Below are 144,179 nucleotides of genomic sequence, written 5' to 3'. Positions count from 1 at the left end.
GACGAGAGCAATTGTAGTGCCGTTCTGAATTTTTGGGTTTTTCAAGAATCCTGAGCGGCATTGCATTATAATTGGGTATCAGTTAAGCCGAACATGAACCTCGTTACGCGTTAGTATTTTATGCATGGAAGATAGGTAACGACATATTTAATGCATTAAAGTTCAATGACTCGAAAACATACATTAATTATATAAATGTTTGCATCATATTGGCATCGAACCCGGGACTTAGAGCTTCAGTGTTCAGCATTACTAATCACTAAGCTATATGGTTGTCTGAAATGGTGAAGCTCTTGTTTTTGGTGACACACCTAGGTATTGTTGTACTGAGTTTCGTGGATTTTTTTTTTATTCTTGCTTAACATGTTTGAGAGTTTAGACTTGAGAGAGACAATCCCAGTGAATAATAATAGTTTAAAAAAAGGGCATTAAAAGACATTTATTTTCTCAAAATTGATTCCTTTATAATTCTTATTGATGTCATTTCTAACATTACATAAATAGTGCATGAAATTTTAATAATAATATTAATATTGACACACTTTTACACAAATTATCTTGCCCCAAACTAGGCATAGCCTGTACTAGGGGTGCAAGACAACAATATATTTAATATACTTACTTAAACATACATATAAACATCCATGAATCGGAAACAAAAACCATATTCAATGCTAAACCGATATGATGCAAACATTTATATGACGATAATTATAATATGTTTTCGAGTCATTGATGTTTATTGCATTATATAGTCCTTCCAAAAATAAACTAATTGCAGAACGTCTGTCTATTACTTATCATACGAGTGTCAATTTCGTGAATTAGGTACTATCATAGAACTTGATAACGTTGTAATGTTGCAGGATAATCTAAAACTCCTGATCAGAATACTAAAGTCGTCCGGATGTCGGAAGGTGCCCGTGATGGTGAAGACGAAAGATGACGTCATCGTCAGTGCCACTAACTTTGTTTCACAAAGGTGGGTACAAACAGCATATAACATCTAATATATAAAATTCTCGTGTCATGGTGTTAAACTTTGAACTCCTCCGAAGTGACTTGACCGATTCTCATGAAATTTTGAGTGCATATTGGGTAGGTCTGAGAATCGGACAACATGTATTTTTCACCCCCCTAAATGTTAAGGGTGGTCCACACGATTTTTTTTTGACATTATTTTTTAAGTTTGTTTGATTATGAGTCAGCATTAAAAAATACATATAACTTCAAATTTTCACCCATCTACGATTAACAGTTACTTTTGTATCGCGATTTTAATATCGGCAATACAACGTTTGCTGGGTCAGCTAGTTGACATATAAAATAGTTACATATGAAATAATAGAATAATATATAGATCGGTATCAATAATAGATGAAATTATAGAAAAACAAACAGGTTTCAACATGATGAAACAAATGGTTGAATTGAAAGAAAAATGTATCTAATAATAACTTCGTAGTGGTATTAAATTAAATGATGAATTATACCATTTTGTAAACTGTATCAACTGCGAATTTTTTTTAAATAGCTGGCCAATTACGTTTTCTTACTTTTTTTTTGCATGAAACACTCTCAAACTATGCCAAAATTATTTTGGTATCAAATTTCATGTCAAAAACTCAAGTTCTTATTTTGTTTTTGAAAAAACTATCATAGTTATATATTATTTAATGTACTTCTAGTAGAAAAGCCTATCAGGAATAAGGTGACACCAAAAACGCCACAAATTTCATTACTTTGTAAGCGTTGTGCACATTAATGTGAAGTAAAGTAAAAAAAAAGTATGTTTTTTCTAAAAAAAATCATATTTTGGGTATCACTTGGTTTTTTTTTTTGATATTTTTTTCTGAGCGCTGGAGAGCTGTCCCGTGCGGGGTTCAAGAATTATCCATGCTTTCTGGGACCCCTGTATATATATTTAACTAGTGGACCCAAGAGACGTTGTCCTGTACACATGTTTTAAATTTGAAAAATCGGTCCAGCCGTTAGGAACAGTTCACTAACATACACATGAGCAGGAGAATTATATTATATGGGCGGAATTGAAAATATAAACCAATCTAAAATTCACTGAAACAAACAAAAAAGTCATCAAAATCAGTCCACCCGTTTAGGAGGTAGTTTAATTGTGAATCTAAACCATTTTCGAATCCACCTGAAGACACACACCAATCTCAAATTCACTGGAACACACAAAAATATCATCAAAATCGGTCCAGCCGTTTAGGAGGTAGTTCAATTGTGAATCTAAACCATTCTCGAATCCACCTGAATACACACAGAAAGTTTCATTAGAATCGGTCCAGCCGTCTAAGAGGAGTTCAGTGACATACACACGCACACAAGAATTATATATATAAAGATTAGCATGGTAATCTAACCTGAAAAATCTTTGGGGCTGTTATATGTTTATATAGTCTTACTAAAGAGAGGCTTCTTTACACAGGAAGTTGGCTTGTTCAATCATTATTGTGTTTTGGTTTGAAGGGTTCCGTAGCTAGTAACATTAATGGGCAAATGAGACTTAACATCTTATATATCAAAGTGACGATTGCCGCTTCGTTCAATCAATAATCCTGCATTGTACTGGGCAGCGCGTATCACTGTCTCAGGTGAACGTCTTGCTCGAGTCGTCACTTAAAATTATAAACACATATAATTATTAAGTTTTGAAAACACTTTTCAAAGAGTTTCTCATTATAATTGAAGGTTCCCTTACACAGTGAGTCCTTTCTGCCGGGAAACAGTAATGTGCAAGCACTTTAAGTGTTTCGGATTCAAGAGACTTAACATCTTATGTCTCAACGAGACGAACACAATGACACTGCTGTTCAGAATTTTGGGTTGTCCTTAGCGGCATTGGCCAATAATTGAGGTAAGCAGGGAGTATCACTTAATATCGAGGAGACATCAGCTGTTGGTTACATTTTATCATAAAAAAAATTCATTGTGTTATTATGATCCCCTAAACAGTTCTTTGTTAAGCCATCCTTAGCAAAGTAGCTGCAATTATTTTGCATTTATTTATTAATCAATTACATATATTCAAACAAGATGCCATAGTGTCATATGATATAATATGGTTATCAGATTTTAATACCGTCCAACCAAGCTAACATCTAAATAATTAACTGTAACATTAGGAGGAAATATGTTGCAAAGCTAAAATAAATTTGTCAAGCTTCTAAAAACAAATTACGAACTATGACACTGACTAATTTTCAAACAGTAATCGGACAGAATAACGCCATGACTCGTTAACGGTTGAAGCAGAATTGTTTCGACGTCAGGGAGATATCGCCTTTTATGGACATCTCCACTGTCTCCTCCTTTCACTGTCTACAGTATAAGGAGCTCTGTAAAATAACACATCGCAATTTGCAGGTTATGTCCAATCTTCCAAGTGTCGAACGTGACAGGAGAGAACCTGGAGCTGCTAACGATGTTCCTCAACCTGCTGAAGACCAGAATGCCCTCACAGGATGACAAGCCTGCTGAGTTTCAAATAGACGACACATATTCTGTACCGGTATGTAACCTGTTACAAATCAAATCAAATCAAAATCACTTTATTCATGTAGGTCACGGCAACGACACTTATTAATGTCAAAAAAATATTTTTCTTATTGAATCTACCGCTATTTCGTATAGGGTTGAGCTAATGAGAAGAAGTAGCAAGAAACTCATTGCCACTCTTTTATATCATTTTTAGTTTTAATGCCTTATAACCCTGGATATATTTACAAATTATTGACAGCTATATATGCTACTTTCTATGTTTGTTGTCTCCGGTTCTATCCCCGGGCTGTGAATTGTTTTTTCACAGTCACACTGGGGATTGCTTTTTTCTGTAGCACAGAGTCTGGACTTTTGCCCTTTGTACGACATTGGGCCTGCACCCCATTGTTTAAATCAAATCAAAATCACTTTATTCATGTAGGTCACGGCAACGACACTTATTAATGTCAAAAAAATGTTTTTCCTATTGAATCTACCGCTATTTCGTATAGGGTTGAGCTAATAAGAAGAAGGAGCAAGAAACTCATTGCCACTCTTTTATATCATTTTTAGTTTTAATGCCTTATAACCCTGGATATATTTACAAATTATTGACAGCTATATATGCTACTTTCTATGTTTGTTGTCTCCGGTTCTATCCCCGGGCTGTGAATTGTTTTTTTACAGTCACACTGGGGATTGCTTTTTTTCTGTAGCACTGCTAAGTCTGTAGCTGAGTCTGGACTTTTGCCCTTTGTACGACATTGGGCCTGCACCCCATTGTTTAAATCAAATCAAATCAAAATCACTTTATTCATGTAGGTCACGGAAATGACACTTATGAATGTCAAAAAAATATTTTTCTTATTGAATCTACCGCTACGTTTAGCCTAGAAAATTTATACAGCGAAATGTAGGTGCAATGTGGTGCATTTTAACTACCCCTATCAGGATATACAGGCATCAGTCTATAAAAAAAGGTTTAGCTATCCATGTTTTTGTCTTAGGATTTAAATGACTTACTTGTTTTTCATCAACGATACTTTTCATATCTGTATCTTGGCGTTGCGTAGAGACGTCGCTTCATTGTGTGTCTTCTACCGCATTTATCACGGGGAGTGTTCCGAAGAGCTGTTTAACCTGATTCCTGCCGCCGAATTCCACCTTCGCACGACACGCCACAAGTTAGGATATCATCCCCACCATCTGGATGTGTGGCGGTCCTCCACAGTGTGGTTTTCAAGGAGCTTTCTTCCTCGTACTACAACGCTGTGTAATGAGCCTCCTTGTGCGGTGTTTCCGGGACGATACGACATGGGTACCTTCAAAAAAAGCGCGTACACCTTCCTTAAAAGCCGGCAAGGCTGCTGTGATTCCTCTGGTGTTGCAGGAGAATGTGGGCGGCGGTGATCACTTAACACCAGGTGACCCGTACGCTCGTTTGTCCTCTTATTCCATAAAAAAAAATCATAATGAATAGAACATTACAAATGCACATAAGCGGCAAAATATATGGTGGCAGTGCCCCGGGCGAACACTGAGTGAATTCTACTGCAATTAAAATCATATCGATGGTTGCTTTACCATGAGTCGTTTGATGGTAAGATATCCCTTTGTAACACCGAAGGAATCACAGAAGCTTTGTCGGTAGCGTGTGAATCTGACGTTAATTGGTCAACAAGACCATTTGTATCATACTTTAGACTTAATTATGTGGCTTGATAATATTTTCATTGGTTGTATTTGAAACCTTCTTTATTGCAATATTGTTGTTTCATGAACCGTAAAATGGCACGAGGAATATATTTAAAGGGTTCTTGTTACAGTATTTTCTTTGATCAACGCGAGTGTTACACATTTAAAAAAAAATAAGGATTAAAACACGTGTAACTGTAACTGTATTTTAACATTAGATTTTTGCGAAAAAGTTACATTTTTATTTTAGTCAACCTGACGTTTCAAGACCTTTCCAGCAGCAGTAAATGGCGTTAAACTTCATAATGACAACTATGAAAAAAAACCTACAATCTTTGACTTATTTCATCTTCAGACACCTGAAACGTCGGGTTAGCTAAAATAAAAATGGAATTTTTTCGCAAAAATCCAGTTACAAATACATGCGTTTTTATGCTTTAAAGACAGAACATTAATATATATTTCATTAAAAAAAAAGAGTGCTGGGAAGAGTTTCTTGCGCCGTTTCATCTCTCTCAGACCGCCATTTGTTTCCGAGGAGGTAATAATGTTTGAAGTGATATCGAAAAGATTATGAGAAAATAATTGCCTTTTAAGCCTTGTTGTTACGCCAAAGAAGTAAATCTTTTTGCGTTCGTACATAAGTATATTTTTTTTTTGTTGGGCAGGGCGTGGGGACAGTGGTGTCGGGTACCACGCTAGCCGGCGTGATCAGGCTGAACGACACGCTGCTACTGGGGCCAGACCCACTGGGCCGGTTCGCTCCCATCACCGTCAAGAGTATCCACCGCAAGCGTATGAGCGTGCACGAGGTGCGCGGCGGACAGACCGCGAGCTTCGCGCTCAAGAAGGTATTCCTTTACTTTGTAATTAGGAAGGAGAAGAATGAACTCCGAGGTCACTACCAGAGGTCTTCGGCAACATTGTAGATCTGCTGGGTAGAATTGGGTTGACAGGAGTAACACTGTCAACCCATCACGCAAAAGAGCACGGGTAATAGTTATATGTAATGTTATAGCATTCTTTATTTTAACTAAGTGAGTAAGTAAGTAAGATCTTTATTTGTTGACTAGGGTAATGCATTATAGATACATTATTTAAATACATTTTAGCTCTCCAAGTCGTGCCTGTTATTGAGCATACAAATATTTGACATATAGATATTATAATCAAATCATAATAATTATCATAAAACAAAATTGATTACATCATGAAATAAAGTTAAATTAAATTAATTGCATAATGAAATTAAAAATAAGAGCGACCATGTCATTATTAAGAAAAAATATTATAAATGTCATAGTTAAATTAAAAATTATGTTCAAAATACGCAGTTACTAAATACTTATTTGTCAATGTTACTTCAAGGCTTCAAAGTCATTTTCTATTAAAAATTCACTGATCTTATAATAACATTTATGCGCTAAATATATTTTAAGTTTATGTTAACTATTTCAGTAGGTATAGAAAATTTGGCTGTGGTAGTTCTGTGTCACAGTTTTAGCGTTTCATATTATTACTATTGAATTATGTCGTCAGGAAATTATTAAATAAACATTCTTGTTAATTTTTTTTTTTTTTTTTGTTTTTATTATGAAAAATATAATTACAATTTATTATTATATAACAGGCCAAAAACCACAGAGGTTTGTCCGGCATGTTAGAAGAAATACTATTATCGATTACAATTACAATAAATATTAATATTAACTTATAAATACACAATTTAATAATATAGGTACAATACAAACGAAAAAATTAATGTAGGTACATCAACAACAGTACTTATTGTAGCACGGGTGAGTCGCATGGCCTGCCACCGCAATGTATTGAATTTTTGAATGACTGTCTGTTTAGATATATTAATTAGTAAACAATACTCAACTTTATAACGAATAGTTAAGTACTCAATTGCGGATAGCACATCACGCTACGCACTAATCATGGCTTCGACAACGAAAGGCAACTCAAGACATAAAGTTATGACCAATATACAGGTTGTTTAAAAAGAATAACTTTAATTTAGTTTTAATATTTTTTGTATTTATCTTGTTTCTTATTTCAGGATTGATTGTATTAAGTAGGCGGGGTACTAAGTATGCTGTAGTTCTCTCACCGTATACATTTCTGGCTTTCACCGTTTTATAAAAGTTATTTGTTTGATTGCGTAAAGAAAAAAATTACACTTATGTTTGTACATGCATCTAAAAAATCTCCGATAGCTTCCACTAATGATCTTTATTGCTTATCTACAGATAAAGCGTTCTCAGATCCGCAAAGGCATGGTGATGGTGTCTCCGGCGCTCAACCCGCAGGCGTGCTGGCAGTTTGAGGGCGAGATCCTGGTGCTGCATCACCCTACAACCATCTCCTCAAGATATCAGGCAATGGGTTCGTCATCCGAATATGCTATCGACATATATTAAACATGCAGTAAAAATCTTCGTAGCTTTCAAATATATAATATAGAATTTTGCAATCGTTTAGGTAACTACTTTAACGTGTAAACATTACTGTGTTTCGGTCTGAAGCGCGCCATAGCAAGTGAAATTACTGGCCAAATGAAACTTAACATCTTATGTCTCAAGGTGGCGAGCGCAATTGTAGTGCCGCTCAGAATTTTTGGCTTTTTCAAGAATCTTGAGCGGCACTTCAAAGTAATGGGGAAAGAATATCCTGCGCGTCTCATCCCTTATTTTTATATAAAAAAAGAGCAAAGTCTATGTCGGCTCTATACATTTGAGCCTAAAAATGCTCTCCTGGAGAGACTCATGCCTCTATTGTACGTTTCTGCACCGCAGTATACGCAGATCTAGGCCACGTTCAGATGACAAACGCTCAATGAGCGTTGAACGCGCGTTGAGCGCCCTTGTCATGCCCTTTACAGAATATAAGGACGAGTTCTTTCCAAGCCCGTCTTCTTAAATTCTTATCTGAATAATCGCTTCTTGTCATGTCCCAAATCGCAGGACGTTTCTCTATTTCATCGATTAATAATTCTTATAAAAGCTTCGGTTTCCATTTCGGACGATTTCCGGACGAACTAGATGAACCCTAAAATATGTATATCCACGTCGAAAGCGCGCGCCAGAACACTTTTACTCTAACGAGGCGCGCGCTCAACTGAACGGAAACATAGAAAACCAATGATCTCAAAGCGCGCGTTGACGCGCGTTACAACAATGGAGCGCTAGCGCAGCGTCCATCGCGCGCTTTATTAAAACGCGCGTTAGCATGTGTACGGCCTGAATAAAATGTATGTAGTTGTAAGCGCGCGTTATGAAAACGCGCGTTGAGCGCTTGTCATCTGAACATGGCCCTATTCATGTTGACACGTTACTAAACGTACGTACTGTACTGCTGCATTCGCACAGTGAGTGATACCGAATTGTTGCAGTCCACTGCGGCAGCATCCGGCAGACGGCGACCATCTTGTCGATGTCTCGCGACTGTCTCCGCACGGGCGACAAGGCGCGCGTCCGGTTCCGCTTCATCAAGCACCCGGAGTATCTACGCCGCGGACAGCGAATGGTTCAACTTTATTTATTTATTTAACGACCACCATAATATTATGTTTATGTAACTTTTTATGTTAAGTTGTGTAATAAGGTGTATTAAAACACGAATGTGGATTTATCTCACGAGATCGAAGCCGAGTGTGATAATGGTATCACATGAGTGTTTTAATACCTAATTATCAACAGTTGCATACAAGAATTTATCTACACCCAGAATATGAATCCTCTAAAAGATTCTCGAACAGTTAGCTTACTGCTAACATTAAAACACCAGTCCTAGTAGTACCTAACCTAATATCATTCGTTACTGATTATATACAAATAAAATAAGTATTAATGAAACAATTATTTATTTTAGTAGTAATTTACATTTTGTATAGTGCAATAATTAAAATTCACTCGAATACTCACAGTTTAAAATGAATCGCTCATATCTTGTAAACAAAACAATAAAAATATCGAAGAAAAATTGCGGGGATTCGAATAACCTACTTTTTTTTTACGGCGCGCGACGTTTTGGTAGTGTGGAACGCACGTAAACGAAAATGTTCTTTTTTTGAAATTCATATAGATACCACGCATCGAGCAATAAGAATGTGGCTGTCTGTTGAAACTCTTTGCGCATGAAGGGATAAAAAAAAAACATAGGAGTGTTGTTATGAAATTCAGTACAACATTACAACACTCTTTTAGGTGATGTAATGGCTATTAGAACATTGGGTGTTTTAATGTTGGCAATAAGCTAACTGTTTCAGAATCTTTAATAGAGGATTTAAAGCATGGGTGTAGATAAAATCATAAACATGACTATAACGAAATTTTATAAAAAAAAAAGACAAAGCCCGCTGACTTTCTTTTGCCCGTTTATCAAAGGTCTGGTGTATTAATTTTCGAATGGGGATTAAAAATATTTGCATAGAAAAAAAAAACAATTTAAAATAATGTTTCTTTTACAAAAATATTGTTAGCTGGTTGCTGGAAGGAAGGGTTCCATAACCCTTCCTTTAAATAGTAAGATATTTATAACTTTAACTGTTAACCGTAACCGTCAAATCTTCGCCAGTTAATGTTGAATATCAACCTGTCAAACGTTTCAAATAAATATTCGATATTGTATTGATATTTCACTTTTTAACTTTAACTATGCCAAGGAATACGATAAATTTGACTTTAACTTTAACTATAACAGCAAATATGATGCAAGCCAGCCTTAAACTTGTAATAACTTTACTTTTTGCGTTCATTTATAACACAGTAAAGGTTTGTTTGTTTATTTGTATGTCAGGTGTTCCGTGAGGGCCGCACTAAGGCGGTAGGCAACGTGCTGCGACCGGAACCGCATGCTCACCTCGCGGCTCGGAACGCGCGCGACAGACACCACGTGCGGGACACGGTCCGTATACGTTCAGGCTTCAGCCACACCCACTACTAGAAGTGTTCAATATCTTAGATAATAATAATAATATAATATTGACACACTTTTTACACAAATTATCTTGTCCCAAATTAGGCATATATAGCCTGTGTTATGGGTTGCAAGACAACGATATATTTAATACAATATACTTACTTAAACATACATAAATACATATAAGCATCCATGACTCGGAAATAAACATCCATATTCATCATATAAATGCTTGCACCTACCGAGATTCAAACCCGGGACCTCTAGCTTAGTAGGTAGGATCAGTGAGCACTCCGCTATACAGGTCGTAGATAGCTGATAAAATATTCACACACTTTTACACAAATTATCTTGCCCCAAACTACGCACAGCCTGTACTATGAATGTACAAGAAAACCATATTTACCAGTAGGAGGCTCCTTTGCACAGGAAGCCGGCTAGGTTATGGGTACTACAACGGCGCCTATTTCTGCCGTGAAGCAGTAATGTGTAAGCATTACTGTGTTTCCGGGTGCCGTAGCTAATGAAATTACTGGGCAAATGGGACTTAACATCTTATGTCTCAAGGTGACGAGCGCAATTGTAGTGCCGCTTAGAATTTTTGGGTCTTTCAAGAATCCTGAAAGTCTTATTGTTTGAACACTATAGATATAATTTGCGTTTGGTTTTATTAACTTTTTTTTTAGTTTGTTAAGTTCAGAAATTTGTTTTTCTTTTGTCTTAATATACTTAGATTATAATGGGGCTGACATGTACATACGTATAAAAGCCCCTAACACAATAAAGAAAAAAAAAAGAATCCTGAGCCGGCCCTGCATTGTAATGTGTAGTGCAAATTAATTCATCATCAACTGAACGTCCTGCTCGTCTCGTCCCTTATTTTCATAAAAAACTGCGATAGTATATATATATACTTAATATATATATATATATATTTAATACAATATACTTACTTAAACATACATATAAGCATGCGCGCACACTAACACAAAGTGTCATACAAATCGCGAGTGTAAGACGTAGCTTGTCACGCACACTAAACTAATATTCCTGGCCTGTTTTTATCGGTTGTCTAGCACCAAGAGACTATCTAGACATATAAACTATCTAAGCATAATACCTATACAGGTGCTCGTCACACAAATTTACAACAAATATGACATCCAAAATACTTTAATGTCAAAATGAAACGATAAGCATGAAAGGAAAGTAAAAATATGTCTCTGATAGTCTTTAGTTAGGTAATAATTAAATTCATAAATAAAGTCTAACACATTAGCACTTCGGAAAAAAAACGGATTAATCCGAATGATTCTAAATGCGCACACTTTTCCCGCACGTGTGGGGTAAATTTGCGCAACTAAGTGGATATTTAATGCCGTAATCAGACTGATTTTAATAACACTTATGCTAAATAAAAAGCTCAGAATACGTTATCGACTAAAAAAAATAAATTCATTTTAGTTACTATCATTAGTACAGAGTGACCATTCTTGCCATGCCCGAAAATTTAACCTTTACGCCACCAGATTCTTAATATTTTTTTTTCCAGTAAACCAATGATACCACATGAGGCACGCAAATTGGACCCATACTAGTGGTTTGATTGCGGAAACAGGAGCCCCTATAGGGTATGGTGAACCATACCACGTGGGTTTTTCTTACATAAGCAAATTTTCCACCAACAAGCCTTTAATTTGCCTGCACATTTCACAAACTTACCCTTCTCCATTCATAAATAAAGGGCTTGCGCACACTTACCCGCTGAAACAGTAACCCCACGTGACTCTACATATGAATAGATTGAAATAACTGTTTATAATGTTAGAAGAAGATGAAAATGTTCAAAACAAAAGTATTACGATATCAAAAGAATTGTTAAAAACGTTTGTGTGGTATAGATTACTATAACATAAATGACTTTCTTAATTACACCAGAGATTGGGAATGGAGCGACCGTTAGGCTATTAAATAATAGGTTTAATAGTACAATATTAGTTTGTAAACATTTTTTTTTGCGCCGTGTTTGTTGCGCCCATTCTTCTCGGGTCAGGCATTCTTTTTGGAACGGGTAATAGTTTTTGACTTTCAATAAGCGATGTCACATTCTATTTTGAATATGAATTGAATGTATATGAATTAACATGACCAAGACTGACCAAGTATATACTCTAGATCCCGGAGGGTGACGAATCTGGGGCGACGTCTCCCCTGGAGAAGACCGGAGGACGGCGGCAGAGGAAGCGGCCCGACAATGCACAGTCGTCCCACTCGCAAGCTCTCGTCGCGAACTAGAGGCGGCAACACTAGCCGAATGTATTGCCAGCCACACACCACACACCAGAGCCGATATATACACTTTATATAGCACCTACTCTTAAAAATACCTTCTGTATTCTCGACATCACATATGACATGAAGATATTGTATTGGATGGTTTACGTCAAAACTAATTATTATAATATTTATTTATAGTACACCTCAGAAATTAGGAAGCGAGCCTTGAGCGCGAGTTTGATTCTCGCCCGTCATGTACCAATTTTTTCGGTTTTCGAATTCATCTGTACTTTTATATTGGACGCTGTATATGATCATATACCACGAGGTGGCACCTTTGTTCGCGCGTTAGTTCTTCTCATCCATAAAAAAAGTTTTTTTATGTTGATTTGACAATCGGCCGAAATTGCGTCAATTTCTTACAAATTACAAAGTTGTATAAAAATCTAGGTCTTAATGTGTTTTTTTTGTGCTCTTTTACTTAGAATGATACTTTGCAGACCCGATAGGCGTTGTCCTGTACACACATGTTAAATTTTAATAATCGGTCCAGACTTTAGGAGGAGATCACTAACATACGAAGGAGAATTATATGTCGACTGTATTGAGAATCTAAACCAATCTCAAATTCAATAGAACACTCCAAAAAAATCATCAAAATCGGTCCAGCCATTTAAGAGGTACTTCAATTGTGAATCTACACCATCCTCGAATCCACTTGAACACTCACACAATATTTCATTAAAATCGGTCCAGCTGTTTAGGAGGAGTTCACTGTCAACACACATACAGAAGAATTATATATATAAAGATAAATTATGTGCCTTCAAATAGAACAACCATACTCAACATGGCTGATATGGAAAGTATTACCGTCATTATGCAGAATCATTTTCGACAGCTATATGTGATATAAATCTTTACATAAAATGTTTGTTTGTTCTGAATGTCAAATCTCCTAAGAATTCATTACTAAGCATTTCGAAATTTTTACACAACATTGAATTCATATTGAATGATGTTTTTCTTATAATATCGGTTACATATCTTATTGCACTTGTGTGGTGTTAGCTTGGCATTACCAAAGATTGTACACATTTTTGCTTTAAATCTCTGAATAGAAACAATTTTTGATATTTTTACTTCCATTTAGCAAATATTCATTGTTTTTATAGGAACCATTTATATTATTAAGTACAGTGTGATTTTATGTACAATTATTGAATGCAAGAGGTTGGAGTCATGTAATTATAAATGTTCTTTAGCATTGAAGTGTACCCTCTTCGTAAATTACGTTATACAACAGATTTGATGGTGTGATCAAATCTTTCATATAATGTTAAAACAGCAACTGAACCGGTCTGTCTGTACACGGAAATTACATTATATATACAGTACAAGGAAAGAGTACCTGGGACTCACAGCCACGTGTAAGTAGAACATCTTCCCTACTGGAGTTGATTTAAGCAGATTTAGAGCAAGACATGTGTAGTGATATTGACATCACATCTCCAAATAAATCTTCGATCAATCTATTTTATTAATCACTTCTTTAATACCCTTTTAATAAAACACAAGCACTTACCACACACTACAGTAAACAAATGATATTTAAAAATAAAATGAAAATTATTTATTTATTATGATTTAATAATTCAGAAGTTATTTAACATTCTATGTTAACACACTGAGTCTTCGCACTTGTGTTGTCTGTTTCTCACAAAGATGTTCTACTTACAAATTTTTGACTTACTTTGGTACAAGTATATAAATGTTAATTCATTACAAAATCATACAGTGGACAAAGGGATGCATCACCCCTGTGAGATAAAACTATTTCTCCATTTTTAATGTTAAATCATTAAATCTTATATGTATAACAGTACTTTACCAAGATTGTACATTGAAAAATGCACAAGACTAGCAATAAATTTTTATATCAACACATTTTTAATACCTAATATCATACTATTTAGTAAATTTTTACCTTATCTTAATTATAGTGAAAATTTATGATTATTATTATGCCTATTCTGTAGCAATAACACCAAATTAAATCTAAATAACTTGGCAAATAAATAAAAACTTACATTTTGCAATATCTTGAAGAGTAAACTATGTTTAAACAAATTGTTATAATAATTACCTATATTAACAGTTTAGTTCCTTTGACACCATATTGCATGACTAGCAATTTTAATATTTGAAATAATTTCAATATTTTTTTTTTTTTTCAATGTAATAATCATTGATTTCGTTCATCAATGATTTTGTACTAAAATTCTTTCCTTAATTAATAACTTAATAAAAAACACTGGTTATTACGATGACATTAGTTTTCTTAAACAAAGAGTTTGTTTTATTTTGGAGTATAAGTAGTTATTTTGAAAAATTTTGGTAAAATATTTTCTGAAAAAATATACTATTGATAGATGGACTTCCAGTAATGTTGTAGTTAAATATGCCGCCTACATAGGATTTTATCATTCACTTACATATTTTGGCAGTGAACCGTCTATTTTATCATACTATAGAAGTATTTCCTTTTGTAAGACAAAGTTGAATAAAAATTGAAACTATTTACTGTGTGTGCAATTTTATTTGGTTAGTGAAATATATTTACATATTTGTTGTAGTGGGCTGAGGCCTGAAAGGTACATTATTTGGGTGCTAATTTTTGCTTTGAGTTTGAATTTTTTGATTATCACTAGAAATAAGTTTTTTTTTTAAATTTAACTTTGTTAGAAATACCAACCAAAGTTTTAGTTTTTGTTAGTATTCAAATGTGAAGCCAATCTTTTGAATATGTTAGTGCATTGAATGTCCTATATATTTTTAGCCTCAAACTTAAAATTTTTGTTTATAAACATACTGTAAGACCTTTCAATATGGTGGTATTGTTTCCTCTTAATATTAACAGCACAGGGAAACTCTCAACAAAAAAGGTATTCACTCAATTGTATGAAACATACAGTCATTGGATAGATGACAGCTATAATCTTGTAAAAAATTGAGATAGCCGCAATCCACTATGTTTTAAGCAACATCATATGCATCTTCTCACTTATTTTCATTAATAAAAACTTCGTTTTCAAACTTAGCCCGAATATACTTCTTCATCAATTGCTATACTGTAATTACTACTATTTCAAACTAATGTCAAATGACTGCATGATTCATACTAAACTAAATTTAAATTTTTACTAAGGCGGTCTGCACCTGAAATTTAATACTTCATAAGAAGGCAGAATGTTTATTTTAAGACAACCAATGCTTGTGTATTATATTTAAGTACAATTCTCGCTAGTGAATTTTTGCAGGTGATGTTCAGTATTTGTTTCTTGTAATGTTTTATGTGATTTCTTAGTCTATGTAAGAAATAAAAACTAGCTCAGTCATCATGAAGTTTCAGTTGTAAATATAATAAAAGATTTCATATTTAATTTATTCTACATAATTATTACTATCACTAAAATTTACTACTTTTTCAATTGCTTCTTGGCATCTTCTATACCCTCTTTCAAATTTTGGCTAAATTTTCTTAAGAAGGATCTAAATCTGTTGGCTCTTTCAGGATCCACATCTGATAACTTTTCTTTACTTTTGTAAAATAAAGACACTGCCATTTGTGCAGCTCTCCTAACAGGATATGATTCAGCTATTTTTTGCACAAGCCTTTCATTATTAGCTAAATATCTAAGAATGGATCTCAGAGGCATTTTCACTTGAATGATGTCTCAAATGAGCACATGTTACGATACTTCTGTAATAACTCCCTCTTCAGCCTCAGTTGAGTTTGAAGAATGTCAAATTGCTTCAGTTGATCTTGTTTATTGAACTCAATACCTGGAAGTCGTTTTATCTAAAAACAATTATCTAATTATTATCTGAAGACTTGTCATATAACCTCGCTAATCAAAATATTATACCTGTGAACGCGCGATGTCAAGTCTTTTCTGCAACTCAAGTACTTTTAAACTACAATCTTGCGACTCCCTGGCTTTTGCGGTCGTGTCATGAAAATCACGTTCTACGCTGCAATAGAAAATTATAATTGAAATGCCAACTGTGGTATGTATTTCAAAATAAATAGAACAACATCTACCTTCGAATTATTTCGTATACAATTGGCAAGAAATCAACATCAACTTCTTGGACAGATATTGGGCTTAAATGTTCTGTATGATCAGAGTTATTTTCCATTTTTCAATTCAAATAAGATTTAATGTAAATAGATACCAATTCATAAATTTTGATGATGTGGTGTGATAACTGATTATGCATTGAATACTATCCAATTATGTTCTAATATCAATAATAAAGTACAAGAGCTGATCAACACATACCCCAAGCATCATGGTAATTGCCAACAAAGAGGATATAAATACTAAGTATATCAGGCGGGACTGTCTGTCAGAACTCAGAATATTATGAATGAATACATAGGTACTATCAACCAGCCTGGCGCAACTCTCGAATATGTATAATGGCATTGCGCTAAAAATAATGGCGGAAAACGCTGTCTCGCTCTAACATATATTCGACCCTTTTGTTTGTTTTCGTTTTAGTGTCATATGACATGTCATTCATTCAAAATAAAAGTGACTGTTAAAAATTTTTGTTACGAAAGAAAACGAAAACGTTTTCTTTTACTTTATTCTTGTATTATTCAGCGTAATGTGCTTAATTATTTACAGAATAAATGCGTAAGACTATCTAATACCAGTAATAAAAAATATGTGGTAAATATGGCTGGTCAGATGGGAGTAAGAGAATTTTCATGGCTAAATTATTTTTAGATAAAGAAAGGTAAGCACTTATGAACAAATATTAAACTAATAACGAATGCTTAAAGTGATTAAAAGTGAAGAATATTGATTTAAGTCATCTAGAGTAAAAATTATAATATTATAATCTATCTGTAGTGTTTGACACTTTTTTATCGATTGTTGATATATATTTTAAATTATCATTAAATTTATTTTTATTCATTTAATTTTTATGCTATCTTTATTTTTGGTTAAAAAGTTTATTGATCTTTAAAATCCTTTTTATTATATTATATTGTGGTTATGATGTGCAAAAACTATTTTAAGCCTTAAAATTAGTTCTAATAAATAAGTTAATATGTATTCTGTTATAATTTCAGATTCAGGACCCACGCCTCCGACTTTATTGCAACATCTGAAAAACGAATACCGAAGACTGTCTGAACCGAAACTACAACGCAAAACAAAACTATTAATAAAATATTAATTATGTTTATTGTTTTTTTCTTTGAGATAACTAAAGCGTATCCAATTTGTTTAAATTAGGTAGACTTTGCTTAGGTCCATATTAAAATTAACAAGAGAGAACAGTAAACTACGGCTTTGGCAACTAGACACACAACACCCAACCATGGCCTTAACTTTTATAAGTTGAAAGGCATATATATATATAACAGTCCCTCATGTCTATGTTTCTTTCGGCATAGACGTCTCTAGCTCCTTCCTCATCCTTATAGATCTTGTCGTCTTTCTTTGGTAAGCGATGAGAGGTAAAACATATTTTATATAATTGTTAGTTATTACATTTTGCATGTCTAAGCAAACATGGATTTCTTAAGAAAAACTTACCATAGTAATCGCTGGCTACGTTCAAAGAAGAATCTGCGTGGGTATCGATTCTCTCACACCACTGTATGCGTATTGTTTTATAGCACTTTTAGTGTAAATACACGATGGGAATTATGGACACACGGCAAGTTACGCCCATCACTCTAAATCACGAATCATCAATTTGATTTTAACATGTTTAACTCCTAATTATTAAATACTATTTACTAATATTTCCTCAGAGGGTATCGTGGTACCTTTAGATGCCTTTAGATCTCACGGGATGACTGACTCATAAAATGAAACTTTCCAAAAAATGTGATAGCATTTGGCACAATTAATCACGTTCCACATTACGTATGATGGATTTGAAAAAAACCCGCTTTACATATTTTTCCATTTTAAATTTTTGCATTGAGGATATTTTAACACCTAGTCAAATTTATAAAAACAACCAATACAATGCCTGCTACTCGGCTAAATTGAGTGAGTAAGTCTTTTGTGGGGCGGTGCTTTTACAAAAAGATCCCAGAAATTGTTCACAATAAAAGGTAGAAATTCAAAAGAATTGTTAGAACACGTTTATGAAAAATATTTATTTCAGAAACAAAAATGGTACAATCATTAGTATAGTGGATGTAACCTTCTATTAAATGAGGAGCATCTATGCCAAAAGTCCACGAATTTATAAGGTTATATACATGTTTTGATTATTTCGTAAACTGTCGCTTTGAAAAACTGCTCTTAACAATAGTTGTCTTAATAATATGTTTTCTTCTTTTCAAAATTATGTGGTAAGTGTTACTATGTATAACATAAATTACTTTCTGAATGATACCACAGATTGGGAATGGAGCGATAAATTATAGCGGTAAATCATATATTTAATTGTACCGAAACTTTGTTCAAAAGAAAAAGAAGAAACCCGCTGAATATCATGTACAAGTTTTTCTCAGGTCTGAGGCATTCATTTCCGAATGGGTAGTAGATACTGACTTTCAATAAATGACCTCATATATTATTGTAAATAAAAACATTTACATTTGATCCTCTTAGCCCAGTGGTTACCCTGAAAACCAAACAAGTTCAATTTCTGGTTTGAATCCCAGTAGGTAGACAAAAGTTTATGTGGTGAATGTGAATATTTGTTTCAGGGTCATGAATGCTTATATAAATAACTTATTAATTTATTTAACATGTAGCGTATAGGGGGAGCTCGAAGGGAGAGCTTAACCCCCATCGGCAGGAAATAAAATACCTCCCACGTACCATAAGTCCTAGAGATAGACACTCGATGTGATTACCCACATTACTATAGTCTAAATTTCAGGATGCCGTTACTTCCAAAGCAAAAACTATACTTGGTATCTCTAATCTATGGAGGGTAGAGATAAGGAGAATCATCTCATATGGGAGAAAAGTTAAAAAAAATCCAGCTGTATGTTGTAAATAACAGTTCATAAACCTTCCACAATAGTGCTGCTTGAATATAGCAATTGTAGATGGAATTTATTCCATAAGAATGATAATAGAGAAGAACGGTCCAAGCAAAACGGTCAGAACCTGTGGTGTTTGTGTATTTACGTATTTCGAAGACGCGCATTTCAATAGGAATGAGAATTGAGACGACTGAACCTAACTAATTAAATCTATGGTTATTCATGTCAAAAAGGCATATCTTTTTTTTTTACTCTATAAAATTGGATGAAGAGTATTAATAGCGTTATCCAAAAAAATATTACCTAGTCATGTACTTTCTATGCTCGTTTAGGTTAGAGTAAATACATATAATATATATCACAGAACATGAGAATACTATTACTCTAAATAATAACGAAAATATATTCTTTGTCTGTGGTGAATACTAAAGAGTGAAAAAAACACTTTCATTGTTGTTAGTTATATCAAGTTATATTTACATTTTTTAATTATTTACTTGAACTTTAAAGATTTTGAGTTTATTTAATATCCAAGCTATGATACTTTGGATACCGCTTTCCGTGAATAATCAATATGGGTGACTTCAATGCATCTGATTGTTCTTGGAAAAAAATGGTCATTGCTAAGACAAACAACAAATTATGGACTTCCACAGTTAAAACTCAGCCAACAGATCAAGAAAAGCCGATGGTGCCGATTACCATTAAGGAAGAACTATTGGAAGAAAATCCAACGCAATTTAATGGAGTAGACGATGAGGATTCATCACAAGATCCACTTTCACTTTCTGCAAAACCAGTGCGAGTTAGTAGAAGATCATCGACACCAAAAAATGAAACTCCTCAAGATAGAGCAACTAGACTAGCTAAAATGTCAGCGTATGCTTCGCGGAGATTGGCAAATGAAAGTCCGGAACAGCGTGCTATGCGGCTCAAACGTATGTCGGAGTATGCGGCGAAGCGACTAGCCACAGAGACAAGTGAACAGAGAGCAAACCGTTTGGCGAGAATGTCAGCTTATGCTGCCCGGCGACTCGCCAGTGAAACACCAGCTCAAAGAGAAGCAAGGCTCACAAGAATGTCTGCATATGCCGCCCGTAGGCATGCCATGAAAAAAATCTACTCTCAAACTACTGACATCACAATGGATACTAAAAATATAAACAATAATCCCAATAGCTAAAAAAGTCATTCTAACAAATTTATTTTGATTTGTATAAAGTGTATTTACATTATTATATACATTATAATATTACAAATATAAATAAACAATGCCTTAATTCTAGTAAAATAAATACTTTATTCTTAAAATGTCTTATTTTCCTGATAGCAAACAAAGGTAATTGATTGTTTATAATTATTGTAATTTTATCATTTGTATCATTTTAAAATATCCAGTTTTTTGTTTTTTAAATATTCTGTTAATATTTTTGTCCTGCCTTAATCCAGTTATAATATGCACACAAGAAGAACAAGAAACTAATATATTTTATATACACATATACACTACTTTACTAATCACTTAATTCATGTAGGCCAACGAAATGACACTTATGAATGTCAATAAAATATTTTTCTTATTGAATCTACCGCTAGTTCGTAAAGGGTTGAGCTAATGAGAAGTAGCAAGAAACTCATTTCAAGCCAGACTAAGTATGTTATATAAGTCAAAAATTTAACACTTCTACACTAATGTGAAGTACAATATAAGAACTATTTTATTATAATTTGTGTAAAGAAGAGCATAAGCTCTTAGCATATTTAGTCAGTAGGCAACTGATTCATCAGTGACAGTATGGAATTCACTAAGTTCAATCAGCTGTTGATCATTGAGTAGATTAGGCTAGGCTGATAGGCAGGATATAGTAAAAGGCTTTGTCCAAATATAGTACAATGCATTTCTCATGAAATTTTCAACATAGGGGCTTCACACAACTTTTTGAATGTATACATGTCACAGGGATATGATAAAAACAGTGATTTGGTCATATCTCAGAGGATGTTAAAATAACAGCACAGTTTTATCATTTTTTGAAACAAATCTAGTGATTTGACCAAATGCCATAGTTGGTTCCGTGAAATGACAAAAAGTCTTTTCTCTGGTATTTAAAAGGTTTTTTTAGTAAGAGTTAGACATAATTTGGTAAGAATTTAGTATCGTGTCGCAGATAGAGGGGTGGGCGGGGAGATGTCCTCCACCCCCTGGCTCACTCCCATGAAAAGGTAACGCACCATTCTCTTGAAAATCAAATTAATGTAACCTTACCTCAAAACAGTTCCTCCAAAGGCCAAATAGAAGCCTAGAATAGATAATTATATAAAAAAAACACGAAGGTGAACCACGGCCGCCAACTCGTGTGGTTTCGTTTGTCGAATAGTGGCTACTTTGGATAAAATTAGGTTCTTGGTATTAACAATGCCTTAAAGTGCGTGATGTTCAATTCATGGTTTAATTCACTATATCCTTCTCAGATCTAGGCAAGCAATAAAACTAGGGAACTTCGAACAATAATGTCACTGATCGATTTTCACCACTATTGCTTCATTTAAAGTGGTCTAACTTTGGTATAGAATGTTATAAAAAAAAAAACAATAAGTCATATTATCGTGTGTTTATTTATTAACAGGATACAATATATATCTTAAATAAAACAATGTTAAGTTAAAAAATCAAAAATACAAAGGTAATTTTTGAACATACAGTGCTAGCACTATTTAGACATTTGGATAACAGAGTTTTTCTTATTAGTATGAATGTTATCGAGCATAAAGTAAATATTTTGTAGTAATGTAATTTTTTATTTACATTACTACAAACCTACAAAAAGCAAAACATTTCCCTTATCTAACTAGGTATGAATTTTTTTAATAATTTTCGACATAAATTAGTATCAGTATGGTATTTAAATTAATTTAAGTATAATAAAATTTCTATTGTAACAATTATTGTTTGTCATTATTTCATATTACTATTTGCATTTACTAGATAAATTGATTGGTAAACGACAAAAATGGCAGAACTATGTCTTATACTCAGATAATTTATATGTCTAGATAGTCTGATGCTGTTAGACGACCGAAAAAATAGGCAAATATTAGTTTAGTTTGCGTGCCAACCTACGTCAAATCGCGATTTGTATGACACTTTGTGTTAGTGTGCGTGAATTGGTAGTGAAAAGTAAAGGTTAGTAATTCAAACGTCAATTTTTTTAGACGTTTTCACAGCTGTCATAGTCTATCTAGACCTATATAATTATGATCTGTGGTCTTATAATTCATAGCTCTGCTAAGTTTATGTATAACAATTAACTATGATCATTCTGTGTACAGATTCTGTTTTGTGCCTAATAATTAGATAAAATTCAAGATTTGGCGTATTGATTTACCATGGGGTTGAGACAAAGAGAGTGTAGTTTGAAGGCCGAGATCCTCAATACATCCGACCAAATAATTCGTATCTCTCCTGAGAGGTACAATGAAAATAAAAATGTAATTATTGTTATCAAAAACAACTGTAATTTCACGAATAGAATGCAAAAAGCCTTGGATCTTTTATATGTCTAGTTTCACTATGACAGCTGCGAAAACGTCGAAAAAATAGACGCACGCACACTAACACAAAGTGTTATACAAATCGCGAGTGTAACACGTAGCTTGTCACGCACACTAAACTAATATTCCTAGCCTATTTTATCGGTTGTCTAACAGCAAGAGACTATCTAGATGTATAAATTATCTAAACAAATAACTTTGACTTCTTTTTAAAATTTCTAGATGGATATTTTACAGATGAAAATTATTGCAGAGGTGGATTTTTTATATTTCTGCCCGGATAATTACGTACGTAATTAATGACACAGTTACGTCCCAGTTTTCAATCAAAACGAAAGCACTTCCCAATATAAAGGTTAAAGACAATAATATTTTGTTAAAACCCTAGAAGTCTGATAAATAATAGAGCTATGTTTTACGGTAGATAAGTTAATTTAAATAAATCACATAAAGCAAAACGTATCCTTATAGTTTAAAGATATTAAATTTTAAAATTATTTTGACACTTAAATCAAAACCCAATAAGATCATTGCTTCCTCTCCGCCATTTTGAAATTTTCATATATATGTATTAATCTATCCTTATAAATAAAAATCATACGTATTTACTTACTAACAAATATATCACAAATGTCAAACGCCAATAATTCTTCCAATTTAAAAAGTCTCTAGCTGTCTAGCTATCATAAAGGTACAGATCTCGATTTACTAAATGGCGGCATCGAACATAGTCGCAGGTGAGAACTCGCGCACGATAGTCGGCTGGACAATAATTACTAACTTATAAATATTAAAAATATAATGATAAACATCTTAACAAATAATATTATTCGAATAAACTCGCCCAAACTTTAAGTGAAACAATATATTTCATCCCTACACTAGACGTAGCATCTACGTTCGAATACAACTCAAACTCCAAAGTATATCTATTGTAGTGTGTGTGTGTGTGTGTGTGTTAGCAGGGCGTGAGCGGCGCGGGGGCGGGGGCGGGGCCGCCCGCCAGCAGCTGCCGGGAGGACGACGAGGAGCTGTACGAGTCACCGGACGAGCGTACGCTCGACTGAGAGAGTGGAGTGCCTGCAAAGTGATATTCTTGAATGGAATCCCTGGGGCTGACGTCACTCAGATAACGGCCTGTTTTATATCACGGGGATTATACCATTATTTCCCAAATCGAACAGGCATACGTTCAATCAGCACAATTTACCAGTGCGAGGCTCCTTTGCAAAAACAAACAAGACTAATAGAAAATAAGTTATGGATGAGAAGTGCCTAAGAAAAGTATGGTAATATTTTTTGACTACTGTTAGACAATGACATTGGACGAGCTGACACTCAATATAATATGTTATCTCGCCAAATTCTGGCACGAGGCTTAATTGAATGAGCCGGAAACATCTCTGTTGAATTAGCGCGCTGTGATTGTTCGGTGACGTATTACCCCGGGAAGAGATACGTAACAATGGTGAAGAGACCACATTTGTTTTTTCATTCAACCGTGTAAACAAGTTATATTTTGTATTAATAGTCCATACTATATTAGTGTATCTAATCAATATCTCTACATGACCACATCTCAATAGCCGTTACTTCATATTCTTGACTCGTACTCGTTGTTGTTACCTGGCAGGGATGTCACGTGGTGCGGCAACGCCCAGCGCTGCGGTGCACACTCGCCCACCTTCTTGGTACTTATATCCTGCAACACATTTCACTGTATCATTCAATGCTTACATATCTTTACTAACATCAAAACTCTGATAAAATCGTTCAAATATTTGATTATTTAATTATATCATCATTATCAAGCGCTTTGTAAATTCAAGTATATTTCACTCAAAGAAAGAAGTGGTATTAACCTAAACAATTATGTAAGCACTCCCCATGGGGAGTATATCATGATGTAAGTGGTAGAACATGCAAAGAGACCCCGTGTAAAACCTATCGGCAATGATTTGATCCGATCTTCATTATATGGGGTGGAATGGAAAGATCTAGAACTGAGCTGTCCCCAGTCCTATAGTAGGACTACCTGTGGGCCCGACTAACAATCACCGAAATTTTGAATACATTTTACACATAAATTTCAGCTTTCCGTACTTCTTGTCTATGCTACATATATACACATACAGGTCTCAATATGCTTAAGTAATTTTCTTTAATCCTATTTAGTTTATGTTACCTCTAACCAACATGAAATCTAATAAAACTAAAAAAGCTACAGAATCAATAAAAAATTTAAGCGCAACATAAATTACATAAGTATCGGCGAATAAATAAAATCATAATGAAAATGAAAAGAGATGCGAACAAGCCGATGACGTCACATAAACCTGGTGATGCCAACTTCAATATTAAGAGAGACATTGATAACTAACAGCTCAATAATTTTGTACCAAATTTTTTCTTTTAAATTACAATGATTTTATAAGTCAATTCATTTAAAAAGATTGTGAATTTGTTTTGTAGCGTAAACTAGGTTTGCAACTAACGCGTAGGTATTCCGAGTTCAAACAAAACACTCACGTTGGTTTTTAGATTGTTGTGGAATCGTTTTCTTACAATATAAAGTCGGATAACAACACATGATTTATTATCAACTTGATTTTGAATTAATGATACTGAAAGTCTCCGAAACTAAATGGTTTCATGGAAATGGTAAATTAAAGTTAATGTTATAAACATATGTCAATGTCATGGTGGGTCGGATGTGAGTTGGCAACACCGGCGCGTGCGCACTTACTGTTCGCTCGGGCACCGTGAGTATGGTGGTGTGCGTGTCCTCCGGCGTGAAATAGTCCGAGTCATCGAGCGCGGGCGACGTCGCCTCGCTGTGTGTCGCTGCCCGATACAATACGATAAACCTTTACAACTCGGCTTGCATTATATAACCAAGAGAAGAGCTCGTGGCTTATTTATAGGTTTCCTTACCCAAAGGGTAACCTCAGGGATCCCTATCATAATGATTTCGCTGTCACTCCATTTATCTGTCTCGTAAGCCGTAATAGTAAGGCAGTTGAAATTTTACAGAGTGCCTATTACTATTGCCGCTATAACAACCTAGGATGAAGTATACGCCTGGATGTGCCAATCAAATAATAATACCGTGAATAAACGAGATCTCACCATAGGAAAACTATTAGGAATAAAGAGGACGAAAACAATATTTTGTGTCTTTGTCAGAGTTCTTGTTCTGTTTCTTGGTCTCATTCAACCAAACTTCACTTGCGAGCACTGCTTCGGTTGTGATCGTAAATCATTTCTATATTTTGTATTAGAATATGTGATAGATAATGCCAAAATATTAGAAATTAAATATTCAAATGTTAACCACATTTTTATCACACGGCACATCCAGTTGATACTTCCTCCGAGATAACAGCAAATTATATAAATAACTAGCTGACCCAGCAAACGTTGTATTGCCGATATTAAAATCGCGATACAAAAGTAACTGTTGATCGTAGATGGGTGAAAATTGAAGTTGTATGTATTTTTTAATGCTGACTCATAATCAAACAAATTTAAAAAAAAATGTCAAAAAAATTAAAAAAAAAATTCGTGTGGACCACCCTTAACATTTTGGGGGATGAAAAAAGATGTCCGATTCTCAGACCTACCCAATATGCACTCAAAATTTCATGAGAATCGGTCAAGCCGTTTCGGAGGAGTTCAAATTTTAACACCATGACACGAGAATTTTATATATTAGAAAGATGGCCAATTCTGTGCTATGAAAAAAAAATGTATTGTACAGATCTCATCTCCTGCGAGTCCGCTTGTGCGCATGTGACCTTTTTTAACGTGTAGAAGGCTTCTTCGGAATACCAACTACATGGATACCAGTGCTCTCTGTTCTACTACGCAGTATTGAACTAGCACTGTATGTCGGTTTGCCGGGCGCTGCAGGTGATTTAATTAATGCGTTATTGCGACTAATAATATGTATTAAGCAGAAATGCAGCTGAATATATTGCTCGTACCATCACCGTATATCATTAATTTGTATATTACGATGATATCAATCGAAAACCACTGCATGAATGTTGCACAAGATGAGATGCTTTTTGAAAAATTTCGCACTTTACCTTTAAAGTCTAGGCACAATTTTTTTTATATTTATACTTTTTATACAAAAATACATTATGTTTATTAGCGACAGGTTTCGTTTTTATCTTTAAGGGTGTCAAAGACAATGAGTACTGTTAGAGGAGCCTTAGCAGTAAATTCCTAAAAATTAAGTATTATTCCAATCGCAGTTTTCGCAGTATAACCGAACAAAAAAACCAGCTCTACATTTGTTAGTATAGAAAATGTTCTAGTGTTACTTTCAGTTTTGAATGAAAAATAAATATCTTAAAACGCAAACATGTACCGAATTATCGGGAGGTCATCAAAAGCCCATATCGCTGTCAAGTGTTCCATAAGTGAGTAAGTGAGCGTGTACGAGTCAGTAAGGTGTATACGTACATTGCCTGTGGTCGAGGTCGCCGGTTTGCGGGTCATCGATGTGTGGCAGCGGCCCGCCCGATTGCAGCGACTCCACACTGTCGATTGTACACAGCGACCCGTTGCTCATACCGTACAGGATCTACTTGCAGAAATATATTTTATGAACAGTGGATACAACTTGAGTTATTGCTTTTTCATCATCTAACATTTAGTTTATCATTTATCATGCACAAAAAACTCGATCCATGAATAAAAATAGTAAAAATGCTGCCCGAGCTTCATGGACATTTATTAAAGAAGAGAATAGCAACGGACCTCCCACCCATAATATAGAGAAATTACAAATAGGTAATAGAACAGTAACTGATCCCTTGGAAATGGCTAATAAGTTCTTTTCTAATTTAGAATCCGACATACCTTACCATAAGATAAATACATTGAAAGCTTGTAAACATATAAAACATATGCTCAATTCATTTTATTCAAATTATTTTGATACAGAAGAATTTAAAAAATTATCTAATCATGAAAAACTTCAAATACCGCAAGGATATGATGAAATTCCGACAAAGATTTTTAAGGCCTGTAAAGATGAATTAGCTTCAATTTTATCGCATCTCACTAACATTTATTTAAAAAAAAGCATTTATCCAAGTATTTGAAAACTATTAATAATAAGACCACTATATAAAAAAGGTGAAAAAACTGAAATGTCGAAATATAGACCCATAACTCTGATTACAATACTAGCAAAAATATTTGAAAAATGTATTTATCTATGGCTCGTTTGTTATTGTGACAAATATAAAATAATCTCCACAGATCAATATGGTTTTCAGAAGGGAAAATCTACTACACGGGCTATATTTAATTGAATTGAATCCATTATTTATAACTTGGACAGTGGAAGACGTGCCCCTGCGCTTTTTATTGACATGTCAAAAGCATTTGACTATGTTGATCATATTGCTAAGTAAGATGGAAAAATATGGAATCAGGAGAACATCATTACTATGGTTCAAGTCGTATCTTCAGGGTAGGGAGCAGTGTACCCAACTAAATTTTCTTGATAATACAAATACAGTCACTACTTATCAATAAAACTGCCTCTATAATAATCGTGGAGTTCCCCAGGGAAGTGTATTGTGGCCACTTTTGTTTTACTTTATGTAAATGACTTTCCTTAAGTGACTAATTATCGATGCCTAATGTTTGCTGATGACATTGCAATTGTTATATCGTCTCACATTAAACATGACAAATATATTGAGAATAATAACGAGTATGAATTAGAAATAAATATGACGTTGGATAAAATAATCAAATGGCTTGACATGAATAATTTAAATGTCAATTTATCAAAGACAAATAATACAGTTTAATGTAAAAGGACGTCAACAAATGCAATTAAATATATAATGTAATAATACAGTTATAACTGAAATTAATAATGTAATTTTTTTGGGAATACAGAGTGATAATTATCTCAACTACACTAGTCATATTGACAAAGTTTGTAAAAAAAAAATATAGTTTTGTCTACGTACTTAATAGGTTAAGAAGAATACGGTCACATAAGCTATCCCTTATGGCCTATCATCGATACGTTGCATCAGTTTTACGCTATGGACTACTAATATGGGGTAATAAATGAACGGCCGTAAATCATACATAAAGCGAAAATGCGTGGACAATTTTGATGTTTCAACGTGTGCGTTAATCATTGAATTCTATAGCACTAAAATGGTGTAGATGGATTTGTTAGTGGCTTGAGGATGAGTTGGTGAAAATTAAATGTTTAACGGATTTTATAGTTTCAGAAATCTCGTAATAAGTCAGTAAGTCAGTGGTATTTCGCTTACTGTATAGATTAAAAGAATTTTAGCTAGTTTTAGAACAAATATTATACCATGTTATATAGAAATTCCACTTAAAATGGTCGATTCCTGAAAGATCCAGATTATTACCATAGTAAGTTGTATATCTTTTCGCTTCACGTTGTACTGCTCTAAGTAGATACAGCATTTGCATATTACTGGTTTACAAGAGCAGATAAAATGCATAGCTATAAGTTAGATATATAAGTATTTAATATAAGCCATTTTAAATTATGAGTAGTCATAATAATAATTGTATATCTAGTTGGTAAGCTTATTTTAACAAAAAAATAATAGCTGATATCGTTGCTTCTAGACAAAACTGGCTTGCTGAAAGCTAAATGAATGTAAATTTTTGATTTGGTGTTCCTCCGCAGTGTGGTTTTCAAAGAACTTACTTCCACATACAACCAATATATTATGAATGGCTTAGGCTCCTTGCGTGGTATTTCCAGATCTAGTAGTACTAGGTAGACAGCAACTATCGAGTGATTCCAATAGTTTTGCAACAACAGTAGGTACCAAATGAGCCGTATGCTCGATTGTACCTTTCTCTCTTAGAAAACAAGTATCAAGATTCCTTCAATCTTTGCTAAATTTACCCCATTGTAGTGCGCGTGCGTGAGCAATGGCGACTTTCTCTCCGCGTCGCTGTCCGGCGCGGCCTCACCCTCGGCGGGGCATTCCGCTTCGCCCTCGCCTTCACCCTCGCCGCAGCACGAGCAATCTTCTTCAGAGCGGTGTAGCGAAGTCAACGAGCTCTGAGGAAAGAAACCATAATCAAGCCCAAATGTCCTAACGATATTAGCGGTTCATTTAGTATTTTAGAGTGTCGGCTAGAAGAGTATTTTTTTTAATAATACAAAGCACAAATCTTTATCTAAGAAACTTAAAAAGCAATGCTCTTAATTCGATACTGCTTTGCTAACGTTAAATTAACAGTGGCAGAAATCGTTGCCGTGCGAAAACTCTACAAATAAAACATAACCAGATTATGGAAATTTTTGTATTCACTCGCGAGTAAAACTTTTATCGAAACATTCACTCGTCGCTCATGGGTTGGGTTTAGGTTTTAATAATGAAGTCACACTAAGTAGAAACAAGTATCACGCAAGTTTTCATTCATCTTGAGTCTTGATATGCTGTCGGTACTTACCATTAATCCTGATAGGTCTATGATAGGTATACTCGTATGTAAAAATCACCAAATCCAATTTGTGGCTTATTCTTCAAGTGTTTCGGTCGCGGAAAACTAGTAATAAGTAATGATGTTAAAGTGATGCTATTGAAAAGTATTTAATTACATTAACTTAGATGAATGTTGTCGGTTTTTAAGGCGGAGAACGGTTATAATTATTATAAGCCAAGATCAATAAAGAAAATATGCCTAAAATGACGGCGCTTATCACTTATTCTCTCTCTAAACCTATTGCTATCTGTACTCAAACAACGCCGCAGTACCGCGTGCAACAAAATCAAATACTTGATTCGCCTTCTTTAAATGTATCTTTAGACATTAGGTTGGCAGTTAGCGTTTTGAATCCATCCCTATCACCGGCAAGACGGAACAGTTGTTAGACCGACGTTTTTTTATATGAAAATAAGTAACCAGACGAGCAGGACGTTCAGCTGAAGGTAATAGAAATTCTGAGCGGCATCACTGGTAAACTCTGGTAAATTCTAAATAAATAAATCAAATCCCGACCCACTCCCGATGTTCCGTAGGATTTTTTCTTCGGCCAGCGCATCTCTTTCCCTCCACCTTGTTCATCACGATGAGCTACGATAGCTTAGTGGTACTTAGTGTGAGTACATGACCGACATAGTCTATCTCTTACTTCTTGATACTAAGTAAGTACGTATAATTTTTCTGGGTATATGACCCGTTGAAGCCTGGTTTCACTTCTGAACTTTTATCTCCAGCTGATGCTATTCTGCGGCAGAACATTTCTAATTTGCAGGCGTCTTCTTAAAAGTCCACTATTCGCACCCAAACATTACTTACTTAATTGAGTGAGACAAAATCTTTAGGTCAATCGAAAACAAGTAACTACCTATTACTTTTTTGCTAACTCTACTTCTGTAATTGACAGTTTTATATATATATACTAGCTGATCCGACAGACGTTTTTTATGAAATTGTCAACAATATTTTATATCATCAAGAATGATTTCTTAACATATGCTCCTTGTTGTTATAATGAAATTGCTTCACAGCAGAACTGTCAAACCGTGCGTCAATAAATTCTCACAGAAAATTTGTCCATACAAAACAAATATTGGAAATAAAAATAATTATGGGTCCCAAATCGAAATAAAAACTATCCTATCTCTCAAGTTGGACTAAACTGCACTCGATGAAGTAATCCCCATTAAAATCCGTTCATTAGTTTAGGAGTCCATCGCGGACAAACAACGTGTCACGTAATTTATATATATAAAGATATAAGAGGGGGCAAAGGGGCAAGTGGCTCACGGGATGGGTAGTGATGAGGCAACCGCCCATGGACATCCGCGACAACAGGTGTCAAGAGATGCGTTGCCGACTTGTTAGGTGTCAGTATGCTCTTTTCCCGAAGGTCCCGAAGTCGTATCGGTTCGGGAATACAGTACCGTTACAATTATGTTATATACAAATAGACAAATCACGTCGTATAAAAACAAAGCCAAAATATGGTACATGCCACAAGTTACACCATAATAAGATTCGAAAATATAGCATATTTACATCGCCGTATTTACTGCAGTTGTTTAAAACATTCTTGGCCAATAAGCAGCAATGTAAAACAATTATTCAGTTCAGGTTACGTATGTTGAATTAAGAACCCGACTACGTAGTAAAGTGTGCTTACATTGTCAGTAAGCACACTTTTGCCGTTCAGCTATCAGACTGCGAATGATATGTAGTGTGTATAGAACGTCCTAAGATTATACGTCTACATAGACTTTGACTAACTACGAACTAACCTCTAATTTGAGCAATTTACGCACACTCACACAAAGTGTCATACAATTCGCGAGGGTAAGACGTAGCTTGTCACACACACTAGACTATAACACTAAATTATCTATGTCATTGAGAATCGCCATTATTTATTCTCTCTATTGACTAGAGTTATATTAGAAAGATACTAATAAATTACCTTGGAAAGTATCTCGGGTACACTACTGCTGGAGTAGAGCAGGGGACTGGCCGCCTTCTCCTGCGACATCTTCGCGTCCTCACGGGCCAGCAACACAGACATACGGAACTGCAGGTTTGAATTCATCTTTACCTTATAAAACTGCCATAGTTAAAGAGTTATTTATGCAACTGTTGTGTAATAAGGGGTATTAAAACACGAATGTGGGTTTACCACACGAGCGAAGCCGAGTGTGATAATAGTATCACATGAGTATTTTAATACATAATTATCAACAGTTGCACGCAAGACTTTATCTACACCCATAATATGAATCCTCTATAAAAGATTCTGAAATAGTTAGCTTACTGCTAACATTAAAAAATTCCAGTCCTAGTAACCATTACATCATCGAAACGAGTGTTGTAATGAAAACGGATGATACAATGTTGTACTGAATTTCATTACAACACTCGTTTGGATAATGTAATAGTTATTAGGACATTAGGTGTTTTAATGTTGGCAATAAGCTAACAGTTTTAGAACCTTTAATAGAGGATTTAAAGTATGGGTGTAGATAAAAATATTACTATCACTGTAATGAATTTTACAATACCATCAAAATGTAACATTACAAAAACAAATATTTTTTAATGAAATGAGTAAGTAAATACTGAAGTAGTATTGAAGTACTAAAATGTTGGATGGGGTGGATTTGGGTGGCAAAGAGAATGTAAATACTACGTAATAAGAGTCCCGCTGCCTAAGTAAAAATTAAAATTTGGTTTAGTATGAAACGTGCAATGATGTTTGACGTAAGTTTGACATAGTAATTACAATTTGGCGACGAAGTATAATCCAGCTAAGTTTGAAAGCGAACAGTTGCTTAAAACGTAGTGGATTTCAGCTATCTCTGATCTATCTAATCTAATGTAAAAGTAGATCCTGTAGATGAAGCCACAACCTGAGAGTTGAACAAAGCATACAAGATTTTATAACGATATGACACTCGAACGGTTAGCTCAGCTGGTTAGAGCACCGGCACGGAACGCCGGAGGTCGTGGGTTCGAATCCCGCATCCTTCATAAAATTTTGTTGTATTTCAATGACTGCACGTTTTATACAAAAATTTTTTTAGTTTCGCTAGGCTGATTATTAGTTTTGTCGGTGCTCGATTTATTCAAACAGACTCAAAGGCTTGGTAAACCGTAAAACAGTGTAAACGGTTAACATTTAAGTACATCGATAACTTTTTATTCTATTTTTGTTCTACCTTGCTAACATTCTGGGGCATAACGCATACAATTATATATGTATGTATTCCTTAATTCGTGATACATGTTACTAACCATGGTATAATAATATACTCCGCCTGGTATTCTCTTCCCGTGACAGCTGGATCACGTGAATGGCCCTAAGCATACGGTTAACTGACATAGATACGGCGAGATTAGTATACTTTAGTTATTTTCATAGTACTATGTCCTATGGTATATTGTTATGGGGCAGTGCGGCCGATATTAATACCATATTTGTGCTGCAGAAGAGGGCTATTCGCGCGATTTATAACCTAGGTCCTAAAGAATCATTAAGAGAAAAATTTAAAGAAATAAACATTTTGACTGCTGCTTCTCAATACATTTTTGATAATGTTCTGTATGTTCATAAGCATGTTGAGGAATTTTCTAGAAACTGTGACATTCATAATGTTAACACGAGGACCAAATATAAACTTGTTATGCCTACTACTCGGTTGGGTCGAGTTAGTAAGTCTTATGTTGGGCGATGTATATGCTCCTACAATATGATTCCAGAAAATGTACAAATCAAATGTGTTACGAAATTTAAAATAATTGTTAAAAAACGTTTGTGTGGGAAAGGTTATTATAGCATAAACGAATCAGGCTCTTTAATTATAAATGTTTATTATACGATAATAATAATAATAATAATAATAAAGCCTTTATTAATGATTTTCCATTTGATTTCTACATTTTAGTGTTAGTATGTTAGTGCGGTTAGTCGACAAACATGATTATTTTATTATTAACTCTTTTGTTAGTAAGTTATAATGCATGCACTATGTTAGTTTTCTTGATTATTTTTAAATGGATCCCAGTTGGGTAAAGGCCTCCTCCATTCCTTTCTATTTTTTCCTTTTTCGAGCCAGTTAGTTCCGCGAATCTCTCTAATCTCATCGGTCCACCTTTTATGTGGTCTGCCCACATTTCTCTTTCCTACAGGTCCCTTCCATGTTGTGGTCTGAATGGTCCATCTAGCGTCTGTTAGTCTGGAAATGTGTCCGGCCCATTGCCACTTTAATTTTAATGCTTGATTTAAGGCATCAGTTAGTTTTGTTTTCTTCCTTACTTCTGGCTATGTATCTTATTCATTTTTCTTAATTTAAGCATGCTTCTTTTCATTCCGCGCTGACATGTCCTAATTAAGTGTTGTATTTTCTTCGTAAACACCCATGTTTGGCAGCCATATAACAAAGTTGGATGAAAACAGGTTTCCATTACCGTTTTTTTTAATTCTAAGCTGTAGTTTCCTTTTAAAATTTCCTTCTGGCTCCAATATTTTTTCCAGGCTAGATTTATTCGTCGGTTTATTTCCTCTTCATGACTTATTTCATTGAAGGATATTAGCTTTCCTAGGCATATATATTCATTCACAAAGTCAAGTGTTTGTGATCCGGCGCTTATTGGTTATTATACGATATTACATTGTAATCCATATTTTATATTTAAAAAAAAGCCCGCTGAGTTTCTTGCGCCCATTCTTCTCAGGTCTGAGGCAGTCTCTTTTGAATGGGTGGTAGTTTATGACGTTCAATAAGTGATTTTAAATCCTATTTTGACTAAAAATATTTGAATTTGAATTGAATACGTCATCAATTGCAATGACTGTTCTCAAAACTATTTTCGAGTGAAACATCGCTATAGGTGTGAGCGACACGACAATAGTGATGAAATGTCGAGCTGTCAATATGACATATATACATAGTCATAGGCCATCGTGTTATTATACCATGTTACTATGGTATTCGTCTTTCTGCACTTTTTCTTCGTGTAACCTTACACTATACCAATCTCGCACTCTTAGAAAATGAACGTAAATTAACTCAAAGTTACGGCATCAAATTCAAACATGTATTTTTATTCAAAATAGGATGTGACATCACTTATTGAAAGAAAAAAAAACTACCACCCATTCCAAAAAGAATGCCTCAGAACTCAGTGGGCTTTTTTTCATCAAAAAATATGTTTACAAAGTAATATTGTACAATTAAACTTATTATTTAATAGCCTGAGGGCGGTCGCTCCATTCCCAATCTGTGGCATCATTAAGAAAGTCCTTTTTGTTATACTAACATTTACCGCACAGACTAATACAACGCAACAATAACATGTTTACATTGTTGAATGGACAAACAAATTTAGTCCCATCACCTTTGTTACGTATCTCTTCCGGTGGTAATACGTCACAACAGCCGACCAATCACAGCGCGTCATTTCATGGGACGAGAGTATAAAAGAGCGGCTTCCGGCTCATTTGATTCAGTCTCGTGCCAGATTTTGGCGAGACAGCACGTCCTGAGGATGCCTCGTGTAGAGGCGAAACACGTGTCGAATTGTTTAACGTCAGATATTGGCGGAATTAACACTAAATAAAACTCAAATCATTTGGAAATTATGGATTTCCGCAAAGTAACGCCTACTTCAATAAATTAAGTTACCATCAAATAATTCGAAGGTTACGGTGCGGTACGGTAATTACCTCTGGTGCGAGCTGTGTCTGAGCGAGAGGGTGGGAGGACAGTCGTTCGCGGCGCGTGTCTCTGGTGTCCCGCTCGTCTCTTGCCACGCTACGGCGGCTCACCAGACTGGTGGAGGAACTACGCTCCACGCCAGACCGGTTCAACACTTCTGCAGCTTGCTACAATCACAGCACAACTATTAAGCCCGTATTCTGGATTTTACTCCTGGAGCTGGAGACACGTTTTGTTTATAAACATATGTAGGGGAATATGATAGAATATAAATATATTTATTTGCCATAGGGAGTGACAATAACATAACATATTGTACTAACACTCGGTAAACGTAATGAAGAAATAGCTTCATTAGTAGCGACTTTAGTCAACATCTTTAAAAACAGGGTGCTTTATCATATACAAACCTATGAATAAAAACATCTTATTAATATAATAACAATAAACCGTATCTTGTAAATTGGACCACCGCGTTCATGGAAAGCAGCAATTAGCAAATTCCCCTCACATTCACTGATTTTATGTTCTCATTTAAATGACGACCGACGTATGAGAAATAAAGTTCTTTACACCGAAGCTACATTAGTTAACTGATAAGAAACTCTCAGTCCATCTTTTAAATCATAGTAATAATACTAATATATACTATTCAAATTTAGTTGGCCTGCGCAAAACCAGACCCTAAACATACATACTATTTTCTGTATAATAATAATACTGACACACTTTTTACACAAATTATCTTGCCCCAAGTTAAGCATATATAGCCTGTATTATGGGTTACAAGACAATGATATATATAACATACATAAAGTCATATAAACATACATGAATACATTTAAACATCCATGACTCGGAAACAAACTTCCATATTCATCATAAAAATGCTTGCACCTACCGGGATTCGAACCCGGGACCTCTAGCTTAGTAGGTAGGATCGCTAATCACTCGGCTATACAGGTCGTCTAATCTACTATACCTTCTATATAGTAGGCCTTCTTTATCAAAGAAGCTTTACTATATTTCTCATTCTGTGCTAAGTGAGTCCTAGTATACTGTCTGGTAATTTATTGTAAACGTGAATACCAAAACCTGTAAAGCTCTTATCCTTAGCAATTACACGGCACGTACACTTTATTCTTTCCTCTTTAATTGAATTTATGAGAGCCAAATATTTATAAATAAACTTTATTATTTTTGTATTATGCCTAAATTTGTTTTTTTTTTTAATGTTAAATCATCTGTAATAAAACGTTATAAAATCTGAGAGATTCAAGTATATGCATGAAAAGGAAGTGATTTGAATTAAGATAGATCGAATTTGACGTAAAAGTATGAAACAGAAAAACAAAATTCAAACGTCACTACTTCACATGTTTGTTAGTTAGTATGAACTATGACGTCACAGTACATGATAACAATTATAATAGCATACTTTGTGTCAGCGCAGGAAGCGTTTTAAGCTATCGAATAGAAATATGCATATTCGCTATTGAACAATATTATGCTTAATTGTAAAACGTGTTGATAGTTTCAAACTGAACGATACCTCCACCACAAGCTGAAGAATGAAACTATTGCGCTAAAAATACATAAAGTTACAATTTGTATACAACAGTTATTTAGCACAATTAAGCGACCTTATCGATGAGCGATCTCTTCCAGGTAACATACAGTTGTAGATTTTTAATTCAGGTTTGAGAATCGTGCACCACATTTCTTGATAATGCTAGAAATATTAGGAATAACATAGAAACAGCATCAAACTATTAAAATCAAACAATGAATTCAATAAATACATTAAATTAATAATATCAATTAATTGAACACCTTAAAATAAATACATACAATATAGATGGCAGGAGATTCAAAGGCCCAGAAGCAAAGGAATACCGTCCTAAAGCCGGACTCCCAAAGAGCAGAGTAACCCATCCGCTCTTTGGTAGTCCCTCTATCGGACAGGATTAATATGCGGAGCTTGACGGAAGTGACGACGCAGATCGTGTCTAGTCCTGTTAGTGGAGGAGATGAAATAGCAAGCATGATAATGTACAAAGTATAGCATTTACAATAAAAGGCAAACAAGTTTAAACTTTACCAGTTTTTACACATGCGTTCTTGCAGTACAAGTATCGCAGGAACATTATTTTTAAGTGCTTCTCCCAACACCAGCCAGAAATCGACTATTACATACACCAGTACTTTATAAAAGTATTTTACCTAATATATTTTTACTTATTACAATTTACAATAATAGTCACCAAATATTGTTTTCTCCGTTATCTTTTCAATTCAAAACATAAACTCTCAATTCTAATTAGATCTTTAAATATATAATTTAGGCAGTTGTCAGTTATTTATACTTGGCTGTTAGCAGTTTTATGAACAGCTATAATGTTGATTGTTATACATTTGCATTTTTTAGTTTTTTTTTTTGGGATAAAGAGTAATTGACAGTTGACGTAACAAGCAACGAACAGAAATTATCTATTTATTTACATGCGGCCACTGAGTATACAAGTAGAACGTTCTAACTCATTCATTGCCCATCGTTAATTATAATCAGATCGAAACACTTAAAAAATTAATTTTAAATTAGTTAACCTTATGTAAGTTTATAAGATTTAGTTTTTATACCACGTTACTTTTAGTTTCCTACCAGTAAAAAGTTTTGCTTTTAATTTATATATAAAAATTTTTCGTGAAGTCACAAAATGGCCCAACGGAAGACCAGCGTTGGTTTTCAAACCAGCAACATGCTGAGTTGGGACCATTTTTTGAATCGTATATAAATAATAGAAATGTCTTTTTGTTTTTTACTTGTTTATCAATCTTAGGTTTATATTTATTTTTTATGTTATGTCTTTGTATAAAACTACTTACTTATACGTTTCAAATAAAAAAAATGTCTTTCTTCTTTCTTATTACTTTTTTAAAGTGAAACTTTTATTACATCGCCTCAAACTTTTTCGTCTGTGTGTTGCATATCGCTTGACGGTCGGGCGGTGCCTATAGTTCGCAGCAGCTGACCATGTAGTGTATAGAGTATTACTCATTTGTGCCAGTGCACCACGCTATTTTGTTTGTTTTTAAATATAAAATTAAGATTGATGAAACGATTTTTATACCCTTAATGGAATATTATCTCAAAAATTTTTAGTTGAAAATGTCTATAATGTGAAAAAATGTTTCACTTTTACCGTGGTTTCATAAAACCACACAATCTTTTTTTCTTTCTCAAGAAACGTAGAACAGATAATATTCTTATATTATATTCTTATATCTTGTATTCATACGAGATCTTCTCGTATGAATACAAGAGACATATTCATAGTTCATCGCTGACTGTTCACACTAGAAAGAATTGTTAAAAAACGTTTGTGTGGTAAAGGTTACTATAACATAAATTACTTTCTTAATGATACCACATATTGGGAATGGAATGACCGCCCCCAGGCTATTAAATAATAAGTTTAATTGTACAATATTACTTTGTAAACATATTTATTCAATGAAAAAAAAAGCCCGCTGAGTTTGTTGCGCCCATTCTTCTTAGGTCTAAGGCATTCATTTTGGAATGGATGATAATTTTTTGACTTTCAATAAGTGATGTCGCATCCTATTTTGAATAAAAATATTTGAATTTGAACTATAGACTTACAATACACTAGCGAAAAACGAAACGTGTCAGAGAAAATAAAATCTCTAAGGCAATTACAGCGAGATAGAAATGGAAAGCGAATCTATTGTTAGTGTAACCGGTTTTGATTCATAAGTCGTAAACAGTCAGTCACACTTCGAATAAGCTACATAGTATTTTGAATATTAAATTACATTGAAAAATCAATATTGGTTACGCGCTATCGGTCTGTAAGGTAGTCTATACGCTAATTTACCTATTCTGAGTCTAATGTCATAGAAACACTATACTTAAAACAATTTAATCACATAGTTTTATTAGTACACATTGATAAGTATAAATTTTATATAGAGATACATATAGAGCAACATTTTAATTTTATAAACTTATACTACACATTAATAATTATTCTAAGGCAATATGAGTTGTGCTGAAAAAAGTACTTTGAGTAAATTTCAGTTCAGTTTAAATAAAAAATCGAAATCAATTTATTCATTTAGAAAATATATTAAATTAAGTTTCAAATTCAAATATTTTTATTCAAAATAGGATGTGACACCACTTATTGAAAGTCAAAAAACTACCACCCATTCCAAAATGAATGCCTCAGACCTGAGAAGAATTGGCGCAACAAACTCAGCGGGCTTTTTTTTTCATCGAATAAATATGTTTACAAAGTAATATTGTACAATTAAACTTATTATTTAATAGCCTGAGGGCGGTCACTCCATTCCCAATCTGTGGTATCATTAAGAAAGTCATTTATGTTATAGTAACTTTTACCACCAGTTCATCAGTTCCATCGTTTAACAAATTATTTCAATCACGCAACTTAGGACAAATACTCAATTCCTTACACAAGTCAAAAAATTATATAAATAAATAAAAAAACACAAGATTATTGAGTACAGATTGATACATCAATCCAGACACACTGTAAATAAATAAAGGTATAATGAAAGCATTATATTAATAACGATTAAAAAATATTTAACAAGTTACTTATATTAATTTTATATATACATTATTAAAGATTTATAGTTAGCTATTTGTTAGGTTAGTGTTAATATTCCGGGTCATTGACCTGTATAAATACTACTGGACAGGCTGTTCCCTATGTTTGACAGCAAAATTTTTGCGCCTATTTGAAGCGCCACACGCGAGCGTCCAGAGTACTAATTTTCATGTATAATACAAATGGCTGCGAAGGAACGTACTCTGAAGTATTTTTGCATTTTGAATTAATTGCATTAGTTTTCCGTGTTATTTATACTTCAAGAATCAACGTAATAAAGTACACATTTTTTTTCTAATTAGTTTCCCACCATCTATCGATGTTTGCTGAGGTTGTTTTCACTAGTTTTAGTACTGCAGACTCTCGCTACATGACCAACAGCGCCACATTGGCGAATATCGAACAGGCACAAAAGCCGCTAGTCCAGTGGTATATAGTAGAGGTCAGTGTTCCGGGTCCACAGACAACGAACGATTGCGAAATAATGGTAACGAACGAACAAAGTGTGGATTCGCCGTTGCTATTTGTGTGTGGACAAGCCTTAGTAAGCGTAATGGAGAAATGAGTAAGGTGAGTCAAGACAGTTGGTATGATTACCTGTGAGAGAGTGTCTGTGTTGGGACTGGAGAGAACGGGCGCGAGGGGGGCGAGGGTCGCGGGGGACGAGCGGCGCGGACCGTTCAGAGCCTCGATCAGCGACACCGGCTCGTAGCCCGCCGGGATGTTCTCCATGCTGCCCTGGTGACGCGACACACTCTATTACAGTTCATTTGTTGAAAATGTCGCTCGTTAAATGTCGATAAAGACGTAATGTGTCGGAGGCTCCTTTGCACAGGATTCCGGCTAGATTTAGGGGTATCACAACGGCGCCTATTTCTTCCGTGAAGCAGTAGTGTGTAAGCATTACTGTGTGTCGGTCTGAAGGGCGCCGTAGTTAGTGGAATTACTGGGAAAATGAGACTTAACATCTTATGACTCAAGGTGACGAACGCAGTTGTAGCACCGCTCAGAATATTTGGGTTTTTCAAGAATCCTGAGTGGAGCTGCATTGTAATAGGAAAGACGTATCAGTTACCATCAACTGAACGTCCTGCTCGTCTCGTGGCTTATTTTCATGAAAATAAAAAAAATAATAATAAAAATCTAGATGTTCGCTCATCAAAAAAAAATCCGTGTCATCAAATAAGTAGGTCAAAGCATTCGGAGCTATTGACAACCGACCGCATACTACCACCAGGTTTCCGCGCGCCTCTAGGTGTGTTTTCGTATTTAAAGCGCAGAGTGACACATGTCTGGTGACAGGAGTACTTACATCAGGTGGATTAGTGGAATGTGCGAGAGGTGCGACATTGGGCGACGTGATTTTCTGCAGCGCTCTGATCTGCAACAGCGCTCTGAACGGAGCCCGGCAGATGGGACAGTTGTTGGCCTGGTATCGCAGAGAGTCGGCGCAAGAGTTGCACAGACAGAGGTGCCGGCACGGCAAGATAAGCGTATCTCGCACGTCGCACATGCATATCACACATTCCAGTCCACCGTCTTCTGTTTCCTCATCAGAAGTTGGCTGTAAATAAATTTAATCTATAAGTACTAATATTCTAAAGAGTTATATGTTTGTGAGGTTGTAAGGGGTAATCCATTGAACAAGTGCACCAGACTGTCGGCCAGCAGGGATAAGTGGCGAATCCTCGTGGGGCAAATCACATCTGCCCCAAAAGATTTCAGTTCGTGATGATCACGACCGCTGTCAAGAGTGAAACGACGAAGAAGAAGAAGAAGGGGGTAATCTCTGGATCTCTTCAACCGATTTTGAAAATTCTGTTACCAACAGAAAACCTCATTATTAGTGAGTCTGATAGGTTACATATTCACCCGAAAAATTAATACTTTTGTGAAGTCGGAGTCGCATAGTAAATCAGAGAGAAACCGGTCGAATGAAAATGTACAAACGCTGCCTTGACGATATTAGATTGTTTTGTATATAATATTCATCTGGAATTGAATTGGAACACCAATATGGTTACATCAATAAATGCGGAAGAAGTCGCGGGTAACAGCTTGTTTTATATAATTAATTAATAATATTAGGCAACCCATATAATTATTTCATTATTAAGATATAATTCTCACCATCTGGATATGTGGGGTTTATGCACAGTACGAATTCCGAATGTTTTATATAAAAATGCACACTGCGAAATTAGCTCCGCTGGAAGTGTAACTGATATATGATATAAAATATATGACATAAAATATTGATGAAATTTTTATTTTTTAAAACAGTATCACAATTAGAAGAACACAAGAAACTAAGTGAAGTTTTTTTTTTCAAATTCAAATATTTTTATTCAAAACTAGTTGACCCGACAGAAGTTGTTCTGTATATAATAAATAAAATAATGTTTTTTTTAATTTGTCAATAATATTTCTGTTGTTGTTATGAAATTGTTTCACAGCAGAAATGTCAAACCGTGCGTCAATAAATTCTCTCATAGAAAATATGTCCATACAAAACAAATATCGGACGACGGGGGACACATCAAAGGAAAAACAAAATTGTTGTTTTTATTTAATTCCGAATACTTTCATATTTATTCACCTTTTAAACCTTCCCTGGACTTCCACAAATAATTCAAGACCTAAATTTGCCAAATTGGTCCAGCCGTTCTCGAGTTTTAGCGAGACTAACGAACAGCAATTCATTTTTATATATATAGAAGATAGATAGATAGGATGTGACATCACTTATTGAATGCCTTATGCCTCAGACCTGAGAAGAATGGGCACACGAAACTAAATTACAATGGGCCCCCATGAAGAACTGGCGAACAGTCTTAGTTCTGCAGCAAACAACAACAGCGGTTAAAAGATAAGACAAAGTATTTTCTTTCATTAACGCGAGTGTTACACATTTAAATAACACACTTTTAAAGGATTAAAACGCGTGTAATTGTAACGGTTTTACATTAGATGTTTGCGTAAAAAGTTACATTTTTTTATTTTAGTTAACCCGACGTTTCAAGACCTTTCCAGATCTCGTTTTCAGGGGGACTAACACCTAATCCTAACAGGGGATCATCTAATGTAAAACCGTTACAATTACACGCGTTTTAATCCTTTAAAAGTGTTTTATTTAAAAGATAAGACAAAATTAACTGATATATAGACATGGCACGACTAGTTTACTTTAGTTATTTCCATAATGTTATATCCTATGGTATATTGCTATGGGCAGGGGAGTGCCTTCTATATAAGCATAGAGGCAATGCCTACCTTAATAAGAACCTAAGCTAATATATACCACTAGTTTTAGTTCCATTTTTCTATAACAAAATTTCTAATGAACATCCACCCAGTAAGTTTTAGCTTACTTTCTTTTAAACCACAAAATTGACATGTCGAGAGTACCTAAATCACAATTTCAACCTCTTCGCGTTATGTGTGCGATACCTAAATATTATAATATTGGGGTAGGTACTTGTATCTACAGTGCCTACCTTGCTAGAAAAGGAATACGCGCTCCTGTCTATGGGGCAACGCTGCCGATAATATATAAATTATAATACCTATAATTATTCATTATATTCAAATGTTTAGTAAAAATATTTGAACTTGTGCTCGTCTACCTAAAATAAAATTTGTGAGCCGTCACGGGACGCCTGGCAGATGTGAAACATCGAATTTATTTTGTACAAGTAATAGGCACAAAAGTACAGATTATGGCACGAACTAAATATGGCATGATAAAAAAATACAATATAACGAATTTTCTCCAGAAAATTATGACAGTTTATTTAATATACCTACATTTATTTTCTTTATATATTTTTTTTTTTAATTCAATACTATATACAACAGAAATTGTGTAAATTATGATCTACCAAGAGAGTAGATTATACAATTACTATAAATTTACAAAATATACACGTTCTTAGTGCAGGCAAATGCACACTTGAATTATAAAAATACAATTTACTTACTGATGACTTGGTATTGTATCAAAGTGCGATTTTGCTTTCTTTGCAGGAGGCTGCACACTTTCACTTTCTGTATTATTATCGCTATCAGACATATTTGACCGTTAAAAATATTACTTACTTTTTTACGTAAAACTCAGGTTAGTATTACATTGTTAAAATAATTATGTAAGTTCTGTTTTACCACAATAAACAAAACTTTTGAAATTCGAAGTTACCACAAGAGAAAGTACTACGTAATACGTATAGATGGCGGTAACAAGTACCACCAAACAAATATTCCATCATAATATAGCGTGGCGAAGCGTCGCCACGGCCTGTATCGCCACGCCAACAATCAGGTATACCCTCCGCCTATAGATGTTTCACACAAAAATAAACTTACGTGATCTTTTTGAAAAATACGTACAAAGTTAAACAATAATTGAAATAAATATATTTTGAATGATTTTTTTTTTTCAAATATATATAAAATGTATTTTACCTTAGTATCAAGATTTTTATTTTCGATACCGTATATTTCTTGTAGCAGATAGCATAGGCCATCCACAAACAACTTTTGCTTGAGTGCTTTCAAGACATACATCCCGTCTGAGTGTTTTTCCACAATAGCTATTGTTGTATGAGATTGTCGTATTTCTAAAAAAAAAAACAATTTAGTTTCATTGCCAATTATATAAATCATACAAAATTTATTATTATTTTTGTAAATGCTGGTGCTCTTATGGTGATGTTAGAGTATAGAATAATCCTGAAAAAACAAAATTAAAAATGTCGGTGGCGTAAGATTGAAAACTGTTTGACTATCACCCACAGACCTATACCACTCGACTGGCGGCTGTCAAAGTGCTTTTGTGCCTGTTTGATATTCGCCATTTTGGGCGCTGTTGGCCATGTAGCGAGAGTCTGCGGTACTAAAACTAGTGATAAATACCTCAGCAAACATCGATAGATGGTGGGAAACTTTAGAAAAAAAAATGTGTACTTTATTACGTTGATTCTTGAAGTATAAATAGCACGGAAAACGAATGAAATTAATTCAAAATGTAAAAATACTTCAAGTGTTTTACGTTCCTTCGCAGCCATTTGTATTATACGTCAAAATTAATTCTCTGAACGCTCACGAGTGGCGCTTCAAATAGGCACAAAAAATTTACTGTCAAACATATGGAACAGCCTGTCCAGTTGTATTTATACAGGTAAGTGCGCTCACCTGTTTGCTTTAGGTTATCAAATTCAATACAGTTAGTCAAGCCCTTGTGGTCGCAATACTTTTGTGATTTGTTTGGTGTTAAAACAGGGTATAGGCTATGGTGATCACATACCATCAGGTGACACAAGTATATATGATCGTTTGTCCGCCTCTTACATAAATAAATCTGGCAAAATTGTTTCAATTTAATTTGAAATAATTCATAAATGGTCATCACTCTCATTCACAAGCAATATCAGAAATGAGATCTGTAGGACAACCAAAGTAACAGACATAGCCCAAATGGTTTCGAAACTGAAGTGGCAGTGCTATGTGCCCTTGACAGACAGATGGCCTTCCGGGCAGTAAAGTCATCGAATAGCGACCACACACCGGAAAACATAGTGTTGGTAGGTCCCCACAAGAGAGACTGATGATCTGGTTAAGATCACAGGAATAGCTTGGATGAGGGCAGCACAGGACCGATTGTCATGGCGATCATGTGGGGAAGGCCTTTGTTCAGCATTGGACATCTTCCGGCTGAAATTATGATGATGATGATACAAACAATATGGTACCTATGTACACTTACCATCTTGTCCTTCATCAACCACACAGTAAATGGCAACTGGAATGATCTCTCTATCAGCACTGTATACAAGATCCTCTTCAGGGTATTTGGAAGGATCAAACACATGGGAGATTTGGCAGAATTGTTGATTGGCACCTTTCTTATAGTGATAAGTTTGTGATGTCATTGAAGGATCCCGTGGATAATACCTGAACAAAAAACATTTATAATACAGGGTTTAATGACAGACTCATCAGACATCTTCAAGTCTGTGTGACGGACTCAGTTGTATGTGATCAGGGTTGTATGGCATTATGCTACACTTTACTCGGAACATAATCATTGTTATCAGGTTCCAAATAAGCTGTCATCTGCTAGTTACACCACTTTTATCCGTAAAAAATATAACTACCTTCAGAATCCTAAATTACATTACAACTTATCATGTGAAAGTAAAAAATATATAAATACTAGCTGACTCAACAGACGTTGCTCTGTACATAATAAATAAAATACTGTTTTTTATGAATTGTCAATAATATTTCATAACATCAAGAATTGTTGTTATAATGAAATTGTGTCACGGCAGAACTGTCAAAACTGTCAATAAATTTTCTCATAGAAAATATGTCCATACAAAATAAATATTGAAAGTAAAAATAATTATGGGTCCCAAATCGAAATAAAAACTATCCTATCTCTCAAGTTGAACTAAATTACACTCCATGAAGTAATCCACATTAAAATTCGTTCATTAGTTTAGGACTCCATCACGGACAAACAATGTGTCACATAATTTATATATAGTAAGATAAAAAATACATTAAATCTATCTATATATTTACATATAAGAGATTAACACCTATGTTTTGACTCATCACTATTACTCTGGAACCACAAGGCATAGACCATAGAGACTTGAAATTTGGTAGGCATATTCCTTTCGCCTAGTAGAGGTCATCTAAGAATGTTTTTTTTTATTATGAACAGACTAATGTCGTGGCAGCTAAAAAAATCGAAAAAAAAAATAGATCATCCAAAATTCTAAAACTTACACAATACCAGTGGGAGTGACCTCTTCAGTGCAAAAATAGTATATAGTAATAGCACATCTTACGTCACAGTCAAATGTGAACTCCATATTGTAATATGTGCCCTTTCCATTCTCAGTTGCCTTAATTTGTCCATCACCAATCTTATTTTCACTTAACTTGCCAACTGGCTCAGGACATCTGACAAATCTTAGTGATTCTTTGCGTATGTTGATGAGACTCCGCAATGTTTTTGTAGGCTCATTGTTTTGTGGTGGTGGGTATGGAAACTGAAACATATTTTACAAATTTTTAGATAAGAGATTATTTATTTACAGTGTATGCTGATGGTCATCAACTGTACTATCACTTTTTAAATCATTTAATTTATTATATTTACTTTTCTACAAAAGAAAGAAAGATAAAAAGTTTTTAACAAACAAAGTTTTTAAACAATTTATGTTTCAGAGTGATAACCTTCACTTCTGGGATTAAATTTATTTCACAAATAAAATTTGAAAACAAAATTTTGTGAACTATATGCGACTCAAACCCGCAACCTCTTGTGTTGCGTGCGAGCGCTCTTACCAACTGAGCCAACTATTCAAGTGACATATTGTTGATAAAATCTTGTATGCTATGTACAACTCTTAGGTTGAGGCTTAAAAATGTATTTTGTTGCATCACTTTGCTTGCTTTTTGTCAAGCTGTAAATATTGACTTATAATAGTGGCAATTAATATCATGACAATAATTCTCATTAACTCTTAGTATAACAGGTAAATAATGTACCAATTCGAGGTACATAACATGACACCACTGATACATATGGCCCAACAGCAAAATGTATACGACTCCTTCAATTTCTCGCCTTATTTTGTTATTAGGAATTGCTATTTTCTACAATAGAATTTTTTTTTATTTATTTATTTAATTCAGAGACATCTCTATAAATGTATTAGTAACAATATTTATTATGAACTACGTTAATATTATTAGTGAAATATATTTATAAACCTAGAGCTAACTGTATTCAGTGTTTCTGGAAGGAACAGTCAGCTCTGGCAGCAATCATCTTTAGGATGCTGTTACTGCTTACATGTAGACGCTGCAACATGGAGACCGCTTTTTTGTGCATTATGGCATGGAAGCCGTCCACACATGCCTCAGCAAACATTCCAGAAGAGCTACAACACCACGGCAGCCCTAACAGCCTCCTGAACACATTATTATATGCGACATGTAGAACGCTAATAACAGTTTGTTAAATTCTGTACATATAAGAAAGGACAAAATGGGATGTTGTCATACAAAAGTTAACAGAAAAAGGGTGCAGAGAATTCAGTCTTACTTGAAAAACTATCACAAGATATATTTCAGTAGTTATCTTGTCCAAATATAGCATAGTTACATTTTAAAACATATAAAAAGCAATCTCACATTTCATTCTTGGGATTCTTCTTAGCCTTTTGGATTGAATATCTCAAATTATTACTATGAAAGCTTGTATATTTTGTTTTAGAAAGAACTATATATAAATTTATAAAACTTTAATAGTTTATTCACTAATAAATAAAACCATTGAAAAAACTCATTTATCCTACAATATAATGGCATTTCAACTTTCTATCATGTGTAAAAAAATCATAATATGAATAATTTATGCATGGTCACTTGTTTCAATAGCTTTCAGATATATTTATTGAAATCATCCTAACTATTAGCATTATTTTGCTACATGTAAAATAATACACATAGATACACTTTAGCACACATAAAATTCTCACACTAAAATAGCTTGGTAATCAATGGATTTAAAGCTTGGAGGTATCAGATCACAAAGCTACTTGTATAGTTAGTGTGTTTAGGAGGCTGTTGGGGCTACCATGGCGTTGTAGCACTTCTGGAATGTTTGCTGAGGCATCTGTGGATGGTTTCCATGCCATAATGTGAAAAAAAGTGGTTTCCATGTTGCAGCGTCTTCGTGTCAGCAGTAACAGCATCCTAAAGATGATTTCTGCCAGAGCTGACTGTTCCATTCAGAAACACTGGATACAGTTAGCTCTAGGTTTATAAATATATTCCACTAATAATATGAATGTAGTACATAAGAAATATTGTTACTAATATATATGGAGATCTCTCTGAATTAAATAAATAAATAAAAAGTGTAAACACATGATCCCAGGACACTTGTACAAGGCGTCCAATCCAACAATTTGAGTCAAATGGGTTCTATTCATATGAGTTCATTGAGATAAATTTATAAAAATAAATTGGAATAAACTATTACAAGTTTGAGTCTAGTGGGCATTGATTGTGCCAAAAGGTAAACTGCTTTCTTTAAGTTATTTGTCAATTTGCACTCTCAATTTAGCATATAAATTTAATTTTACCAGAGATTATTAATTTATCTTTAACATACAGTTGATTCCAACTTAAAATCTATTTGTGGGGCAAAATTTTTCTTATAATAGCAGAATCAAAGGATCTTTCACTTTCAAGGTTAAATACTTCAGCTAGCACTCCTGTACCTTGTAGCAACAGATCACTTGTTGTCATATTCAAACCAATTTAACTTTATACATTTACCTCAATGAAACATACCACACAAAAAACACTTCTGTTTGTCAAATATAATCATGTTGAAGGTGTAAGGTTACAAATACTACTTGGATGCTGGACCCAGTCCCAGGACCCTCAAACTCTATGAAATAAAACTCTACAACAACCCGTTTATTAGAAATTTCAGATAACTATCATAAAGCTGTGTTAATTAATCAACTTACTGGTGTTGGTCTACTGCCAAGGAAATTCAAATCAGCATTTTCACCAAACAAATATGCTTCTGGCTGAGGTGTGTCAAATCTTTCTCCACCCATAATAAAATGGCTTCCAAAGTAGTTACCTGATTGATTTAATGAATTAGTCCATATACAAACATGCACTAAATTAAAATCACCAAACAAGCATCTTCACAACATTGTTACAAGTGACAAGAGCATAATTTTATTTACCTGATCTTGGAGGATATTTATATGCATGATTGGAAACTACGTCAGCTTCCTCAACACCAGCATTTTGTCTGCTTGTAAAAGCACCCATGTTGCAAGAAAAAAGTAGCACACAATTTGAATAAGACTAAAACATTTACAAATAAAACAATACGAACATTGCAATTTACAATAACATTACTGTCAATAAACAATTACAAAGTTTCAGGCCCTGCTTCATAAAAATTGTCAAATCGAAATTCGAATAGTGTCTTTTGACAATTGATAAATATTGATTATGAATCAAGATTGACTTTAACAATTTGACACGTCCGACTGATAAATGACACGTAAAAAAAATAAAAACATTTTTTTTATTCGCCCATTCAGGGTAGGCTGTAGTCTAAGGACCATACCGCCTAATCTTTCGTTTAAAACATTAATTACATAATATTTGCAATGAAATATCAAATAATTTAAATGAAATGAAATTTATTTATTAATTTACTTTGGTACAATTTGTACACTTATGTTATTAAATTTTGATGATTATTTGTATTTGTTATAATTACTATCATAACTTAAAACTATTAGGTATTATTATTAATCAGAATAGTTCCACAAAGTGAAGGGGATCACACATTCAGTTTATATATTCAATACATTCAGTTTGTATATTTATTATGTAATGTGTGGTACAGAAACATATAAATTACATATATAATATGTGGTTAATTGTAATAGACGTCACTAAACAAAACCTTAAAATGAGTTTTGGCACATTTGATAAAGCTAAGTACGCAATAAATCTCGATAATTGGGTGCCACACGAGCTCACTAGATTCAAGTGACAATATTTAGATAAATAGGTATCCTAGTTTTGAACCTCTATTTCAAGATTTGAAACACGGTGTTTGATATCCATAATTAGTTTGGTATTATAAAATTAAATCAAATAAAGGTTTGTCCTCCCATTTCTAAAAAAAAACATGTCTCTTAATTAACTGCTAACCAGCTCACTTGTGTTCATCACATGTAATATTCATGCGACTGGACAATGATGAAAGGATGGTATTATCCGACGCCCTTAACCTGTTCCAAAATCCCGCAACAAGAGATCTGATGATCCCGAAGAAGTCGGTCATTCTGCCTACGGCAAACACCTGATTCGCGCTACAGTAACTTGGCAGTTTCGTCAGGACAGGATACGTATCACTGTATTGTACTCTGATAACGCTCATTGACCTTTAAGAGTTTCGCTCAGATATGTGAAGTGTTTCTGTTTATATTAAAATCAATTATTTAAATATATTTACCGAGATACTATTATAATATCGTATGTGAACAAGCGTTGGTGCGTGTCCGCCAAAGAATTTATTTTTTAAACGAGTACTAGACATTGATCTAATAAACCCAAAACAATGTCAAGCGTCATAGTCATGCAACATGCCGAAACATAATACAAATCAACCTAAGGATGAAGGTATATTAGATTTTGATATGACCTCAATAACATCACAGAGACTAAGCACTCAAATAACATAAAATGTGTTTCACACTTATAGCAACATAAAAGTAGATTAAGATTAGAATAAATTAACGTCATTATTAGGTAGATATGTACTGTAACATGTTCAAAACCGAAACTGCACAAAATGAAAAACGAGAGAGAGCATGGGGTCGTTTCGGAAAAATAAATCGTTTTCATACAAAAACTAGTTTTCGACCGTGCTGCTGTATATCGTTCTCCATCTATTGTTTATATGTTATCCATGGCATTTGCCAGTGGCAGCTGTCAATTTCTATTGTGTCAATGTCAGGTTTAATTTTATAATTCTAGATCTCTTTTGCATACACGGTGTCCATTTGTGAAGGTGCGAATATTTTTGTTAAATAAAATCTATTTGAATCCTTGTTTTTTAATGAGATTTTTGTGGTGAGATATGTTTAACAAATAATATTTTCCTTACTAAGTCTAGTGTATTGCTTCTTTCAGGTCACAATGGGGCGCCGACCAGCTAGATGGTAAATATTGGTTAAATTGTTACTTGATAACTAATCAGACGTTTAGTTATTTATATTATAAACCTTTTTTATTTCAGCTATCGGTATTGTAAAAACAAACCGTATCCAAAATCCAGATTTTGTCGGGGTGTGCCTGACCCAAAGATTCGTATTTTCGATCTTGGTAAGAAGAGGGCAGCAGTAGATGACTTTCCTCTGTGCGTGCACTTGGTATCCGACGAATATGAGCAGCTGAGTTCAGAGGCTTTGGAAGCCGGCCGTATTTGCTGCAACAAGTACCTCGTGAAAAACTGCGGCAAGGATCAGTTCCACATCCGCATGAGGTTACATCCGTTCCACGTAATTCGTATCAATAAGATGTTATCGTGCGCTGGAGCTGATAGGTGAGGCCATAATTTTAATATTATATAAATAAATAAATGGAAAATTTGTCTTTGTTTATAATTTTAATTATTGCAATATTTAATTTTATTGTGAAATATTAAGTGGTCTCAGTCTCAAGGGATAAGTTGGGTTTAAATTTTCTCGGAGCTTTCTTAATTTTGTTCTATGATTTTCTCTTATTTAAAACAACCTTTTGCTACGAAAGACATTAAAAGTACTTATTTAATTGTTGTTTCTCTTAGAGTAATATGTTATTATAGTAAAGGTTATAATCTTCTTAGGTAATAATAATATACAACGAAAACACTATGATAACATACGTAATAGAGCCTTGCACTTGCTTTTCTTAAAATTAAATTTATATAACAAATTTCAGGCTCCAGACAGGAATGCGTGGTGCTTTTGGCAAGCCTCAAGGCACAGTAGCCCGTGTCCGTATTGGCCAGCCTATTATGTCAGTGCGTTCTAGTGACCGCTGGAAGCCTCAGGTCATTGAAGCTCTCCGTCGTGCAAAGTTCAAGTTCCCTGGACGTCAAAAGGTAATAAGAATCTGACTTTAAAATTAAAAATAAATTTTTTCTTCACAGAGTCTATGAAATATGTAGAACATATAATTATATGTTCTATTTGTATTTATTGTTTGTTATAATAATATTTTAAATTGAGAGTCACATTGGGGTGCCAACTTTAATGTGGGATAGAGGCTTTAAAGTATATAAAAAGATTTTTAATTAGTTTAGATTACATTAAAAATACTTTTTTAATACAGTTGCTCAAAAAGTGGCGTATTGCAGGGACATATAGCTTTCGGGATGTGGGCTATTACATACTTGTGCTTTTTCTTTACCTTTTCCGAACTCGTGAGTTCTCTTTCCCAACTGTCAAAATAATGTCTATTAAAAAGAAAAAACATAGTATGGGCATAGTTTGCATAGCCCGGAATAGGTGAAAAAAACAACAAAAAAATCTCTGCTTATATTCTTTTACGGTTGGCGCCATTTTAGTTTAGTTGAGTTTATTGTGTTTTTATTATTCTATTAATTTGCTTAATTTTTTCGCAGCTGTATTAAAAATAGTTGTTCAGCATATGTGCTGAACCGTCATTGCAACTTGTTCCGACTATCAACCCTCACCTTCGGCTGCGTCTTGGCTTGGTTTCATTTGTCAGAACTCTTTGCAATAACAGGCTTTCCACACTCGTAATGAAATATACTATAACGAGACTGGTTTCAAAGTATGTTATTTTGCCAAAACGGTTCATACAAAAACATGATTTGTTTCAATAAATGTCAATAGTACCTACCTAAATTATAATCATTTGTTAAACTGCAATACTAAAAGAAATTGATGGCTTTATTTCTGTCACCAACATTTACTGGAAAATCTATATTATATTTTATACTTTGAATTTAATCCCCTGGTGAAATCATTAATTCCAATGGCCCCAATATCAAAATGAAGCAATATACTATGTCAATTTTATTTTGACGCATGGAAAAAACCTCGGTGGCAAATGGGCATTCTCCTTATTGCAGTTTTGAGAGATAAAATCCGCATGGCAATAACATCCATCTAGGTATTTGGTTTTTCTGTCCTTTTTTTGGATATTTTGAACACCTCTGCATCATATTGGGCCCTTTTGCAGTAAGTAGGCTCTGATAAATTTTCAAAAAAAGGATGATTTCTTTGTTGTAATGAAGACACCAGACCCATCATTTTTTTGGCACAGTTCCGAAAGCGGTATATCATCATCACTGTCCAACTCATAACAAGGCAACTCAGCTTGAAATTCTCTTTTTCAGATTCCTCCTCAAAACTGTCATTTTCTGACTCAAAACTCATTTGATTCATGTAATAGTATTCTAAATATATCTGAGTCTGTCGATTTAGATGTCTATTCCTCTATAAATTGGTATCGGTAAAAATTAATTATAATATAGGACACTTAAATAATAAAAGACAATAAATCTTCAATATGCAACAAATAATTTATGATAAAACTTAAGATTTATCAATCTACATAAAAAAAAATTTGATAGATATTTAACAACTGTAATTAATGTACCTGCTATAGTTACCTAAAATTAAGTTTATTTTTTAACTTCTGAGAAAGTTAGAAAGATAAAAATTCCAATAAGTTATTCATTTGAAACTATTATTTTATTTTGATATCTAAACGACGGGGTCACATCAAAGGAAAATCAAAATCATTGTTTTTTTTTATTCCGAGCATTTTCCTATATTTTATTCACCTTTTAAACCTCTAGACTTCCACAATTAATTAAAGACCAAAATTAGCCAAATCGGTGTAGCCGTTCTCGAGTTTTAGTGAGACTGACATTATATATATAGATGACATGCTGTGTATGACTGTTGTAGATAATTTAATCCTATTTATATGAAATATAAAAATATGAAGTGTAGTGATATTATTTTAATTTTTTTTTAAATAGTATGTTATATTGGTAATATACCTGAAATAAATAATTTTTATTATGTGTATAAAAAAGGAACATACACCTTACATTCTTTGTGTAACGGATTAATAATTTTGATATGTAAATGCCCAGTTAATTGTAACCCCAGACTGTTTTCCTCTGACATGGCGCATCTAAACATGTTTCACTTCAATAATTTGTTTTTATTCTTGATCATACATTCATCAGATCATGATACAAAACGTTCTCTTTTACAGATCTATGTGTCAAAGAAGTGGGGTTTCACTAAATACGAGCGTGAAGAGTACGAGACGTTGCGAGAGGAAGGCCGATTTGCCAACGACGGCTGCAACGTAAAATACCGATCTGAGCACGGCCCGCTCGATGCCTGGAAAAAGGTGCAAGTTGAGATCCATAACGTGTAACTTTGTACTAAGCACTAATAAAAATTTTAAAAAATATGAAGTTGTTTTTTATATGAATCATTAGATTTTTATGCAAACATAGATTTTGGGCTCCTTTCTTCAAAAACATGTCAAAAAAAACTTATTCAATTAGGCTTAAAATAAGCGCTTTTCAATCGTCGTAATATTACTTTTAATTTACTGAATCTACCATAATATGTTCGGAAAAAGAAGAGCTCGTAAGAAAAACAAACAACGGTTGATTTTCAACCGCCACTCTTTTCAATTAAGTGTATTTTACAATGGTTGTTATAAACAAAACAAATTAGTAAGGTGCTGCATCATTCAATATATTATGAATCGTGATCAAAGTTAAAAACGTTTTAAATATTTCATAAAAATAATAAATAACAAATTGTATAAATATAAATTATTCTTTGTCTCTAATGAAAGTTTAGAAAGGGGATCGCAGCTAACACGGCTGCCCATTGCCTAGATTATATTCCTTATGTCGCCTTGTACACTACGGTTGGGTACCTCACAATTAGAGAATAATCGGTACGCTACACTAGTGGTAGGTACCAACTGATTTCCATAACAATATATATAGTTATGTAGATACGCCCATCGAAATGATCATCATAGTATGCATTGTATTGTAGCTTGGGGAGAGAGTGGAGTTTTATCATCTCTTTATTAAAACAAAACAACATTTTTTACCAACCTTTGTGTGTTTTAGCACGTTAATCAAATCTGTCATTTTATTGAAGTACTAACACATTTCAGCACAATATATATATCTCGCCGTCTCTTCACAAGCTTTTACTGGGTGTTAAATACAGGTCGTTGTCGACGGTTATCGCTCGAACCCGAAGCCCGTAAATGCTGGGAGTACCCAAAGGCTTTGTGATTTCTCCAACACAGTTGCTTCTGTCTATATAAATGATATGTTGGACACCTTCAACATACATTGTTATGCAGAAGACAGTACCTAATATCTACAGACAGTACCTACTAATCTCTTTCGGAAATCGTCGACCAGCGCCGGAAGAAACCCTTCTATCGAGTCTTCTCTTGAGAAAGTTGCGGAATGGGGGTAAAATGAACCTTATCCAATTTAACCCCATGAGAAACAAGTTTGCGCGTTTATCAAAAACCCCATTTGTCGTACATGGGGCGGGGCACACTTAAAGTTTTGCACCTCAAGCTAATCGGAACTATTTGAATTTCGAATGTTATATTTTGTGAAACCTTCTTAGTAATAAAAAAACAATTGGCGGGAAATCATTTGTCAATTGTTTTTTATCACATATCAAAGTTATTAGTTCGCAACGAAAATGGAATAAAATCGAAAAGATTTTAGAGTGGTGATTTTTTGTGATCTTAAAAGTTTTCTCTCTCCGCAAGGTTGCCGCTCGTTTTCAAAATGCTTTTGGGAGAGAAGCAAATTGCTTGAGCACCGTGAGGCGATGATTTGCTGAATTTGAGAGGTCGGGTTTCTATACATGACGAATTTCGTCAACTGCCGTCAACGAAAATAATCTGGCTACTGTTAAGCGGCTAATTGAAGAAAACCCGCGGATAACCTATGAGACAAATCGAGGACTATTGGGGATTGGTATGAACCAAATTCAGAAAATTTTACGAAGAATTGAAAGTTCGCAAACTTTGTTGTCGTTGGATCCCTCATGAACTGACAACGGAGCAGAAACGGGCTCGCGTGGAATGGTGCTCACAGATGCTAATGAAGTACGGCCACGGACATTCTAATGCTGTTTTTGACATTGTTACATGAGACGAAACGTGGATTTATTGTTTTGAACCCGAAAAAATATAGCAATCTTGTAAATGAGTGTTTGAAAACGAGAACAGGCCAACAAAAGTGAGGCAGGCGAGAAACGTTGTTAAAAAGCTACAGGCCATCTGCACAATTGAAGATCAAAAGAGTGTTAATGCCGAATGGTATTTTACCATTTGTTTACCCAGGCTGTTAAAAAAAAGTTCGCGAAAGACGACCAAAAAGCCGCGTTCTCCTACATCATGACAACGCTTCTTCACACACGGCCATCACTACTAAGTGATTTTTAGCTTCCGAAAAAGTACAACTCGTCATCCATTCTGCACATAGCCCCGACCCGACCCTGTCATTTCTGTATTTTCCTCAAAATCAAAGATTTGATGAGAGGTTTCCGAAGAATTAGAAAACATGCCTTCAGATCTGTGGCCTTCCTGTTTAAAAAATGGATCGCATGAAAAAATGTTTAAAATGTAGAGTAGGTATTTTGAAAAGCAATAAACACAATATTTTGGTTATAACATGTTTTTTTAAGTTACGCAAAACTTTTAGTCACGGCTTTTCGACAACACTTCCCTAGCCTCTCCTAGTATCGGAATACTGGGTGTCGAGATCTCGAGCGATTGCCAATTCCGGGGTCATCTGGAAGATTGGCTTCCAAAAAGCTGGGCGTCATAAAGATAGTACGGCAATACTTAAAGCCGGCCCACATTCCAGCGCTCTACGAAGCGCAGGTCCGGATATACAAATGGAGTTTTGCTGTCATCTCTGTTCTGGCGAATAAATTATGGACAGACTGACTAGTTTAAGTTATTATGTATTTTTTCAATAAGACTAAACCATAAAGTTATCCATAATTTTTATTTTAAATTGCACTGCATCTTCTCTTTCTCTCTGTTCTATAAGTATAAATTATAACTATACATAAACATTATATTAACTCTCGATGGTGGACAAATATTATTTTAAATTCTCTTGCATTTTTTATAACAAATTTAATATCAAAAACCATTTTGAATATTTTGGTGTGATTTGTGTGTGAACAATTTGTTGTGATTGATAGCTTTTTTGTGGCAGTAACAAGCAAAGTTCAATCTGCTGTACCAACAGCATCCCTGGCTCATGGGGGCTCCATTTAGAATAAATTTGTGCATAAAACAAAGTTCACATAGTCAACAAGATCATTGCGGCACATACTTGGCATCACATACTTAGCTACCTAAAAAATGAATCAATTGATTTACAAGGCACTTTTACTTTTTTAACAGGTGATGTAGACTTTCTTTTCCTTTTAACACTGTTTGTAACACTATTGTTCGCTTGTAGTACACTTCGATTGAGTTCCCTATTCAACTTCTGTGCTTCATGAAAATCTAAATGTTCTGAAAGATCGTACAATGGCACTCTCTTCCCACATTGCTTACAAGATTCACTTGGAACACTATCATCAAGTTTTACAAAAAAACTGGCTATAGACTTATTGCTTTCACCTTTTTCTTGTCTACTAACTTTCGCCTCTACATGTTCAGAAAATTTTTCTTTCCTTTGTTCTTCTCTCTCTTGCCTCATATGTTGTCTCTCCTCATCTCTTAATTTGAGAGCGAGATGATAATCTGCATGTGTATTTAACATGTGCATTGATATTGTTTTGCCACATTCAGTGCATTGTATTGTTTCGATTTCATTAGCTACTTGCTGATTATGAGAATAATTTGATTCTGTAGCTTCTGCATCGACTATTGATGAACTATTTAATAGTTTCCTCATATCAGTAACCCTGTTAATTTCATCTGGATCTTCATCAAATAACGCGATACTTTTATTGATTTCAGCATTGATTGTAGATGTTGAATAGTTTGAATTTGTTTCGTTACTGTCATTATCAGGAATCCCGCGTGGTACCGTTAATCCGCTCTCCAAATTGTTATCTGTTTTAATATAAACTTCCTGATTTCCACCCTTAGTATTGTAACTTTTGTCCAATTTAATTTCTGTTGATTTTGTAGAATCATTTTTTAAAAACTTGGCAAAGAATGATTCTTGTTTATCTAAAGACGTCTCAACAACCCTTCTCTGCTTACTGCTATTATTTTCTTTATCTGTAGCTTGAAAAAATTTTCGCATAACATAATCTTTTCCTGCATCTTTGCAAACATCTACAGGAGCATTCTTAACTACGAAACTTTTAATTACATTATCACATTTAGCATCTTCACTTATGTTTTCAGATTTAGCATCTTTAATAATATTATCACATTTGGATCCGTGATTAGATTTTTCTCTGATGTCAGTTTTAGCTGTAGACGGCCCAGCAGAAAAGAAATCTTTGATCTTTTTAGTTTTCTTATTCTCGTTATCTTCAAATTTACCCACACTAATACCCAAAAAAGTAATTGGCGCTTTTAAGCGTCGATTAGTTTCTTCATCTGAAACAATATAAAAATCACTAGTTAAAGTTTAAACAATGTTCGAAAACGCATCAGTGATGTACTCAATTATAGTAATTTCATATGACGTCAAATCCTTTATTATATATATTATTTAACGGGATATTAACCACAATTTTTATTATTGGGACAATGTCACTTTCATGTTTTTTAATTGGAGCTCAAACAATAATAATAATATTGACACACTTTTTACACCAATTATTGTAGCAACCCTTCGAAGTATATGACGAGAGTTGTCAGACTTCAAGACATTGTTAATTTTAACAGCTCCGTCAGCAATACTCGTAGCTCAGCGGAAAAGTGTTTACTTTAGACGCTGAAGACCCGGGTTCGATACACCTACCAATGTATGGAAATTTCTAGTAAGTTCAGGATCAAATCGAACGGAAAAAAGGGATGGAAAATGTGTAAGCAGGATGAAAATAGTTAAAATAATTTTCTAGTACAATTTAAATTTAAAGATGGAATGGGAGAATCATTTTGAAAATAGAACGAATCCCGGGGTATATAAGCCGTACTAAGCGTGGCCTACGGCAGTTCTAGTTCTGACTCGAAAGTGTAAAGAAGAAGAAAAGAAGAAGTAGTGAAAAGTGGAAGTGTTCCAAGAGGAAGAAGATAGAAGAGACTTAGTGTTCGGTGCGGTGTGACGCGTTGAAGGTACCGCCGCCCACAAGAGGGACAGCGGCAGACCGGCGAAGTGCAAGTTCAGAAAAAGTGAACGCAAATAAAGACTCGTTCCTATAAGCGGAGTATTATTTCCAATCCCTGACCCACTCCCGTGACAATTGGTGTCAGAAGTGGGATTGGAAAGATGCCATTAGTGCCCAGGAACGAGAAGGCAGTGACCACGCGAGCGGGAGCAGCTGCAGCGGCAGAGGACGAGTCACAACAAGCATCCGGCTCTGGACTCAGTGCGACCGTGTCAGCACCGCAGGCTCCTGCCGTAGACATCAGCGCGCTCATGCATCAGATGGCCGCCATGATGCAAGAGCAAGCGCGATGACAGGAGGAGCAGCTGCGGGGCTTGCAAGAGGAACAAGCGCGCCGACAGGAGGAGCAGCTGCGGGGCTTGCAAGAGGAACAAGCGCGCCGACAGGAGGAGCAAGCGCGCCGACAGGAGGAGCAGCTGCGAGCCTTGCAGGAAGAGCAAGCACGTCGACAGAAGGAGCAGCTGCGAGGTCTGCATGAAGGCCTCTCCAAGGAAATTTTATCAGTGGTGCAGAAAAACTCCGCCCGGATTGACGCTGTAGAAAAGGAGATCGCCCGGATTGACACTGTAGAAAAGGAGATCGCCCGGATTGACACTGTGGAAAGGAAGATGGGGGAGATGGAAGCAACTTTTCATCAGCTCAATTGGAAGGTCGTGTGTGGGGGTCCTTCAGCCAACTCAGGAGTCACCTGCGGAATCACATCGACCAGAAGTTTGAAAGTACCCCCCTACGACGGCAAGTCTTCCTGGGCCGCCTTCAAGCTACAATTAGAGACGGTCAGAAGAGCAAGTGGTTGGAGTGACCAAGAAGCACACTCTGCCCTCACACTAGCGCTCCGTGATGAAGCACTTTCCGTATTGAAAGCACTCGGCGCTGGGAAGGAGGAAGTAACCTATACGGACCTTCTTGACGCGTTGGGGGCACGTTATGGCGATAAACACCTTGAGCATATGTATCGGGCGCAGCTTAAGGACCGCAGTCAAAGGGCCAACGAAACTCTGCAGCAGCGGTCCGTCGAAGCTGAGAAGCTAGTGCGTAAAGCATATCAGTCGTCACCAGTTGCAATAGAAGAAATGTTGCTCCAAGTGTTCATCGATGGAATACGGGACGCCGAAGTAAGAGCAGCCGTACGACTGAGCCATCATAGTAGCTTGAAGGAAGCGGTGGCACATGCGTTGGAAGTTGAAGCGGTTCGCCACGATTCTTGGGCGTGGAGACTCCGCAAAATTGTACCAGCAGATTCCAGCCGAAGGCAAGCATATAGCCCAGTATGCTATGGGTGTGGGGAGCGAGGACACATTAGGAGCACTTGCCCCAGGCGTGAGAGCATAACGCAAGGCAGGAAGGATGCGGCGGTCTCAACATCACCGCTGGAGCAGCAGGAAAACTAGAAAAGGCCAGGGCAGTGGGGTGAGCGCTGGCTGGTAGAAGCAAAGCCCCAAGAATCTTTGTTAAGCAGACATGTGACGGAAACACTTTATTTATAGAGGGAATGATAAATGGAAAATCTTGCCGTTTCACTTTGGATACGGGAGCCTCACGTACAGTCGTTAGCCATGACTGCATCATTGGGTTGGATTTTCTTCGAAATCATCAGTGTACGATTAACATGAAACATGGTGTATTGAAGCATGAAGGTGAAGAAATTCCAATAAAAGGCGGAACTATTGGGAAAGTGTTGTGCTTACAACACTACTTTACTACTACACACTACACTACTTTAAATCCGAGACCGCAGACCCGTAGTCCCGGTAGTCCTGCCAAGAGATGACAGAGGATGACCTTGTAAATGCGCTTTAATAGAAAGAGAGACATCGGACACGAAATGGATCCCAGCCAGGACTGTTGTGGGAAACTCCCTAATTGCGATGGTTCCCGTGTTTAATCCTCATGAGGACAAGCAAATCATTAGGAAAGGAACAGTGATAGGAGGTTGTGAGGAGATAGCTTGGTTAAGAAAGTGTGAAGAAGGGAGGAAGACCGTAGCTGCAAGCCAGGATGTGAACATACAGAAACTTCTGGATGGCTGTAAAGACAATCTTACCAAGCTACAGTTAATAAAAGCGAGAAATTTCCTGCTACGCTACGCCGGGATGTTCTCGAAGAACGACGGGGACATCGGAAGAACTGGTTTGGTGAAACACATGATCGACACAGGAGACACTGTTCCGATACGGCAAAGACCAAGACGTATTCCGTTTGCACGTGAACAAGAAGTGGAAGACATGATTCGGGATATGAAAGAAAATGGTGTGATAGAACCGTCATCGAGTCCATGGTGTTCTCCAGTGGATCTGGTGAAGAAGAAGGATGGATCAACTAGATTTTGTGTGGACTATCGGCGTTTGAACGATGTAACTAAGAAAGACAGTTATCCATTGCCAAGAATCGATGACACATTAGATTCACTTTGTGGCATGACGTGGTTCTCTACTCTTGATTTGAAAAGTGGCTACTGGCAAGTCGATCTGGACCCTAAAGACAAGGAGAAGACGGCTTTTTCAACCGGAAAAGGGTTATGGCAGTTCATAACTGCAGGGTGCCAACTTGAAGTTGAGTCCAAAGAAATTTTCCTTCTTTCAACGTCAGGTGAATTACTTGGGGCACGTTATCTCGGAGCAAGGCGTTGCGACGGATCCTGCCAAGATAAGTGCTGTCAAACACTGGCCGACGCCGACAGAAAAGACACATGTGAGAGCATTTCTAGGACTATGCTTTATTATCGACGCTTTGTGAAAGGGTTTTCCGATGTTGCTAAGTCCTTACATCGAGTGACGGAGGAGAAAAGAGCCTTTTCCTGGGATGAAGAATGCGAACATGCTTTCTTAGAGTTGAAGAAAAGACTATGTGAATCAGCTATCCTCGGATATCCTGACACAGAGGGAAGATTCATAGTGGATGCTGATGCTAGCAACACCGGAATTGGTGGAGTACTATCTCAGAAGAGAGGAGATCAAGAAGTTGTAATTGCATACTTTAGCAAATCTTTATCAAAGCCGGAAAGAAACTACTGTGTAACTCGTAGGGAGTTACTGGCCGTGGTGAAGACATTACAACTTTTCAAAAAGTACTTGTTGGGTCGCAAATTCCTCGTAAGGACTGATCATGCCGCCTTGAAGTGGTTACTAGAATTCAAGAATCCGGAAGGACAAGTGGCCAGATGGATTGAGCAACTTCAAGAGTATGACTTTGAAATCGAGATCGAGGAGGAAAAAGTCATGGAAATGCAGATGCGTTATCTAGAAGACCTTGTCCGATGGAATGCAAACATTGCATTCGTCAGGAGGACAAAGAGAATTTTATGATCCGGCTGATCAGAACAGTTTCGATCGACGAGAACTGGAGCAACGATGCAATGAGGAGAGCTCAGGAAAATGATAAGGATCTTCAACCACTTTTACATTGGCTAACAAGTGAATCACTTAAACCAAAATGGTCTGAAGTGGCTAGACACAGTACGGCTACCAAGAGTCTCTGGGCACAATGGAACAGTTTGGTGATGCAGGACGATGCTCTGCCGTAAATGGGAAACCCCGCAAGGAAAGGATTGCCATCTGCAATTGGTTGTTCCCAGGGAGAAGGTGAACGAGATCCTGAGAGCTTATCACGATGGTTCTTCAGGTGGACATTTGGGAATAAGAAGAACTCTCACAAAAATTAAAGAACGATTTTACTGGTTGCATTGCCGTGATGATGTGGAAGACTGGTGTCGAAAATGCAAGAGTTGTGCTGCTGTCAAGGGACCTCAGACCCGGAGCAGAGGAGCTATGAAGTTGTACAATGTTGGGGCTCCGTGGGAAAGAGTAGCTCTGGATATGGCCGGACCGTTCCCAGTCACCAAATCTGGAAACCATTACTTAATGGTGGTGATGGATTATTTTACGAAGTGGCCGGAAGCATTTGGTCTACCGAATCAAGAAGCAGTTACCGTTGCGACGAAGCTGGTGAATGAAGTTTTCTGCAGATTCGGTGTGCCTTTGGAGTTGCACAGTGACCAAGGGCGGAACTTCGAGTCACAAGTATTTCAAGAAGTTTGCAAGATCTTGGGAATCCATAAGACCAGAACTACGCCATATCATCCACAGTCGGACGGGATGGTGGAGAGGTTTAACCAAACATTGGAGCGACATCTGGCAAAGGTAGTGGACAGTCATCAGGATAACTGGGATGAGTACATTCCACTGTTTCTTATGTCGTATAGAAGCGCAATACACGAGACGACAACGGTGACTCCTGCGTACGCAAATTTTGGAAGGGAATTGAAACTGCCAGCTGATTTACTCTCAGGCTGTCCACCGGATACTCCGAAAAGTATAACAGAATATGTGGATGCGTTGTTGCGTAGCAACCCTTCGAAGTATATGACGAGAGTTGTCAGACTTCAAGACATTGTTAATTTTAACAGCTCCGTCAGCAATACTCGTAGCTCAGCGGAAAAGTGTTTACTTTAGACGCTGTAGACCCGGGTTCGATACACCTACCAGTGTATGGATTTTTTTGGGTTTAGTAAAGTTAAAGGAAATTTCTAGTAAGTTCAGGATCAAATCGAACAGAAAAAAAGGGATGGAAAATGTGTAAGCAGGATAAAAATAGTTAAAAGAATTTTCTAGTACAATTTAAATTTAAAGATGGAATGGGAGAATCATTTTGAAAATACAACGGATCCCGGGGTATATAAGCCGTACTAAGCGTGGCCTATGGCAGTTCTAGTTCTGACTCGAAAGTGTAAAGAAGAAGAAGAAGAAGTAGTGAAAAGTGGAAGTGTTCCAAGAGGAAGAAGATAAAAGAGACTTAGTGTTCGGTGTGACGCGTTGAAGGTACCGCCGCCCACAAGAGGGACAGCGGCAGACCGGCGAAGTGCAAGTTCAGAAAAAGTGAACGCAAATAAAGACTCGTTCCTATAAGCGGAGTATTATTTCCAATTCCTGACCCACTCCCGTGACATTATCTTGCCCCAAGTTAAGCATATATAGCCTGTGTTATGGGTTACAAGACAACGATATATTTAATACAATATACTTACTTAAACATACATATATTCATATAAACATACATAAATACATTTAAACATCAATGACTCGGAAACAAACATCCAAATTCATCATATAAATGCTTGCACCTACCGGGATTCGAACCCGGGACCCTCTAGCTTAGTAGGTAGGATCGCTAACCACTCAGCTATACAGGTCGTAAAATATACTTTTACATCCAAACATTACAGCTGTTATATTTTTTTTTTTAACTTATAAAATTGGTTTGTTATATTTTTTAAATGAGGAATGCACTGATTTACTTTAATCTACTGTTAATACTCTGCTACATCTTTATAATAATAGATTATCCCAGCACGCTTCCACTGCGTAAGAATTAATAATTAATATAAAAAAAGATGGGCAGCATTGGATGAGCTAATAAATACATTAATTTAGAACAGAACATCTTCATTCTGTACAACAACACACTTAGACGCAATGTTACCGGCAAGACCGAATCCGTAACACGTTAGACAGTAATAGCACAAACTTTAAAAAAGTTAGACAATAGACAATGTTGATCGATAAGGACGGTTTTTACTAAAACAACGGGCTCGTTAATAGTATGTACTCAAATCAAGTCATTTATTTGCATAGATTGAAACGCTTACAATCTGCCGGGTAGGTATGCAAAAACAATGTTTTAATAATTCTTATTCTAATTTTATAGTGAAAACATACTACAACAAAAAAAAAACATTATCCATAAAAGTGCAAATCTATAAAATATTATTAGAATGTCAAAATAAAAAATTGTTAAAATGTCTGTATGTTAATATACCATAAATGTATGTTTCATACATTATGATAAATGAATACCTTTAGGCCTGCATCCCTCAGCACTGTCCAGCAACAACTCCAGTGCTTTAGCGGCGAATATTTCTCCGCAGAGCTCGTCGTCTGGTGCAAAGTTGTACGACCTCGAGCTGCTACTGTCGCGACCTTCGCTCAGTTGCAATGAAAAACTAACGACCATCTGTTTTGGGTTCCTGTTAGTTCAGGGAAAAATTAAAGCAATGAATTGGTTTGTTTTTAAAAAGAACATGGCTATAAAAAGTACATTCCATGTATACATACATTCTTGCCGGAGTAATATTTTTGTTCAAACTCTTATACGGTCAAATACAATGTAGGAACCTCTTACAGAATATTAACCTTGCTGTCCCATATTCACTCCCAAGGTTCAAAATCAAGAGAATCTTCCAAGTTCCTTTTGTAAAAACCCCCAGGTTGGTTTTTTTCAGGCACCTCTCGCTGGAATTCTTTGCGAGTACAATATGTTAAACGATACCAATTCAGAACTTGATATATTCCGTAGTGGGCTGGTCATGTTCAAAGAAAGTGTTGTTAATACTTAGCTGGTACTCAATCTGAATTTGTTAAATAAGTAGTTTTTCTTTTTATTTCGTCTCCATTATTTTAATTAATAAGTTAAAATTATATTTTGTACTTTCATTTTTTATTTTGTTTTTATTGTAGCGATAGTATTAGTTCTATTTTTCAGAAGTAATTAGGTAGTAGTTTTTGTAATTATGTTCACCATAATTGTATACTATATCATATACTTTAGAACTACTAATTCTAACATAAGACTAAGAAAATTGTATTGTATATGATGTGGTGTGCTTAAAAAAATAAATAAATATACATATATAGTACGTCTTTCGCCATGGTCGGTCGGTGGGCGATCTTCTCTTAACTACCACAGAGAAGGGCTATCGAAAGCAAGGAAGAAGGTCTGGCAGGAAATGCTGTACTGGCCAAATAAATGCAAGCAGCGGCTGGTAAAAGTTGTGTATGAAAATAGAGATTAACTGTCAACTTCAATTAAAAATATATAATGTAAAAAATAAACAAATTATCTAAGTACTTCACCTGTTATTCTCCAGGGCATCCTTCTCCAAGCGGTCCTCTATTTCATCGCCAAGGTCCCTCAGCCACTTCTTCAAGCTCATCAGGTCAGTGAGCGCTGACTTCCCCCGCAGTTGCTTGCAGCACCCGATGCTCTTGGGGTTGAACCTGGCCTGCACCGGCTCCAGGTCGACACCACGAGCTATGTTGTATAGCCACGTGCTACAGGAAGGAGCGTCTGTTAGCAGTAGTAAAAATATTGCCGCATTATGAGACATTCCAATTTCCATCGAGGTCTAAAATGAAATGTGTCACTTTAATAGGCAGATGATGCAGCTGGACATCAGGTGGACTATAAAAAATATTTAAAAAAAAATTCGTTTTGTCGGGAGAGAATCGGCCACTCTTGCCCTCGTACCAGGGACTAAAAGACAGACCTTCACCGAGGTGGAAAAAAAATCGTATACGCACCACGTGAAATAAGTAGGACTTGCCACCCGAGTCAATATTCCGCAGGTGAGAATGACCTACTTTTCTCCTTAGGTGCGTAATGTACTATTCATGGCTCCATGTCTACTTTTCATATTACAATAAGTCCTGCTTGCCACCACTACATTAATAATGTATAATTTGTGTTTTTTAATTATTGCCTTGTCAAGTTATTTTCAAAAAAAATCTCGTACACCGTTACGTTACCTGGCAGAGATTGCTCAACAGCGATAAGGTCGAATAATTATGCTACCATAACTATAAAAGTTGTAACTTTATTTTTTTAGTGCAATCATTAATTTTCATTCATACATAATATAAAGTTCAGATTTACAGTCGCGGTTTACTTTAACTGTTGGGTTATGGGGAAAAATCAGCATACCAGTCACTGATGCTACTCTATTTTGTTTATGGAAGAGAGGACAAACGATTGTACGGGTCTCCTGATCTGAAGTGATTACCACAGCCCACATTCTCTTGCATTGTTGCCGGCCTTTTAAAATTGTTTATCTACACCCATGCATTAAATCCTCTATAAAAGATTCTGAAACAGTTAACTTACTGCTAACATTAAAAAAGCCAGTCCTAGTAACCATTACATCATCAAAACGAGTGTTGTAATGTTGTACTGAATTTCATTACAACACTCGTTTGGATGATGTAATAGTTATTAATTAGGACATTGGGTGTTTTAAGGGATTCATATTATGGGTGTAGATAAAGCCTTGTATGCAACTGCTGATAATTAGGTATTAAAACACTCCTGTGATACTATTATCATAAGCCCACATTCGTGTTATAATATCTTTTATTACACTACAGTTGCATATATAACTAGTACACGCAGGTTTTTTTTAGAAGTCACCCATTTCGTATCGTCCTGAAAACACCGCTCAAGGAAGCTCATTCCACAGCTGGCCGAAGCGTTGCCGGCCTTAATCCGGCACCTATCGAATGTTAGTGCCAACCAGTTGATTGGTTCACAACTCACCCGTTCTTCTCATCGAGTCTGCTCTGCAGTTCTCTCTCGGTGAACGTCTGCAGCTCCCCCATGAGCTTCACGCTCAACACTTGACACACGTGATCACCAAACTTGCCGCCCAAATGCTTCACCTTCTTGATCGGCAGGCTCCTGTAGCGTTCACATCAATATACTTTCAGAAATAATTGTGAAATTCGAAATAGTTTTCACATGTCATAATATTTATCACGTTCAAAATATTATGCCTATTTTGAGTAACTACCTAATATCCCCAACTGCGAAATTTATTTTTCGAAGGTCACTTGCTGTAAACTGTGCGGCGATGACAAAATTTATACCATCAGACTTCACTAAAAGTCTCCAAGCAGTAGGGTGCTGTACCATTAAAGGGATTAAATAGATCCAATAAAAGCCAGAGTTGGCACGAAGACAACCTTTTAGCCCAAAAGCTAATGAAAAAATGGCTTTAGTTGGCTCATATTATAGTCGTAAATACTAAGTACTAGTTTAAGCGTTATCAATCCAGGAATAATTATGCCAATGATGCACTCTGGGCGCGCTGTTACGAATAAAACGAACGCCTTTTTAACCGACTTCAAAAAAGGAGGAGGTTCTCAATTCGTCGGTATTTTTTTTTTGTTTGTTACCTCATACCTTTCGACTGGGTGAACCAATTTTGACAACTCTTTTTTTAATCTAAAGCTGGTGCTTCCCGTGTGGTCCCATTGTAATATGATCCAGCTATGTATGTAGTTACAAACCTATCTTGGATGACACCGATTCCAAAAATGACAATAATCGTAACTAGAATTAGATTAATTAATTAGATTGTATCAAAATATGCAATTATTTTAAACTCTTTAGTGCATATTATATCTATTGCTGTGAAATAGTGTTTTTGAAGTCAGTTGTTTTTTTGTCAAATTAATTTTTTTGATAAATTGGAGCAAGATCGTTATAAGCAGTTATGATATAGCCGAAAAATAGAACACGTAAGTTTTGACCCATTTGAAAAAACCTATAGCAAGGAATATTTATTAATCTCAGTGGTAACAATAATATACAGTCTGTCAAAGTTTCAGCTAACTAATATTTATATAACTTTTTTTTGAAGTAACAACATGTATTGACTAAATAGCTCTTTTATACTAGTAATAAATAGTTTTAAGTAGTCAGGCAAAAGTTATGGCTCTCAGAAATGGTAGGGCATAATTGGTTGATTGTTTTGCCTTTGATGGTTGGTATATTTAGGGGGGCATAAAAAATAATAATGATAGTGGCAATCCTCAGATTTTTTTTTTGTCTGAGGGGTGATCTTTAATGAGCTTTTTTATATTGTAATATTTTTAGAATGGTCTGTATATTAATTAGGCACTAATTCAGCTCAGATCCAACTACGGTATTTGCTTCTAATCTCAAGAACTCTTTTTATATTTCATACGACGTTAACATACAAAAAATATACACACTGGAATATAGCTGTCCGCGCACTGCCAGGAGACTGAGATTATATCAGGAAAATTGAGGGACTCACGCACACGATGTAGCCCAATTGTCCAGGGTGGTCCATGCCAGCGCACTGATCTTCTCAAGGTTCACAAAAACACTTTACACAGCAGGCCTGCTAAATTTCACGGTATCTCACATAATTAATAATGGTTTAAGTAAGCATCGCACTATATTTTAAGCATTTACACAAGGATCAGCGGGATTTATTAGGATAGATTATATGTATCGCGTCACAAAAGGGCGGTCATTAAGGTTTTTTGACAGACACCAAACACAGGTGTGTCTTAATTAACGGCTAGCAACGTACTCGCGTACTGATTGTCCAAACGAGGGGGAAAAGAACAAGGAAATGCAAAAAAGGCGATACATAGACGGCTTAATTCACATTGTGATTGCGCGAAGCCTCAAATTGGCGCGAATTACGAACGAAACTCAACAATAATATTCTATAAAAAATACTAACAAAATCAGCGCTTTGAGTATAAGTAAAGTAGATAAGTAATATTTTGCCTACCTATCTTATCAATTGGGTTATTATACTGAAATTAAAATATTTATTTTTCATTTAAATTTAACAACAAATAAAATGGCGAAAATCGAATTCAATCAAACAAATAGCAAAAAAATTTATAAGAATTTTAATATTTCTGATTATCACTGTCAATGTCATAATATAATGTGATGTCACACCTTAGTTTAGCCATAGTAGCTCTACACGAAAGTTGTTTTGCGAGACAGGGACAGAAGGCCCTTACCGCTTCTTCTTCATTTTGACAGTTAAAGATAGCATGTGATATAATGAAATATTAACTTTAAAGATACTTTCTGGTACAAGTGGTTAGTCCAAAAGTTTAAATGCCAGTGACTTTGTATTTCTTTGTTTGATTTCACTTTTATTTTCCGTGTACATCAGAATTTTTATAGTTGTACAATAAATTTAAAAAAAAATAGTCAAATACCCAGGTACCCGTAAACGGCACCAATCGTGGCAAGCCACCACACACTCATCAATAATAAATATGGAGTATCTATTCTATAATGTTGTTACTTCAAAAATAAGTCATGGCTGTGGGGTCTGGGATCTTAGACCCTATTGCACTTTATTAGATACAGCCAGCTGACGAACAGAGTGACAGACGGACAGAGAATATCTATGTAATATCTAGGGCTCCCGTTAACCGTTAAAAATTAACCCATCTATATAATAGAACTCATGACGCTTTATTCAAAAATATTTTACTTATAATAATTTGTATAGTATTGCATATTGAAATATACTTACTTGTACAACAAATTAATGGAATGTTTGGGCAGCACAGTCTGTTTGTTGGGTTTGTTCATTCCACAGACCAGTTTAGCTAAAATTTTATTGTGTGCTATACCTGCAGAACACTGATAGCCTGAAAAAAAATAGTTGATTCAAAAATTATGTTTGTACCTATGCACGCAAGAATCATTAATGAAACAAAAACCATTAAAAAAGAAAAACAGAGAAGGTGGAACTGCAACGGATGAGTGTTGCCTAATCACACGAAAAGCTGACAGAACAAGACGTGATGCGCAGGTCCAGGTGGTTTTTTTTGGACATCATAATATTATATGTAACCATTATTATTTGGATGCCATAGACCAGGGGCGTGCATTCCATATATGCCAATAGGTAGGCATAGCCTACCTACCATATTTAGAGTCTAAATAATACTAATAATACCTACACTAGATTCCAAGGTAATTCAGATAAATTTAGTTCTTTTATTCTATCATCGAACTTCTATTGAACACCCAACCCAAATTAGGTATGTATCCTTTTGCACAATTTTCTTTCGCAGATAAAATTAAAATTGTTTCTCTTTAAAGACCAATGCAAAAATATTAGTTTAACTAGTTTAAAAAGGAAAAATTATGTGATATTTCAATACCAAGTATTACGAAAAATACACTTGGCGAGCTGGATGCCGCCATTCCAATTTATTGTTCTGCTTCCCCTGCTGTTGTGGAATGCCGGACGTCAACGTGATGCGGGTGGTACATTGCACGAAATGTGGTGCAATTCGGCCGCTGGAATCAACCCGAACAGCTCCTCTGAGCGCTTCCCGTGATATATGCAGTAGAAGATGTAGAGTGAACCCACATCTCTACGCAATGCCAAAGAATCAATCGGAGATGACTTGATCGTCGATGATTCCTAGCACACAGCCTTGCGGCTCCACACCAACTTTTATGGGTTTTAAGTCGGAGCATGCACCGTTGATAACAACCTTGATGCTCAGATCGGCCAAAAAGATAGTGACCCATTTGCAGAACTTCTCGGGAAGCCCATAGGATGGCAGTTTCGCTATAAGCGCTTTATGCCAAACCTGATGGAAGGCCTTCGCTATGTCCAAACTCACCGCCAACGCCCTTCGACTCAACCGCTTGCGCCCATTTATGGGTTAAGTATGCAAGAAGATCACCAGCTGAGCGACCCTGGCAGAAACCGTACTGCAGTCGCTGATCAGCTGGTGCTCCTCTAGGTATCCCAAGAGCTAGCGGTTGACGATCGACTCCATTACTTTGGAGAAAATGGAGGTAATGGCAAGGGGGCGGTAGTTGGACGGATCCAAGCGTTCACCTTTCTTAGGGATCGGGTGCACTAAGACCGCCTTCTGTAATTTCGGGACTACGCCTGATGAGTAGGAAAGCCGGAAAAGACGGGTATGGACCGGCACCAGTTCTGAAGCAGATGTCCGCAGCACTATCGGGGGAATGCCATCGCGCCCACACGATTTGTGAATGTCCAAGGTGAGAAGCACTTTAAGCACGTCGCCATGCTGGATTTTTACCTCCGGCATGCATGACTCGCACCGCAGAATATGCGATGGTGGTGCACCTTGTGGTCATCCAGAGTCGAGTTGGACGCGAAGAGGGTGCCCAGAAGATCAGCTTTCTCTTTCGCGTGGTAGAGATAGTAATCAAATATAAAATAATGAAGTAATCCTTGAGGTGCGTTGGAAAAAATATGAGAGTGATTTAATTCCACAGCACGCGCACAGAGTAACAATTTCAAAGACCATGAAGTCAGACAAAAATCTCCCTATAGTATAGTGTCAAGTGTTGTTCAAGTTGTTTGTTCAGCAAGTAAGGATCAATACATAAGAACTCTGTGAACGGCTAGATCACTTGGCAACTCTTGCCTTCCCTTGGAACAATAATGAGAGTGATTTAATTATGATGAGAGTGGTTTCAAACGCTATGAATTTAGACAGTAAATCTCCTTATAGTATAGTGTGAAGTGATGTTCAAGATGTTTGTTTAGCAAGTAAACCTGTCAATAAATAAGAACAGGTTACTATCCAGTGCCCTGTGAACGGTTAGATCACTTGGCGTTTATTAGAGATGTAACCTTGTTGTGTTGTCCTCTACAGTCTACAGCATTTATCATGGCGAGTGTTTGAAAAGCTGTTTGACCTGATTCCTGCCACCAAATTCCACCTTCGCACTACACGTCACAAACTACAATATCATCGCCACAGTTTTAAGGACATTTCTTCCACGTAAAACCAAGCTGTGGAATGAGCTTCCTTGTGTGGTGTTTCCAAGACGAAACGACAAAACGAGGTACTTTTAAAAATAAGACCCCCCACCTTTTTAAAAGGCCGGCAACGCTTCTGTGGTTCCTTTGGGGTTGCAAGAGAATGTGAGTCTAGCCTTCTATATCATTAGTTCCCAAAGTGGTCCAAGTGGACCCACAGGTGTCCACGGGAAACTCGACATGTTGGCGTGACATAAAATGGGAGTTCATAATTCGTAAGGGGGGGTTCTACGAAAGTATTTATATAATGCTTAAAATCACGTATAAAAGGGAAGTGAGATATGCTGATTTAAATCATAATATAGAGACTGTCATAAAAATAGCATAAAAATTTCTTTCAAAGTTTCAGTTATGTAATTATTTTACATGGCTTAAAGTCTATATACATTAATACCAAGACCTACTGTGTAACTAATCTTATTATTGATGTAATACACAGGTTCAATCACCTACCTTCATGGGACTCATCTTCAAGCAAATACACTGAGAAGGGACCTACCTGTTTCTCTATACACTGCCTCCCTTATCTCGCTCACAATCCAAGCTCCAACCAGCAATGACATTGCATGTTCACAATCAAACTCCATGCAGTCTCCCCCAAACCTTGAAACATCAGATATGAACTCGGCAAGTGTCTCATATCCCAGGGCGAATGTATTTGGCATTACTTCTACACTTATTGCACTTGTGTTTATAGATTTCAATCTATGCTGCACCTAGAATGGTAAAATTGGTAAAAACTTATTCTATTCTATTCTTCCTACTGTGGCTTCTGTGGAAGACACACCACAGATTTGCCAGTATCAGGTTAAAGTAGACTACCAAGCTATGAGTATGTGTCTCCAAGTTTATCGGTAATAATCGGTGTTAAGATTACATAAAGTTTTATTTTCTTATGATAATTTTGGAATTCTCAGTTATAAGCATTGGTCATAAAAATTGCATGAATATAAAATGCTTATGTACTGAAAGCTATTAAGTAAAAGATACAAGAACTTTAATAATAATTAATAAAAACAAATTAATAATATCAAGTATCAAAAGAAATTTATTTTTTACCAGGACTTTATTCTTTACTTAATTATTTTCCGAGTAAAAAAATTATCCTTTACATTGCATGGGTGTTTACGAAGAAAATACAACACTTAATTAGGACATGTCAGCGCTGAATGGAAAGAAGCATGCTTAAATTAAGAAAGATGAATAAGATACATAGCCAGAAGTAAGGAAGAAAACAAAACTAACTGATGCCTTAAATCAAGCATTAAAATTAAAGTGGCAATGGGCCGGACACATTTCCAGACTAACAGACGCTAGATGGACCATTCAGACCACAACATGGAAGGGACCTGTAGGAAAGAGAAATGTGGGCAGACCACATAAAAGGTGGACCGATGAGATTAGAGAGATTGGCGGAACTAACTGGCTTGAAAAAGGAAAAAATAGAAAGGAATGGAGGAGGCCTTTACCCAACTGGGATCCATTTGAAAATAATCAAGAAAACTAACATAGTGCATGCATTATAACTTACTAACATAAAAGTTAATAATAATATAATCATGTATGTCAACTAACCATACTAACATACTATATATATACACACTAAAATGTAGAAATCAAATGAAAAATCATTAATAAAGGCTTTATTATTATATATTGTATTGTGTTATAGTGTAACTTACAGCTGCTGTAATATCAAGGTAAGCCTCATCAATAGATGCTCGTTCCAGTAATGGGGTGAACCTTTGAAGCACCCTGGCTACTTCTTTACCAGCATCTCTATATCTGTAAATTTTACAATACATTGAAACAATTGTTTTGATGTATGTTTGTTCAAATGTTTGTTTGTTCTGATGATGGTAATTGATACGCCCTGACCATTACAATGCAGTGCCACTCAGGATTCTTGAAAAACCCAAAAATTCTGTGTGGCATTACAATTGCGCTTGTCTCCTTGAGACATAAGATGTTAAGTCTCATTTGCCCAGTAATTTCACTAGCTATGGCGCCCTGCAGACCTTCACAAAGTAATATTTACATATTACTGTTTCATGGCAGAAATAGGCGCCATTCTGGTACCCATAATCTAGCATCCTGTGGAAGGAGCCTCCCACTGGTATAAAAATATAGACTTACTGATTTAAACTTTCTTTCAAATATATATTTTTTGGTCTGCTGTTGGTTTGTGATCACTGTGATCCATTCTTCCCTGTAACACCAGAGGAATTACAAGAGTTTTGCCGACATTATGAAGTGTCAAATAAATGTACATAATATGAATTTAAAAGGTTAAAATACACACTGGTATGTTGTGTGTGAGGACTGAGCTGGGGGCACCATGGTCAAAGATTGTACATCTTGCAACACCAATCCTTTCCTTTTTTTTTATGGAAAAGTCATATCTTTATAACTTCTATAACAGCATCTTAATTCACACTACATCCCCGATGTGATTGTTTAATTTTGCATACATGAAGTTCAAACTTTTTTAACAACTTACAGCCTTTAAATTACTGCAGTCATTCAACTTTCATAAATTTGAGCAAACCACCATTGAATTATATTATAAAGTTAATAATGCAAAAAAACAAACATTTAAAACAATGTTTGTGATTTACGTCAGAATATGAGCAGGCATATGGGGCTCAATTCTTCGCATAGGATAAAAACAGACATAATTTTTAATTAACAGTCACATCCTTTTACTGCTGGATCTAAATGCTTTTCTTATATTATTTATTTACCAACCAAACCTAAGAAATTCAACAAGCATATGCATTTCAAGAGCCTGACTGTAAAATACTAACTATACACAAAATTTAAAGTCACACACTCTTTCATTCTATAGATTTCTCGAGTTAAAGGTAGTGATTTCTCTTCCATTGGTACAGATCATAATCATAGGAGATCCATGCATCTGAGTAGAAATTACATCTACAAGTATTAAATCATAAATGCCTATTTACAAAATATCTAACAACCTAAATGATATAAGTTTGAAATGACCCTTATTCCATTATTTACTTGAATCGCCATGTCAGGTGAAACAATATTTGTAAATCTTTCCTGTGCAATATTCTTTGAGACTGCTGACAGAATATTAACTCTTCAGTACATAGACTTACTTAGTAATATCAGCTTTCCCTCTGTGACATGGAACAGATGGCAGCTGGATCTCAGGACATTTGTCTTTGGCCTCATCACCTCGCATGTGTCTTGTTACGCCCATTGCTCTAGCCACATAGTTGACAGCTATGATCCTGCAGGTTTTATTAAAATAAATTTGAACAGCATCAAAAATTCAATAAGATTGTATAAATAAAGCCTGCTTGACTAGTAGATTATGATAATCATGTAAATACGACAAAATATATATAAATTATAATTCTATTCAAAATTTACTGTAGTGTCTATTATTGACAATACAACTTTAGTTTCACTTATGAATTATTATTGTAAATATTTAGCGTAAAACTCACCCTCCACCTTTCCAAGGATTGTACTGAACTACTGCGATAGGTTTACCTTTTAATTCTGGATTAAGTTTTTCTTCTACCTGACAGTAAAAGCAATCCATGTCTATCAAAACCACTACTCTATTTTCTCTGGTGGTTTCCATATCTTCATAAAATTAAGTTAAGCGTAGTACTTTTTTAATTTTCCATATATTTGTATATAAATCTTTAATAACTTTAATGGGGCCTCTGCGCTTCCCGCCAATTACTTTAAATTTATAAAATAATTAAAAAGTAGGTATAAATAAATATTTTTAATTTAATAATAACTATAACTAGATAATATAAAATTATTTAAATATATAATATTAATGAATTATGATTATTTTTCATGTGAAATTATTTGTTTACATTAAATTTGGTACCGAGTACTGACTGCTGACATGACATTTAGAAAGATATGTTTTTAAATTTTATGACCTGGTAACTGGAATAAAATACCGCAAACAGTAAAAGTGCACCCTCAGTTAACTCTAACAACACAAGTGCAGTGATATACACGCATCAGCAAGTGCTGCTAGTGTATTCAGAATAATAATAATAAACTAAGAGCCAGAAGTCAAGAAAGGGTACTAATGGTAATACACTGTATGGATTTTGCATTTATGAATTAAATGTAGCCACATACTTGTTATAGTATTTGTTGACGATAAACAAAACATGAACGAAATCAGTGCACCAATTAGGTCAAAATGTAGACTAGGCGGTTGATAAATTAACGCGATAGTAAAACATGGACAGTTACTAAACATAAATTGGTCGGTATCTCATCCTATAATTTCAGTACTTAAAATACGAAAACAGTCCCATAATGAAAATGACCAGTAAAAATGATGGAATGGGCAGTGGCGAGTGCCAGCTTAAAAATAAATTTAGACTATTGATCACAATGCACGAGCCGAGCGTAACAAAATTGAGTCTTTTTTTAATGAAAATAAGAGACAAGCCGAGCAGGACGTTTAGCTGATGGTAGCTGATACGCTTTGCCCATTACAACGCAGTTTCTTGAAAAACCCCAAAAATTCTGAGCGGCACTACAACTGCGCTCGTCACCTTGAGACATAAGATGTTCTCATTTGCCCAGTAATTTCAATAGCTACGGCGCCCTTCAGACCGAAAGCTTCACGGCAGAAATAGGCACCGTTGTGGTACCCATAATCTAGCCGGCATCCTGTGCAAAGGAGCCTCCTACTGGTGTGTGTCAGTCTGTTACATAAACATTTAAAACTACCGTATTTTTCTTGTAAGTCCTTTGCACACATAGAATTTGGATTGTTTTAAATAATTTTAGGTCACATACTCGATGCCTATTTTTTCTTGTTATAATCAGCAGCGATGCACGTGGAAGAAATAGAATTATATACTTCAATTCACCGTGGCAGTTTTTAAGCGGCGTTTGAATTGTCCATAAAATATTGCGTCATATTTTATAATGACAAGACAATTTTGCCGAAGGCATATTTCGTAACAGCGAGCGTTTGTAAACGGACGACACCGTCATACATACCAATCATGGTAACATTTGATCGCTAAGGAAGGTTGCAACCAAAACACAAATCTCGATTAATTTCTAATAATAATAAAAAAGAATATTCACTTTCTTTTTTGTCCTGGAGTCAAACCTTTGAGTAAGCATAGCCTCAAAGTGATATTGCAGCACTAATAATTTATTTTTGCCCATTTTATGTTGTGCTGCATAATCATAGTTTCTTTGGCATGTCGTCATTTCAGGAGTTAGGTAAACAGTGTTAGGCATACAAAGCATAACACAGATAAATACCAGTTTCAGTATTTCATACATTTATTAAACAATTGTACATTTAAAATCCTTGGCCATAGGTTTTGTCCCACTTAACATACTGTCCTAAATCATCTTGAGATACGCTTGGCCGGACACGCTGTAAAGCTGATCGAAAGTCATCCACATTGACGGCTCGAACCTAATAGAGACAAAAAATTAACATAAACATCGTTACATTTAATTTTATTGAACCCATTAACTTGGAATGATTATGGCGATTGATCATTTTTAATTTTTGCCATAATATAACTCTTTAACAAAATTAACGTACAAGTTATACCTTCTCAATATTAAAAAGAATAAATTTTTGCGCCAGTTTGCCGTAATTTTATTTCGATATTTAGGTTAAAGTTTTTTTATCTTTTACTAACTTTACGAGTACATTTACATAACATAACCGGTGTGTAGAATTCTTTATTTCCCGAAGACAATTAAATAAAAAAGATTAATCGGGTCTAATTACGATACTTAAGTGTTAATTACTAGACATTGGTGCTTTATAGTTCATACACAATTTAATGTGCGGACGTACGTCACAATAACAAAATGACAGTTAACAAATACAGTAAACTATCTAATCAGCGAAATAAAAAGTAGAACTTGTTATAAGTCGTTTCATGAAAGTAATAATACCTATTAAAATAATAAAAATGCTGTCTTATAAAGTTTGAACTCAATAAACTGCAGAGTAATAATGTTTTATTTAATAAACAATTTTGTCATAAATAATGTGTAAAATAACTATGCTAAACAGTTTATTTTAAAATAATTGTAAGGGTAGTTTGAGATTCAGACAACGCTCACCTTATTTCTATCAATATTGATTATTTGTGACATGGGCACGGATCTTATAGGCCCCATGGCTGCCTCGGAACACAAAGACTTCATGTCAGCGCCTGAGAACCCCTCCGTGAGTCTCGCCACTTCCTCCACATCATCACAACTCATTACATTGTCTTCTGTCTTCAGGAGATTCAATATTATTTGTTTACGGGCCTGTCAAATTATCAATTTGATTTTTATTAATTACTATGTAACATTTTCATAAAAATATACATTTGAGAATGAATTACACCACTTTGAAATCTTAAACGAGCATTTTTAAAGGAGATGATCCACTCAAAATGAAATTGTTATTTTTCTGAAAAACTATAAGTAATAAGTAATAAGTACCTACTGCATTGTCTATAATTGTTACAGTATAAGAAGTTAAAGATATTATACCACCGAAAAAAGGTAAAGCGCGAGTCGGATTATTATACCGCTCCAATTTTACCCTTTACTTGTGCTATGCTTTATGTCAAAATCACGATTCTAGTTAATTAAAATCCTTGAAGTTATCACACTGCAGGTTTTAATAAGCGGAATTTAGACTTGTTACTTTCACGCGACCGTGAGAAAAAATGCTCGACAGACAGACTGATAGCCAAGTGAACATGTAATGGTTTTTTTTCAGGGACCCTAAAAAAACGAAATAATCTCATTCTGTTACAACTTATCTACGAGTAGACAAAATGGTATTTTTTATTTAATATAGAATTTAGTAGTAGTAGCTATACTGTGTTTCGTCTTATTCATTCATTCTCGGATATCTGTTTCAGTATAAAGCTTCACGGTCACGTCTCTAGAAATAAGAACTCGATGGAGAGACTGGTAGTTCAGGGCCAGGTGGAAGGCAACAGAGCACGTGGTCGAACCATAACCCGCTGGATAGACGCCATAACCATGGTCCAGTGAACTCGCAACGCCTCTAACCGTGAGAAATGGAAGCACATCGTCCGGAGAGCTACCCTCAGAAAGGATGTCGACTAACCGCATACCCCAACGTGTATCTCGTCAACGCAACCTCGACCACTTTGACAAGAGTGTCCGACTAAGAAGAAGAAGATAAAGCTTCTGTAAGCTTAAGTGATGTAGGTACCAGTGTGTCTGGCAGCGGTATGTAGAGCCGTTTGACGAGCCTCCTGCGCGCTGCCTCGTCCAGTTCCTGGGGACGGTTGGTCGCTCCCACAATCAGCAGTCGGTCCTCTTCACCTGGAAACTGAGTTTAATCTAAAATATCCTCATTTTGATGCAGTATTTTATTACATAATATATTTAGTAAATATAGTAATTTTAAAGCTTATTAATTAATCGTGACAATATTTATTGATATAATGTATATAAGATTTGTTTTGTTTGAATACATGTATTTATTTGTCATTATAAAAGCATGTCTACGCTTAGCATAAGAGCAATTTTTTAATATATGCGTATCACTCCGGCTAGGTATAAAACTGAATGAACCACGTCAATGTAGATGTGGCGTTCCGGATGTACATGCTAAATTCAATGTAGATGCTCTTGGGCGTTACGGGTTATCCTGCCTAAAATCGGCAGGCCGTATCAGTCGTCACGCCAGTATTAAAGAAGTCATCCGCAGGTTATTTGTCTAGCTGTTTTAGAGCCAAATGGTATTACCCGCCGCGATGGCAAGCGTCCTAATGGAATGACGCTGGTGGCTTGGGCACGGGCGCTAGGGTGGGACGCGACTTGCGTCGACACTCTGGCTCCTTCTCATGTCCAAGTTACGTCAGTTGGTGCTGGGGCTGCTGCTTCGACTGCCGAAGACAAAAAGCGTCGCAAATATGTCGGTCTCAGTGATTCATACATATTTGTGCCGTTTGGTGTGGAGACACTTGGCCCGTGAGGCCCAGAGGGGCGGAGAATGTTCAAAATACTACCTTCGCGCCTCCATAAGGCAACTGGAAACCCAAGCTCTGGCAGCTATTTCGGTCAACGGATCAGCCTAGCTATCCACCGCGCCAGTTTCTTGGTACGTTTCCACGTCATGGTAGTTTTAATTTTATTTAGTCATAGTACTGTAAATATAGTTATAAGATTTGTTTTGTTTGAATAATACATTCATATACTTACTTAAACATACATAAATACATATAAACACTCATGACTCGGAAACAAACATCCATATTCATCATATAAATGATTGCACCTACCGTGATTCGAACCCGGGACCTCTAGCTACTAAGCTACCGGTCAGGGTCACTAACCATTCGGCTATATGGGTTGTCAACGACCTATAATGGTTCGAGGTATGCATGTATTTATTATGCAAATTGAATTAAAAACTGTCAAAATTTCATAATAATTTTGAATTCGATCTGAGCTACCCCAAGAACCTTGAAAAATATCCATTGTTGGAAATTCGTGCGGCGAGTCGTGCTGTGTAACAAACACACAATCGCATTTATAATTAATATTAGTAAGGACATTTAAGTTATCTTATTATGTTTAAGTGCCGTCTTACGATGACAGTGCGCGAAAAGTCTTCTCCCCTCCCTCCTCGACCACAAAAAATCTGGGAAAGGGACAGTAAAAGGTCGGTAAAGCTCATTTATCCTCTTTTCCATTAAAAAAAAACACTGACCTGTGGCAGCCCCGTCGAACTGCACCAGGAACTCGGTTTTGATCCTACGAGTGGCTTCGTGTTCACTATCACTGCGCGCCGTCAGCAGCGAGTCTATTTCATCTATAAATATTACCTGAAATATTGTACACTAACTCTTAGAACCTATTTTTTATTCGAATAACGCTGATATAATCCCCGCGCGTTAATATGGGGATAGGCCGCCATGATAGTTGACAGGTCCAGACATTTCAAAAGTCACCAATCAAAACTACCGCTTGTAAACTGAAGACCGCTTGCTGACGTCAGTGTGACTTTCAGTCTTTGTTTTATTATATGGTTTAATTTTCACATACCTATCAATTTCGAAGTCTTCTAATAATAATAAAGATCTGGTGATGAGGAAGGAAGGTAGACTTCGGAACTAATAGGTGATCCTCCTTAGCGGTGTTTGGCGCGTGCGACTTTAATTACAATAGGTACCTATTTTCTTTCCATTGCATAAAAGAAGTTTTACATTAACAAATCAAACATAATCTAACACCTAGACAGTAGTGTGCGTGATGATGGATAAATTAGATGTAATTTGTCCATGTATTGTACCTAGCTGCGAACAGAGTACACCTAAAAATTAATCTAATTTGTTGGTAGTTAAAGTAGCTATTTCTTTACAAAGTGTAACTAAGTGAAACTTCTGTACCTACTATATATTAATCATTTTTCTGTCGTAATGAGACGCGCACTACCAGTATAAGTGAACATATTTTTTTACTATATATCTATACAAGCTTTTAATTAAGGCCCTGACATTAATTATGGAAGGTCCAATGTGAGTTTGATTTCAGCACCCATTTAACCCACGGTATTTATAAAATAGTACCTAGATTCCTAATACCCACAAATTCACAAAATAAATCAGTCTATCAATTGAGGTGAGCGGGCCCAGGGTACTGAATGCTCATTGGTCAAGTAATAATCACAACATGATAAACAATTACTACTCATCGCTGCGTACTAAACCAAGATGGCCGAACGTAACAGTGGTGGCGTGTTGAATGAAAAACTAATAATTTGTCCGAGGTTTCACTTTGCCAGGCCTTCCCCTAGGTGTTTGTCTAGTATTATCGACATTCGATATTCGACTTTATATCATAAGTATAAGGGATGGTTTCTGCAAACTTCATACCGCAGGCTGGTGGCAGCGCGCGACGGCGAACAGTGCTCGCACCATCTTCTCTCCATCTCCGATCCATTTGGAGGTGAGTGACGACGCGGATATGCTGAAGAAAGTCGCGCGACATTGTGCCGCCACGCACTTGCCTGACAAATAGAAAATTAAATCTGAAACTATTAAAACTACATGAAAACCTCTTTGGGTGGACCTTTTCTAAGTCGTTAAATAACTCGATAAAATGTATTGTCCACTCCCTTCAAGCCCTAAACCAAGTGTAAAAATCAGTCATATACCGTATAGAAGACTTGACAGCCCTATAAAGCATCATCAATTTTGATTTGTGTGAAGTTAAAAGTGTGAGTTTCTCCATTAGAGATGTTCTTCTCTCTCGCACTCTTTGTACGTCTATAGTCTACACGCTAGGATATTGTAAATCTGTAGATGTATTTAACAATACCATGGAAATCACGTATTCATACCATTACTAGTGGGAGGCTCCTTTGCACCGGATGCTGGCTAGATTATGGGTACCACAACGGCGTCTATTTCAGCCGTGAAGCAGTAAAGGCATTACTGTGTTTCGGTCTGAAGGGCGCCGTAGCTACTGAAATTACTAGGCAAATGAGACTTAACATCTTATGTCTCAAGGTGACGAGCGCAACTGTATTCAGCTCAGAATTTTTAGGTTTTTCAATAATCCTGAGCGGCACTGCATTGTAATGGCCGGGACGTATCATTTACCATCAGCTGAACGTCCTGCTCGTCTCGTCCCTTAATTTCGTAAAAAAAAACATCCTTGTAAAAACGACTTGTACCTATTTGTGTCCACAACAACCTAAAAGCTAGGAGAATTTAAATAAAAAAGTAAATTGTACCAATCAATGTTTTCCCAGTACCCGGTGGACCAAATAGCAGTATGCCTTTTGGGGGTCTCCGTAGGCCAGTGAATATGTCAGGACGTAGCAATGGCCATACAACTGCCTCTTGGATCACTGACTTGGCCAATTGCAGACCTGCTATGTCATCCCAACCTGCAACAATGTCAAATTATCACTTATACATAATATAATAAAACAACAATATCAGTTTTCAAGAAAGTTGAAGTTACACAAAATTAATGATAGCTGAGGGGAAACAGCTGGTTAAATCATCAACAGTCAAGTAATCATCAACAACAAGTGTCAAAACTGGATTGCTGCTAATTGCCCAAGCGATATCTATACACATCATTAAAATTGTCAAACAGCTTTAAAGTCACCCATCCGGAACACGCGAGATCTAGGCGTTAGCGAAAGATGCCCTTGGTAACTTCAACCAGTTTCCTGCATATGTTAGTGCCTAGCACATACGGCAAAACAGATAGCTAATCCACTGTGCCTCTAACTCGACTCTTAACGAAAATGGTTTGACAATAAATCGAGCTCGTAAGGTGACCATTACGACCAACGACTGGCACTACGGCTTTCACCATGTTAAATTGGTTGGTACAAACCATAGCTCGGGCAAGATGTGCGGAGGCTTCCTAAAGCAAGTGATAGAAGGCTTGGCATTTAGACTTGATATAGCGAAATCATTCTGTCGTAAAGGGCACAAAGAGATTGTTTCAAAACTGCCATCTTTTAGGCTTCCCAAGTTTTTACAAGTTCCTCTGTTTTTATGCATATAAGATGTTGCAAAAGGGCAACATGCTCATGTGATGGGAAGCGGAGAGGCAAGCTCATGGACATCCGAGGTCAAGAGATGCATCGCTGGCCTTTAAGTTGGGTGTATGCACTAAGCTGGAAAGCTCCTACTGCCTAAGTTGTGTCGATTCAGGAAGACTGCAGCCGGTAATTGATTCCACAAGGTGACTGTGCGATACAAATATTTCTTGCAAAACGCGTGGTTATAGAATACGATGCTTGAACATGATGCGGGTTGAATTACCCATTTTGACGTAAGGTCCGGTGGTGCAATTCGCCTGTTGGTATCAATCCAAATAACGCCAAAAATTCAATCCGATCGGAAATAACTTGATTGTCGATAATTTTGAGCCTCTCTTCGTTATATGCGGGGTCGAATGGAAGAATCTTGTACTGGGGAACGCAGGCCCCGAGATGAAAAAGTTGCTCCATGTGAGGTCGAATTTTTGCCTTATACAGTTGTATGTGGTGGCTTGAACTGAAGTACTGTCTCTCTTTACTCCTCAGTAATCGGTGTCACTCACTCAACTCACACCAAGCTATTCAGAGGCCAACTTGGCCTTCTTTTCGGAGTTACCATGGAACTGAACGTTGTTCGATATTTGAATGCTGAGTGTGCCACAAGCTGTGGCAGTTAGAGGCGTGATCTTGAATATATACGAAGATGTAAAGAATACGACAATTGGAGTCGTTTTAGGTGTGAACACTCAAGCTTGTGTGTTCTAAGGGTTAAATTGGACTAAATTCAGCCGGCCCCTTTCCAAAACATTCCATAGCATAGTCTCGATTTTAGGCACAAGTTATTCTGATTTCCGTCAACGCTATCCCGAGAGAAGTTCGCATGGCTAGAAGCATACATACCCTGTGTTGTCTCCTGCATAGCAATCAATGTCACTGATTTGCAGCATATTATTGATATGAAGAAAAACAGTGTCGGGGATAGCCTTGCGGGACAATAGCTATTTATGGATAACTCAATACCAACCTTGACAATCGACCACAATAAGCACTTTGTGCCACAGTTGATCAAAGAAATTTGCCATGTACAGATTCACTGTTAAAGCCTTTGTTTCAAATCAACCGTTTAAGCCCATTTATGTGTGAGATATACAAAATCTAGCACAGCTAGCAACCTTGTCGGAAGTCCTACTTGCAAGCAAGTAAGAACTGGCACTAATTTCGGCCACAGGTCCACAGCACTATTGGGACCTCTCGATTTATGAATTTCCAAGGTCACAAACGCCAGGACCAGTTTCTACCTCCGCATTTAAGAGTAATATAGCAGAATAAGCGTTGTTGGTATAGATTATCATGGAGTTGAGTCAAATGTGAATGGAAAACACAGATCAGATTTCTCTTTACCGTCATTGACTAGGAAGTTATTTGATTTAAGAATTATTTGTATCACAGTGGTGAAACAGATTTTTTATAAATCTTATATATAAAATTCTCGTTCCATGGTGTTAAACATTGAAGTCCTCCGAAACGGCTTGACCGATTCTCATGAAATTTTGAGTGCATATTGGGTAGGTCTGAGAATCGGACAACATCTACTTTTCATCCCCCTTAATGTGAAGGGTGGTTGACACGAAATTTAATTTTTTATTTTTTTTGACATTTTTTTTAAATTTATTTGATTATGAGTCAGCATTAAAATATACATACAACTTCAAATTATCACCCATCTACGATCAACAGTTACATTTGTATCGCGATTTTAATATCGGCAATACAACCTTTGCTGGGTCAGCTAGTATCTATATATAATCAGTTTTGTTATTTATAATTATATTATTTTGTTTTTTGCATAATTATTAATTATAATAATAAAAAACATAACAAACCAATAGGTGATCCTTTATCTATAATTTCACTTTCAATCAACTCAATCATTTTCGGGTCTATGTGTTTAAGTCTATCATCAATGACTTCACTAGCCTCAGACACTTGCTTTTCTCTGAAAAATCAATGTTCATTAATTATTTCATAAACAGTGTATTTCCTATGAGTTGCCGAAAACCCTTATTGACAGTGATTAAAGCTATCTATGTTATTCTGAGTTTTTATAAGCAACAGTGCCAAACCATCTGAAAGGTTATTTCTTAAATATACTGTCACATGTATTAAAAAACTATCATACATATAAGCATATAACCAGATAAGAAACCTACTGTGCTGCTCCTAACATTGGAGATATAAATTTAGCTTGTGCCTTTCTTGATGCTCCTAAGGTCCTCCGAGCAGCAGGATTTGATCCTAGCAGCTGTTCCCGTGCAGTTTTAAATGTTATCTTTGCTACAAGACTTTTATGTGCTTTTTTGTCATATTCATCATTATCATCTTGTTTTCCTTTTTGTGTGCAATCCTCTATATTAGATGTACTGGAACTTGGAGTGTGAATTCTCTTCGGCTGTAACTTTTTCAATCTTGCTTTTGTTTTCAGTTGTTCATCCTCAGATTTTGCTTCTTGACTTGAATCTGACTGTAACAACATAACTGGTATATCCTTGTTGAAATTATCACTGAAGTTCCTATTACATTTGCAATCATTTTTTAAGGAACTGTTTATGCAAATGAAATCTTTTTCGGAACATTTGCAACAGGTTGGAATGGATGCTTCAAATAACTTGATTGGGTCAGAAAAATTGCTGGAATTTATAAAAATTAGTGTTAAATTTCATATGAAACTTAAATAATTAATCGTTTTCTTATATTATAGTAACATCTCAATACAAAATAATATGCTACCTCAATGAACTCCTCCATTTGGATATATTACTTGTGTTTTTGTTTTGTAAAATATCCTTAGCTGTGTTGAATATGTTATCTAGGACTTGTTCTTCGTTCGAGTTTCTTAGAGATGCTTTTAATAATGTTGTCGAGCAGGCATTCGATGAGCTGAATGTAATAATAGTTATACAATATTTATTTATTTATGAGATGTATTTATTGTTTAGATATTATTACAAAATATTTTAGCAGACATACCTTTCTAACGATTTTTTGTATTCTTGAATAGAACAACTATCAAATATTGCTAAACTAGGAGAATCTTCATTATCTTGAGAGATTTGCATCTTTTTTGCCAATGCGTTGTTTAAATCAAAAATTTTATTTTAGTCAACTTTAAAACTTAAGGGGTTCGATTGAATTACTGTAACAAGCGATAAATATGCATAATATGATTCATAAAATCATAATACTTTAGTACTTCTAACTTTAATGTTGATAAGTTCTAACTTCTAATTTCATTTTGTAATAAATGGCGCCAATATTTTTATTTATTTATTTAGAGTACTGGCAACGAGGCTATCAGCTCAAATTACAATCTTTTGTCTAATACACCTTACTACCTGCTAATTTAAACCTGTAGCGGTTATTAAAAATAGAGAGTGGGAACTGGGAAAAGATATTCTAAATAATTTTATTTCATATTACAAAAAGTTAAATGTAAGTGGAAGTTTTTATATAATGTTTATTCCGTGTTTTTTTTGTATTATTGGTTTAATGTATGAGCACCTGCAAACAGCATCGAAATGAAATTAAAATAATTATACACAAATTCATAGCACAATAATTAATTGCTTCGTGAATACTTATTAGTTACACGATTGACGATGAAGTTGATCGATTGATGACGACGACGAAGTTGATTTGACCGATTGTTGGATTTGGAAATAATGAAATTCGAAAAATTATTGCCAATACGTAAAAATCTGAGATAGAATGTTGAGTACTATAATATAGATAATATATTTTTTGGGTACTTCATACTGACAAGTGACGTACCAACCACCAAGAATCCACCCCATACAGCCATACTAAATAAATACTAGTAAATAATAGTCATTAGTACTTACTTCAGTATTTACGAATCTATTTACTAATTTCGTTAAAAATTATTTGTTTTAATGTTAAACTTTGATGGTATTATAAAATTCTTTACCGTGATATTAATATGTTTTAACTATGGCAGTTTTATAAAGTAAAGATGAGTTCAATGCCGACAATTTACCATGAAAAGCAAGTTAAAGAACTTTGTGCTTTACACGCCTTAAATAATTTATTTCAGGTATGAAACACTTCTAAATGTCTCCTATTTAGAAAATATATATATATATAAATACATATTGATGGAGACCTGAAACTATAACGTTATATTTATAATGTGTCTTATTATCTGGTTTGGTTTTTCTTAGATGCAGATTTCTTTAGAATGCAAAATTAACATTAAGTCCTTTCTTTTAAGAATGTAATTAAATTCATATTATAATAATTAGAATTTGATAATATAAGTATTGTATGACAACTAGCACAGATAGGTTTGTGAACAAGCCATGTAGTTAACATAAAAAAATTAAATTACTTTTTAAAAGATAAACAAGTAACACCAATTTTTTCTTCTAGAAAAGCAATACTTACTCCAAGTCAGATTTAGATTCAATATGCAGCAGATTATCACCAAATGTGTGGATCAATCCTCATCGATCAATCTTGGGTTTTGGAAATTATGACATTAATGTTATTATGGCAGCACTGCAGAAAAATGGATGTGAGGCCATTTGGTTTGATAAGAGAAAGTAAGTTTTTGTTACTTTTGAATACAATTTATGATCCACATGGTGATGTGTTACAGTTTTTTTTTTCTAATTTAACTTTCATCATTAAGAATGTTTATATTCTTGATTGTTATTTATACAAATTATTTAAAAAAATGTTCTGGTTGTAATTGTAAAGTGATGTATGTAAGCAAGTGTATTAGATCAAAATTTTGTGACAATTTTTTGATGAATAGAATATTTGTAAAAATTTCACAAGTCTATTATATTAAAAATATAACATTAAATACTTTCAGAGACCCAGGCTGTTTGAATTTGGCAAATATTTGTGGTTTTATCCTGAATGTGCCATCAGACTACAAACTTGGTTTTGTAATGCTGCCAATCCGGAGGCGCCACTGGATTGCAATCAGACAAATACAAGGAAACTTTTATAATTTAGACTCTAAGTTGGATGCTCCACAATTGATAGGCAGAGTAAGTTAATTGTGGTGTTTACTAGGAATAATTTTCAATCATCAATGTGTTATTGATTGACTTTGAAGATTATATGTTGTTAGTGATGAAACATACTTCATAAGATACATAATAGCTTTGTATACACTTTTATACTAAAGTCCCAGCCACTGTTCAGGCATTATCTATAAATAAATTGAAATGTTTTACAAAAAAATGGCTCTGTCGTAAATCCTATTACTCCACTGCTGTATATCTAAATGATGAGACAGCCTGGGACTAGATTGTGATTATTTTATAGCGATTGAAATGACTGTACAATATTGTATATTTTTATTGAAAAGAGCTCAAAAAAAGAATGCTGGGAGAGTTTCTTGCACCACTTCTTCTCTCTCAGAGCGCCATTTGTTTCCGAAGTGGTAGTAGTATCTAGTAGTTATTAGAAATGACATCAAAAAGAATTCTAAAGGAATCAATTTTGAGAAAATAAATGCCTTTTATGCCTTTTAATGTTAGACAGGGTGGGTCGCACCCCTAGGCACAAGCTCAGCTTGCTTTAGGAATAATCCACCTTCAATTAGTATTGAGAATGAGCTTACAAATTAAATTAAATTATTTCTTAAATCTTTCAGAGTGCAGACCTTATAGCATATTTAAAAGAACAATTAGACAGTAAAGAAAAGGAACTGTTCATTGTGGTCAGTCGTGAGGTAGAAGAAAAGCAGCTCTGGATAAATCAGTATTCCATGAACAACAGCATATTAACCAGCGATGTGAAACAGGAGATGCTTCCTATTTGTAACAGTGAGGACAGTGTTAACTCGAGTTATGATTACAACAACCGCGACGCTGAGTGCCTGAGGTTGCATGAAGTGAGAGACTATACAAGCATAGAGAACAATGCATAATCATGTTCAATGTTTGATGGTGAGATGTGTGCCATAAGAAGTGAAAAAAAATTGTATTTGACAAAAATGTCTGAGTAATGCATTGTATAAAGAACTAACTGACCCAACAGACAGTGTTCTGTTCACACTGAAAAAACTTGCGGGTGTATTTCGTAAAAACCGTTCTTAGCTGACCTCTACTTGGGGAAAGGAATATTTCTATCAAATTCCAAGTCTCTATGCCTTATGGTTCCAGAGATATCTTGATGAGTCAAAGTTGGTGGAAATCTTTTTTAAATATATAGATTAAACATTGTTGCACATAAATATTATATTAGGCAAACCTAATACAGTGGTTGTGACTTGGTAGATACTAGATTATCTGTAGTGATACTAAGTTGTTGCATAAACAATGATTTATCATGTTTCCAGTCATTAACACTCGGTGCTGAAGCATCACACTAATGTGGTGATGATGTACAAGTCACTATGCTTATGACTGAGGACTGAACAGCTGACAACTTTCTACATCAGCTCCTGTATAGACCATTATTTGTGGTCACTACATTATGACATTGATATTAATTCCGCTTTGTTGTGCCAAAAATTCAAACAACATAATATTTTATATTAATTTTTTTATGTCATCTCCTTCACTTAATTAAATCTCTATGTATATTTGTATACAAATTTTTGATTTAAAATTCTTGTCTTGTGTTTGGACATTTCGCCCCTAACCCTTTACACGCTAAGCTAAACATGCAAATGACATGATTCATAAATCTTGGTTTGTTTGTTCAACACTCCAGTGGTGTCGATTCATCTGAGACTGCGTAAATATTCAATTTATCTTAAAATTCCGAAATCATTTTAAGATTATTACCAATGACGTTAAAATGTCATTGATTATTACCCAAATTTTCATCATGTTGAATTTTTCAGCTGTTGTACCTACCTACCTACTTGGTACACCTCATATACATTAAAAACAATGTCTCCAACAAAAGACAGTCATGTCTATTGGAATTAGTAGTTCTTATATTATTAAAACATTTGTGAGACAATGTTAACTTATTTATTAATACGGCTTTACTCGCGATTTATTGGTGTGCGTACCGACTAGTTTCGGTCTGGGTTTGTGATAACCCTCGACTCACACCCACTACACTCACCCTGAAGAATGACCTCCGAATGGTCTGAAACTAGTAGGTACCAACACTGATAAATCGTAAGAAATGCAATATTAATAAATAATATAGTAGTTCTTAAATGTAAACAAATCAACTTTCATGCTTTTGGCACATTCCTCATCAGTTCAGCCAATGAACATTGTGTCTTAAAATAATAATAGTTGTGTTCATATTTGTGTGTGTCTGAATTGTGTGTACTCTGTGTTGTCTTGTCATTATGAGAGTAATTATTAGGTATTTACATTTTATACTCTTTGTTAGTTTATATTTGTTTGTTGTTATTCATTTCTTCCAATATTGTTGGGCTTAATTTTACCACTTATCCAAACCACTCAATCAAATTGTTAGTTATCCTGTTACTTTTACATTATAATATATAAAAAAAAAATATATGTAACAATACTATGGATAATGTTGATGCAATATTTGATTTTATATTGAAAAATCAAACATTTTATTTAATTCAAGTCATATTTTAGTTTATGTAAATATTAGGTATATTGTTATCGAGACATTTTTGTTATCATAATATCTAAAATTACGACAGTAAATGCGTATTTATGCAATTTATTTTACAGAAATTAGATTTTTTTATGCGACCCAAACTAAGAGGAGTGAAATTAAAAAAATATATATCTTTTTGCTAAATAGTAAATTTTACGTCTTTTATTACCAGAAACAATAATCGTATTTTTTTTTAACTACGTTGCACTTGACGACATGCCGCTATGCCACTTGTCAGATGAGAATTTTGTTTGTTAAAGTTCTGCACCTACTTCATAGCACTTTAAACTAATAAAATTAATTCTGCCCGCAGTCAATATCTTGTTTTGTACGGGTCCCTTCTGTCTGTGGTATATGCACCGTTTTATTACTAATATATATAATATAACATTAGAAGACCTGTATAATAAATATATATATATATATATTACCCATTTGCACACTTACTTACTGCAAAGTATTAATCTTAAGAGTACATGACACTTAGGCTGAGATCTATAGAGTGTATTTAGACTCTGTTTAGACTTAGCTTATGTAAAACTTTGCTGAGTGTAAAATCTTTGATTTCGTATTTTATTTTTATTTTTATGAAAAGCTTATGCGGAGCTTAAACTTAGGCAGCCCAACGCAAACGTCAGAGTGGGAGGCTCTATTGTACAGGATGCCTGCTAGATTATGGGTACCACAACGGCGCCTATTTCTGCCGTGAAGCAGTAATGTGTAAACATTACTTTGTTTCAGTTTGAAGGGCGCCGTAGCTAGCTAGTGAAATTACTAGGCAAATTAGCCTCAACATCTGATGTCTGTCAAGGTGTGATGTGATGTCAAGGTGACGGTCGCAGTTGTAGTACCGCTCAGAATTTTTGGGGTTTTTCAAGAATCCTGAGCGGCACTGCATTGTAATGGGCAATCCCTTATTTTCATAAAATAAAACATAATTTTTTATCATTATGAATGGCTTTGGAGACAGATCCTTTAAGTTATTAATGTTGTTATGTTAATCCATTGACAGTTCACAATGCTTGTGAGGTTTATAGAAGATATCAACATATTTAAGTTTTATTCATAATAGTATAGATTATTTTAATTTATTGTTTTCTCTGTGGCTTATATTGAAGCTCCTAAAGCTTCAAAGTGTCTGTAAAATTGAAATAACGGCTTTATATTTTTTATTTTATAACCGTAATAATATATATCCAGTGTATTTCGTTATTAAACTTACAACAAGCTGTTATTAAATTATTTGTTTTTATTGTATTTGATAAGATTGTGCTGGCCTAACTTATATGTGTGTTTATTGACGTACCAGTGACACATTCGTTATATTGTAAATGATATTTTAACCTCTAATTTGTTGTGTTAAACTAATCGCCTACCTAATTAAAGAATATGTTAACATATTTTCATCCAATCATTTAATATCGAATGGTTTAAATAATTTCAACAGATGTACATATATTTTAAGTTCTGTAATAAATACAATTTTCATATTAATGACATTTAGGTATATGATCGACAAATAAAACATGTAAATACTACGTCTTGTCCACTTATACCATACGGGCTACATATTGTGATATCTCCTAAAAATGTGTAAAATGTAAATTTTCGTGAATGTTCTATTGCATGTAAAACTTCTCGAGAGGTAAGTGGGCAGTATTATAATGTACTCAGCATGTACCCATTGAGGTAATATGTACACCGTACTAGAGCAGCTATTGCGAACCAAATATAAGACGCAACTTGACTTATCCCGGAGGGTAGCCCATTCCCTTGCTTGGGCGCAAAAAAAAAAAGCGGGACTCTGACACTTAATTTGGCAGTTGTCACCGCGATGACGTCTTTTCGTCACGAATTAAATCAATAAAACCGTGTTTTGATAATAATACTTGTGTGTTTAGATTTATAAAGTATCTGAATATACTTCAAACAATTTTTAAACGGTCGTCATTAAATGCGTCTTATTGGTACAAACGCTTAGCATAGACTAAGCGAGTTGACTACAGCTGGCTACAACTTGTGTTACAAATAATCAAGGTGAGACGTGTTCTAAAGAGTCTAGTACGTAGTACATAATATTACCTCAATAGTTAAGTTCACTGAGCTATTTCGTGAATACCTAAAAAATAAATTAACTTCTTGTGGTATTAAATTTGTAACCAAAAATTATGAACGATGGGCGACTCGAATCCGCGACCCCTCAGGTTCCGTTCGAGTGATGTAGCATTCATAAATCTTGGTATGTTTTGTTCAACTCTGAGATTGTGGCTCCATCTACAGGATCTACTTTACAGTTGATGACCTGCTCAACCCCAATAATATCATATTAGGAAATTGACTTAGATGTCGCTTTTTCTAAATCTAAACACCTCTTGAATCTTGATCCCGAGAGTTCGCGGGTTCGAGTGCCACATCGTTCATAAACTTTGGTTACTAATTTAATTTCATTAATCCCAAAAGTTTTATTTTAATATCCCTTATATTAAAAAATAACAAATTGTTCTTGTGGTATTTAATTATAGATAATAATTAAGCTTTTTGCTAAGCGTGACTTTATAGAAAATTAATTCTTTTATATTGTATGTGCCACTTGGCAAAAATGTTCAAAGTTTTGTAAATTCGTACTCCGATAGTAGTCTTCCATTCACCAGAAAACAATATATTATATTAGCATTAGTTATCTTGTTACAAAAGTGGTTTGTTTGCGCTCTGCCAGATATTTTAGACTGACACAAAATTTCGAGTTAACTTATGGTTTCGTTATTTTTCTTCTACTATGTAACAGCGTGCATTGTACAGTAACGCGGCGGTAACCTTTAGAATCGCAGTTATTGTCCCAGTAAATAAAAGAATCGGACAGCATCCTCGTGGTTCTACTATAACTCCTCAACTTTTAGTTGCGTTGCGGGCACAGCGCCATTTTTACGTAACAAAAACATTTGATTGATAAAAACTTGGTATTTCTGTCTGTCTGAATACATAACACAATTTTGCGGTTGCAATAATGCGCACGATTTTTAATGAGATCCCGTGCGGTACTAAATTGCGTTCGATTCTGAGACAAAAAGACAGATGTTAGTCTAGAAGTCTTAGAAGTCTCATTATCCCAGTCATTTCACTAGCAACGATGGCAAACCGAAACAATAATGCTTCCTCAGGGCAGAAATTGCACCGTAGTAGATCCCACCTAGCTGGCTTGCCACCTAGCTACTGTGTGTGAAGGAGCTCATATGTGCTTATTTAATGCTACATTAATACACTATTAAATAGTACAAACCCACGGTGGCAATTAAAAAAATATATTGTGTTGAACACCTGCTCAAAAAATACATCTACAAAGGCTCTAAGTTATTGTTCAAAAGTTAAATTGGGCTCCGGGGATAAATACATGGTGTAGGTATTACAATTATTAACGTATTGAGTTGGGGTCGGCCTAAACAATAAAAAAAACTGTTCAAGGACGAATCGGATTCGCACAGGAAAACTTCCGTACCACCAAACAAGATGTACCTAACACAATGTACATTTTAAATGAATCGTTTGTGTAAATTTGCATGGCCGCCATTTTGTAATTCGCCATCTTGTTTGTATCATTCGCTGTTTTAGCGGCAAAAGAAATATCAAAATTTCAAACTATTTCGTTGCCGTCTCTTGTTTAACAAAACCTGTATTACCTGGGAGTCCGCTTTTGTGTCTGTGTGTAACGTGTGTGTTTATGAACTTCGGGAATAATATAAAAAGTAAACTTTTATTTATATAAATTTAGCAGCCAACGTTACTTAAGGAAAGTCTTTCAAATAACACCCTCTCTTCTTCCTATTGGGTTTTATTGTCAAGGTATTATGTCCTGGTAGTGTGTTCTTTGCATGATTGAACCTTCAAATATGACTTGTCAAAATATCATCGCATCGCACCTACAGCAATATTACAAGCAAAATCAATAACCAAAGAAATCAAAGAGTAGATATCTAACATAGTGTGACGTTACCTTCATTGTACCTACTGTGTTTCTATTCTATATGAAATCTTGTATTTGTGTAAATAAACAATATTTTTTCATTTACGAAGTGTATTAATGTTCCAAAAATAACAGCAGTCAACTTGCGTTGGCGACAATCTTAAATATTGTATCTATACCATAAAAAGGGCACGACCAATTGGTCTTCTAGCAAAGTAGGCACTGTAGATCTAATTAGTCGAAGTTGCGCTTTAGTCCGACAGTACGACATAAGTATCGACATCTGCAGACTGCCTACCGTAGGTAGTAAATAAACTTATTTAGGTTCCTCTTTTCATTATTCAGGTAGGCACTGCCTAATTGCCTATATGATATGCACGCCCTTGACCATAAAGCGTGTATGGGTGCCTGGTATATATGACTCCACTGAAGAATCACGCCCCGCTGAACCCTCCATAGATCGATCACGTTAGTCGGTAATTTAAACTCTGCTTCAACAAATCCGACACGTGCTTTGTCTCTACACGAGGCATCATCAGAAGCTGTTGACTAGCCCAACTCTGGAATGACTGTGACACTCGTATATTATAATATATAGTCCAAATATTTGATAAACAATAGTTAAATAAATATGGAACACTCTAGATAAGTTTGGCATCGAGGCATATCAACGTCCTAAATGGCGCATTCGTTTCTAATAGAACATTAAAAATATCAACTTAAATTATTTATACTTACTTAAATGTTGGTATCCAGCTTATTTGGGTATTTTCGTACTGAGAGGTTTTTTTTTGTATAATAATATATAGTAATTGATACAACCTGCCCATTACAATGCAGTGCCACTCAGGATTCTTGAAAAACCCAATAATTCTGAGCGGCACTACAACGGCGCTCGTCATAAGATGTTAAGTCTCATTTGCTCAGTAATTTCACTAGCTACGGCGCCCTGCAGACCGAAATACAGATTACTGTGTATAAGCATTAGCTTATACATTACTGCTTCACGGCGGAAATAGGCGCCGTTGTGGTATCCATAATCTAGCCGGCATCCTGTGCAAAGGTGCCTCCCACTGGCAGTGGCAGCTACAGTTTGAAAAACAATACCACTTTCCGGTTACCAAAGTTCCGGTGATACTGAAGACCACTCTGCCTATCAATAGCGAGCGAAGACTCAACCTCTTGAGAGTTGTAATTTTATATAAAAAAATTCTGTAAGATATAGTCATTATATTTTCGGTAACGTGATCATTGTGAGGTAATCTAGTTTAGGTACCTAAACTGAACTGTATCGGATTCGCATCGCTTATTAAAAGTTGAAGGTAGGCCCTCTGTACTTGCGAGCATCGCGTTCAGGCAGTAATCTTTATTTTTCTGTTCAGCCAGTGTTATTTTTTCGTGGCACTAAAATAAACCGTTAGAACACTATCAGAAAGATGGAGTAGGATAGGAAATAATATTGGAGACAAAGAATAGAGTTTCTGATGAGAATTTACGGAGTTGACGTGTGGTTTTGTTGATAACAATAATTGTCAAACAGGATAGTGGATACTAAGAAAAAGCAACTCCTAGTTTATGAAGTGTATTTGGCCTCATCAATGTCTGGTATTTGTGTGCAGTTGTTATTCTTGGAGATGATGAGTCGATCAGGATCTAGATTCAGGTCCTGCATGATGCCGTAGATCTGCGCCCGAAGGCTTGCTTCTATATCGCGTTTTCTTCCAAGCAGCCAAATGCGATCTGTGGAATTTATATTACAAAGATTGTATCATTAGATTATAAATGGATGCTGCAAGAGATCACCAAACACGTTAACAGAAGAAATCGCCTCTAGAACTATTGGGACGGAAACTTCAAAAAATAGTCTGTCTATTTAGGCGTAACTCCGCGAGCATAAACATCTTTTATTTATGACATAAGGGATGAGACGAGCAGGACTTTCATTTACTGATGGTAATTGATACGCACTGCCCAATACAATGCAGTGCCGCTCAGGATTCATGAAAAACCCAAAAATTGTGAGCGGAACTACAATTGCGCTCATTACCTTGAGACATAAGATGTCAAGTCTCATTTGCTCAGTAATTCCACTAGCTACGGCGCCCTTCAGACTGAAACACAATAATGTTTACCTACACAATACTGCTTACTTAGATCATAATTTAAATTGGTGTAGGGACATTTTCAAATTAACTTTGAATGTTTGTGCTCTTTTAAATTATGTAGGAAATAGCATATTAGACTTTTTTGCCATTTCACATTTATTAAATAGAAAAACAGAAATATAACTCGAGTCAGCAAAAAAAGAATTTAAAATGGAGTTGCTTATCATTCTTTCTCACTTACGGAGAACTGCCGCGTGTAATAAGTCAGTTATAAAATAATGTAGTTTAGGAGCGGAATTGTATGCCATTTTTGCTAGCTGTAGGTACTTTGTTGTAATTAAAAAAGTTAAAAGCCGCCATTTTAAAGCCTTTTATGAATAAAAATAGAATAGGCTGATATAATGTAGATTATTATTATTAACCCCACCGTCTGGATGTGTGGCGTTCCTCCACAGTGTGGTTTTCAAGGAACTCTCTTCCGTTTACAACCAAGTTGTGAAATGAGCGCGATACGCCATGGATACATTAAAAAAAGCGTGTAGGTACACCTTTCTTAAAGGCCGGTAAACTTCCTGTGATTCCTCTGGTGTTGCAAGAGAATGTGGGCGGCGGTGATTATTTAACACCAGGGGACCCGTACGCTCCTCTTCGATAAATTAAGATTATGTTTGCTACTAATAAAGTACCTGAATGAGCAAGGTTGTAGTTAGAACAAGACCAGAGAATGGCGAACTGGTCATAATCAGTGAAGAGCACGTTGTACTGGCCGGCGCCGGGCAACAACCGGCCGATCACGTACGGCATCCGGTTGTTGAGCTTGTACCGGAACGCAGACGAGCCCGCGTAGCTAGGGATGCCCAGTCCATATGAAACTGAAGGATTCCCAGTCCTGGAAATTTAGTCGAGCCATATGAATATGTATATATACATGAAATTAGGCCTAAGTAAGGGCCTCCACTTGATGACCTTGCTTTTATATATTTATTCACCATATTTTTTAGATTGTTTAATGGTGTTAAAATTTAAGATTCAATTATTAAAATCGATTTAAGAGAACATAGTACAACGTTTTTTTTATAAAATAGGTATATTCAAACACTTTAAGTAGATAAACTATTTTACATCTTTTTTATTTTAGAGAGGACAAGCGGGCAAGTTCACCAGTCGGAAAGTGGAAGTATGATCTACGTCCAAGGTCCTTAAATACGCGTGTACGCGCTTCTTTTGAAGGTACCCATGTTGTATTGTCCCGGAAACACCGCACTAAGGAGCTCATTCCACAACTTTGTAGTAGGTGAAAGAAAGCTCCTTGAAAAGCGCACTGTGAAGGACCGCCACACATCCAGATGGTGGGGATGATATCCTAATTTGTGGCGTGTCGTGCGAAGGTGGGATTCGGCGGCAGGAATCAGGTGAAACAGCGACAACTTCGAAACACTCCCCGTGATAAATGAAGCGTCGAAGAAGACACACAATGAAGCGCCGTCTCTACACAACGCCAACGCCACGATTTGAGCTTCATTGTTTCGGTCAAATTTTAACAGCACTAGAGCATTAGTACTGGGAAGTCCTCGGCCAGAGGTATAGTACTTCATGTGTGGTCGAATACAGGCTGTTGCATGGGATAAGTTTAAGTGAAATTAATTACTGTGCACAAGCCGCAAGCTTTTTTAGGCCAAGTTTTTGACTTTACTGAGTCGGATGATTACTTGTTTTGATCAGCTAGATTCATTCAATATCAGCTACTCTCCTCAATCATATATTGATTGCATAGAGTAGTAAGTAATATATACATATATATGTTTGTGTGTATTTGTAGTATGTATGCGTAGTATAGGTAATGTGTGTATGCGTAGGTATAAGTGTTTGGACTAGGGCTTCCAATCCCGCGGGATCTCGCTATTTGCGAGATCCCGCGTATTGAAAATATGCACATTTTTAAGCAATTAATTTATCAACTCCACATTTATTTACGTACATATTACTATTAAAATGAGATCAATCAAATTATACTGTTTTTTTCACAAAAAAAAAACAATAACAAATACTGAATAAAAAGGAAAACAAATCAAATCGTTTTCAAAAAATACACAAAGCAAAATTAAAAAATTAAGCAAAAAACAACAGAATTATAAACTGATAAATTATTACTTAATTATAAACTTTGTCAGCTTTTAATCCTAACTGAAAATGTTTGCGAAGGAAACACAACATGTCCAAACTGTCGTCTGCCAAACTACTGCATATTTTAGACGTAATATAGCCTGCAGCAGAAAATGCCCTTTCTGCTTCCACACTTGTGGGCGGTATTTCTTTTAAGGGTTTATGATATGAATGAAAGATTCATTCACGTACAAACCCTTAAAAGGATGTATCAATAAACTTCACGAAAATACTAAACCGTTAATAACTTGAGTTATTAAGAATAATATTTCACTCAGATTATCCTATTTTGCATCGCATACACGCTTTTTTTCAGTCCCGCAAATCCCGCGGATCCCGCGCCCGTAATCCCGCGTTTCGCGGGATTGGAAAATGGCGCGGGATCCCGCAATACCGAGATCTCGGTTTGGAAGCCTTAGTTTGGACAGCTACAAGGTCATAGAATGGCTCAAGCGGAAAATCGGCACTGGACATGCATAATATGTGTGCTAGCACATGCCGAGCTTATTTTAATATGAAAGGTATGTTTTTTTTAAATTAAAGTATTGTTTTTATTTTATACCTAGTAGTTTTTTAGCTATATATAGCATATTTTGATTGTAGCCGTGGGTACACCATATTAGTTACCATCTATTGATCGTGTGGACGTTGATGACGTAATATCCTTTCTCGTTCATGGCTACTTCCAGTTCAGTACAACTCGCCGCGATCTCCATCAGGTGGAATGATCGTTCCACTTCATACCAGGTTCCTGTCATCTGTAAAGCGAACACAATTCATTATTGAATTCACTATATTTTTGGTATATTATAATATTATATATTATAATATTATATATTATAATATTGCAATTTACACAAAAAATCTTGCCCCAAGCTAGACATAGCCCGTACTATGGATGGAAGACAATGATAAATTTAATTTGTATAAGATACTAACCTTATGTACAAATTAAATTTGTGACTAAACTTTATAAATGATGCTTGAAATTTGAAACGATTATTGAACGTGTTCAACGGTTGCCTGATTGATTTGAGCGCTCGGACGTACCCGAGAGGTCGCGAGTTGGAGTCCCGCATCGTTCATAAATTTACAAATGGTTACAAATTTAATTTGTATAATTAATCCCAGAAAGTGAGGGATTTCACTCAAAAATAACAATTTGTTTTGTTACCTTGTTTGGTATTTAACATGTTTCAAGCTTAGAATCTAAAAGGAATGCTAAAAATATTTATAATTTCATTCGAATAGGCAACTGTTAATATTATGACGTAAGCCAAAGCTAAAGGTAGGTGTGGTCGTATTATACAATGACATCGATTGCTCTTTAACCCGAAGTCCACGTCGACTGTACTTGAGTACTATTTTCATTAGCAATAACAAACGCGTTACTCCAGACGTTTTTCAATAAATAAATAATTATACACTGGCCTGCAAAAGTAAGTATCACACTTTTCAAATTAATTTTTTTTCTTAACTATAGAAGGTAGAGATTTAAAATTAAAAACGTTTTGTTGCAAATTTTATAGGCTTTAATTCTTAGAAACTAAAATAATACATTAGTAACATTTTTAACTTAAAAAAGATAAAACAATGAAAATAGACATTATTAGTTTAGTGTAAAAAAATTCAACTAAAATGTATTACATGTTATTTAATTTTTAATAACCGGTATTGCCTCCTCGAGCTCTGATTACAGCTTCGAGCCGGTTTGGCATACTGAACACTAGGTTTCGGAGCCGATGTTGGGGAATATTCTCCCATTCTTCTACCAGGGCCTGCTTTAGTGCCCTGAGGGTAGTAGGTGGTCTGCGATTTCTGACTAGCCTCCCAAGCTCATCCCAGGCGTGTTCAATCGGGTTGAGATCAGGACTTCTTGATGGCCAAGCCATCACGCTGATACCGACCTCCTGAATGTACTCTTATACGATATGAGCCGTGTGTGGCCGGGCATTATCATGCATCAGCATCGATCCATCACCCATATTTGCTAAATACGGCCCTACATACTCATTGAGAATCTCTTGAGCATATCTTTGCCCAGTGAGGGTGCCATTTTCTATGGCTACTAGCTCTGTGCGACCTTCTGAAGATATGCCAGCCCATACATGTACACTGCCTCCACCGTATTGGACTCTTTCTGATATGCAGGCTTGAAGGTATCGCTCACCAGGTAGCCTGTAAACACTTCGCCTTCCATCAGAAGTGTAAAGGGAGAATCGAGACTCATCTGCAAACAAAATTCTTGACCATTCCTCTTCATCCCACTGCATGTGTTCACGGGCGTATCGCAGTCTCGCTACTCGATGCTGTCTCTCGAGTTTTGGGCCACTCGCTGGTCTTCGGGGTTTCAAATTTGCTTCAGCAAGTCTTCTTCTCACTGTACTGTCACTAATGTAGTCCCTCCGGGTCTGAAGTAGCTGTTGCTGGACTTCAACTGCATTTTGGTGGCGATTTCTTAACACAGTGGAAATAATATAACGATATTCTCGGGCACTGGTGCACCTGGGTCTGCCATTACAAGGTCTACTCAGATGGTGTCCAGTCTCTTCGTACCTTCGCTTTACCTTCTGGACCGTTCGTACCGTCACACACACCATTCTTGCAGTGCGACGCATACTGATGCCTAGTTCCAGAAAAGCCATGATCCTAGCGCATTCTTCAACTGAAAGAGGCATCATAAATAAATGTTATGTGCTTTTTAGCATAAATTTTTAAAACAAGACCCATCGATCTTGAAAAAAATTTAAAACAGAAAGAAAAATGTGAATGGTAAAATTGTAATTCGGAAACGTCCACTTTGAAAAAGGAATGGTTTTGTTTTTGAAGGTTTTTTTCAGCCAATTCTTAAAAGAAGGTTACCGACTATAAATTTTTTATGTACAAAATTAAATTCTCTTTGGAGTCCTTTTTATTTCCAAAGTATATCTTGTGAACTTAAAACGTTATCCCAATTTTAAAAGTGTGATACTTACTTTTGAAGGCCAGTGTAGTTATCATAGTAATATAATTCTACTTAACTTACCATTTGCTCCTTTACATAGAAAGCCGGCTAGATTATGGGTACCACAACGGCGCCTATTTCTGCCGTGAAGCAGTAATGTGAAAACATTATTGTGTTTCAGTCAGAAGGGCGCCGTAGCTAGTGAAATTACTGGGCAAACGAGACTTAACATCTTATGTCTCAAGGAGACGAGCGCAATTGTAGTGCCGCTAAGAATTTGTAATGGGCTGGGCGTATCAATTACCATCAGCTGAATTTTTACTATCATAAAAAAATGTTATACATAAACAAAGTCATAAAAAAGTATAACTGCTATTTACTTGGCAATCAATTAACATTATCATTATACATAACCTAATAGCTATATTTAATAAACACTAATAACTATGATATACAAATAGATATAAGTTTATATGATATAGACTACTAAACATTATACTATCGTAATCCTAAACTACGTTTAGCTACATTCAAATCAAGTTTCAAATCACATTCTCGTGAATCGTTTTATTCAGTCAAGCGTTTCACTTATTTTTCAAACGAGGTCATATTTCTACAAATCAATACCTAATGTTACCTACTTTAATACTTACCATTTTATTTGATTATGTTCGATTAAATAGTACTATTGTTTACATAGCTTAGTTAGCAAAGTCAATGACCACCAAAATATTAGGCGTGATTCAACATTCAATTCTTTAAACTGTTATTCCTTGCTTACCATTTTTGTTATTTATTTTGGTAGATACTTAACTATATACCTACATTTTGAATAATTATACAATTTAAGAAAATAATATGGAAATCGTGTTTTAAAAAAAAATATTGTGGTAACTCAACTCTCAAGTAACCCATTATAGTCTTCAATTAAAGTGTTTACCAGACTCTGATATACAGACTACTATGGCATCCAAAGGTTAGGTTAGTTAGGTTAACCTTAGGATAGGTAAGACAAATTAATTGAGCAATACCTTGGTAAATCTGTTCAAATTATATGGTGATCGAAAATACAGTATGAAACTAATTGACGTATATTGTCTAGTAAAATATTTTGGAAATTGTGTCACAGAGAGTGTTAACCTGGAGTGTCGCAAGGATCTCACTAAGTTCACATATTTTATATTACATATATAAACTGGTACTTAAAATTCAGCTAGAAATGATGATGAAAGCAATGAGGGAAGTAAAGAAGACGCCCAAATATAGATTTGAACTTTAAAGGAATATTTCATATGACGACTGGGAACTAGGAGATATAAGAAACCAGTCATATTTTGAATTAATCGACACAATAGTGGAAGTCCATTATTGGCTTATTAGATACCAAAAATATTTACAAGTAAAGAATATGAATGATGAAATAACACTAATAATGAATTATTTCCGCAAACAGCTTATCTTTGCTAATGCATTCGCGCACGCTTATTGGGGTGCGAAGGTTACAAAAACAATAATAATTCTCAGACTTCCGTACATATTTTTTTCTTTATTTCTCAATGTATTAATGAATTGTCATTTAGATTACTTATAAAACAATGTGGAGTCTTAGTACTGGTATTTGTTGCGTTCCACTTTGAGTGTTTTTATGTTAATTGTATGTAAAACGGTAAAACCGACTCGAAAGGCAAGGGTTAAGGTTAGTAACAAAAGTGTATAAATAATATTAAACATTTCAGTCAAAACTGTTACAAATATCCAGTAATATAATAATTATTAGTTTAAATTGTAAATTTATTTAAAAAAAATTGTTGTGACTTTTATAGCTAACAAAGGCTGATGTACTTTATATTAAGAGATCATCTAATCATGATGCATAATTTCTCGTTATTTTTATGGAACCGGAATACAAACGATCGTACAGAACGCCCGATGTTTGGTGATCACCGCCGCCAAAACTCTCTGTAACGCCAGAGTACTTAGAGTACAGCTGCTTTGCCAGCCACTTTTTATGCATGTTGTATGAAAAAGACAAATAGTCCAAATTGCATCAAGTTAAATAAAGACGACTTGGAATATTATTAACTGGGATTCTAGAAGAATCAAAACTCAAATACTTTAATAATGTTTAATAATATAATCTAAGCAATAAAAATAGAAATAAGAAATGAGACAAAATTTGTATTAATACAATAAGAAAGAGATCCAAAGCAAAGATGTAGCCTTATCTGTTCTACGTTTAAAATAGAAATTAGCTGGGCATATATACAAAGAACAAAAGACGAAAGATGGTTTAAAGTAGTTATGAACTGGTCCTCTATAAATAGGTAACGATATCGAGGGAGGCCTAATAAGAGATGGAGCGATGGCTTAGTAGAATCAGCAGGAAAGTTGTGGAAAAGAATTGCAAGAGACAGGAACGAGTGGAAATTAATGGAGGAGGCTTTTACCGCTAAAGGCGGTCCTTATATCGAATATGTATACTAACAAATACTTTTATTTAACACAATGAAACATTAATTTAATTAAAACTTACTAGTAAATACAATTTATAAAATAAAATGTAGATGTATTAAGGAAATAAAGCTCTAAATTGCAATCTATGGTTTTAAGATTTTTTTTTGAGATTCCAATTTCAATAATAAGCACTCTTGTCTCCTCCACTCACGCCACTGATTCACTTCTTTTGGAGAAAGTTTTAGTTTTGTAATCCCCTAATAAATTATTAGTTTGATAATTGATAGCACCATATCTTGCAATAGTTTTTAAAATATTTCAGTCGGAAAGCACTTTTCACTCAAATTACTACCGACCTATTTCGATATTATGAACCTTTAACATAAATATTGAAAAAAAAACTCATGCTTACATACTCCATATGAAACAGTTTGGTTTTACTAAGGGACGTTTTACTATGGATGTAGTTGTGAAGCTATTAAGAATATTATTTTAGCCTGGGAGTATCATCGAATGCACTTGAGAACTTCTGTGATTTATCTATGGCTTTCGATTGTGTTCAACATTCATCGCGATCCGGGAACTATATCAATATGGCATGAAAGGGACTGCGCTCATTCTTCTCGTTTAATATTTAAAGAATAGAATTCTGAAAGTCGATGTGAATGGCAAGACATCCTATCGAACTCCTCTCAATATGGGGTTTCTATGAAAGTTTAATTTTGGCCCATTCCCTTTCCTTATTTATTAGTTACGTTTGACGAAGTAAATAATGCATTACATATATCCTATACTACCATATAATGGTATATTATTATGGGGAAATTCAGCCGATATTGATACCATCAAATCATCAAAGCCTTCAAATGGCTAATCGTGCTATTTATAACTTAGGTCCTAGAGAATCATTTAAGAGATCTTTTTGGAGAAATTAAAACATTAATTAGATTTTTATAGACAGCTTATTTTCTTGGATTCCATTGATTATTGGCCATTTTATTTCGATTTGTACGTATTTGTATACTGATGTGCAAATATGATTTATTTTATTTCCTTAAATAAAATGGTCGCTAAATACCTTTATTTATTTGCGGTGTGTGTGGATTGATGCATCTGCTGTACTCAATAACTCTTGTTTTCACTTTAATTCACTTTTACTATTTTTGACTTACTCGTGTAAGGCGTTGAGTATTTTACGTTGGAGTATTTTTTTGCATCACTTTACATAATATATTGTAACTGATATGATTTGTGAAAAGACGAAGCTGTGTTGATTTATAAGAGTAGCAATAAGTTTCTTGCCACTTCTTCTCATTAAAGCTCAAGCCTTTCCGAAGTGGCGGTAAATATAAAAAGAAAAGAAAACTTTTGACATTTATAAGTGTCATTTCCTTGACCTACATGAATAAGTGATTTTGATTTGATTTTTGATTTATAAGTTGGTAGGTTCTATTAGACAACAAAGAGGAGGAGTCAAGTAAGTAGGTAGCTATCTAATAAATATAAATAAGTTTATGCTCAGGCAGGCTAGCCAAAAAACGATGAATAATAAAAACAATATTACCTACTTATACGCAAAGTACATTTTCATGTTGAAAGGCTATACCTACTTACAAACTTTCAAGTTACACGCAAGGGAAAATATATAAAAAAACACAGTAGTACCTAATATTTAAGCGACGAAGAATATAACACAACTTACCTTTCCGATATCGTAATTGGGTAACTGCGGGTAAATTGGACATCTTCCTAAACCCGTACTTATCACAGCCTTAACTATCATACAAAATAATATAAAATATAATCTAGTAAGAGCACTCACTCTAAAGTCACCCATAGCATTAGGTACATATATTAGTCTTTATTTCTCGTAAATGTTTGGTAAATAGTGAGCGGTGTTTCAACAACACGCCTGTGGCACATGTCGGTCGCGCTTGCCCGTCACATACTGTCCCGACTCCGAACCGTTACGTATCACTACGTTTTGCATAAACTCCGGTATATTTACAACACCCGACAAAATCATAAGGACGACTAATCATCGGCTCCTATCATATTACCTACACTTTTCTTTTGAATTATTTTTATAATATTGTCAACTTTTACACAAATTATCTTGCCCCAAACTAGGCATAGCCCGTACTATGGGTACAAGACAATGATATATTTAATACAATATACTTACTTAAACATACATAAATACATATAAACATCCATGACTCGGAAACAAACATCCATACCAATCTTTATAAGTTATTTATGCAAGTCAGGATGAAGTACAAAAGTTACAATAGCATTCAAATGAGTATAACAATATTCATTAACAAAATTTAGAACATTAATTCCAACTATCTTTATCATTCAAATAATCTTTCACATTATAATAGGCCTTAGATGTTAATTTATTTGTTTGTTGAACAAAAAATACTGATAGGACATCTGAATTCGAACAGGGGTCTTCTGCTTTCCGGATCACCCAATGTCCCATCTGAGCTATTATAGTCTTGTATATAGTGGCGAAATTTACCTTTGTATTCTAATGTTTTTGTAGCAGTTTCTCATTAAAACACGGATAAAACTACATTTTTAACCGACTTCAAAAAAGGAGGAGGTTCTCAATTCGTGGTTATGTTTTCTCTTTTTATGTTTGATTTTGATAATTCTTTTTTTATTTGAAAGCTGGCGCTTCCCGTATGGTCCCATTGTAATTTTTATACAATATATATATTTATATACAAGAATTGCTCGTTTAAAGATATAAGATTTAGTCATTCTCAGTTGAAAAATGAAACATAAGAATATAAAATTTATGAATTTTACAGACCCCAACCCACAAAATTATTATGTAATATTTTCTGTAGTAATCAAACGTGTTTTATTTTGATTCTAGCGTGTGGTAATTTTTTCTAAGATATGTTTTAGGTATTCAGTATCCTATCGCAGAGGGCGTCGCAGAGTGGATATTATCTCAACACAGATAATCTGTCATTCTGAGCTGACGCACAAGTAATAATTATTAGCTTTAATTGGGTCGGGAGTGAATTGGAAGTTTTATCTGGTGGTGTAATTAATCAACAAAACGCAGTGACAGTGCACAAGTCATCGCAATGTCGCAGCGACCCGACCCGCAAACAAGCCCCTCCCTCCCAAATTTGTTATGTAATATGGGGGGAACAATTTACAATAACGTAGTTTATGTAAGTCTGTCTATATACCTAGTTTTGCCATAAATACTGAAATAAACAAAAAAAATATATTGCAAATAACATTTATTACTTTTACAGTGTGTTAGTTACATAAATATAAAACATAAAAAGCTTTTTCCATATGGTCCCCATCGGCTACAATACAGTGCTTTTAACGTTCAGGCCAGTTATCAATAGAAGCACGCACTCTTTCCATGGGAAAATTCTTCACTGCCAATCACGGGACTCCAAAATATCATGGCGCTTAGAGCAAACCGTACTCTCTAAAACTGACCATACATCCGAAACGTTCGTTTCCAACCAAGACTGCTTTTTCACAAAAGTATGGCTCACTCTCTCCTTCATAGCTAATACCCCACCAAAACATCACTGAGGTCGGATAATGCCCACGTTCTTCCTTAAGGTTTAGTCTTTGAGCATAAATACGGTCATTTTGTTTGTTAAAATGTTGCAGAATTGTAAAAAAAATCTCACCCGCAAACAATTTTTCTGTGACCTCCCTTTGCGTACCGCACCGTTCAGTAGTTGTTTCGATTTTACCACCCTACTCTTTTTTAAATTATCACTTAAGAAATGACCGATACGTCTCTTATAGGCTGCAAGTCCTAAGTCATCTTTAAAAATACGCGACATGGTTTACATGACTAGGTGCTATCTTCACCTCCCGAGATGAAATCTTTTTTTTTCGGACAGGATTTCTTGGAATTCTTCCCTTACTGCTTTGACCACCTATTTCGAACGAACACTACGTGGACGACCAGATCTTATTCTTCTGTCTCAAATAGAGGAGGCCTCATTGTACCTATTTATAACCCGGAACACAAACATTTTACTAATACCATATTGTAATTGTAATGCTATAACAGCGATTCGGTTCTCTTTATCAAAGAGAATTTAAACACTACGTTCAAGAGACGGGAGTGCCATACAAAATAATGATAAATGTCACTTGTATTGTATTGTACTAAATCTTGATACCAACATAATCAACTAATTACATAATATCAGAGCTGCCAATATAGGTAATAAATATATAGGGTTGGAATCAATCCATAATTTTTATCGATAATTAACTAATGATATATATATATATATATATATATATATATATACATAGAAAGGTAAGCACTTATGAACAAATAATAAGCTAATATTGAATGCTTAAAGTGATTAAAAGTGATAGAGTATTGATTTAATTCATCTAGAATAATCATTATAATCTATCTGTAGCGTTTGACACTTTTTTATCGATTGTCGATATTTAAAAAATTCAAATTAAAGTCAATACTTTATCTTAAAAAGTTTTTCTTGTAAAATTTTTGCTGAATAATAAATATTAAATTTAAACAAATGCAATAAATACGCGCGAAATATAAAACATCGAAACGCAATGCTATTGGGTGAAGCGCAGTGTGACGTCAAAGTCTCGATAAACATGAGCATAGGAATGGTTATTTTCGGTGGTTAGCGATATACTAAGTTTTGTGTTGGGTTTTTGTTAGCCAATGATCTGTATAATTATTATTTACAATGACTGAAAGTGGATTTGTTAAAACGCAAAACAATCAGCGCATCAAATCAACGCATCGGCGCCTAATTCTGACGTTAAGCAGTAATGTATAAACATTACTGTCTTCCGGTTTGAAGGGCGCCGTAACTAGTGAAATTACTGGGTAAATGAACCTTAATATCTTATGAATCTGACGAGGAGGTGACGAGCGCAATTGTAGTACCACTCAGAATTTTGAGTTTTCCAAGAATCCTGAGCGGCACTGCATTGTAATGGCGATATTATATTTGGGGATTGGTATGAGCCAAATTCAGAAAATTCTACACGGAAAATTGATAGTTCGGAAACTTTGTTGTCTTTGGATCCTTCAGGAACTAACAGCGGAGCAGAAGCGGGCTCGCGTGAAATGGTGCTCAAAGATGCTAATAAAGTACGACCACGGACATTCTAATGCTGTTTATGACATTGTCACAGGATACGAAACGTGGATTTATTGTTTTGAACCCGAAAAAAAAAGGCAATCTTGTGAATGGGTGTTTGAAAATAAGAACTGGCCAACAAAAGTGAGGCAGGCGAGAAACGTTAGTAAAAAAATGATCGCATTTTTTTCTCAGTCCCATCTGCACAATTCCACTTGAAGATCAAAAGAGTGTTCATGATGAGTGGTATTCTACCATTTGTTTACCCAGACGACCAAAAAGCCGCGTTCTCCTACATCATAGTTTCTCAACCATTTTTTAATTTAATCTACCCACGCCCCATCTGCGCCATCTCAATGCCCCCTAATTTTCTCTGGGCCTTCTACTGCCCCCCCGAAAGTCTCAAACGCCCATAAGGGGGCGTTATCGCCCACGTTTAGAACCTATGTCCTACATCATGACAACGCTTCTTCACACACGGCCAACAAAACTAAGTCATTTTTAGCTTAACTAGTACCTACCTTGATTTTTTTTAATAAAACATAGTATGAGGACAAGTAAAACACAACAGTAAAGTATATTATAATATTTTAACATATTATATATTTACATAACAATTTCTTACAACTACATATACATTATACACAAACCATTGCATGATCGCTTATGCTAATACGTGGCAGATACGTTATTTATTTATTCAATTGAATATACAGTTCCACTCACAAATACACAATATTATACTAAACGGAACATTTGAATAGAACCATTCAAAACAAACTTAATTTCTACAAATTTATGGGGGATGTGAGATTAGTGCCAACGACCCTCGAGTTACGCCCCAGCTAAAACTGGTATACATAATCCCAGACGTGAACGATATAACTTAAAAAATAACAAACTGCTCAAAACAAACTTAAAAACCGAATCAACAATAATTTCATTCAACTTACGGCCGTTCCCAATATACTATCTACAGATAGAGAGAAATTACTACCGTCTACTGTAGTAATTAGCTGTCAATACTCTGAAGCTGTCCCAATATACCCGATAAGTCATTATTATCGCCCTATATTGGGACGCTAGTAAGTAAGGTTGGTAAGCTATACGTCGTCCCATTGACAGACAGCGTGTACGGATAAGATGAGTTACCGTCGATAAGTTTATTGGGACAGAAAAGTCAACGATGGTTACGATTTTTATCTCAAGTATGAGATAGACTGAATATTGGGAACGGCCATAAATCTTACAAGATTAATCAGTCCCTAAAACACAGTTTATTACATCAATATTTATCTAAATCCATAAGTATACTTGGTTTTACTAGTGGAATAAATTTGCAATAAACAAGACTATTAAAAGAGTAAGTAATAGGCCTATATATTTTTTTTTATAGATTAGGAAGACAAACGAGATTCGCTTCCATCACCAGCGGAATTACATGAGCGTTGCGGCCTTTTAAAGGTGTACTCGCTTTTTTAAAGGTGTACTCGCTTTTTTGAAGGTACCTATATCGTATCGTCCCGAAAATACCGCACAAGGAAGCTCATTCCACAGCTTTGTAGTACGTGGAAGAAAGTTCCTTGAAAACCGCATAATCTTAACTCTATTAACGCTTTTCAATTAAGATTTATGATGAATCTTTACGGTGTTTTTGACCTTCATGTGCCATTGCAAATTTAACTTCTTAGACCCGTTGCTTCCAGGAAGAACCAGACTCTTATAAGCTATTTCACCAACGTTGCCTAAGTCGATACATAACTATGTGCCTGTTAAAATAAAGGACCCCTGTCTAAGAATACGTTTCACCCAGTGAACTACACTTACCTATGTGACAGGCCTTTTTCATAAGAATGTGCCAATCGTAACTCTTTACCGGTAAATATTAAAATTTAAGATAACTTATTATTAGAGACCTTCTGGTCTCCTTTAATATCGGTTAATATAATCATATAATTCTTTGCATAAACGGGTATCTATAAAATTAGTAAATCCCAAACCATTGGTGAAAATGGGCATTAGTGCTGTAGAGTTGTATCTGGCAGGCTGCAGCATATGCAAGTACTTCGTTTGCAGTGGTGACAATAGAGAGTAGCAGAGGACAGATTTGATTCCTTCGAGGAACAGAGTTGTTCTTAACTAAATTGTTTTCGTCTCTCCCCACAATCACCACTTTATATTGAGTGCAATGTCCTGTTTCTCTAACGCGTGGTACTTGGTGTGCAAGATGGCGGCCGCTTTGTCCGAGCCCGCGCCGCCGAGCCACTCCGAGTACAGCCGAGCGACGGCTGCGTTGCGCTCGGGTTCCGCGAGCGAGAGACCCCTGTACAATGTCTCTAGCTCACCGACTCGCTCTTTGGTACTCTCCCCTTGTGACGGTCGGACTTGCGCGCCACCGTTCAGACAACCTATGAAGTTGAATTGAATTAGTTATTGACTATTAAGCGCTACTCTAGCGATAGGACTCAACGGTGAAGCGTCAATATATTATTATAAGTGACACTTTTGGCACAGAATAAAGAGAATAAACAGAAGTTTCACTCAGATACACTGTAAAGCTGATATCGCTACTTTAGATGCCCACTAATAAGAATCGTAATTAGTTCGGTGCTGCGTTGGATTCATAACACATTACGATCTACTCGTATTTACTTATTGTATAGGTACCTTCGTCACGGCTGAAGCGCACGAACAAGATTGCAAGCGCCATTTTCAACCTACGTAGTTAGTTACTTGTACTTGGCTGTAAGGTGGAGGGCCAATATAACAAAGCCAAAATTACTCGTCCGATGACAGAAGAAAGAATATGGCTGAAACAAAAGCGGTTGACAACCGACTGCTTATCTACCTCGAGGTTTCCGCGCGTCCGTAGGTTTGTTTGCCCGTCTGCTTTTGGTCGAGTCGTTTTATTGCGTAGTTATGAAACAAATAGAGGAAAACAAAGCCCTACAAATATAAAATACTTTTTCTCTATTACTAGCAATCTGTTTGTTATAATATCTATTACTAAATTTTAGAAAATATCAACAATGCAAGGATTACACGGCAATAATTTATATAGAATTTTCACTCTGAACAGATATCATGTCAGCTTGATGTGATAACAAGAGCTACCAACGTCATGAACTGTCATAAGATATCCCAATTAATAATTACATTGATTTAACTACTAACTGTGTTAGTAATGTTATTTTATATGTCCTATTTAATAAAATTAAAATAATACATTTTTAAACTCGCTTTACAATTCAATTTTTTATTTTCTTTTCTTTTTCTACTATTTTGGATGGTCACTTTTAAGACCTATATAACAAAAGGAACCGTGTTGTCTACAGCTACTGTCAACAGGTCGACTTAGTAGGTACCTACTGAAAATCAGTGTTGGAAATCTTTTCCAAAAATACTGAGCGGGTGTCCTTTTCATGACGCCGTAATTTTTAATTGTTAATTTTACTATGTATATATGTTTTGTGTTGTCATGAATAAATGCATACTTTACTTTACTTTATATAATTACCACTATTATTAGAAATAACTATAATAGTATATAATATTCAGATCTTTAGTTAACTTGATTCGTTAGTTGGCACTACATCAGTGCCAACTAACAATTGTTAGCATCATAACGGTAGACGGTCGTGCCTCATCTCAGATCCTGTACCTGATCTCAGCGGATACTCCACAGGGAGTGCCGCTTGCGCCTCGAGAGAAGGTCGCCTTCGATGAAGGCTTAGAGGGCACCTGCCCAAAGCCAACTGCAGGTGGTGTTTAGTGGGTAGGCACCTAGGTTTTCACGTGAGTCCCACATAACCAACGCAGACTTGGCTGTTATGGTATGCATGAGCATTCACCACCTCCCTCCCGTCGTTATCCCGGAGGGTAGCCCTTTCCCTTGTTTGGGCGCAAAAAAAAAACGAGTGGGCATTACTTATTGTTAATTGTAAGGGGTAACGCTGCCCAAATTGTATTGACCCACTTTACAAATATTAGTGGAAACTGTAAAATACAGATATTAAGTGCGACGTTGGGTTATTTCAACAACTTAATTTTAGCGAAATTAGCAACTATCAAGAATAATTCTGCTTCAAAAGATCTAGCAATAATAGAACTATCTGTATGTACCAACATATAGTGTTTTTTGTTTTGTTTTTAATTTTTGGTCAGTACTACCACCACAATTATTTCTGCCGCACACTCTATTATCTTCTACTATTGTGTCAACGTGTCAAAGTCAAATAAACGTTATTCTATTTTTTTTATGGAAGCAGGTGCTGCGTTTATTACAGGGACGTGAGTCATTCTATCTTAGGTCTTAGTCTGACGTGCACATCAAACCGCTTAACATCAGATGGATCATTTACAGCTTAACACAATTAAAAATAAATATTTATGAGTGACTTCCGACTGCAACAACGACTCTCTCCCGATTAACCTGGAATCGATCAAATACCAATGTAAAACCGGCCCAGAGTGGGACATAAAACACCTACAACCAGCATGGATCCTGTGATTTCTCTGGTTTGCAAGAGAGTATGGACGGGAGTAGGGACGAAGAACGGCGGATAGAGTTATCATCAGGTGACCCGCACTCTCTTTTATTTTTATGAAAATAAGGGACGAGACGAGCAGGTCGTTTAGCTGATGGTAATTGATACGCCCTGCAGTGCCGCTCAGGATTCTTGAAAAACCCAAAAATTCTGAGCGGCACTACAACTGCGCATCACCTTGAGACACAAGATATTAAGTCTCATTAGCCCAGTAAATTCACTAGCTACGGCGCCCTTCAGACTGAAACACAGTAATGTTTACACATCTTCCCTTATCTCTTCCAATAAAGCAACAAAATCAAACTGGGAAACAATGACGTCATTAATGAAATATTAATTCTGCAACCTTTAAGATTAGAACGCTCTAACGAACAAACAATATGAGTGACCACCAACAATAGTCCAGACGACTCACCTGAGGGACACGCCATAACCTCAACGTAGTGGTAGGGCGACTTGCCACGCTTCAGTTTTTGCACCAAATTCTGGATATTACGGAAGCCGTTGGCGATCGCAAATCGCAGCAGTACGGTACCCTCTCGCTCCAGCGTCACCTCCCTGAAGTCTGGGTTCCTGCGGGATGGCGGATAATATTCAGTGCCTCTGACGTTAGTTATGACTTATATTGCGATCGTTTGACCCACAATTTTACGAGAACTAAGAACACTCGAATATATCTCTTCTAAGCTTTACAATAAGATTCATGAGAAGAGTTTTTTTTTTTAATATTGACACACTTTTTACACAAATTATCTTGCCCCAAATTAAGCATATATAGCCTGTGTTATGGGTTACAAGACAATGATATATTTAATACAATATACTTACTTAAACATACATAAATACATTTAAACATCCATGACTTGGAAACAAACATCTATATTCATCATATAAATGCTTGCACGGACATCTACCGGGATTCGATCCCGGGACCTCTAGCTTAGTAGGTAGGATCGCTAACCACTCGGCTATACACGTCGTCAAATTATTACTTTTATCTGCACACTAAGCAATTTTGAGGTAAAGAAGAAAACCACAACTTATCTTAAACAATTATCATATTCAGAAACGGAAAGTCTACTGTAACCTACTCACTAAGAATTACATAAACACACACACATACATACATACACACACACACACACACACACACACACACACACACACACACATACATTCACATTAAATTTTTATTTTTTAATTTTGTTTCGTTTGTCATTGTCATTTGTCGAGGAATCACTGACCCCGAAGATACAGTTTTAACTAGTTTTGGGGTCAGAGGTCAACCTCTTTTAATATCACTGCAAAACCGTTTTTCAATGTTCAATGGATTATTACAATTAGCGATAAAAAGATGTAAATAATTGGTATTATGTAATAAATATTGTACATTTAGTAATTTAAGTTATTTGCAGTGAGTGTAAAAGAAAATGAAATAAAGTATTATTATATTTAGTTACTAAAGCGGACATAAATAATGACCTGAAAAGGAAAAGAATAAAGGTTTACAATTCATAGAGCTTGTGCTGTATACATATTGCGGGTTTAGAGACAATATCAAAAGAAAATGAACAATTAAACAAAAGACTTGTCCGTAAGTGTGCTTTTAATATTATAATTGAAAGATTTTTAAATTCAGGCCTACCAATGTAGCCTTATTTGATGATTAATAGTTATTTATGCAACTGTTGTGTAATAAGGGGTATTGAAACACGAATGTGGGTTTATCACATAAGTGTTTTAATACCTAATTATCAACAGTTGCATACAAGACTTTATCTACACCCAGAATAGGAATCCTCTAAAAGATTCTGTAACAGTTAGCTTACTGTTAACTTTAAAACAGCCAGTCGTAGTAACCTAATATCATCCATTACTGATTATATACAAATAAACTAAGTATAAGTTAAATTATTTTAGTAGTAATTTACATTTTGTATAGTGCAATTATTCAAATTCACTTGCATATTATGTTCTTTTGCAGCGTTTAAAATATCCGGCGGTGTGCTGTCAAAACTTGAATCGCTCATTTTTTCAAGAAAAATGGCGGGGTTTTGAATAACCTACTTTTTTTTACGGCGCGCCACGTTCTGGTAGTGTGGAACGCGCCTAAACGAAAATGTTCTTTTTTTGAAATTCATACAGATACCACGCATCGAGCAATAAGAATGTGGCTGTTTGTTGAAACTTTGCGCATGAAGGGCTCGAAAAAAAACCAAGGAGTGTTGTTATGAAATTCAGTACAACATAACAGCACTAGTTTGGATGATGTAATGGTTATTACGACATTGGGTGTTTTAATGTTGGTAATAAGCTAACTGTTTCAGAATCTTTGATAGAGGATTTAAAGCATGGGTGTAGATAAAATAAGTTAAACACCTGCGTTTTCACAAAAAAAAAAACATTTGAATATCATTATCACTAAGATCTAAAAATGTAATTTTTTATGTTTATTTTAGTATGGATTCGATGCAGTATTTGTGTTATTGTAAAAATAACATTGGCTGATATTTTTTATCATTTAAATTACTTTTTATTATTTTCAAATTAAATAAACATATTTTTTGTATGTGCGATACATTCTAGCAATACACTTACAGATTATTTTTTATTTCCAAAGCTTTATTAAGTGTCAATTTAAACATCAAACAAGTCACAACAATCATAAGTTCATACAACAACACAATAGATATCTTCTTTTCGCTGTAGCCTCCAATTAGCATTATAGAGTTAACTGGGGGAATGTATAAATCATTATAGGATGGAGCTCCGAGTTGATAGTAAACAGAGTTTACCACATAGTAATTGTATGCACGCGGCATTTTATTACATGTTTTAACTACTGTGCTGTATATACGCGACAAGGAACGCAATATCAAATTATAGAAAGCCAGGAGACATATACAGAAATGATATTATAAAAATAACAACATAGTCGACGCCAGATTTCCTATCGTCGACTGGATTAAATTAAATTTTATTATTATATCGAGTCATACACCTAAACCCATCAAACAATTACTCTAATATTACTCCATTTACCTACTCTGTCAATCATACCTTCATCTATCTGTCAAATACAACATTCATTCACATTGCACACGGCACCTCAACTACACAAGAACTATTTTATGTAATCCTGTTAAGACAGACGAAATATTAATCTTTAAGAAGATATCAATCTTTCTTTTGTTCATCGCGAACAAACGTAAACATCGTATCAACCTAAGTAATCGATACTTATAATATAATCCAAGTCGGGCAGCCTTTTCTATTCTTGGACTTTTTGCTAAACATAAACAAACATTTTGACGTTGACAGTTTAAGGCAGATAATATAAATATACCATGTTGACATAAGGCTAGTAATAAAGTCTATATAGTTTTGCTTTGTAATGTAGCCCCTTTGATATTTAATTTAACAAAAACGAAGGTATTTCAAATTATTATATAGGGCATCGTAGTTTGGTTTTGTTTAGTGACCGCAAAATTAAAAAAAACATAATCCATAGACAATCGGGACAAGTCCTTTATAATAAACACTAAATTCGTTTGAATATTTACTTGGCAATACCGATATGGAAACTCCAACATAGACACATAGTTTCATACCCCCTTATTCATAATAGTCTGCTAACTTAAAGCATTGCTAATTCTCACTCTGTCTTCTTCTATTGACCAAAGTCAGAATGAGATAAAACACTCCTAAGCGGCTGTTTAATAATAACGGGGATAGTGATTATTCGCGGAAGAAATTACTTCGACCAAACACATTACGATGCAAGTCAGTCAACATTATTTAATGAATTCATTCTTAATTTATTTCTAGTATGTTCATACAGTAGGTAGGTACATAATATAATTAATTAAATTACGAGTGTCTCATGAATAATAACGCAAGGTTTCGAATAAATGAATGCAACTATGTAATTGTTACGCAGTTTATTTTAAAAGAAAAAACACAAATGTTGAAACAGATCAGGCCGGTTCATGACGAACACTATAAAACAATATACAATGTCACAAGGGTTCAGCTGTTGCATCACATTATGGTACTTGCCACAAATTATACATCTATATATGTATATAAAAAAAATTGCTGTTCGTTAGTCTCGCTAAAACTCGAAAACGGCTGGACCGATTTGGCTAATTTTGGTATTGAATTATTTGTGGAAGTCCAGAGAAGGTTTAAAAGGTGAATAAATATGAAAATGCTGGGAATTAAATAAAAACAAGTGTTTTTTTTTATGGAATAGGAGGACAAACGAGCGTACGGGTCACCTGGTGTTAAGTGATCACCGCCGCCACCAGAGGAATCACAAGAGCGTTGCCGGCCTTTAAGGAAGGTGTACGCGCTTTTTTTGAAGGTAGCCATGTCGTTTTGTCCCGGAAACACCGCACAAGGAAGCTCATTCCATAGCTTTGTAGTACGAGGGAGAAATCTCCTTGAAAACCGCACTGTGGAGGACCGCCACACATCCAGATGGTGGGGATGAAATCCTAACTTGTGGCGTGTCGTGCGTAGGTGGAATTCGGCGGCAGGAATCAGGTTAAACAGCTCTTCGGAACTTTTTCCTTTGTTGTGTCCCCCGTCGTTCAGAAATCAAATTGAAAGAATAGTATGAAATGAATAACTACTTAGAATTTTTATAGCTTTCTAACTTTCTCAGGAGGTAAAACATATACTTAATTTTAGCCAACTATAGTTGGTAGATTAACTGTGGATGGAACAGAACAATATACAAGATGGCAATCGAATAAAATAATGATTGAAGTACGATACATTTTATGTACGATTTGATAATATTTAGTAGGTCTGAGAATCGGTCGTCATCTAATTTTTATATCCCAAATATTTTAATTGTTGACTTTTTTCTTATTACTTTATATGGCAATACAACGTTTGCTGGGTCAGCTAGTCTTAAATAAATAATGCTACCAATAATATAGATATTGTATACATTCTGTAGAAATTATAATATGATTTTATATTTATTACAATTATTTATTTATCATAATATCAACTCTATCAGTTTCAACATAAGACAAAATAAACATAATATTATAATAATTTTAATAGATTCCCTTTGACAACAAAAAAAGCAAAATGAAACCACGATGCAAGTGAAACTTTTTTTTCACAAAATAACATAGGTATTAATATCAGCATAGAAAAAAAAAACAAATTTATTAATTAATTATGCTTTACATTTTTATAAAATAAAAAAAAACTTTATCAAGTGTGCGGGGTTCGAACCTACTCTTCCACCCGAAAGCAATTGCATCCAATATGCGAACTATAGGCGCCGCCCGACCGTCATGCGACATGCGACACACAGACGAAAAAGTTTGAGACGATGCAATAAAAGTTTCACTTTAAAATTCATTACGATGGGAAAACTACAACAACTATCTACTCCAAATGTCACGAGGGGCTGCTGAAAACCAGTATTGTATTGGTGTCTTCTGCACTGACACAACAATATACTGAGTCAGCTCCTTTTAGCACTGAATCACGCGCCGCACAGTTATTGAAAATATATATATTTTTATATTTTTTATTATATAATTTTTATTTTATATTATTTTTTTTGTTACCTAATTCATTTAATTTAGTATTGTAAGATTGTAACTAATACTGTAAATTGCAGGTATGTGTTTATTATTGCTAATAAAGCGTTTCTATTCTATTCTTAAAATTGCAACAAATTTTTCACGAAATAGGGGGAATAATTGACTCCAGGGGGTGCAACTTCCCTACATTGGCACATGAAAAGAATTGCATTGAAAGTGCTGCCATCTATTCTATTAGGTACGCTGCAACTTCACCACGATGGCAATAATGTAACATACATGTTAGATGGATAGATGGAGCTAGTGATCGCAAAAAACTTACTTAACTTATTTATTAAAACAAGACTAGACTATCGTGTTGTAATCATTGAATGCCTCTCCCCATTTAAAGGTAACCCCTGAATTTAATAAACGTATAAGAATTTCCACCCACACAAAACAAACACTATATACAACAGCGCGCGGTTCTAAAAAAACTGACTCAAACTTGATTCCTTTAGAATACTTTTTGGTGTCACTTAAAACGCTACAACCGCTTCGGAAACAAAATCTCTGAGAGAAAAGAAGTGGCGTCAGAAACTCTCCCAGCATTCTTTTTTCCGCTCTTTTTAACAAAATATACAATATTGTACTGTCTTTGTTATTGCTATAAAATAATCATAATCCAGGCCTAGGCTGTCCGATCACTTAGATATTCAGCTGTGTAGTAGTCGGATTAACGACAGAGCCATTTTTAATTAAACATTTAAATGTATTTATAGATAATGCCTGAAAAGTGACTGGGACTTTATTATAAAACTGTATACATTTACCCTCAAAGCTATTATGTATGTTATGAAGCTTACTAAAATCCCTTATTTCTAGTGTTATAATAATGAAAATCACTATTTCTAGCAAAAAAGTACATAAATGTACTGACAATGAACAGTCATAATATTTATTTCTTTAAAATTTTCTTTGAGAAATTGTCTATAACCAAGCTGATATATAGCACGAACAGTTCTCTTTTGCAGAGCAAACACTATATCAATGTCAGCAGCATGTCCCCACAGCAAAGTACCGTACGTCATGATGCTGTAAAAATAACTGAACACTAATCTAGTCTTGTCGGTAGCAATGGTCGTGTAAATTTCTGCCAAAACAATTAATTTTACCTTTGCGTATTATTACTTAGTCAGAATAGGACTTTTAAGTTTCTTTACTCTTGTGCATTTATCCAGCCTGTGCACATGCAAAAGAGTGCCCAGAATGTTATCTTTCTCTTTTGTCGTATTGTCGTCATTGTTACAAGTCGATTTACCACTGGGAGGTTCCTTTTACAATAGGCCGGCTAGATTATGGGTAACACAACGGCGCTTATTTCTGCCGTGAAGCAGTAACGTGTAAACATTACTGTGTTTCGGTCTGAAGGGCGCCGTAGCTAGTGAAATTACTGGGCAAATGAGACTTAACATCTTATGTTACACCGCTCAGAATTTTTGGGTTTTTCAAGAATCCTGAGCGGCACTGAATTGTAATGGGCAGGGCGTATCAATAACCATCAGCTGAACGTCCTACTCGTCTCGTCCCTTATTTTCGTAAAATAATAAAATACTTAGGCCGCGTGGATTTGTCACTTGGGGCAGCATTTTTTTTATTCTCTAAAATACTTTGCAAATTATACACAAACAAACTTCTGCGGTTAGCATTAAATTAATAAACTACTTTATCTTGTTTTTCCAACCTTTGCTAAAACATTAAGGTTTTGCGGTTGTGCGCACCCCACATATAGTTTCCTATGGGAATAACAATGTTTTCTTAAAAGTGCTCCAGTAACTTTTAAGCGTTCTATTTTTGTACCAAATATAATCAAAATCATAAAATTATAATCTTGAAAGCGTGATTTTGTTTGGACTTTCATTCGAACTTTCAACCCCACTCAGATCGAAATTTAAAAACGCTTGAACAAATATTTATTTATTTCGTATCAAGTGCCTAAATACTAAGTTTAAATGGCAAACGGGCAAGAGGCTCACGGGATGGGGAGAGGTGAGGCAACCGCCCATGGACATCCGTAACAACAGGTGTCAAGAGATGGGCTGTCAGCCTTTAAGATGGTAGTATGCTCTGTTCTTGAAGGTCCCTAAGTCGTATCGGTTCGGGAAAACCGCAGTCGGTAATTGATTCCATAAAGAAAAGAGCAAAAGTCTACAGCTAAGGTGGAGGTTTGAGCCTCCTGCTCTGTTTTGCCGGAATCAGCACAGGTTTGCCCCCTCCAGAATACGTGGGGCAGTCTGGGCATGCACTATTAGGTACAGGTCCTAATTGTGGACGCCCAGGGACGGATTCTCCAGGACTACATAGCCTGGTACCGTCCTGGAGTAGTCTATGGCGTACCGGCCTGAGTAGGTTGTGTCCGTTAGGACCCAACATGGCACTACCATTCAAAAAATAATAGCAAAATAAATATGTGGTGAACAAGGTGTGCAGATGCTAATGGAAATGAAGCCATAATTAATAGATTTGAGTGTTGTGAATATTATATCTCACCTCAGGTTCTTATACACAGGCTGCACCTCCTCTCCGAACAGTTGCCTAGCCGCGTACATCAGCACATGGTCTGCGTAGCCCCCAGAGCCCGAGCCCACGTGTCTCCGAATGCCCGCCTCTTCGCCCCACACGCGATCTAGTTCCACGCCGTTTACGTCAGCCAGGGAAAGGTCTCTGTTAGACAACATTTGCTCCAGCTCAACTGAAATATTATTAGAAACGACATGGAAAAAGTTGTATTACACACACACACACACTTAGCACGGTCAGTCCCATCACTTACTTACATAAAAATAATTTAAAATAGATGAGTGAACTCACTGGCGGTAATGACACAGTCCACGTCGTGACACGACAGCACGTCGCTGTAGAAGTCCTCGCGTGACGCCTCCAGCTTCTTGTCGTAGCAGGGCATCACAGTCACGTGGTAGATGGAACCCGCGCTCAGCTCCCGCTGCCGACACAGCTGCTGCTTCACCAGCGAGCCCATAATCTGCTGAGGAGACTTCGTACTCGATATGTACGGCAGGATGAAGTTCCCGTGTGTTTTCTCTGCGTAACATACCCAACCTGTAACAAAAATAATTAGTATTTTTTTAGTTTTTGTAAACTATTTAAATTATAAATTCTCTTTGGTATTCGAACATTTCCTAATAGGGTAAGTCCGGGATAGTTGGCCATAGTCTTTCGTAAATGCTGTTAAAAAAAACCTTATATATTTTTATAGATTTTTCTATTTGTAATTAAACTTTAAACAATCAAATTAAAAAAATATATTTTAAATTACGATTGGCCATCTCTCCCGTGGTATATGGGTATGATGACCATATCCTTAATTCTTCTTTCTAAATTTCTTATTTTTTGACAGCCTCTTTTTCTCTGCACCGCATTTAGAACACATGTCTTCGAATTCAGTGCAATTTTCCGACTGGCACAATGCACGGTGCATTGGAGCCATTTCTCGCAGAGACGAGTTTTATAATAATTTTCTCCACATCCGCGACAATAATCTCTTTCATTTAACCTCTTATTCTTATTTACTATCATTTTTAATGGAACACCGTCACTGCTATCAGATAGTCTTCGGATAGCTTTTCTTTTATTTACAAGTCGAAAAGTTCTTTTGCCAAATGGTCATCATATCATCCGACTAACACTGGCCATCTCTCCTTTTCATCCGGGAGAGATGACCACACCCAGAAATAAAAAAAAAGGTCGCGATACGATGCGAGTAATTTCGAGGTTATGACACATTGTTACTCATATACCTTGCAACCAAACCAAAAATAACCATTATTTTACGAAAAAAATAACGCGACAACCTAAAACAAGAACCCTCTAAAAATATTTGCACTACACAAATCAAATAACAACAATTTTAATTACTTTTTGATTTTATTTCGCAAAATATTTGCATGCACCTTTTGTTCTCACGCGCGTCACGGAGCGAACTAAACTGTTACAAGTGCCATCTAGCCAATAGTTTAGGAATTATTTCGTTGGGCCATCTCTGTCTTGTGGCCATCTACCCCGGAATTACCCTATAAGATAAATCGATTAAAGATAATGATTGAAATTTAAAATTAACATCAATTCCTGTCTTATATACGATAGATAAAAATTAACACAAATCTTATTTTACAAATCGAAAAATGGAATCTAGTTTAATAAATTAATGTATTGTCATCGGTCCTCGATAAACCAACGAAGTTTCTCTCTCTAAACCGCACCCAAATAACAAACAAATATACATTCAGGTGAAGCTAATAGAAAGCGTCTAAAAAAGTGAAGATTCGCTGAAATCCTATTGGAAAAGAAATATTTTATCGCAAGAAATGTAGATTCCCGGTAGAACTCTTTCGTGTATCACCAAAGAAGTCCTGAAGCTTGGTGCTTAGCTATCGTCGCTACACAAGCTAAAATTCCTAAATCAATTACAATAAGTTAAAAACAGCAGCTCGATTAAAATGCTTGGTGTTCATTGACGTACAATAAACAACTAGACTCAAAATCACACTCAAAAATTGTCTATCAGGCAGTTTTTGTTTAGTTGTGTTTCGACCGCGCTTTGAATACAACGCCACGCAATGACATAGTGTTCAGTGAAAAATTGTCCAGCTAATCCGGTTCAGCACATCCAAACTTATTGTGTAACTTCCTTGACGTTTTTAATCATTTTGCAAGATTAGTACATTTCAATTGCTAAAATTTTCTTGCCTCGTGTTCCCGTCCGAGTTTCCAATGAGCATTTACAATGACTTTGAACATTACTGCCACAGTATAAGGTGTTATTTTGAATAAATGTTATCTGTATAAGTCAATGTATATGTATATACAACACTGCTCGAACATTTTTACGACCTTTTAATAGGCGATTGCTTTCAATTCTAGTTGTTTATTGTATTTCAATGATCTTAAATAACATAATTCTTCAAAAGTGTGATAAGCATTAATAATAAACATTAATAATTTTAAATATTTTTCACTTACCTGGACATGAGCTCGCAAGCATTGGTAAATGTTTACCACTAGGGTCGTCCTGATGGTTATTATATCGCTCAATGAACTCCTGTTGTGCTTCTAATAGAGATAAGTCCTCTGCAACTGTCATATCGAGTACTAAGTCTGCCCCCAACTGTTTGAAGAATCCTGAAGTTAAAATTACAAGTTTTATAGAACTAAATATTTTAACAAATTAATACTATATTAGTTAGTAACTAGGTATTAAAATAGTGATAATATTGTCACAGTTTTTCACAATTTTATTGGATCAATGTTGACATAGCCTTTAGTTACTATGGGTGCAAGATTTACATAAGTTTATTAAGTACAATTTAAACATTGACAGCTCAAAAACAAATATCTATCTTCATTAATATAATTCTTGTAAATACCAGTTTTCAAGACCCGGATCTCTAGCCCAGTGGGCATTAACCAGTGGCTGTCAATGAAACAAGTAAATAATTAATTTAATATTTTTTTTCGGGACAATATGACATGGATACCTTAAAAAAAGTGTGTTCCTTAAAGGCTGGCAATGCACACTGTTATTCCGCAAATATTTTGGATGAACGACGAAATGAGTAAAGTTAAATTTCCGAACATATCTGCAGGGCCTCAAAAAAAAATATTTTAAATTAACTGTTAAAATTTAAACATCAAAATTTGTAACCAAAATTTATAAATGATGTGGCACTCGAGCCTCTCGACCTCTTATATAAAACCATTACATAATTGATTATTCTAAAGATGTGGGAAGGGGAATCTCAGCAAAATAACCAACATTAATGAATGTAGTTCTTATTAAATACAAAGAAACTGAATTCTAAAGAAAAATTAAGAAAAAGATTACTAATGTTAACTACATGTGTAACTTACCTGCTAGTTTCTTGGTAGTATCATCTGGGCTGAGCTTATATCTGGCTGCTAGTGATAGAATGGGCTGTGGAGACAGAGAAATCACCACCAAGCCCACATCTCTGCTCACACCATGAGAGTCTGTATACTTCCGCTCTGATAATACTCTGAAAAAATATATAATTACTCTGTGTGTCACATATCAACATGGCTTACTTAAACCACAAGAAAGGTAATTTAACAGGCTATGAAAGTAAAAATATTTAATTTTAAAACTTTATCAGTGTAAAATATGACAAGCCTTCAAAATGCGGTCAGCCGTAAAAATTATCTGTAGCAGTCGATTTAAAAATTATTTTTTGTATTATCTATGATGTTTTAGTAACTATTCTATTACTAATTAGTAACTTTGAAGTATGTTTTAGTTATAAAAAATTACTACATTCATTAGTAATAATCGAAATGTAATCTGTAGGTAAATCTAAGAAAATCATAAAAAATGCATGACAGCCCTAATTTAAAGGAAATTTGTTTAAATTACGCAGTATCTATTGTTTATGTTATCTAACAAAGCGGCTAGCTTGTTTAATAACAAAAGCATTGAAGTTCGGTTTTATAAACAAGCCCAAACACTTCAAAAGCAATAAATTTTATTGTGTAAACAGAGCCCGTTGAACTTGGTGTGGGTAAGGCGCGGCGGCTTAAGACTGGAAATGGCGCTATGCACTTTCTGGCATAGGCCGCCTAACGGACGGGATATTATATCTTTATAATAACATTATAATGTAATAGGGTGTAGTAATCAGACCCTAGAACTATAAGTTCCTTGAAGTCTCAACAAGCACTGTACATTTTATAAAAACTTATTTAAAGACAAGGTACAAGTAATGTAAGTAATTCAAAGTGAAAACAAAGCATTATGCATTATATACAAATCAGCTTTGAAAGACACCCTCCTCCTTGGATCCAAAAATCCAACTTATATATACTTAGTATGGCCAGGGTATCAGGCGGTAACAGGCAATATGTATCCTAAACCACTATACACCAGACATGATATCCAAATTCAAATAATTTTATTAAAAACAGGATATATTATTAATTATTGAAAGTCAAAAACTACCACCCAATCGAAAAAATATGCCTCCAACTCAGCATACATTGCTTCGTTATCAATCATAATTTAATTAAACATAAATTTAAAATAGAAGAAGACCAAATTAATAATGACTAATATTTTCATTTTTATATTGCCCTCTTATATGTTATAACTGAAAATATAACAAAATAATGTTTTGCTTAAAAACCTATTGGCTTTGAACTTTGTTTTGAATGAAACATTATATCTCAATATGATATCATCACAACATTTTCACTCACCGTAAAAGTTCTTCTTGACTTTGTTTCGTGACAAGGACACTCTCAGCAGAAGTGATACATCCGCTGCAAGCTAAGCAATCAGCTAGCGTAATTTCCACCTTCTGCAGTTTTTGTTCTGTACCGGTAGATAAATCAAAATAGCCATCTTCGCCTATTTTGATTTTGGCTCCTGTTTTACTTTTCGTTTTTTCTATTTTCACTGGTTTGATACATTCCTTGAAAAATTAATATATAAGTATTTCAATATTTACTGTAAAAATGCATAAATTTATTGTTTTCTGAATTTTATTATTTTTCTAGATATATGTAACGTTTTCAAAAACTTTACATCTTATGAAATCAAATAGCAACTAACAATTAACATTAAAATCAATTAAAAATTAAATTGTTATTCTACTTGGGTGTATTAGTTTATTATTGTTGATGAACAGAATGCAATAATATAGAAAATTATGAAACAACAAAATATTATAATAGTGCGTAATTGATACAAAATTAAGGAATTTGCAGTATAAGGTTATTGTTTTTAAAGTACCTGAGACGGTGTTATGAAGTCATCCAAATCAGTCAATTGTAGAGCACCACTAAATCTAGAAGCCATTTTGTGTATTTTCTTATAAATAATTATTAAATATAACTATAATAACAACATATAAATTATTCTAATAAAATAGAAATTTTTATGCTTTGTTTACAAATTGTCATTTTTAGATTTTTTACATTTCTGGCACTTGACATATTTTGACGTTTACGGTTTGACTAGCTAGGGTGTGTGTATGTGTCTGAAATCGACTAATCGAATCATCAATACAATGGACATAATATCGAGGTTTTATATCGATATCGGTTGTACTGACTACTGAATCGATCCAGTAAATCGGTATCTCTTCTTAAGAAATCGAACTTAAATTTTTTTCCGTTTCGTAATGATCCGTAAATTATTTACAATTAGTTGAATGTACCTAGGCATATTATGTAAGAAAATGAAGCGTTTTTTAGACGGATATATTCCAGCGTTCCATCAGGGGTCACCACAGAGTGAGCATGGTTTCCATCCTTGGATTGTGTTTCAGCCACACGGATGTCATCCGCGCGTCAACATGCTAGCGAATCAGTCGAGTAGAGAGTCGTCTTTTGTTGTGAAAACATCATATCCTTTGTAATTTTTAATTTATTTCAATAAATTAACACTTCGGTTTAGTTTCGGGTTGAACTAAACATTTATTTCAAACGAAATGCAGTATAAAATAATATAAAAAATAAAAAAATAATTTATAATTTATATAATTCGTGAACGGGTGCTTGTGGTGCCAGGCCGACCTATTATAGTTATTAAATCATTGTATTTGTTGAATGCAATTACTAATTGTGACTGTAATCGCGACCATCATGTTCACGAAGCATCCTTACACAAACAAAAAATTCAAGTTCTACTGGTTTATGCCTCTAATATTCGATAATTTATATTTATACAGTAATTTCTTTTTTACCTTTTATGAATTAATTTATATTATTTAAAAACGATTCATATTATAATATTGGATGCAGTACCTTACATACTAATTTGATATGTATACTACCGCCATTGTAAAATACTCTATTTGTTGAGTTTCTTCTATGTTTTTCTCACGAACTCGATTTTTTACGAATATATGGTCAGTTCAGTAATTTAAAAGACATATTTGACAAAAGCACTTAGTTTAAGCCTAATGGAATAAAGTTTATTTGACCTTAAAGAGACCACTTCGTCTTAGAGCCTAGCTACTAATCCTTATAATTCAAATTAAATGATAATACCTACATATAATATGAATCATACAGAAATATGTGTTGTTTTATCTCTTATTTCTTCCATTAGTATTTCCTATGACATGACATGATTTGTGTTGGTGTGAACGCTGTCAATGTATCAGACTGTATCAAACATGTCTTAGATCTATCTGTGAACGCAAATGTGTTTTATACTTGTATAAAAACTTGTTTGCAAAACAGTGTGAACTATTAAGCAAGACTATTTCAGACAATTGCAATACATGTTAAAAACAAATAACTATGTTATGACAAGTATTCTACAAGTTTTGTATAAAACAAGTTTTTGACTTGTTTCTCGGTGTAAACAAGGGGAATAAGTCAAACACGGGTAGGATGCATGGTTCATATGCTGTTATTATTATTATTCTTATGGATATAATGTTTGAAGGTGTGCAGCTTTATAACAAACTTCCTATAAAATCAACATATAAATTCAAAAAAATATATTTATCTAACATTACATCCTTTATACAAAACCAGTTAAAATATAATCTACTTATACACTAAACTGGAAATATTAATAGTAAGTATGACAAAGTTGATTAATAAAAAAAAAATTAATAAACTATCCATTTTTGTTTTTAAATTTACGCTTGTTCCGGAAGTACTCTCTCTACGTTTATATCTTTGGAACAAATTACGTAGAACGACCTATGCGATGACAAACTGCAAAATGTAGATAAATTAAAAATACTTTGATCTGCACTTACTAACATATTGTTGGGTATTTACCATCTTGATTAGTACGTTGTTCAGCCTATGTAAATATAAAAAATAACTTAGATGTTCATGAGAACACTAAGTTATTTTTTATACTTACATGAGTAAGTAAGTGAATTATAATAATTATTTATGAGAATAAATATCTTGACCTATATGCCCACCTTCCGGCTACATCACGAGATCGCTGGTACTTCTTACTATTTTCATACCGTTTGGTTGTAGGTGCTATCTATCTTGACACACGTGAAGTACATGTTACACGGGTACCTTTGAAATCCAACTTCCACTTCAGTAAATGATGCTAAATGCTTGTTTTGTTAATCTAAAAACTTGTTTGTTTGACTATAAAATTTGCAATGTTCCCTCTATGACACGAAAGATTTGAAATCGGTATTTAAACGGTGGAGATATAAGGTAACAAACATTCCAATTGAGAACCTCCTCTCGTTTTAAAATGGAGATGGTTAAAAATTTAAAAACTAAATAACAGTAAAGCAACTGTTTTTGTAGAGATGAATTATTGTGGGTGACAGAACTTAACGAATGTCGCGTAACACGGTGTTGTTTTCACAATAGAATCTGTGAACACAATTAATAGGGTCGTGGAAGCCTGAAAGGACACATTCTTATATCATTTATACGTCTATATAGACCTTGACAGCTGTGAAAACTTCGTGAGTGTTAGATGTAGCTTGACACTTTATTAAACAAAAAACTACCTAAACAGCATAGGAATTTATTGATGAAGAATGTATTAAATTTTAGGACGCTAAAGTTTATTTTTGATATGTGTATTTTATTTATTCATTTATATCTTCCACATCAACCAGTCTTTCAAATCTCTCTGTTACTTGCCGTACAGTTAGTACATTACAGTCCCGATAGAAAATGGAAGTAGGAGGTAGGTGGTCTCCGTTCATACAATTTCCGACTCTTCTCTTTTTAATATGAATTAGCAAAGCAGCTTCGTGTACAGGATGTAGTCAGGTTCCGAATAAAACATCCTCAACAACCAAAGAACTCCCCTTTGAGTAGATGATATGTTATTATTATGATTAAAATACAGTAAAACATAGATATATAAGTAATTACCGTAAATAGCATAGAAGTAATCATGACCAATTATAATCGTTTTTGTCAAACATAATATCATAATTTAGCATTGTGTTCGACCCACATACGACCTTGTCGCCTCCACATACAAATTTAGACTATTTCGGCATTAAAACTAAATAGGGCTGGCACAAAGGCGGAGAAAAACGAAAAATCAATCGCATCTCGACGTTGCCGCGTTGCCTAGGCGACGGGTAAACAGCCGCCGGGCTCGGAGAGCGATGGACGCCTTGTTCTGTTGCTTCTTCGGATAGTGATTATACGAGTTGTTGGTGCTTCGTATTGTTGACTGATAACGGAATGGCTGAGGAGGCGGCGGCGGCCACTGGAGCAGGGGCAGAGAAAGTGATACATACATACCCGCTAATAAGGGTGAGATTTGATTAAATATCCATCCACGTGCTTTATAGACGATAGGAAGGTTCTATTTCTATTAAAATCTCACTTGTTGAGAGTCGAAATGCATATCGCTTTTAGCATCAGTCAAACTTAACTCTTTAAAATTTTGTCACACAAATAGTTACTAATTTAATAATTATTAAACTAAATTGTGCCATTATCTACGTAAATATGACGATAATAAACAAAAATTTTCTAGTATTTTATTTGAGAAAATTTTTCGCGCTCATTTCCTTTTTTAAGGATATCTCTTGCAGCATTGTACGTACTAGCTGTGCTCCACTGTTTTACCCGCTTATATTTCTAAACAATTTGTTATTTTTAAAAGTGATAAAAAATAAGCAAATTAAATTTTGGTTACAAATTAGTACGTTTATAATGTTATGTATAAAGATTATTGAAGATAGGCAAATGTAGATACCTACCATTATTCTGTTCGAATGTTGGTAGCCCGCGATTTCGGTCCTGTAAATTATTTGTATTTGTGTGAATTCTTATTGTTATTGCAAAACCATGCAAACAAAAACATAACTTTATCTGTGACCGATTTTAATCGAAACCATTCTAAATATTGCTCTTGGCTGAAGGCATTCGCGAAAGTTTCACGAAAGTCTGTCCAGTAGTGATAGTTCTAGTGATTAGCGTGAAAAACAAGCAGACAGACCGAGAAAAGGACATTTTTTTTATTTCCATTTTACACAGCATTTATTATACATTATTTTACAGAGCTATACTCGCTTTATCTCGGTTTTTAGATCCAATATAGAGACACGTCGTCTCTACAGTTTTGTTACATTCAAATTCAAATATTTTGTTCAAAAAAGGATTCAAAATCTCAACGTTAAAAACTATCACCAAAAAAAAATTGACTGCCTCAGACCAGACAATAATGGGCGCAAGAATATACATTATATTATATTTTTATATAATACACTAGCTTTTAGCCGCGACTTTGCCGGCGTGAAATAGTTACTTTGGGCAGATTTCTTTATTTTTTGGGAAACTTTACAAATAATACACACACAAACTGCTCTTTCCGCTGCTGGCGGCGCTCTTCTATGATAAATCAAATCAAATCAAAATCAGTTTATTCACGTAGGTCACGGAAATGACACTTATGAATGTCAAAAAAATAAATAAAATATTTTTCTTATTAAATCTACCGCTACTTCGTAAAGTTTTGAGCTAATGAGAAGAAGTAGCAAGAAACTCATTGCCACTGTTTTATATCAAGATACAGCGAATATCCCTTGTTATTGTGGACAGACTCTTTAATGGTAATCTCTCCTTCCCACAAGCACACAGCCGGTCTGAGGTTCGAGTCTCCTTAGGAGACGCCCCGCGACTGTTGTTGTGTAGTCTTTGCGGCCTCCACGACCCACGTAAACTGTGAAAGCCAGGGCTGCTAACAGCACAGAGGAGGTTTTAGTCAGTATGGGGCGTCCGCTTACGCGGACACTCGAGTCCGACATACTACGCCCCGTTCCGGGGCGTAAATACGTAACAGTATTTCCTCCTCTCAAAAAAAAAAAGAAAAAAAAAATTTAATGGTATTTCCCTGCGAACTTTAATCTTCTATTTCATCCCCATATAGGTGAAAGTTTTAAAAATGCTCGAACAAATACTTATAAATTATTTCTTATCAAATGCCTAAATACAAAGTTTTATAATGTCACCTTCGTAAATGACAAACTTCCATCCCCTATCTCACCTTTTTTGCAATAAAAAGTAGCCTTTTCCAAGCTCTAGTCTATACTATACTTCATCTCTATACTATATTTCATCAAAATCGGTTCAGTGATGATGTTCAAATCAATAGATGTGGATTTATGAAAGGCCGTTGGAATCGTAAGGGTCAGGCCACAACACGGCGTCGTATTTTCTTAGGTTCGAGCACGGTTTTTGAACGGAGAGTAAAATGTATATGCGGGTACGATTAAATTGCCCTGCACATCAACGACCTCTGGATGTGAATTACGCCACCGAACCCTCCCTCTACCATTGAGACCTTAGTTCTGCGGAGTCGTAGATTTTACGATGCGACGCCGCAACGCATTTTTTTTTGCGCCCAACAAGGGAAAGGGCTTCCCTCCGGGATAACGACGGGAGGGAGGTGGTGAATGCTCATGCATACCAACGAAGCCTAAGTCTGCGTTGGTTATGTGGGACTCACGTGAAAACCTAGGTGCCTACCCACTAAACTCCACCTGAGGTTGGCTTTGGGCAGTGTGCCCTCTAAGCCCTCATCGGAGGCGACCATCTCTTGGGGAAGAGAGGCGCAAGCGGTACTCCCTTGGGAGTGTTCGCTGGGATTGCACAGAAGGTGCTATCTAATTGGGACTTGGCGAGATCAGAAGGATGATCACAAATGGGAGGTGAGGCTACATGTATCTAGTACCTGTCAATCCAGGTCAAACGAAGGATTGAAAGAGGAGAAAAAGAGTGATTGGTTAGATTGAGTGATACGCTATGCAACGCAGTGTTGTGGCCGGGCCCTAAGTTCGTTCTCAACCGGAACAGCCGATAGGTAGATGTGTCCGTCACTAGTCACTCCGTTCTCCGTTCGTGGCTGCGCCGCAAGCCGTGACCGTGTCGGAGGCGCTCGGTGTTGAGTTACCGGAGTATACGGTTACCGGCTGTGTCTCCCTCCCACGATATGCATACTATACTTTTACACGAGTGATATTTAATTATCTATATATATATATATAATGAAAATGGTCTTTGTTTGAGGCTCTTTCACGCCTAAACTACTGATCGTATCGACAAGAAACTGCCACAATTCGATGCGAAATTTACCCTAGATGATTTATGGCTTATTTTTATTGTATTTGTAATAAGATGAAATTTAATTTATTTCCTCTTAAAATCCCAGCGAATCGGGCGGGAACCGCTAGTTTTTTATAATTTAAATTTTACACTAACATTACAGGTGAACCTAATGGGCTAGTGTAGTTGTCCATAAAAATAATTACAATATGTCAAATTAATAGGTACAATTTAAAAGCTTAGTCATATAGGTTATAGGTACCTACTCGTCACACAATAATAATAATAATAAAAAGATATTAGTCACACAATGTCAAATGTCAAAACCAACCAATCAATGTTATTCATATATATCTTATCTTAATATATACAGGGTGGACCAAAAGTCCGTTTACATTTGAATCGGTTGCCACGTCTAGCAGCGGCGGCGGAGGGGGGTGGAAGGGTTACGCATTGCAAGAGCAGCCAATGGGAATTTAGTACCATGGCGTCGTTTAGCGGTAGTCAACGTGCATTTTGTGTACGCGAGTACTATCGAAACAACGATTCTGCGACCTTAGCTCAACGAAAGTTTTGCAATCATTACAAGATACGACACAAAAATCAAGCTCCATCAGGTGTGTTAATTTAAAAATTGGTGCTCAAGTTTGAGAAGACGGGTTCAACAATGGACTTACGTCGATCTGGCCGGCTTAGAACGTCGATGGACCCCGAAAACGTGGAGCGAGTAAAATCGTCTATTCGTGACCAACCTGGACTATCAACTCGAAAGCGGTCTGCTGTCCTTAACGTGCCAAGATAATGATGTATTAAATTCTCAAGAAAGATTTAAGTCTACATTCCTATAAAATCCAAATGGTGCAGGAATTAAGGCCTCAGGACCATGCCACTAGGTTGCAGTTTGCGAACGAAATGGTAGAGCGATTCACCAGTTTTACAAACATTTTTTTCTCAACAAGGCACATTTGCACCTAAATGGGCATGTTAATAGACAAAATTGTCATTATTGGAGTGACACTATGTCATGGTGATCAAAAACCATGCATTCCAGCCAACCAACCCAGTAACCCTTGACGAATTAAAGGATCGTATTCGCACAGAAATCCAAAACACCTCAACAGAAACATGTAAAGCTGTCATCAAAAAATTTCCGCTCTAGATTGCAGCAATGCCAGAATAATGAAGGATTGCATATGGATGATGTGATTTTCAAGAAATAAATTCCCCTTTTGTTTACTATCGAAAACAATAAACAGTTTTGATCTACTGTAATTAATTTTTTTTTTAATCATCATTCCAATTATAAACGGACTTTTGGTCCACCCTGTATAAATTACGTGACACGTTGTTTGTCCGCGATGGACTCCTAAACTAATGAACGGATTTTAATGGGGATTACTTCATGGAGTGCAGTTTGGTCCAACTTGAGAGATAGGATGGTTTTTATTTCGATTTGGGACCCATAAATATTTTTATTTTCAATTTTTGTTTTGTATTGACATATTTTCTATGAGAGAATTTAGTGACGCACGATTTGACAGATCCGCTGTGAAACAATTTCATTATAACAACAGGAAGCATTTTTTACAAAATAATTCTTGATGTTTTTAAATATTATTTGGAAATTCCTATAAAACAGTATTTTTTTATTATCTACAGAGCAACGTCTGTCAGGTCAGCTAGTACCTATACATATATATATAAATTTCGTGTCATGTTTTTGTCCGCGATGAATTGCTAAACTAGTGAATCAATTTTAATCTTTTGCACACTGTAATTAATTGCAGTTTGATCCAACATTGAGATAAGATAGTTTTTATTTCGATTCCTGCCCCTTAATGTTTTTTAATTCCAAATTTTATAATAATTCTATTAGATAATCATTTAAGTCAAGTCAAGACACCTCTGAATGGCAATGATTTTACCACCACTTCGTCAAAGTTGAGCTTTAAGAAGAAGAAGTAGCAAGAAACTCATTGCCACTCTTACAGCTGTTAAACTATATTTACAGTTTCAGTATTTTACAATTTTACATTATATTTTTTACAGTGTTTGTAAAGCGATAGGTACACAAAATTAATGAAATTCATTTGACTTGTGTAAGTTAAAAAACGAAGGAATTAATCATAAAAAAAATAAAAGAGTAACGAGTGTAGTAGATATATCAATTCGCATTCACTGTAAATAAGTAAAATTATTATACGAGCAATTAAACTTAAACTAGTTACTTAAAATGGTATATTATCAATATAAAAATAACAAAAGAAACCCCCAAAGACAGAACCGAGGCAGGCACCACAAGCACGTTCACCAGCATGACGCATGGACCAGCCATCGCTTCTCTCGCAGTCGCATTTATCTTAGGAAAGGTCCTACCAGCCACCCCACTCAAATAATGAAAAACTCAATGGTAAATTTCAAAATGGCTGCCGTGATGAAAAAATGTTTCTTTTATAAAAGTAGGTTCGGTTATATTGGATTTCAAACTAAGATTTGTGCTATTTATTTACTATCTAAGGAATGGCGTTAATTATAAAGGATACTCTTGTTACACCTTTTACTCGATTGAGTTGAGTAAGTAAGTCTTTTGTTGGTCGATGTATATGCTTTTACAAAATATCCCTGAATATGCACAAAATAAAATATGCGTTACGAATTTCCAAGGAATTGATAGAAACGTTTGTGGGTTTGGTGTTTGTAGCGTTACTACAACATAAATGATATTCTTTGTGTCGAAACTTTATTTAAAAAAGAAGCCCTCTGAGTTTCTTGCGCCCGTTCGTATTTGTCCAGGGAGGTTACTGTACTATTTTAAAAAATAATAATATTGACACACTCTTACACAAATTATCTTGCCCTAAACCGGGATTCAAACCCGGGGCCTCTAGCTCAGTAAGTAGCTACTAACCACTGGGCTATTGGGGTCGTCATATAATTTAACTAGCTGACCCGGCAAACGTTGTATTGCCATATAAAGTAATAAAATATTGCCTATATTATAGCCTGTACATCATTTTGTTCTATTGTCAATAGTTTTTGCAGCGCACGCAAAAATAGGTTTTCGATTTTACACCTTGTGTTACAAAATAGCAATTTAATACTGATCCCTAATTTAAAAAAAAAACATAGCCTATAGCCTTCCTCGATAAATGGACTACCCAACACTGAAAGAATCATTCAAATCGGACCAGTAGTACCAGAGATTAGCGCGTTCAAACAAACAAACACTGCAGCTTTATAATATTAGTATAGATATATAACTAAAATATATAAATAATATATAACAATGTTATTTGTCGTTACGACATCGAAGGGTAACCGTGTTACATATCCGTATCGGTTTCCATCGGTTGTTGGGTCAGAGTGTCGAAGCCAGACCGTTTGTTTTGGCAGGTGGAGTGTGGGTGCACTTAGCGCCAATCACATCCGCGCGCCATTTGGAATCACTCATCGCCGTTGAAGCAGAATTAAAATAAACAATTTGTGATGCAACACCGTCACACAATTTTGAGGAAAATGCATGCTTTGTCTTCTTCATATGATTTTCGTGATGGCCAACGAAAAGGACTGCGATTTTCATAATATCCATAATTCATATATTATCTTCCGAATTGGGCAACTTTGCGATTTGTTTGTGGAGTACGTTTATGTTTGAAATAATCTATTAAATCAATAATCTATGTAATATAATATAATCTCAATCTATAAAAAATCAGCAAACATTTCGTTAAATGGTAATGCAAAATTTGTATAAAATCTTATGGCTTTTTATTTTTATTTGCGTGGAACTCTTATTTATTTCTATCGCTTCTGCCGTTTCGGAGATGAGCCTGAACGAACAGACAGTCGTGCTGATAAACTTATAAAAATTTGTTCTCTCTTAGGTACACATCGCAACATTCAAATACAGTTAGTAAAGCATTGATATTTGGCATACTGAGTTTAAATCGACAAAAGTTGCATAGAATAATAGAAAAACAAATAATTTTGCTTATCTTGAATTTTAGCAGTGGGGAGGGAGGCTTTGCACAGGATTTCGGATAAGGTTTGGTGGTGTACCACAGCGAAGCTTTTATCTGTCGTGAAGCAGTAGATAATGTAGTATGGACAAAATTGAATCTTGAACCATCTTAAGGTCAATTTCCAAGTAGGTCGAAATTCATACATTTTCTAAGTAGGTAACTGTTATCATTTTATTAGATACTGACACAGTCCACCAATTGTCATACAATCTTTTTGTACAAATATAAACCTGTTTTTGTGATTTTAAGAAGATATTATCAAAAAAGTTGGTCATTAGTCGATTTTGTCGATGGTACACGCATTGTTGTATTTTTAGTGGCACTGGCATAGGTTATACTCAGGGCGCATCACTTAGCACGTTTTGCTCGTCTAGTCAAAATAAAGACAAATTCTTTAAAAAATATGAACTATGGTTAACCATTGTTTCTCGCGGCGCTGATTCTCTCTCCGCGTGTCATTTGTTTCCGAAGCGGTGGAAGTGTTAGAAATGACATCAAAAAGAATTCTAAAGGAATCAATTTTGAGAAATTAAATTTTTGTGCCCTAAGCCATAGATCGTAATTTATGGGCGACCTTACGTGTGTATATTGAAACAGTTGGTCATATTGTAAAATGTTTGACAGCACTCGGACATGCCTGAGGAGATGCGGACAGAAGCGATGGAGCTGTCGGTGACGGCTTGCGAGAAGTTCTCGCAGAACAACGAGCTGGCGGCGCGCCTCGTGAAGGAGTCCTTGGACAAGAAGTTCGGGCCGGCGTTCCACGTGGTGATCGGCGAGAGCTACGGCTTCGAGATCACCTACGAGTCCAGCACCATATGCTACATGTACTTCGGAGGGAACCAGGCTGTGTGTATTTGGAAGTGTTCGTGATGTGGATGCCGGCCATGTTGCCAGGTGTTGAGAACAGTTCGTGTCGGATGATGTAACATTAGTGGCTTTGTGTTACACTGTACATTAATATCTCCAAAATATGAATGAATGTATTTTTTTAAATAGTACCTAATTACTAGCCCTCGAGATTTTTCGTTAAGCCGTTTTTGAGATAGAGAGCGTGCAATGACAAACTTGTAATTAAAATAAAAACACAGTGTATACACTGATTTATTGAAAAAATATCACTGTACTGAATCATTAACGATTTTTTAATACATAGATAGATTGCAGCAATTAAAAATTCGTAGTTCGGTGCATTTGCAACGCTTGACAATCTGTCAATTACTATCTGTAAGTAGATACTTATATAAAACATAAAAAAATAAATGATAGTTTTTATGTTTAACAGTTTGCTTATGCACGCTATATTCAGGAATTGCTTTACCGATGTTTTCACTGATGTATTGTGTGCAAGGTCTGCGTAACACTTGCTGTTCAAAACGCAAAAAACAGACACGGGCGCCCCCTATAGACCATTCTATAGACTTACAATATAAGTTCAAAGACAAAGTTCAAGAGAAAAAGGTCTGACGGAGATCCAGCAGGATAGGAAAGGATATGAATCTATTGAATATTATTATTTTGATTTACAATTCGTAATCACTTCTTACTAATTAGAATTTTAACTAGCTAACACACATATTGACAAATTAAACTTGGTCACGCAATAACGGCCTTTCAGTTCTTCTATACGCTGTTATATTCTAAGTTTATGGTCGATTCCATTTCTATTGACATTAAAGGTGCATTGATCTCTGCAACGCTCTATTATACAACGACTTAATTAATACTTTAAGATAGGTACCTTCATTCGTATTCTCCTACAAATCTGACACAGGCGACAGCCAGGTGTGCGTCACAATTGGACTGCCCGTCATCTTTATCTGAAGCGCTTGTATGTTAATTATGTTTCAGAGTACCTAATTCGTCTCTTGTTTTTATGTTCTTAAATCTGTTGAGGTTCAACTATCTAAAGTTTCTATAAGAAGGTTGATCCTTCAAATGGGCAAATATAATATATGGCAGGAGTTAAATTTAGTGCCGAAATGGAAAAGTGATATTATGTGCAAACCATTTTTACGGAAAAAATCCTCCATGATGAGAGAAAACCTAATTTAAGCGTCGGTAGCACAAAAGTTTTGACTCCCAACGTTCGATCCTCGCCCGCCATTTACGAATGTGTCAACGGTTTTGAACTACACGGGCGGCGTAGCTCTTGTGATGCCTCTAGTGTTAGGAAGTAAGAATGGGCTGCGGTGTATAAAATACTATCAGTAGTGTATTATTAGCAATTATCAATCTTCCTTAAAGGCCGGCAACGCTTCTGTGATTCCTCTGGTGTTGCAAGAGAGTATGAGCGGCGGTGATCACTTAACAACAGGTGACCCGTACGCTCGTTTGTCCTCCTATTCCATAAAAAAAAAATCAGATATTATTATATTTGTTGCAGACAAATTGAAAATTCTTTTTTAAATACATTTTGAATTAATAGTTACCTCGGTAACACTCCAATCGATTAGTGCTGATAATGATAATGAAAATAATTAACGGCATAAAATAAATAGCGTGTATTTACAAGTGTGCCTTATTGTTTGTAACCTCTGGTAAAATGGCCGACATGTCAAGTTTAATACCAATTGAAATGGTATAGAATATATTGTAGAATATACCTAAGTTTTTTTTTATAAAGCGTGGTTTGTGTATGGGCGATGTATATACTAATTACTAACTAATATTATCTGTACTATAAAATAATACATTTTACAATTATTTATCTGTAAAACAATTGTTTCATTTTCAAATCACAATACAGATATATCTACTTATTTAATTACTATGAGTTCTGTTACAAAATAACCTTACAAATGAGAAATCAGTTATGTAAGTATCGCAAACTACGACCCGACAGTTAAACAAACATACCAACGATTTACGGATGATGCATCATTCAGACGGTTGGTGAGAGCGCGGGGATGGATTCCGAGTGGCGCGGGCTCATAGCGGCGGGTGGGCTTATAGACACCCACTCTTTTTTCATCATATAAGCCTGTTTTCTCAGAACTTCCAATGTTTCTAGCTAAATCTAAAAAAACATACAGTCATAGAATTCGCGCTCTCGATACGAGTATTTCTGTTATAAAGACAATAATTACTGAGTAGGTACCTACTGGTCCGCAAATACGACCCTCTGCTATTAGCTAGGTTCCCGGCGCGGCGTCCTGCGGCGAAGGGAGCGGGCCTGTTATACCATTAGGTATGTACCTGAACGCTAGCTAGTACATGGGGTCGTCTGGAAGGGTGGCGGTTGAGGGAAATATAATTATATTCACGCGCACGTAGATACTCGTCCCTCCAATAATAGATATAATTTGAATTTCGCCACGACATCTAGTGCTGAAACACTAGCCTGACGAATAAACATGCTTTTTTAAATTTTAAACCTAACGAGCTAATATTAAAGCTAGCCACTGGACTAGCGACATAGGTTTCTTCGTTAATTAATTAAATATAGACATTTACTTATTTAAATCGGCTTTACTCATGATTCATTGGTGTTGACCGTAACGGCTAGCTACGGACTATTCGGAGGTCTTTCATCAGGTTTGAGCGTATTGAGTTATCGATCACTCTCGTCTCGTCTCGTATATTATAATGTACTCTGTGTGATGTGTCTCGCACTACGGATTTACGGTCTCAGTGGTCTCAGTGCGCGGCTTGACAGGGCGGGGACGTCTGGTGCGCGATGATGACGCGCACGGTAAGACTAAAATTTTTATGTCACTCTACTGGCGTTCACGGGTGCACAA

The 144,179-nt window shown here is 35.4% G+C and overlaps 12 protein-coding genes across 20 annotated transcripts in view; 5 read left to right on the top strand and 7 right to left on the bottom strand.

Moving 5' to 3' along the window:
- Positions 1-15,800, top strand: part of LOC126964518 (GTP-binding protein 1) — a 22,101-nt gene extending 6,301 nt beyond the window's left edge. The window contains exons 8-14 of the mRNA XM_050807696.1: positions 867-982; positions 3,391-3,535; positions 5,868-6,050; positions 7,455-7,590; positions 8,597-8,730; positions 10,003-10,110; positions 12,301-15,800. Of these exons, the coding sequence (XP_050663653.1) occupies positions 867-982; positions 3,391-3,535; positions 5,868-6,050; positions 7,455-7,590; positions 8,597-8,730; positions 10,003-10,110; positions 12,301-12,420 (942 nt within the window). The 3' untranslated portion in view covers positions 12,421-15,800. The remainder of the gene's footprint in view (positions 1-866; positions 983-3,390; positions 3,536-5,867; positions 6,051-7,454; positions 7,591-8,596; positions 8,731-10,002; positions 10,111-12,300) is intronic.
- On the bottom strand, positions 15,798-16,121 carry LOC126964834 (protein NCBP2AS2 homolog). Its single transcript, XM_050808149.1, has one exon. It carries the CDS (start codon positions 16,119-16,121, stop codon positions 15,882-15,884), a length of 240 nt encoding a protein of 79 aa, XP_050664106.1. The 3' UTR covers positions 15,798-15,881.
- LOC126964823 (mediator of RNA polymerase II transcription subunit 9) lies at positions 16,115-16,742 on the bottom strand. The gene is made up of 3 exons (XM_050808122.1): positions 16,508-16,742; positions 16,332-16,437; positions 16,115-16,264 (listed from the first exon to the last, which is right to left on the bottom strand). The coding sequence occupies exons 1-3, from the start codon at positions 16,603-16,605 to the stop codon at positions 16,124-16,126; spliced, it is 345 nt and encodes a 114-aa protein (XP_050664079.1). The 5' UTR covers positions 16,606-16,742; the 3' UTR covers positions 16,115-16,123.
- Positions 16,743-19,842: 3,100 nt separating this feature from the next.
- On the top strand, positions 19,843-20,749 carry LOC126964815 (uncharacterized). The gene has a single exon (XM_050808092.1). It carries the CDS (start codon positions 20,013-20,015, stop codon positions 20,619-20,621), a length of 609 nt encoding a protein of 202 aa, XP_050664049.1. The 5' UTR covers positions 19,843-20,012; the 3' UTR covers positions 20,622-20,749.
- Positions 20,750-22,035: 1,286 nt separating this feature from the next.
- Positions 22,036-50,916, bottom strand: LOC126964481 (probable E3 ubiquitin-protein ligase MGRN1). Of its 5 annotated transcripts, XR_007729389.1 has the most exons (15): positions 50,663-50,916; positions 50,435-50,553; positions 47,670-47,935; positions 46,636-46,823; positions 45,336-45,490; positions 42,187-42,438; positions 41,472-41,612; positions 36,225-36,383; positions 32,466-32,573; positions 29,925-30,083; positions 27,464-27,584; positions 25,737-25,834; positions 24,617-24,692; positions 22,560-24,070; positions 22,036-22,470 (listed from the first exon to the last, which is right to left on the bottom strand). XR_007729389.1 is itself a non-coding variant. In XM_050807628.1 (14 exons), the coding sequence occupies exons 1-14, from the start codon at positions 50,748-50,750 to the stop codon at positions 23,949-23,951; spliced, it is 2,052 nt and encodes a 683-aa protein (XP_050663585.1). In that variant the 5' UTR covers positions 50,751-50,916; the 3' UTR covers positions 22,036-23,948. The 5 variants fall into 5 exon arrangements, 3 of the variants coding, with proteins under 3 accessions (XP_050663585.1, XP_050663597.1, XP_050663605.1); XM_050807628.1 differs by having other exon boundaries at positions 22,036-24,070; XR_007729390.1 differs by lacking the exons at positions 22,036-22,470; positions 25,737-25,834 and having other exon boundaries at positions 24,002-24,070.
- Positions 50,917-52,413: 1,497 nt separating this feature from the next.
- On the top strand, positions 52,414-55,934 carry LOC126964796 (60S ribosomal protein L10). The gene is made up of 5 exons (XM_050808069.1): positions 52,414-52,512; positions 52,635-52,663; positions 52,741-53,046; positions 53,424-53,586; positions 55,743-55,934. The coding sequence occupies exons 2-5, from the start codon at positions 52,641-52,643 to the stop codon at positions 55,908-55,910; spliced, it is 660 nt and encodes a 219-aa protein (XP_050664026.1). The 5' UTR covers positions 52,414-52,512; positions 52,635-52,640; the 3' UTR covers positions 55,911-55,934.
- Positions 55,935-58,193: 2,259 nt separating this feature from the next.
- Positions 58,194-78,144, bottom strand: LOC126964444 (DNA polymerase eta). 3 transcript variants are annotated; one of them, XM_050807551.1, is made up of 9 exons: positions 77,759-78,140; positions 77,405-77,539; positions 75,962-76,064; positions 74,779-74,995; positions 71,991-72,108; positions 69,209-69,349; positions 67,753-67,950; positions 66,697-66,866; positions 58,194-60,110 (listed from the first exon to the last, which is right to left on the bottom strand). In XM_050807551.1, the coding sequence occupies exons 1-9, from the start codon at positions 77,896-77,898 to the stop codon at positions 58,900-58,902; spliced, it is 2,433 nt and encodes an 810-aa protein (XP_050663508.1). In that variant the 5' UTR covers positions 77,899-78,140; the 3' UTR covers positions 58,194-58,899. The 3 variants fall into 3 exon arrangements, with proteins under 3 accessions (XP_050663508.1, XP_050663514.1, XP_050663524.1); XM_050807557.1 differs by having other exon boundaries at positions 59,939-60,130; positions 77,759-78,144; XM_050807567.1 differs by lacking the exons at positions 58,194-60,110; positions 66,697-66,866 and having other exon boundaries at positions 67,824-67,966; positions 77,759-78,144.
- A 1,433-nt stretch (positions 78,145-79,577) lies between these two features.
- Positions 79,578-89,158, bottom strand: LOC126964530 (fidgetin-like protein 1). Of its 3 annotated transcripts, none has more exons than XM_050807719.1 (10): positions 88,846-89,145; positions 88,606-88,755; positions 88,029-88,505; positions 87,702-87,814; positions 85,051-85,206; positions 84,188-84,321; positions 83,023-83,137; positions 81,517-81,629; positions 80,400-80,591; positions 79,578-79,734 (listed from the first exon to the last, which is right to left on the bottom strand). In XM_050807719.1, exons 1-10 carry the CDS (start codon positions 88,932-88,934, stop codon positions 79,615-79,617), a joined length of 1,659 nt encoding a protein of 552 aa, XP_050663676.1. In that variant the 5' UTR covers positions 88,935-89,145; the 3' UTR covers positions 79,578-79,614. The 3 variants fall into 3 exon arrangements, with proteins under 3 accessions (XP_050663676.1, XP_050663684.1, XP_050663692.1); XM_050807727.1 differs by having other exon boundaries at positions 88,029-88,339; positions 88,846-89,137; XM_050807735.1 differs by lacking the exons at positions 79,578-79,734; positions 80,400-80,591 and having other exon boundaries at positions 81,516-81,636; positions 88,846-89,158.
- Positions 89,159-89,648: 490 nt separating this feature from the next.
- On the top strand, positions 89,649-97,516 carry LOC126964790 (josephin-2). Its single transcript, XM_050808055.1, has 4 exons — positions 89,649-89,929; positions 90,265-90,437; positions 90,713-90,893; positions 91,505-97,516. The coding sequence occupies exons 1-4, from the start codon at positions 89,849-89,851 to the stop codon at positions 91,778-91,780; spliced, it is 711 nt and encodes a 236-aa protein (XP_050664012.1). The 5' UTR covers positions 89,649-89,848; the 3' UTR covers positions 91,781-97,516.
- Positions 97,517-98,977: 1,461 nt separating this feature from the next.
- On the bottom strand, positions 98,978-109,014 carry LOC126964805 (apolipoprotein D-like). The gene is made up of 4 exons (XM_050808081.1): positions 108,780-109,014; positions 102,307-102,437; positions 100,203-100,405; positions 98,978-99,151 (listed from the first exon to the last, which is right to left on the bottom strand). The coding sequence occupies exons 1-4, from the start codon at positions 108,912-108,914 to the stop codon at positions 98,985-98,987; spliced, it is 636 nt and encodes a 211-aa protein (XP_050664038.1). The 5' UTR covers positions 108,915-109,014; the 3' UTR covers positions 98,978-98,984.
- Positions 109,015-112,783: 3,769 nt separating this feature from the next.
- Positions 112,784-130,318, bottom strand: LOC126964593 (probable cytosolic Fe-S cluster assembly factor GI11683). The gene is made up of 8 exons (XM_050807798.1): positions 130,134-130,318; positions 129,599-129,813; positions 128,240-128,385; positions 127,352-127,510; positions 125,183-125,431; positions 124,862-125,063; positions 117,175-117,332; positions 112,784-114,620 (listed from the first exon to the last, which is right to left on the bottom strand). Exons 1-8 carry the CDS (start codon positions 130,197-130,199, stop codon positions 114,379-114,381), a joined length of 1,437 nt encoding a protein of 478 aa, XP_050663755.1. The 5' UTR covers positions 130,200-130,318; the 3' UTR covers positions 112,784-114,378.
- Positions 130,319-133,389: 3,071 nt separating this feature from the next.
- LOC126964827 (dynein axonemal light chain 4) lies at positions 133,390-143,158 on the top strand. Its single transcript, XM_050808137.1, has 2 exons — positions 133,390-133,618; positions 141,061-143,158. The coding sequence occupies exons 1-2, from the start codon at positions 133,547-133,549 to the stop codon at positions 141,307-141,309; spliced, it is 321 nt and encodes a 106-aa protein (XP_050664094.1). The 5' UTR covers positions 133,390-133,546; the 3' UTR covers positions 141,310-143,158.
- The last annotated feature ends 1,021 nt before the right edge of the window (positions 143,159-144,179 follow it).

This window comes from Leptidea sinapis, chromosome 1 (assembly GCF_905404315.1).
Source record: "Leptidea sinapis chromosome 1, ilLepSina1.1, whole genome shotgun sequence".
In the NCBI taxonomy this organism is placed as follows: Eukaryota; Metazoa; Arthropoda; class Insecta; order Lepidoptera; family Pieridae; genus Leptidea; species Leptidea sinapis.
This window is presented reverse-complemented; position numbering and strand designations above follow the sequence as displayed.

What these genes read in the sequence shown, in the direction of transcription:
- LOC126964796 (XM_050808069.1), top strand. Translation starts at nt 52,641, where the DNA reads ATGGGGCGCCGACCAGCTAGATG. An exon ending in TCGTGCGCTGGAGCTGATAG is followed by an intron (nt 53,047 to 53,423) that starts GTGAGGCCATAA and finishes AACAAATTTCAG; the next exon opens with GCTCCAGACAGGAATGCGTG. An exon ending in AGTTCCCTGGACGTCAAAAG is followed by an intron (nt 53,587 to 55,742) that starts GTAATAAGAATC and finishes TCTCTTTTACAG; the next exon opens with ATCTATGTGTCAAAGAAGTG.
- LOC126964530 (XM_050807719.1), bottom strand. Translation starts at nt 88,934, where the DNA reads ATGCAAATCTCTCAAGATAATGAAGATTCTCCTAGTTTAGCAATATTT. An exon ending in AAATGGAGGAGTTCATTGAG is followed by an intron (nt 88,506 to 88,605) that starts GTAGCATATTAT and finishes TATAAATTCCAG; the next exon opens with CAATTTTTCTGACCCAATCA. An exon ending in AGATAAAGGATCACCTATTG is followed by an intron (nt 85,207 to 87,701) that starts GTTTGTTATGTT and finishes ACATTGTTGCAG; the next exon opens with GTTGGGATGACATAGCAGGT.
- LOC126964834 (XM_050808149.1), bottom strand. Translation starts at nt 16,121, where the DNA reads ATGCCTCTGAGATCCATTCTTAGATATTTAGCTAATAATGAAAGGCTT.
- LOC126964823 (XM_050808122.1), bottom strand. Translation starts at nt 16,605, where the DNA reads ATGGAAAATAACTCTGATCATACAGAACATTTAAGCCCAATATCTGTC. An exon ending in GTATACGAAATAATTCGAAG is followed by an intron (nt 16,438 to 16,507) that starts GTAGATGTTGTT and finishes TTTCTATTGCAG; the next exon opens with CGTAGAACGTGATTTTCATG. An exon ending in TTGACATCGCGCGTTCACAG is followed by an intron (nt 16,265 to 16,331) that starts GTATAATATTTT and finishes AATTGTTTTTAG; the next exon opens with ATAAAACGACTTCCAGGTAT.
- LOC126964790 (XM_050808055.1), top strand. Translation starts at nt 89,849, where the DNA reads ATGAGTTCAATGCCGACAATTTACCATGAAAAGCAAGTTAAAGAACTT. An exon ending in CCTTAAATAATTTATTTCAG is followed by an intron (nt 89,930 to 90,264) that starts GTATGAAACACT and finishes TTTTTCTTCTAG; the next exon opens with AAAAGCAATACTTACTCCAA. An exon ending in CTCCACAATTGATAGGCAGA is followed by an intron (nt 90,894 to 91,504) that starts GTAAGTTAATTG and finishes TAAATCTTTCAG; the next exon opens with AGTGCAGACCTTATAGCATA.
- LOC126964593 (XM_050807798.1), bottom strand. Translation starts at nt 130,199, where the DNA reads ATGGCTTCTAGATTTAGTGGTGCTCTACAATTGACTGATTTGGATGAC. An exon ending in TACTACCAAGAAACTAGCAG is followed by an intron (nt 127,511 to 128,239) that starts GTAAGTTACACA and finishes TTTTAACTTCAG; the next exon opens with GATTCTTCAAACAGTTGGGG. An exon ending in GGTTATGGCGTGTCCCTCAG is followed by an intron (nt 114,621 to 117,174) that starts GTGAGTCGTCTG and finishes TCAACTTCATAG; the next exon opens with GTTGTCTGAACGGTGGCGCG.
- LOC126964815 (XM_050808092.1), top strand. Translation starts at nt 20,013, where the DNA reads ATGGGTGACTTCAATGCATCTGATTGTTCTTGGAAAAAAATGGTCATT.
- LOC126964805 (XM_050808081.1), bottom strand. Translation starts at nt 108,914, where the DNA reads ATGGGTGACTTTAGAGTGAGTGCTCTTACTAGATTATATTTTATATTA. An exon ending in CCAATTACGATATCGGAAAG is followed by an intron (nt 102,438 to 108,779) that starts GTAAGTTGTGTT and finishes TTCGCTTTACAG; the next exon opens with ATGACAGGAACCTGGTATGA. An exon ending in CTACAACCTTGCTCATTCAG is followed by an intron (nt 99,152 to 100,202) that starts GTACTTTATTAG and finishes TAAATTCCACAG; the next exon opens with ATCGCATTTGGCTGCTTGGA.
- LOC126964481 (XM_050807628.1), bottom strand. Translation starts at nt 50,750, where the DNA reads ATGGGTGCTTTTACAAGCAGACAAAATGCTGGTGTTGAGGAAGCTGAC. An exon ending in GTCACTCCCACTGGTATTGT is followed by an intron (nt 46,824 to 47,669) that starts GTAAGTTTTAGA and finishes TTTTTTGTTCAG; the next exon opens with GTATTATCCACGGGATCCTT. An exon ending in TACCCGAGATACTTTCCAAG is followed by an intron (nt 30,084 to 32,465) that starts GTAATTTATTAG and finishes TTCTTTCCTCAG; the next exon opens with AGCTCGTTGACTTCGCTACA.
- LOC126964444 (XM_050807551.1), bottom strand. Translation starts at nt 77,898, where the DNA reads ATGGAAACCACCAGAGAAAATAGAGTAGTGGTTTTGATAGACATGGAT. An exon ending in GGGAAAGCTGATATTACTAA is followed by an intron (nt 76,065 to 77,404) that starts GTAAGTCTATGT and finishes TAAAATTTACAG; the next exon opens with ATATAGAGATGCTGGTAAAG. An exon ending in AGACTCGATGAGAAGAACGG is followed by an intron (nt 67,951 to 69,208) that starts GTGAGTTGTGAA and finishes TCCTTCCTGTAG; the next exon opens with CACGTGGCTATACAACATAG.
- LOC126964827 (XM_050808137.1), top strand. Translation starts at nt 133,547, where the DNA reads ATGGCTGAGGAGGCGGCGGCGGCCACTGGAGCAGGGGCAGAGAAAGTG. An exon ending in ATACATACCCGCTAATAAGG is followed by an intron (nt 133,619 to 141,060) that starts GTGAGATTTGAT and finishes AATGTTTGACAG; the next exon opens with CACTCGGACATGCCTGAGGA.